The 124,499-nt window shown below is 36.5% G+C and overlaps 6 protein-coding genes, 1 long non-coding RNA gene and 1 pseudogene across 11 annotated transcripts; 4 read left to right on the top strand and 4 right to left on the bottom strand.

Moving 5' to 3' along the window:
* Positions 1 to 7,612: 7,612 nt before the first annotated feature.
* On the bottom strand, positions 7,613 to 25,373 carry LOC127870832 (uncharacterized). 2 transcript variants are annotated; one of them, XR_008044946.1, is made up of 3 exons: positions 25,281 to 25,373; positions 24,767 to 24,845; positions 7,613 to 7,738 (listed from the first exon to the last, which is right to left on the bottom strand). It is a non-coding gene; the product is annotated as an uncharacterized LOC127870832 (long non-coding RNA). The 2 variants fall into 2 exon arrangements; XR_008044945.1 differs by lacking the exon at positions 7,613 to 7,738 and adding an exon at positions 19,923 to 21,260.
* Positions 24,499 to 24,698, top strand: LOC127875499 (small nucleolar RNA snR44; annotated as a pseudogene).
* Positions 25,374 to 32,961: 7,588 nt separating the features above from the next.
* LOC127873593 (uncharacterized) lies at positions 32,962 to 47,935 on the top strand. 2 transcript variants are annotated; one of them, XM_052417465.1, is made up of 8 exons: positions 32,962 to 33,247; positions 34,376 to 34,539; positions 34,732 to 34,802; positions 37,071 to 37,173; positions 39,744 to 39,819; positions 41,188 to 41,338; positions 42,264 to 43,031; positions 44,289 to 47,935. In XM_052417465.1, the coding sequence occupies exons 1-8, from the start codon at positions 33,041 to 33,043 to the stop codon at positions 44,360 to 44,362; spliced, it is 1,614 nt and encodes a 537-aa protein (XP_052273425.1). In that variant the 5' UTR covers positions 32,962 to 33,040; the 3' UTR covers positions 44,363 to 47,935. The 2 variants fall into 2 exon arrangements, with proteins under 2 accessions (XP_052273425.1, XP_052273424.1); XM_052417464.1 differs by lacking the exon at positions 32,962 to 33,247 and adding an exon at positions 33,470 to 33,880.
* Positions 47,936 to 48,904: 969 nt separating this feature from the next.
* On the top strand, positions 48,905 to 61,400 carry LOC127873943 (HHIP-like protein 1). 2 transcript variants are annotated; one of them, XM_052418048.1, is made up of 8 exons: positions 48,911 to 50,176; positions 52,828 to 52,916; positions 53,439 to 53,620; positions 56,175 to 56,321; positions 58,000 to 58,135; positions 58,943 to 59,079; positions 59,671 to 59,758; positions 60,837 to 61,400. In XM_052418048.1, the coding sequence occupies exons 1-8, from the start codon at positions 49,709 to 49,711 to the stop codon at positions 60,925 to 60,927; spliced, it is 1,338 nt and encodes a 445-aa protein (XP_052274008.1). In that variant the 5' UTR covers positions 48,911 to 49,708; the 3' UTR covers positions 60,928 to 61,400. The 2 variants fall into 2 exon arrangements, with proteins under 2 accessions (XP_052274009.1, XP_052274008.1); XM_052418049.1 differs by lacking the exon at positions 60,837 to 61,400 and having other exon boundaries at positions 48,905 to 50,176; positions 59,596 to 59,715.
* Positions 61,401 to 69,456: 8,056 nt separating this feature from the next.
* On the bottom strand, positions 69,457 to 71,306 carry LOC127873196 (glutaredoxin-related protein 5, mitochondrial-like). Its single transcript, XM_052416941.1, has 2 exons — positions 70,957 to 71,306; positions 69,457 to 70,246 (listed from the first exon to the last, which is right to left on the bottom strand). Exons 1-2 carry the CDS (start codon positions 71,219 to 71,221, stop codon positions 70,065 to 70,067), a joined length of 447 nt encoding a protein of 148 aa, XP_052272901.1. The 5' UTR covers positions 71,222 to 71,306; the 3' UTR covers positions 69,457 to 70,064.
* A 2-nt stretch (positions 71,307 to 71,308) lies between these two features.
* LOC127873194 (uncharacterized) lies at positions 71,309 to 97,548 on the top strand. The gene is made up of 22 exons (XM_052416938.1): positions 71,309 to 71,522; positions 71,905 to 71,987; positions 72,661 to 72,815; positions 73,483 to 73,613; positions 74,142 to 74,277; positions 74,804 to 74,931; positions 75,676 to 75,767; positions 76,323 to 76,488; positions 77,540 to 77,724; positions 78,259 to 78,375; positions 81,152 to 81,223; positions 82,051 to 82,101; positions 82,924 to 82,988; positions 83,521 to 83,667; positions 84,163 to 84,364; positions 85,518 to 85,564; positions 89,189 to 89,417; positions 90,003 to 90,138; positions 91,295 to 91,401; positions 92,500 to 92,624; positions 96,890 to 97,030; positions 97,244 to 97,548. Exons 1-22 carry the CDS (start codon positions 71,438 to 71,440, stop codon positions 97,395 to 97,397), a joined length of 2,754 nt encoding a protein of 917 aa, XP_052272898.1. The 5' UTR covers positions 71,309 to 71,437; the 3' UTR covers positions 97,398 to 97,548.
* On the bottom strand, positions 97,107 to 115,020 carry LOC127872070 (THUMP domain-containing protein 2-like). Its single transcript, XM_052415402.1, has 8 exons — positions 114,606 to 115,020; positions 113,141 to 113,165; positions 112,818 to 112,929; positions 109,447 to 109,579; positions 107,731 to 107,984; positions 99,959 to 100,249; positions 99,319 to 99,554; positions 97,107 to 98,850 (listed from the first exon to the last, which is right to left on the bottom strand). The coding sequence occupies exons 1-8, from the start codon at positions 115,018 to 115,020 to the stop codon at positions 98,520 to 98,522; spliced, it is 1,797 nt and encodes a 598-aa protein (XP_052271362.1). The 3' UTR covers positions 97,107 to 98,519.
* Positions 115,021 to 119,767: 4,747 nt separating this feature from the next.
* LOC127873195 (uncharacterized) lies at positions 119,768 to 124,025 on the bottom strand. 2 transcript variants are annotated; one of them, XM_052416940.1, is made up of 2 exons: positions 123,529 to 124,025; positions 119,768 to 122,633 (listed from the first exon to the last, which is right to left on the bottom strand). In XM_052416940.1, the coding sequence occupies exon 2, from the start codon at positions 121,317 to 121,319 to the stop codon at positions 120,336 to 120,338; it is 984 nt and encodes a 327-aa protein (XP_052272900.1). In that variant the 5' UTR covers positions 121,320 to 122,633; positions 123,529 to 124,025; the 3' UTR covers positions 119,768 to 120,335. The 2 variants fall into 2 exon arrangements, with proteins under 2 accessions (XP_052272900.1, XP_052272899.1); XM_052416939.1 differs by having other exon boundaries at positions 119,770 to 122,633.
* Positions 124,026 to 124,499: the final 474 nt, after the last annotated feature.

The following is a 124,499-nucleotide window of genomic DNA, read 5'->3' as shown; positions in this document are numbered from 1 at the left end:
TACATGAATATTCACGTCGTTTATTTTACCCGCCTATTTTAAGTGCGTGCGTACTTTCATCAGGTTTACAATTAGCATGTGCGTCGCGGCGATTACAGAACGAGTCTTTTTGCGTTCAGCTCGTTTAAGCTGTCATAGTTGCGATTCGGTATGTGTGCGAACGTGCCACCATTGGAGCGTGTACGTGTTTGCTCCAGATACTGTGCGAACTGTAATTTCAATAATTTTTTAAAATAACCGAATTTCATCATGGAGTGAAGGCATGAATGATCTATGCGTTTGACTCAATATAATTAAAATAACTTCCCACAACAGATTACGAGAGGTTGTGCCAAGCGCGTGACCTTTAATCCTTGCTCAAATTCTGGTTACATGAAGATGTCAAATTCATTTATGGTCATTATAAACCTTGTTTGGAAAATCACTTTTTTGAATGTTCTGGCAATTTGCATTATAACTTACCGTAATGAATACCATTTGATGACGGCGTTTCACACACGAATGTTCACCCAGATCTCAGAGGTGGAGTCCACGTTGACATTTTACGAAATATATAACAAGAACATAAACGGCATTCTCGAAAACGGGTTAGACAAATGAAATTGTTTACTAAGTCAGTATGAATCCTTCATTGTCGCTATTAAAGTTAATACAACTTCAAGTTAATCATACAACGGTGCCAAAACGAGTAACAACTGTTTTCGTTTAAAGATATTATTACTTAATAAGTTTAAATATTATGTAGTTGGTAATTAAATAGCTGCAGCATTGAATGCTATTTCGATTGATTTTAAGCTTGAAGTCCTATTACCACTGCCCGTGAATTGACGGTCATTTATATACAACTCAAATAGTATGTTGTAGTTACCTTTCATTACGTCCATAAAAATACTATTGCAACGATTTAATTTGACTTTTGAGACGATCCCTAAATTTGCGGTTGAAACGGATTCAGATTCAATACATATATTCAGGACATTGGAAATGTCCAAGGAGACCATCCTGGTAAACATATTCCTTTTACGCATCTTTATTATGTCTGCGTGGATAATGACTGCGGTATCGAAATAACTTCACACGTCTCTGCAATTGTAAAGGATTGTCACCTTGTTATATGAAGTTTAAACGATCCCTTGAGGCAAACGTGTTATAGAAAACATGCAAAGGCGGTATATAATCGTTAAATGTTTTACCAGATATGTCTCGCATTAAGGTCTCGGGTAGGATTTACTTACAAGACCATACAAGAGCTTTTTACATTGGCCTTTCCCTTAATGTTGAATCGTCTGACTCAACTGATAATAACATGATCATAAGAACATAGTGTAACTGTTATTAGTCTTTATATAAACCGTTTAAAAGCAATTACTTGAGTCTGTTTTGAATGTGAGATATATGTTTCCAAAGTATATTGGCGTCAGCTTTTTCAGTAAGAAGTAGGTTTTTGTTTTGGCGTTTTAACTCAATAATTCAAATGGTATTGATTATTTATCTGAACATGTGTTTATAATATGTACCAATACGTGTTTTACCCCACAATAAACAGGATTTATCTGAACATAGAAGAGCGTTTCTCACAGGTTTGCATGGTATCAATACAGAAGAGAACAGGTTAACTGCCGATATGGAGCAATATCATAAATACACACTATCAAGTTCATATAAGAATCAATGATCCAGGATTTATATGTTGTTTTTTTGAAGACGTTTGTTTTCAGATACGGCCACCATGAAAAACGTTGGAATTACCAACTAGGAAGTCAGAAGCGTTTCCGAATGCGAGTAACTGTGATCATATTGTTTGGAGTAACACGATATTGCCGTGCAGAATGCGTTCTCAGCATGGAGTAACACGATATTGCCGTGCAGAATGCGTTCCCAGCAACTTGGAGTAACACGATATTGCCGTGCAGAATGCGTTCCCAGCAACTATAAAAACTTGTACAACAGCTCATATTACCCTTCAACGTGCATCCGGTATTTTCTTCATACAGTACCGTGTAGTTGTGCACGGTAACATTAAAGACCGAAAATTTCTGTATAAGACCCGTTTTAACCATCTGAGATCGGTTAGCAGCAAATTCTTCAGATAATGAACCTCTTATTGAACAATATTTGTCAGTAAGAGGAAAACATTGCACATTAAGTACTATCGAGAAAAAAGCCTTGTTTTACCAAACCGCAATTTAAATAAAGGATCGGTTCGCAAAATGGGAACTGTACGTTCAAAGTGTTGAGGTTTCTATGGCTTTAAAGATGTACCAACATCACTTGTGTTTAGAGTGTTTAAATATAATTTTAAAGTACATTTACGCCTTTATAATGTGTTTACATTTGTTTTAAATGAACACACTTTAGGCAGAGAGATATCAAGGGCTAAAATTTCAGAGTTGTTGCGTTTACTCCTACTTTCTGCGAATTAATTTAAATATAATTTGTCCAATATTATAGGGAACATGGAAAATCAACAAAAAAGTAATGTATTATACAATGTGTTTGTTTCGTTTCTTTCTATATCGTTGATTTGTCTATTAGGGTTTGTAATATATTATTTATCATATTCATACGCACAAGTTTTTTCAGATACTTTCAAAGAGTACCCGTGTATTGTACGGATATTGATGGCCAAATTGTCAATTAACAGCTATTAACTATTTTAGCGAACACTGCTTAATGTTTGAAGTACTGAATTCTGAGTTCATGCGAATATAAAGACCTAACTGTTGTTAAAATAACGGAGGTTGGAAACACAAAGACGACTGGACGTACGTAGTTTTGACCACTTAGTACTTGGGAATGTTAATATATAGCTGTTGTGAATTCTTTTTAACGAAGGTTGCACATTTACAACACAGTGTCCTGAAACAGTTATATAGATTACTTACTCGTTTATATACTTTGGTGATATGGTCTACCCTGGCATCAAAGAAACGGCGATGGACGTACAAATGATTGGTGAGATGTATTTCTTTGTTTCCTTCTAATATTCGTCAACAAATATTCTTATAGACGCATTTTAACATTTGTTATCGACCTGGTGAAATGTGTTGTAACCACTCTTGTATTTAGTTGGTCAAACTTCAATATGCGTTGTCTGATCTTACGGTCTAAATGTGCGGCAGTTTGATTGTGATTTTGCATGCAGGGATTACTAGTATTTAATTTTACTTACAAGGGAACACGACTCGGCAGTTTGTTGTGTAATCGGGCTCATCCGTATAGTTCATTATATTATTAAGGTCACATTGAACTGTGGCAGTTTGAAAAAAGCTTGGCGAAAAAGAAAGCTCTACTAAAAAGAAAAAAACAACATGTTTGTGTAACCCAACAAACAAATGACCTTAACTCGAGTATATTGTAACCTTGTACATCGTGAGTGTTCCTGACGTCTACTGAACTAATTTTAGCGCCCGCAAATTGTAAAAATATGCTTGATTTTTGTGTACAAATAAAAGAAGACTCTTAATCGAGATAACGGTCAAATGTGTTGCGCCATATCGAGGACAGCCAAGGACCTCGATGCAAAAGAAACTGAACCCACAAATTGTTTAGCGACATCTTAATGAAAAAAACTTGCGTAAGTAGCATCCACGCTGTGCATATTAGCTGGTGAGCCATGTCCGTTTAAACGTCTTGCTATAAAATCATCCATTTACTAAGCTGCTACGCCATTTGGTTTTGTGTTGCTGTATTTGTGTCTTGTAACGCTAAGGAAAATGCTACTTTGACTGAAAAGAGCGGTCAAAAACTCCTTGATAAAATTTCTTGGACTTCATTATAGAAAGAGATTCCTTTACAGTTAATGTACATTGATCTTCTTTAAAATGGGCCTTAAGGTATTTTTTATTGTCAATGAAGATATAAAGAATGTATTCATGGTGAGTCGTTTATCCTGCACGTCATTTCTAGACTCGAACGTGTAATGGATTCTCATTAACTTATACCGTTTTTGCGTGCAAAGCTGTAATTTGTTAGTTGCATAGGTTATAGGTTATATATAATAATTCTATAATCAACAAATCATACATTAAAAACATTTGTCCTACTTATGACTTGACTATAATGTCGTAGATCCTTAAAAAAAAGAAAATAAAAATAAAACAGATGAAAAACACATTAACAATGTAAAATATTGGTGTAATTTTGTCACATATTTCGGTTTATTCATAAAACTTACTGTAAAACATGGATACAGCACGTATAACTTGCATGAAGTATTGAAAAAAAAGACCTCGTATGATTTGTCCGTATATATTCCGTTGTTAAATATGTATTCCATTTCCTAAAAATATTCAAGCATTTATTGAGTTTTGTTGATAAGAAGGACAATTACGTATGATAATTACCCAACGACGCTATTTGATTGACAGCGTAATGATCAGCCATTCCGATGGCTCGATCTTAGTTTTTAGTCGGGTATGTCATTCGTTTATTATAATTAAAACCGGCCGAACATCTCATTTATGCCTCGGTCACGAATCAGAGCTACGAACGAGCTACGAATACTTTTGGCACAGTTCGTAGCTATCCTTACTGGACCGTGGCTCTCCGTACTTGATCTTTGATCAGTCGTAGTAGTTTTTGGATGTCCGTAGCGACTCTTGACAAATTTTGAACATGTTCAAAAAATTGCTACGAATTTATCGACCGTATCGTATCCGTAGCAGTCCGTACTAAACCGTACTGATCCGTACTAGTTCGTAACGACACCGTAGTCGTTCGTACCTTTTCGTAGCCCCAAATATTTTCAAGGACTTATACGGATTGATACGAAGAACTACGGAGCGGTACGGTTACGCTACGTATTAGCTACGATTATTCCACGGACATACTACGGTAAGCCACGGTTTTTGTACGTTGTACTTTGGATAGGCAGGAATTTGCACGATCTTGTACGATGTACTACATTTCAGCACGAAACAGTACGGACATGTACGGTCCATTACAATAAATTGCTATTGAAATACATTATTGAAATTATAAAGCAACCGTACTTGCATTTGTTGAGTTAACAATCATGAACCGCCAGAAAATTGCGTTTGCGATAAATTTGTTACACTTGGATATTGATATGGCACAAAATGCAGAGGCCGTAGTCGAGCTGCTTGACGATATGCACAGAGATAATAATGATTCAATATCGTATAATTAGTATAGATTTGTGCTAAAGGTTACGTATTTGAAAATATTAAAATTTGAACATACTAGTAATACAATTTAATATTTTTATTATTTGCAGATAAGTGTCTGCCTCATATGCCTTTTGAATCTTGCTCTTACTTTTACGTGATTTAATAATTGTTAAATTAATAGCCGACATAATAAAATACATACCAAAGCATAATCTATATGTGTACATCAATAATTACAAACTTTATCAGGTCAGAGAAGAAAAAGTAGGTGGTAGATAAGAGACTGGCTTTTAAAACGACCCGGCTCTTGGTTTTGGATGGAGGAGGTAGACTCTTCCCCAGACAATGCTGATTCCATTATTTCTGTTACGCGCTGTTGCTGCCGGTTGCATGTTCTCTTTTTGGCAGGCATTCTGTGTATGACGATACAAGAGGCTGTGTGCGCAATGTTCAATCGTAAGGCCCGGTCACACCGCCAAAACTTTGCTGGAGCGTTCCTTGAACGGTATGAAGAGGGGCCGAATTTCGGCAACGCTCGTCACCGCGCACAAAATGGGGAAAAAAAATCGAAAACACGGGCGTTGCCAAAGCGGTGCACCGCTGAAGCCAGCGTTGGTTTAGCGTTGGTTTAACGGACGCGAGCGTTGATAGAGCGGCGTTCTGCGCATGCGCGCGTCGGCTCGGCGGGAGTTTAAGGTTGGTATAGCGGCAAACCGCTTCTGACTACGGAACTTTGATAGACGTTCTGATAATTTTTGATAGAAGTCGATAGTTGAAGTTCATCATGCCACGTAGACAAAAGAAGTGGAAGGCTGGAGATGGAGAGGCAGCAGCCTCCAAGAATCTTGTGATACAGTCCATGTTCAGGCCTTCTCAGTATCCACTGTCTGACTCACACAACTCTGTCTCTCCTCCTTCTCTCTTCACCTTCTGTCAACAGCTTGTTGCAATCTGAGGAGGTTCTGATTCTGCTGCTGGACTAGTGCACCAATCACAACAAGTCTCACAGCATCCATGGTAGAACACTTTTACTGTAACTGAGCAAATTGAAATGAGGTCTGCACTCAACGGTAGCTCGATTTAAAATGGACTCCTGACTCATTTCTCCCCGTATTTATAGCCAAATTCTGGTCCCGCTCCAACACCTCAATACCAACGCCAAACCAAAGTTCATCACTGCAATGGATCGCTACTTCAACGCCCGACACCGTTCCAGCAATTCCGTGTCCGTTCGAAAAACGCTTACAACCGCTCCACCAAAGTTTGTGCAACGTTTAATCACCGCCCGGGAAAAGCTGGCGAAGCAGCGGTTGTCCAGCATTCAAGATTTCTGCGTTGGCCTTGCGGACCCAAACGTCCACGAACTTGCGTCAAGCGGTGCCAAACTTTGACTGGGCGTTGGTGGACGGGTGGTGAACTTTGTCGGAGCGGAAAATTGCCCGCTCCTCACCGCTCGCAATAATTTGTGCAGCTCAAAACTTTCTGAGCGGTAGGAGGAACCATCAGCGGTGACCGAGCGTATACGGCGTTGCCTTAACGGGGGCCAACTTCTGTTTAACGGTCGTGAACGGTAGCGAGCGGTGATGATTGTTTTTCACCGCTCCAGGAACGCTCAAGCAAAGTTTTGGCGGTGTGACCGGGCCTGTAGTTCGTTCCTACCTGTCAGTACCAGTCCGTCGCAATTCCCACTGCTCCGTAGCGGACCGTTCTAGTTCGTACTTACCCGTACTAGACCGTAGCGGATCCGTAGTTAGATCGTACCGATTCGCATAGCATCGTACTTAATCGTACAAGGCCGTAGCGGATTCGTAGTTTGATCGTACCGATTTGAGGCGCTCCGTACTTAATCGCGTCGATCAGTAGCAGTCCGTACCTTTCCTTGTTCGTTTTCCATCATTTTGATGGTAGACTCGTTGTGCTCCGTACTGAAATCGTAGCGGCCTACGAAATTTTACAATTTCGTAGTCATTCGTAGCCGATTGAATCGTAGCTCAATCGTAGCTCTGATTCGTGACAGTGTGACCGAGGCATTAGCCCAGAAATTATCACTAAAAGTAACCATACAAAGTAGGAACATATTTATTACACAGCGTACACGACTTTAATAAAAAGATTGATTGTGGGATCAAGGCCTTTTTATATCTAAACCTGTTGATGGTTAACCTGACTACCAGCACATAATTAATCACTTAAACCATTTAAGCCTAATGGAATCCCCCATTCTTCTAAATTGGATCAATTTATTTCCAAAATAAGGGGTGTCTAGTATATTTATTGCTATATTTAGAATAGTTCTTACAGAAATTCCTTTAAGCAAACAGCGCAAACCCAGATGAGACGCCGCATCATGCGGCGTCTCATATGGGTCTACGCTGTTTGCCAAGGCCTTTTTTCTAGACGCTATGGGTTAAACAAGACATCTTTTTACAGTTACCTCACATCATCAGAATTCAAATTATAAAGCAGTAAAGGAAATACAATTAAGTTAATTTCAATTTAATTACTCAATTCTTTAGATACGCCATAGCAATAAATTACAACGTTATGTGGGAAGATGAAACGGAGATGTTTTTGTCGTACTTTTGCAGTGGACATGGCATTGCGCTCTGTAAAATAACAATTGAACATCATGAAAATACCGGAGTTGTTCGTTTTTTAATTAGTATGATAATTTCTAAATCGATGTAAAGAGTATTGCACTGAAAATGCAATCGTTGTACCAGGCAATCTGATTGGTAGATTTTAAGCCGCCTCATATTGCTGCTGTTAATATGCAATAGAAGTGCTGCTTCGAAAGCTGAACAGAGAGTGTTTTTATATCATCTATATCAAACGAGTGTCATTGGTGGATGAGGTCAGGCGAGTACCAATGGGACAGGTATAGCACATTCACGTACAAAGACGTGCATACTTGTTCACAAACTAAAATAGATAACCACCAAACTTCGTTTGGTTCTTCTCTAATATAACATTATCAGACAGGTGTGCAGCGATAGAAATTTCTTATAATATTTTCACCCCAACACACTGACTAGGTAATCACATTACATAATATGTTCACGCCAACAAATTGGCTGGTAATCACATTACATAATATGTTCACCCCAACAAATTGGCTGGTAATCACATTACATAATATGTTCACCCCAACAAATTGGCTGGAAATCACATTACATAATATGTTCACCCCAACAAATTGGCTGGTAATCACATTACATAATATGTTCACCCCAACAAATAGGCTTGTAATCACATTACATGATATGTTCACCCCAACAAATTGGCTAGGTAATCACATTACATAATATGTTCACCCCAACAAATTGGCTGGTAATCAGACTACATAATATGTTCACCCCAACAAATTGGCTGGTAATCACATTACATAATATGTTCACCCTAACAAATTGGCTGGTAATCACATTACATAATATGTTCATCCCAACAAATTGGCTGGTAATCACATTACATAATATGTTCACCCCAACAAATTGGCTGGTAATCACATTACATAATATGTTCATCCCAACAAATTGGCTGGTAATCACATAACATAATATGTTCACCCCAACACATTGGCTGGTAATCACACTACATAATATGTTCACCCCAACAAATTGGCTGGTAATCACATTACATAATATTTTCACCCCAACAATTAGCTGGTAATCACATTACATAATATGTTTACCCCCAACAAATTGGCTGGAAATCACATTACATAATATGTTCACCCTAACACACTGGCTAGGTAATCACATTACATAATATTTTTAGCCAAACAAATTGGCTGGTAATCACATTACATAATATGTTCACCCCAACAAATTGACTGGTAATCAGATTACATAATAGGTTCACCCCAACAAATTGGCTGGTAATCACATTACATAATATGTTCACCCCAACAAATTGGCTGGTAATCAGATTACATAATATTTTCACCCCAACAAATTGGCTGGTAATCACATTACATAATAGGTTTACCCCAACGAATTGGCTGGTAATCACATTACATAATATGTTCACCCCAACAAATTGGCTGGTAATCAGATTACATAACATTTTCATCCCAACAAATTGGCTGGTAATCACATTACATAATAGGTTCACACAAACAAATTGGCTGGTAATCACATTACATAATATGTTCACCCCAACAAATTGGCTGGTAATCAGATTAATAATATTTTCACCCCAACAAATTGGCTGGTAATCAGATTACATAATATTTTCACCCCAACAAATTGGCTGGTAATCACATAACATAATATGTTCACCCCAACAAATTGGCTGGTAATCAGATTACATAATAGGTTCACCCCAACAAATTGGCTTGTAATCACATTACATAATATGTTCACCCCAACAAATTGGCTGGTAATAAGATTACATAATATTTTCACCCCAACAAATTGGCTGGTAATCACATTACATAATAGGTTCACCCCAACATATTGGCTGGTAATCAGATTACATAATATTTTCACCCCAACAAATTGGCTGGTAATCACATTACATAATAGGTTCACCCCAACAAATTGGCTGGTAATCAGATTACATAATATGTTCACCCCAACAAATTGGCTGGTAATCACATTACATAATATGTTCACCCCAACACATTAGCTGGTAATCATATAACATAATATTTTCATCCCAACAAATTGGCTGGTAATCACACTTCATAATATGTTCACCCCAACAAATTGGCTGGTAATCACACTACATAATATGTCCACCCCAACAAATTGGCTGGAAATCACATTACATAATATTTTCACCCCAACAAATTGGCTGGTAATCACATTACATAATATGTTCACCCCAACAAATTGGCTGGTAATCACATTACATAATATGTTCTTCCAAACAAATCGGCTGGTAATCATATAACATAATATTTTCATCCCAACAAATTGGCTGGTAATCACATTACATAATATGTGAAATAAAATAGAGCTTTTTATGTGTTTTATTTTCATGATAATCAAGTCTCACAATTCTGGCGAAAAAAGTATGGAATGAAAGAACGAATGAAAACTATTTTGATCGCTAATGAGCAATTGATGAAAATGCCATAAACTTGGGCATTGAAAACCGAATGCCATAAAGTGTACATTTATATAATGCTAAAATAATGCAAAGCATGAACACATTAATGCATCCGCATAAATAACACATCATGTTACAATCCTTGGACAGAACATATCCAAATACCATAATGGATGATAAAAACAGCCCCCCAAAATATGAAACATTAAAGAACAATAATGGCCAAAAAAAAAAATTACATGAGATGTAAATCATTGAGATTTTGGGAGAAAGTGGATATCGCAAAACTTAATGAGGCTTCTTCAAACACTGAAAATAAATAATTGATGACCGGTAACTCTTTGATAGGATAAACATATCAAGGACCATTTACAATCAAATGATTGGTCGCATCAAACATGAGTTGTATCTGCATTCAACTTTAACTGTATTAAATAGGATACTTTTTGTAATATAGCAATAACATTCACAATCCCATAAGCAATTATGTCGCACACAATTGCTTTAATATTTATTGCTCACGATATTCACGGACCATACTACTAGCAAGCCTAGTTCTACATGAAATGAAGACAAACAAACGTGGTCTATTTCAAAATTGCATTTATTGGAAATACAAGCGTATTCAAACCAAAATACTCTAGATTGTGCATTCATATACAACCAACACTAAACTTAAACCTTCATCTTACACCTTAATATATACACATGTATAAACAGTATGTAAAAAAACTGACACAATTTTTTTTTAAATGTCACAATGGGTGAAAAAAAATCGCCGCAACCGAAACCTTTGATTACAGAGTGTTTGACTAGCATACAACTACTTGAACAAGGGTGAAAAAAATGGCCGCAACCGAAACTTTTGATTACAGATTGTTTGACTAGCATACAACTACTTGAACAGTTAACTGGATTAAGTAAAGACCTTGCTACAACAAATCGAGACATGAACACTAAATATTGATATATATATATGCGCACATTTTAAATCGTCCGTCTTACCTTTCACGTTTTGGTAAATTGACAAAATGCGGGGAATCACTTGGTCAGAATTGAGAAAAAATGGCCGCCGATGCATCGATTCGATCGAGAAATCGAGTTTTCAAACAGGTACATCGGAACTGTTCGTGACAATCTAGGTCAAGATTTAAAATGTTTGCAACAACAAATTGACGAAATGAAATCAATGAGGTCATCAGATGCTGAGGACGCATGAATTCGGTATAACCTATGCATTTGTAATATGCCTGAGAGGGAACGGGAAAACACAGCAAATGTACTGAATGATTTGCTGCATAATGGGTTGCAGCTCCCACATATATCATGTGTACAAGTAGAAAGGCAAAGAGGTTTCAATGACAAACCAGGTGCAATAATGTTCAAAGAGAAAAGTGATGAAGAAAAAAATGAACATTCTGAAAACAAAAAGTAAGCTACATGATATTAAAAAGTATGATAACGTGTATATCAACACGAACCAAACCAACGAGATGCGACAAAATAGCAGAAACCTGAAAGTATTAATTAAACGCCTTGGTGTTTCAGGGCTTAAGCTCCGTGGAAATCGCCTAGTGTTAGAAGACAGTGAGGAAGATAACAATCAAGCTAGGCAACCTCGCGCTTTCGAATATAGTTCGTCAAGTGAAGCCAATCCGTGGCAGCAGCAAAAAATTATCGAGTAACAAACACTGATAACACAAACCGGAACAGTGATAGACCAAATAGATACAATGACAGGTCATATGACATGAGGCGAGATGACAACCAGAACAGACACAGCCCCAGAACAAGGTACAGCAACGGATGTAGAGGCAGCCATTCCCAATATTGTATATATTATAACAAGGTAAAGTTAGGGTTTTGGAATGTAAATGGATGGTCTGACAATGTTAAAACTGATAATTTATTTTTAGAGCAAATTTTATAAGTAAGCTTGATATTAATATACTTGCTATTGCAGAAACACATCTAAAAGGAAATTGAGATCTTAATGTTGATAACTATGTATTTTTTAGTAATAATAGAAGGCTTCTACACCGACATGCAAGATTAGGGTCTGGTGTAGTAGAAATTTTAGTGAAAAAGTCATTACTAGACATATTTTATGTAAACATTTTAGATGATGATTACGAGGGTATTTTGTGGGTCTCTTTTAAGTCAATGTTAAATCAAACAGGTTATAATATTTTTGCTTGCTATCTCCCTCCAATGGGGTCATCACGTTATGTAAATGCAAATGAATTTTTTGATAAATTGTTAACTGACGTATACGAGTATCAAAACAGTGGTCCTTTCTACATTTAGGCGATTTTAATGCTACAATTGCAGATATGCCGGATTACATTGAAGGTATTGATGTTGTACCAGAAAGAAATGTTGTTCATTATACAAAGAATACATATGGTGAACTATTTTGTAACTTATAAATTGACTGTAATTGTTGTATAGTAAATGGAAGAAACTCCAAACTCAATGACGTCACATTTGTGTCAAATAAAGGTTTGTCTGTTGTTGATTATTGTCCCCTGAGAGAGTATAGATATGTTCTCAAACTTTGAAGTTGTCAGGGTGTCTGATATTGCTGAAAATGGTACAGAAAGTAGACTTATGCCAGATCACTCTGTATTAATGTGCGATGTTAAATTAAAGAATGTAATTGTTTCAAATGAATGTTGTAGAGACAAAAGCGGTAAAGTCAATATTCCAAAGAATAAAACTATATATGACACTCGTACAATGTCGCCAAATTTTTGTGAAGGCGAAAACTTTTTGAATGAGGTGGTAGAAATGTTTAATGTGTTGCAAACAAATGTAGTTGTACAAAAGAATGTAGATAACATGTTATATATTTTTTGTGCTGGTGTCAAAAATGAAATTAATTTGAAACTCCCCTCTAAGACCGTAACCATCAAATTAGAACGTAGTGCTAAAAAAATAAAAGTAAACAAAGATTGGTGGAATGAGGAATTGCAAAGGTAATGGAATGGCATGGGTGAAACAGAAGGTAATTGGGTTAAATGTACCACATCTTTTATGTCAACATATTTTTGTTCAAAAAAGAAAACTTTTTTGATAAACAGAATCCGAGAGCAAAAAGGCGTTACTGGGTAGAACTTCAAGAAAAACTAATAGATGAAGCTGATAATAATGAAGTAGATTTTTGGAAAACCATTGGTAGAATAGGAGTCAGAGATAATCGAAGGAATGGTCTGCCTTTTGAAGTAGAAGATGAATTGGGTAATTTAACAAATGATGTGACTAAAGTTTTTGACAGATGAAAAAATGATTTTGTAACCTTTTGAATGTTGTCAGTGATAAAACGGCAAAACATGTTAGCCAGGATGCCAATTGTATTGTTGAAGAGAATGTGTCTGCTGATAATGACTTTTTTGATGAGCATTTTTCAATGTTAGATGTAAAGAAAGCTATTTTTGATGTAAAGAATAATAGAGCAGTAGGGTATGATGAATTACCAGCAGCTGTCTTAAAAAATGATACTGTTGTATACTGTATGTTCAAGATTTTTAATTACTGCTTTGGAAAAGGGAAAATCCCCCAAAGCTGGGGTAAGAGTATTATAAATCCTATACCGAAAAGTTCAACCAGCAATATCAATGATCCAATGTCATACAGAAGTATCACTATTACCGATATTGTATATAAACCTATTGTTCTTTACTCAATGATAAGCTTACAAAGCAAATAGAGTCAGAAAAAGTATTGTTTGAAGGTCAGAATCACGGTGCCTAACCAATACGGATAATACTGGAAACATGTGTACTTTTCCGGATAATACGCGAAACGGCAACGTATCATATCGGAAAATAAACAACGTAGAATGCAGGATGCGCCTAGTACTGGAAGTGAAATTCGCCACAAAACCGCATTGAAAGGCCAAATACTATTGTTCACGGAACATTATGGTATTCCAGCTAATGGTTAACTTTAAAATTCGTTATGTAAATAAAACATTTTACCAAAACGAACGAAAACAAATGAACCATACCTACCTCAAAGTCATGAAATAGTTTAAAATACTTGCTTTTTTGTAACTGGGGAAAAAACAAACATATAATACTACTACTTAACATTGTTATTATTATCATTCAGAATTATAATGACATTGTAGGAAATTACTGGCAATTTCAAATACGTGAGTATTTGCGTTTTAAAAGGATCGCAAATCAATTTCACGGGCACCGGATAACACACGAAACCACAAAAAACTGACACCGGATAAAGTCCGGAAACACAACATTGTATAATAAACGAAATAGATTGATACATGTACAGATTATTACTTGCTTTTCAGCATGTTTTATAAACAACATGTTCACATCGTATGTTCAACGTTAATATAGTACTTGAAGTTGGTGACGAATTACGAACTACCGGTATGGATGCAATTTCTAGCCATCTGCAAGTAACTGAAATATATTCATAACGACATGCGTATATAGGTTTCTAGATTGTGGGAGACAAAAAAACGTACCGTAAACATTAAACGCCGATATTTGTCACGCGTATTATTTCTTGTAAGGAAAGCTTATGATCTTAACTTCCAGGTATTGCGCAATAGACATTAAAGCACCCAAGAAATGTCATTTCACTAGTACCACCTGTCGTATATTTAAATTCCAATTAACCGCTAGATTTATTTACGTTTTACTCTGATTTTTTTGGAGATGGCTGCATTAAGGTAATTTGTTTGCGTGAATATTTCTTTGTTTACAGAAATAATGCATTTGATTCACCATCAATGCGCGAAAATCTAAACGGTCCGATATAAGTAAACCGAATGAAGGCGCAAGGGGCTGTTTTCCAATACGCTGCCACCACAAATGTGAAGATTCTGTCGCCAACCACTCGTCTAGGCACAATATTGCAGGACAATAGGATAGTGTAAATTGTATTCTGTCAACCTAAAAAGAGACATTTGTTTGAGTCAGTATTCGAACCTGCAACTATCAACACGGAATAGAACGAACTATGTTTGACACTGTAATAAACAATTTTTAACAGTACAGTGTTTTTGGTTCATTCATGCTTGCATGGTTTATACCAAAAGTTCATTACTTTACAAACACGTCAAGAATGTGTCTTTTAAAGTAATAGACAGACAAGTTTTAAACGTATAACTACACATTTTTAACATATTTTGTATAAATCAAATTTAATAATGTTAAACTTTACCTCGAATCATAGAATTTTGCCACGTAGTGAAACTCTTTGTTAATCAAATCAAATTTTGGATTCAAATATTATCTAAAATAATTAAATATATAGAGAATTGAATACGCTTTTATTAAAATGTTTAAGATTTCATAACATTCATTTTAAAATTATGTCATTTAACATTAAAAGATGTCTGAAATGGTAACAACTATGTACATTGTAAACATGGCAAGATAAGGGATAGCATATATTTATGTTGATTTATTTTTAATTGATATGAACACTGTCTATTAACAGTATTAAGAAAATAATTATGGAACTCGACAAATACAGGATTCCAATAGGTAGTACACTATACTACTGTCGGCACAGCTTCACCATTTTCATAAGAGTGATAAATGATTCGGTCTACCCACATGCACATAATCAATAACATATTTCCAAACATTATTGAACTACCGGTAAATCTCTATAATTTCAGTAACACTGGCCTTGACAGACTTCAACAAAATCTATAGACAATAACAATACACAAACAATTATAATTATGTTTTAGGTATCTACAACAAACCTTAAATTTTGATGCAAAAAAAAGTTTTTACAAGCTAAAACAAATATTACAAATATGTGGCTTACTAAATATCGTTTGTAGCCAGTTTTTATCCTATATTTGTTGTCACATATTTTGCACTAATATAATTATTATTGTCGACAACTATTTCAACTTAACATTCTAATGTAATTATCTATCTAATGGTTGCTCAATGCCTTTTTATCTTCATGATTATTGCAATCCACCTCAAACAATAGAATATCTACTCCGGACTCAACACTGTATCTGTCTTCATTGCTAGGGGAACAGTTACAGATAAAAACACACAACTCTCCTGCTTCTCTTCAGTCTCTGCAGTTTCAAACCCGAAAAAAAACATCGGTCGGTCGTGACATTCTGAAATAAGTTATCATAATTATAGCAATTGACATGTGCTAGTGTTCAGACGTCATGGGTTTGAGCATTTCAACCGGCACACTTTTCCTTTGTGGTTACTTTACCCATGCCATGGGCATAGCAGTTAATCAAAGCAGGATAATTGTTTCAATAAAGTTGAAAGTTAATTATACTCTGATATTGTACAATTGCTCAGTCCACTGCTATATCCAATACAAGAAATATCGCACAGTAGCCCTAGTCCATTGAATCAACTTATCAACTGAGACTATACTTACCATATTTTATCTCGAACTTCAAAGTCAGATGTTATGGCACTGAAGACTGAAGCAAAAACAATACAGTAATGAGTGAATTATGAAATGAAAACTTTCGAATGTTAAACATACATTATGTACAAATAAAAGAGATACTAGCTCTAAATGTTGATAATAAATTAATCCAAAAACGACAAACACCTATGTGTGCATTTAAAGAGCGCAATTGTAAACAAGGGAAGTATCACGATTGGGGACGTATCCCTAAATCTAAACCGTAGGTTACACACAATTTATTTCCCCTAGTATTAAATATAATAATCAATTATAATTATAATCCCACAAAAGTAAACAAAAATAGGTTAAAAAAGACTAATATACAACAATCATATTTTACAATTAACACTGCTGAACTGGTCTTAAAACTTTCTTTTTCAAATTGTTATCGAATCGTGTTTATAAACTTTATATTTAAACAATCAAAGGGTTCTTATATCTTATAAATACTATTGCTGAATCGGTCGTTCAACAATAACACGCGTTCTACATCAGATTTTTTAAGAACCAATACCATGTGTAACCTTAATGCCTAGTTTTTTTAAAACTTTTTTCAGTGTAGGGTCAAGTCATTTTTCATGCGTTTCTAAAAACGGTGGTCAGGGCTGAGGCACGAGAAGTAACAGACCCATTTTATTTAACAATTTAAAATCAAGAAATTCTTAAAATGATTACCATATCAGCAGAATCCAATACATTCTTTAAACGTGCTTTACATGTACTTAAATTCATTAGTCTCGTCTATTATCCGGTGCCTACTTAATGCATTATCCGGTGCCAGCAATCGACACATAAAATACATGTTTTTTTTTCTACTAACTTAACCGTCACCGGCAATGATTTAACAATAGTTATGCTGCCGTTTTTATAAGGAAACTAGCTCAGAAATTTGAATTTCATTGTTAATATGGACCAATATCTGCATTTTACTTCCGTTTCCACAGGTTTTGTGCATAAACTGTTGGACAATAAAAGTTCCCACTGCATAATGACGTTTTTGTTACTGAGCACGAGTATACAATTTACGGAATGAGTGTCTGGGTTGTCCCGTGGAATATTGGTTTTGTGAAATGTTTTAACGTAAAACAGAGAATATGAAAATAAAAGAACACACTTACTTCAAAACAGTCAATATATTTCTGATATGATCCGGTGCCGTTTCGGGTATTATCCGGAAACGTTTAAATGTTTCCGATAGTATCCGTATTGGCTAGGCACCGTGAGAATGGTTTTATGAAAACTGAGGAGTACAATTGATCACTTGTCAACTCTTACGAGTATTATTGATACTAGTAAAAGGAGAAATAATCAACTGTGTGTGCTTTCATTGATTTAAAGATGGCCAACGATTCTTTGAATCGCCACATTTTATGGAGTAAACTCGAAAGTATTAGAATTAATAGTCATTTACAGAAGGCTATTCGGTCTGTGTATGATTATGTTATATGCTCAGTTAGAATTAATGGTTTCCTTACTGACTGGTTTTCTGTTAAAATAGGTCTAAAACAAGTGTGTCCACTCTCATCAATGCTTTTTAACATCTATATTAATGATCAAGCAACAAAGATTGATGCCCATGGAAAAGGGGTTAAGGTAGCTGATCAAACTGTCTCGATTTTACTTTTTGCGGATGATATAGTTTTATAAGCAGAAAATGCGGATGACCTACAATGTTTGTTGAATGAACTGGATGTATGGTGTAAGAATGATGATATGTTTATAAACAATAGAAAATCTAATATTGTTCACTTTAGAAATGAGTCAGTCCAAAGATTTCAGAAAGTTTTTATGTGTGGTAATGATCCATTAGAATATGTAGCACAGTATAAGTATTTAGGTCTTGTTCTTACTGAACACTTGAATTATGCAATTACAGCAAAAAATAATGCTCAGTCAGCCAATAGAGCACTTGGACTGCTTATTGCCAAATCCAAATCTATTGAGGGATTCCCACTCCAAGCATTCACGAAACTGTGTGAATCCACTGTTGTTCCAGTCATAACTTACGGAGCTTCAATTTAGGGCAATGATGATTAAAGTTGTATGCGGTTCAGCATAGAACGGCTAGATTTGTTCTTAATGTTGGTAAATACACACCAAATTCCGCAGTAAATGGGGATATTGGCTGGCTACCAATGTGTTGTAAGATTAAGAAAAGTGTAACATATCAGTGGTGTAGACTTGTTAATATGGATAGAAATAGATTAAATAGAAAGGTTTTTGAATGGTCATACCTATGTAAAGGTAGGAATTGTAAAAACTGGTGTTTTAAAGTTTGCAATATGTTTAAAAAGTTTGATATTAATAGATGTACTTATATTGAGTACTTTCTTAGCAAGCGAGAAATTGCTGGTATTGTTGTAAACAAGATTTTTGAAGACTATAAGGAGTCATGGTTACAAGATGTTAATAGAGAAAGAGCCTGTAGTGGAGGTGGACAAAACAAACTTAGATTTTATAGATTTTTTTAAGCAAATGTATGAGGTTGAACCATATTGTTTACTTGTGTATAATAAAAGGCATAGAGGGGCTTTGGCAAAGTTTAGAAGTGGTACAGCTCCAATAAATATAGAAATTGGAAGATATACAAATACACCTCTCAGGAATTAAGAAAATATTACTATTGTAAGAGTATAGGTATTAGTGTTGTGGAAAATGAAAAACATGTACTGCTCGATTGCCCATTATACAACGGGGTTAGACGAGAACTCATGACTGAACTACTATCTCAGTTTCAAGGCTTTGCAAATTTTATTTGATGATAAGTTAAAAATTATCTTGTCAGACAATAATATAGTTAAATTTGCTGCCAAAACCAGCTTTCTGATATTAGAAAAAAGCAAAGAACATATATATTGTGAAACTATCTGATTTTATCTTTTTTACTTACCGGTATCTAGTGTTTTATTGTAGATGCATTTTATGATCCACTGTGAAACTAACTGATTTTACCCTTTTTTTTATTTATCAAGTGTTTTATTGTAGATATCTGATGCATGTTATGAACATGCATTTTAAAGGAATGAATCTGTCCTTTTAAATGGTTTATCTTGTAGATATGTAATTAATCTTGCATCACGTCAAATATTTAGCAAATGTCTTAAATGTTGATTGATATCAGGTGATATTAGCATTGTATTTATATTGCCTATGTTATGCACTGTCTCCTACAATTCTATTATGAAAGGCCATGTGTACTTATTTTATAATGTTGTAGATATTATGTTTTGTAATGAAGTACATGTGGATGAGACAATAACAAATAAATAAATAAAATAAATATTCCTTATTACTTACTTGTTTTTAATTGGATGACTCCTATCATAGGGCCAGCCGGAAGCGGTTTCAGCGAGTATCAACCGTTCTCCTCTGGTTGGTCTCAGTGTGGAGATAAGTCATGAAATATTTTGGATTCCTGAACCGTCAATTGAAATTGAACGCGGACTAACAATAATATCACTGTTTTCACCCTAATTGGCCAGTTGTTCATGTGGACGCGTTTTGGTTGACAAAAAAAATGGATAAATCGATTGCTCATGGCGTTATTTTCAAGTTAAAGTTGAGTTTCGATTGGTTTTGACGATTGATAATGAGCACGCACATGGCCCTTAAACACGGATAACTTCTTGAACAACCTGAGCACGCACATGTCAAGGAATACCGTTTTCTCAGCCCAATAATTCGCATTCGTCATTTATAATTTATATAACGAATATACATGCTTTATTCATATTTTGTGTTTATGTTGGTTTGTATTGTGCTGTATTGTACTGTTTTGTACTGTTTTGGCAATCGGTCACTTGCCTTAAATAAAGGACCAACTAATTGTTTTTAATGAAAATTCAATACTGCTCCAGCAGCTGGAGTTTCACTTCTTTATATTGAAAAATGTTACAAATGACAGCTAATTTGGTAGCCTAAATAGGCCGGGAAACAAACGGACGAATATAGTCTACTCTGGTTATCTCAATGTTGTATGGAAGAGTTTTACAAGTTCCAATTACTCGAGTGCAACTTTAATTCCACTTCTGGTAATTCGCGCTTGTAATAAAATAGGTAAATCCAACAGGATACGGGTTCAAACATACGAAAGGGGTATTTTTATATGTTAAACAATCGAGATATCCAAGAAACTCGAGATATTCGATTTCGATATATTTATATTCGATTTCGATAAATCAAGAGTTGACAATGCGTTTCTAGAAATCAATGCAATTCTTCTTTTTTCAGACTACATTTTTCTTTAAATCAAACAACTTCGAGATATCGAGTCTTTAAAGTACCCCACCCTTGATTGTCCCAACGATGGCAGCTTCCAAGTCCATATTACACCATCTTGCTATTTTGTCATTCTATGCCTGATATGGCTTATTTTCAGTACTTATTCATAATTTAATAGCTTTTTTTAGCAAAGTACTACAGAAAAACTGACCTGTTACCACGCTGGCCTAAACTTTATATTGCCATTGTAATGAAGTTACAGGATCAAAGCTTATTGATGATTGTTGTTGTAAACTAGTAACCGTGTGAATTGAAATGTGTCTGAGTTTGTGTCTGTAGCTATAGGGTTTCATGCCCGCTTCAAGATTATATGTACAGTCTGTTCTCTATCCTGCTCATGTAAAACGAGTACTGAAAAGAGCCCAATGCAACACTATCATTTCAATAAAAAATATTCTTGATATTACTTACCTGGGAAGAAAAATGCTACAGTATATATAAGTATATTCACACGAAAAAATATACTTTTTTTACAAAAATACTTGATGAATTGATTTCTGAAAGCTTAAAACACAGTACACAATATATAGGAAATACAAAGGATTTTCAAGTTGTTTAAATACATTCCCAATGCCAAATTATATTCATACTTCATGCTGTAGTCACAATCTGTATAGTAATCGGGTAAAATGTTAGCCTGTCTTTTATGTACTTGTCCCTTTAGCATGATAAATTGTTCTGAAATCAATTGGACATGCACTTAAAGAGGCCTTTTCACAGATTTTGGAATGTGTTGAAGTTTGTCATTAAATGCTTTATATTGATAAATGTAAACATTGGACCTAAAAATCTTCAGTAAAACACAAGAATACAATTTTTAAAAAAGAAGAAAAAAGTAACCCTCAACTGAGCTCGAACCACTGACTCCTGGAATCCTGGAGTAAAAGTCATCCGCTTAGACCACTCGACCATCCGTGCTCATGCTATGAGGGGATGTTTTACCTTATATAAGCAATCCTCGTAGTTTCACGACAACAACAGAACTTTCCAAATTATTCATCGTTTCGTGTTGCAACGCTTTATAATTTTCAGGTTTTCAAATCGACAAAAGATGCATATAATGGATATTTGAGAGCATGGTAAATGTTCAGTATTACTATTTCCTCACAAATATCATAACTAAAACGAAAATTTGCGAATCTGAAAGAACAATTTTTAATTTTGTCAATTTACCAAAACGTGAAAAGGCCCATTTAAATGACAATATCCTGAAGGGATTTCTTCAAGCAAAAAACAGCAATCCAAAAAAAAGTTAATAAAACTGTCTGGAGGAAAAACAATATTTTCAAATACTCGCAAGCCATAACAAAAAGCAGCTACACCAAAACAGGCTAGCAAAAAAATACCTATTGTAAATAAAATGTTGATGATCCAGACAGCCAATTTCGTACATGTATACGAAATTAACATTTACAGTGCCTTTACATAAGATATGTATCGCTACATGTACCAGAACATGCCAATGCGAGGTTGTTTTAGACTTATTGATAAGAGTAATCGACCGATGTGAAATTCTGTCATGTTCATAAAAAAGATACAGTACATTTAACATGAACGCATTCTTAACACATTTACGCTAAAAGGTATATAATCAAGATGTAATTCATGTAATGTCACAAGCTTGTTCTATTCGTCATCAATATGGCGATATTGATGTATCTATGATTTTGGGAATATGGCAAACAGCATACTATCGATAAACATTTTTACTCTATTTATAAACAGCATTTTTGTGCCGTGAGCAACCCCAACCATACACAACATTTGGACCTATATATATACACTAGTTATCTGCTTTAAAACATAATGTCCTCCTATTGATAAAACACGACTCAGTCTACTGTATTTAATTTTGATAATTAATCTTGTGTGCGATTCGAAAACTTTAATTGAGTTCACGAAAGTTCGATTGATGCAACCATATTGGATTACTTACGGTTTCTTGCCCATGCTATCACGTTTTCGCCGTAAAATAGGACGAGCACCAGACCATGCCTTCCGTCTTTCAACACACATGTATAACAAGTTCATCACAACAACCTTAGGCTCATTAATTGTTAAATGGACATTTTCAGAGATTTTGAAATCTAATGAAGTTTGTCATTAAATGCGTTAATTTTGATAAATGTAAAAATTGAAACTCAATAGCTCTAGTAAAAAACAAGAATAAAATGAAAGAAAGAAAGACAAAATCCGCAACTCGGCTCGAACCCCTGAACTCTAGAGTAAAATAACAGCACATAAACCACTCGGCCATCCGTGCTCAAACAGTTAGTGCTCGCTCGCAAATGTCATAACTACATCTAAAGTTTGTCAATCTGAAACAATATTTTTCAATTTTCAATGCGGGGAATCACGTGGTCAGTATTGATAAACAATGGCCGCCGATGCCTCGATTCGATCGAGAAATCGAGTTTTCAAACAGGTAACATCTTCCTTACCGTCCCGGACGGTTTACTAAACTGTCCCGGACAGTTCCTTACTTCTGAACCGCTCGTGCGTCTGTATTCCGTACCGGGCGATTTATTTTGTGGATTACTAACCGTCCGGGACAGTTTAGGAAACTGTCCGGGACGGTTTCCTGGAAACTGTCCGGGACGGTTTCGTAAACTGTCCCGGACGGTTTCCAGTCATAAATAATAGTACGGCATAGGTTCTGAAGAGGAGTCAATCAACCAATCAGAACACTCATTTCAGACAACATTATGTCACCACACTTATAAGTGACACTTATATACGAAGCTAGTATTGTCCGCGTTTCCTGGCTTCAACTATATCTGACTATGTCTTTAATTAAATTTTGTACGTATTTAGACAAGACGGTTGACAAAATTGCAATGTAATATGGACAACATTAGTAAATTATTTTCAAACGGTACTTGACCAGAAACATTATTCAGCAAGTAAAGAGAAACAATAAGTCCTATTGTCGGTACTGATCTGGCATAATTAAGGATTACAACACTTTATTGATATACCATTTAAAAGAACAAACAATATCAAACCAATTAAAAGTGCAAATAACAAGTTGAGAAGAATAATAATTAATTGCTTTCTTGTCATTGCTAGAAATTCAAAACAAATAAACAAAAAAGAATGATTAAAAATTTATGTTAGGTGCAGTATATTTTTATCACAAAGTTAAAATTCCAATTAGATCTATTTAAAAAACTATTTCTTTAACGAATTCAGAGCATTTGCAATCCCCGGCTTTGCTTGCGGTATTTTTGTCAATTGCTTACTTGAAAAATTATTATTCAGTCTATCAAACCTGTTCGGTTTAAAAGCTGTTCCTTCTATGTATAAAAAATGCACTGTAAAAGAAGAAATTCGTTACCAATGTCAGAAATACTTTGTGGGCAAATACATTTATTTCGAGTACTTAAAATATTCATTTTTAACTCTGGCGTTTTTGGCAGCAATGATTGATTGAATATTTTTAAAATCACGTTTTGTCCGAGAAAAATAGCGTCGCTCGAGATGACAACGATATTACATTACGCTCGTAAAACTTCTAAAGTAAAGCATTATTGTAAGGAGTGTTCTGATTGGTTGATATAAATAATACCGTATCGGACAGTTTAAACCGTCCCGGATAGTTTACTAAACTGTCCCGGACAGTTTAAACCGTCCCGGACGGTTTATGCGCACGAACGGTCCAAAACTTTCCAAAACCGTCCCGGACAGTTTGTAAACTGTCCGGGACAGTCTAGTTAACTGTCCGGGACAGTTTAGTAAACTGTCCGGGACAGTTTACAAATCGTCCCGGACGGTTTATAAACTGACTTTGTCAAGAGACTACTTATACGTACAAGTCACAATCACAGTAACTTTTAAGAATAATAATCTATGCATACTTTACATATACACTCGTATAGTATTTAATTTGAAGGTCCCTGTGGTCACAATAGCATGCCTGTCCGTCGATCTGGCCCTCTAAATGAATAAACCTTATATTTATAAATGAAAATATTGTTAAACATACACGTTTGACATGTAAATCTTCAGTTAAACAAATATTTGACATTACAAACAAAAACCTGTATATCGGCAATGTTTTGATCAATTACAGGCTAGATTTAGCTTGGTGCTGCACTTGAAACGTTTTGTACTGGTCCGGTCCTTTTGATTTGTTGCTATGATTTGCTACAAAGCGCATGTGATTTTTATATTAATAATATTAATAATTTCTAAATGGAAATAAGAAACTTTTGTTCGTGATATTGTTTAAATATTTCACTAATATTTCATAATTTAGAGATTTTAAACACAATGTTTAAACCTACTTATAAACCCTTAAACACCGCATTTAATATTTGTGCTGTGTTATTTAAGTAATCATTGCACTTGACAAGAGTAAACATGACTTACTTTCCACTGAACGCTGTAAATCATGTTAATAATCATATACGCAAATAAACTGCAAACTATAAAAATTCATAATAATGCCTTACAGCTAGGCTGTTATCTATTTATGTATTGCCCAAGGTCGGGGGAGAGATAACAGTCTAGGTCGAACTCGATTATGGGAAAAAGGGGAAACAGAAAACTATGTTTGAATGAAAACTGAGCATTTATTATAAATGCCATAAACTGACAAATACATGATTACGTAATACATAATCAAAGCAAACATATTATAAATGTTTTCCCTAATGTTCATAACTGGGAGGCAAAAAACCGCCGACCCAATGACTAGAATCATACATGTATTCAATCAAAATTGGCAACTTTGAAGACTAGAATGGCATAATTGCAAATCGAATAAAACAATAGAACTAAAAAGGCTATAATGTAAAGCAAAGTAAATCATTTAACTATCTTGCAACTCTGTAAAACACATATAACTAAAATAGCTAGAATGTAAGCATGATAAACTAAGAGGAGGAGGTGGATTTTAAATCAGTGAAAATTGACGCGAAACTAGTCACGTCCAGAATTATGCAAAGACTGGCTTCTCGAAAGTTCCAAAACTGCTAGTCTATCAAAGCTTATTCTAACAGCTTTTGTAATGTCAAACATCTATTCATGAACTCAATTTGCTGCAGTATAAACAATAGCATGGTAAAATTAATGCTCTTTCAACAGAGTGTGTTAATGTAAACAATCTGGCAACACAATGTTTTATAAACTTTATGGTTAAATGCAGTTTCCCTTCAGAACATTCCCGGCTAATATAAAATAGAGAGTGGGGAGGTCAATGACATAAAAAAATTATGTTGGCATAAAATGTTATTTATGTATTGCCCAAGGTCGGGAGAGAGATAACAGTCTAGGTCGAACTCGATTATGGGAAAAAGGGGAACAGAAAACTATGTTTGAATGAAAACTGGGCATTTACTAGTATTATAAATGCCATAAACTGACAAATACATGATTACGTAATACATAATCAAAGCAAACATATTATAAATGTTTTCCCTAATGTACATAACTGGGAGGCAAAAAACCGCCAAAAGGGAGCCGCCACCCAGAGAGACTTAAGACTGGAACGAGCTCGACCATGGACAGAGATAATATGAAGCCAGACAATTAGAAATGGATCATCATATTTGCATTGACCTACATATAAAAAAGACTCTGCAGCCTCTTATTATATACACGTATAAACACAATACTTAAAAGTGGATTTCAGAATATCATCAAACACGTGGATGATACATGTAAAGGGCATGAATTATCTAAATCTATACATGTACAACCTATACAGAATAAATGGTCAATACTAGTAGACAGAAGGCAATGTAAATGATCATAAATATAGATAAAGGACTTGCCCATCCATGACAAAGACCACATATGATACATAAGTGGTTATTGCTAACAACTTTGGAGACGAAATATACGAATTACAAAAAATACTGACAGAAAAATAATATACAGCTGTATAACAAAGACACATGATAACGACAACTGCGGACCATTCTGCTCTCAATTGTTCGTATTATGCAAGCACATTTATAACAAATAATCATATTTACATTGACTGTCACTGGTACCCGCACTTCTTTACTGTGATATAATACTAGAGTTTGTACAATTGCGGCTTCAAACTGACATCATTTAAGACAAATTTCGTGACTGTGGCCTTAAACCATCAGCCAAAACAAATTACACAGCAGTTACTGTGGCCTTAAACCATCAGCAAGGTCAAATTTCAAAACTGTGGCCTAAAACCATCAGCTAAAGCAAATGTGAAATTATGATATTGTTTTAAAAGATCTGCTGCCTAAAACCGACAGATCTTAAACAACATCAATGAATTTTCATGTAGTCAAAATTATGAAAAAATTGATCTGCTGCCTATGACCGACAGATCATCTGAAAAATTAAGATTAAAGATTCAAATATGTTAGCAGAGTATTGTTGCGACTTTATCTTGATTGATATAGGGAGAGCCGAGGGACGGATATATTTTAGGTATGCGTTTGTCTTCCAGCGACCTAGCTTCTAAATTTGTGATACGGACATATTGGAATTGTGAGCATGAGTAGCACCACCAATGCGAAATGAAAGGGCTGTAAAGAACTTTGGATCCATGTTGTTTGCTAGAACACACAAACGTTAGACCGATCTGAAATACGTGGTAGAAACTGGTTGATTGTTATTGTCTCTAAATAGCTGGCCATTACTGGGTGGTGATATGCGTAAATATAATAGAAAGAATAATATATTGTATATACCCGGGATGTGTTCAGCCCTCAGCAATATATTATACTTCACGCCGGCTAACACAAGACGGCGGACTAGGGCCATGATGTTAGGTACTTTACAAGTCTGTTTATTGATTATGTGTACAACTGCTCCATTATCTGTATGAAGTACTATACATTGATTTCTCATCTTAAAACCCCAAATTTCTAATGAAAGAGTGATTGGTAAAAGCTCTTTGAATGTTATGTCGTAGGGAGACCACAATGTAGGCCTTGCACCATATAACCAATGGGACTGAAAAATTGCAGCAAAACCTAGAGAACCTGAGGCGTCTGTGTGTAAGTGTAATGTATCTGAGGTGAGCTAACGTTTGTGTAGAAGAAGTTGTTTACCATTGAAATGATCAACAAACAATTGCCAAGCACGGATATCTTTCCGACTTTCCTTATTTAGTGTTATTCTATGGTGTGGGTGTGTTACTTTTTTAGTAAGATCTATAAGGCGACGCAAAAAAAACACCGACCAGGTGTTACTACCTGGCAGCAGTAATTCTTTAAGGGTGACCTTGCGATGCTTTGCTACTGAGGCAAGTTGCATCCTCAATTTTTTCCAATTTGTCTTGAGGCAAGCGGGCTTCCATCATATTAGAATCTAGTTCAAGACCCATAAAAATGATAACAGTTCGAGCATTCTCTGTTTTTTCCTCTTTAATCGGAACGCCTATTTTTGAACAGAAATTAAGGAATTTGTTAAGATCATTTTGACAGCTGTTTGAGTTTGCAGGGCCTAATATGAGAAAATCATCGAGAATGTGTACCATGTGTTTAATTTTTAAGATATTTTCCGAAATGTGTTGAAGGCTACAACTAAAACGTTCAAAATTGCACATGATGAGGACGCTCCCATTGGAAGACACGTATCAAAATAATACTGACCCCTAAATTTGAACCCTAATAAGTGATGATCGTTTGCATGAATAGGAATTAAACGAAAAGCAGAATCTATGTCCGTTTTACAGAATAAGGTTCCTGTACCCAGTTCCAGTAGTTTGTTGACTGCATCATCAAAGGAACTGTAGTTAACACTAGATAAGTTAGGATCTATAAAATCGTTCACGGAATTTCCGCGTGGGTAACTTAGACGATGAATCAACCTAAATTGTCCCGGTGTTTTCTTGGGAACAAGGCCAATGGGACTTACCCGGAAGTTTTCGAAAGGAGGGAACGTAAAGGGGCCTTTTACACGACCTGAATTAAGTTCTGCCTAAAGTTTACTTTGCAATATGTCAGGGTTCTCATCACAAGACTTCAGATTTGGGGATGTGGAAGCCTTGTGTTGACCTGTGTAACCCAATTTAAAACCATGTGTAAAACCTAGAATCAGATATTGTGCTAATGGATAGTCCTGAAGAAATGGTATTAGTGCAGAGACTTTAATTGGGGTAACTACAAGATTGTTACTTTGTTGACTTAGCAGGGTCGATGTTTTATTGAGACTGGGCTTTGGCTGCCTGTTCTTTGTTGCTGAATTTGCAGTTGTATGCTGCATGTGGACCTCTACAAAAGCCACAGATGTGGGACTGTGTGCATTTTGGGTTACGACAAGAGGTTCGCTTATTGAAATGCCAGCAGGTTTTTTCGAGAAACCGTTGGAGGGGGGGTCCAGTACTGTATGACCTGTTTGGTGGTTGCTTGGGCCGAAAGGGCTGCTGGGGTTGTTGGAAAGACATGCAGGCCATTAACCAATATTCCGTATGAATACGGTCCCAGGACATAAGAACAGACTCGCGCAGCAAGCGAAACTGCGTGTCGTAATAGAGAAAGGCCATCCCGGGGCGGCGCCTGGCAATGTCGCGTACAATCTCCATATATTTCAGGAGCTGTTGGGCCTCAAAGGGGTATTTGTGTAGGTAAACGGTCATGAATCTAATGAATGCTGTGGTCCATGCTTCAATGGTATTGATTTTTTTTTGCTACGTAAAGTTGGGTTAATGGTAAAATTGTGTTGGTCGTCCAGTTGGAGTGTAAATTGCGGAGTGGACGGATTTTGCGATGACGGCAGCAGAAACGCCATATCCACAAACTTATTTTTCCCAGTAAGTTTGCGCGTCTTAATTTTAATTTAATTAATGATTGGAGTGCCAATGGGTTCTGCGAACTGAATGCCATTACCTGCCAAGGAATTTGTGTGTTGAGACACGGCCTGTTGTAAGCTTGGGAACAGATAGTGATCGTCTTCATCCGAATCGGAGTTTGAAGAAGAGTCTGATTCTACTGGTCGATGCGGAGGAACTGCTGGCATGTGAGGACTCGCAGATGAGGATGTTTGTACACCAAGGGTTGTTGCTGTACTTGGAGCAGCTGGCAAACGAACCGATGTTTCTTCATCACTACTGAAGTTGTCATTCGCATCGTCATCTAGATTGGCCTCCAGGGGCAGAATGTTGTGAGTCTTTTGTTTTTTCGGGCCTTTGCCTTTTGTTGAGGTTGGGGCATCATTGTTTTTGCGCTTGTGTGCTTGTTTTTGTCCGGAACAACAGGTACACGCCGAATGCGTACCCTTCTTAGGACGGCTGGTACGTTTCATGATCTGAAATGAATGCATGATTAACTGTAAGGGATGAAACTATTTCGAGGGCATAATCACTTGAATGCATTATAGTCTTGTTTGTAAGAAAAACATAAAGTTAAATTGAAACTTTATGTTTTTAACCATATGCATGAATCTATAGCTCTTAATTTGGTAGACTAAAAGTAACTCCACCTTCATAAGTGTTAATTCACAAGACTATTTTTGACCTTGATATTGTGTATTGCGGAATCCGCAAACTAGCCGTATGATTTCAACAAAGGCGTAAACTTTAAAATAATAAATCTGACGCTAATTATCATGTCAAAAAATTAATTAAAGTAAGCGAATTGTAGTGTAAACAACATATGTGATATTCACACCTTCATGGTATGTACAACTAAACCATAAACGCTCTGCGTAACATAAATTGCATGTAGGCATATAAAATAAACCATGTATCTACACATGATGTGTGATGTATAGAATAACACTCATAAACATGGCCAGCAAAGCTAAACCATGATAGTAAAGCGTGAGTTATGAAACTAAGCACGCATACGTGGAGAATAACACTAAACATGTGTTCGTAATTTGCGTGTGATGTGTAAACTAAATCACACAATCATAGCCAGCAAAGCTGGTCAAGCTAATCTATGATACAAAAGTAAGCGTGAGCTATGAAGCTAAGCACGCTTTCATGGAATATAAGACTAAACCATGTAATTATAATTTCCGTGTGATGTAAATCACACAATCATAGCCAGCAAAGCTGGGCAAGCTAATCTATGATACAAAAGTAAGCGTGAGCTATGAAGCTAAGCACGCTTTCATGGAATATAAGACTAAACCATGTAATTATAATTTCCGTGTGATGTAAATCACACAATCATAGACAGTAAAGCTGGGCAAGCTAATCTATGAAAGAATGTTAAGCGTGAGCTATGAAAAGAAGCACGCCTACATGGAATATAACACTAGACCATGTATTTGTAATTTTCGTGTGATGTGTAAACTAAATCACACATGATATAAAGTTAGGCGTTGGCTATGAAAGTACGCCTAGATGGATTGTGAAAATAAAATATGTACAGAATTAGTGTGAAATGAAGACCAAATCACACCGTACTGACATTGTTGGTATTAATTAGAGTGTGAACTCTTTAATAAATGAGATTCACTAATAAATAAGGACACAAACGTTACAGCAATTCTTGCATAAAATTAAAAAAGCAAGAACACTTCAAATGTAGTTAAGAACATTGTAATATAGTAACATGCGCTATGTATTTGTATATAGATATATATATAATATACATAATATAAATATAATTATATATAATGAATAGATAATTTTCTTTTGAAATTATCTATATCTGATAAAAGGAAATACGTATCTTATGAATGGCAAATAGAACCCTTCTGGGCGGCGACCACAGCAGCTCTGACATTTGTAATGAGGCGGAGCTGACCGGCACTGGACAGGTGACAACCATCGTCTGCAAAATTTTGTTGTTTGGAAGCAGGATACCAAAACCCCTTCATACGCCATAGGTATGAACGACCATGCATGACCAGTGCGGTTGAGCATCTCTATCAGATGGCAATTCAGATCGTCAACACGTGCATTGAACCAATCCACGTCGACTGGATATCTTGTATGAGATAACGGAACCTGTCTGTGTAAAACTTGTAACACTATGACTTTTCCCACTCCAATCACAAACAAAAGAGTGTCTATTAAATTCTCAATATCCCGAGCAACACTTTCCGGAGTAACATCCGAATAGTAGATGTCGATTGCCCCAATGATCAGCACAAGAATGTCTGGGCTGAAATCACTAACAACTTCCAGATGTCTCCTCAATTCCTTTACTGTAGCGCCCGGGAATCCGGAATATTGAACAAGAGCATTTCCTTGCACGTTTAAATCGTGACGCTGTGAGCTGTCATTTTGAATGTAGTCCTTTAGCCTTTTGACAAAAGAATGACCAAAAAGTTGCACTTTGAGGCCCTTGACCACAGCCATATTTACCGGAAGTGAATGTTCTTTGTTCCGAAATTCTTTTGTTTGTGTACACCACGCCATCGTGACTGATCCCACCTTTTCATTCAAATTTCTGTAGAAAACGGGGTCCCAAAAGTTGATATGCAAAGTATTCCTTATACCAGAGTTCAAAATAATACGTAAAATTATAACCTTTTATTTGACATATAATGCCTTAAATTACAAATTTTCAATCAGTGAAAATTGACGTGAAACTACTCACGTCCAGAATTATGCAAAGATTGGCTTCTCGAAAGTTCCAAAACTGCTAGTCTATCAAAGCTTATTCTAACAGCTTTTTAAATGCCAAACATCTATTCATGAACTCAATTTGCTGCAGTATAAACAATAGCATGGTAAAATTAATGCTCTTTCAACAAAGTGTGTTAATGTAAACAATCTTGCAACACAATGTTTTATAAACTTTACGGTTAAATGCAATTTCCCTTCAGAACATTCCCGGCTAATATAAAATAGAGAGTGGGGAGGTCAATGACATAAAAAAAATTATGTTGGCATAAAATCTTCTTTGTTTGTTTGTCCGAGTTTAGTCATTGAAATAAAAATTAGACATACTTCAAATGCATTTAATTTAGAGCATCTTTTTCAGCATGGAACGACAACTCTGCTGGCAGGTTGATTACTTTTTCTGGACATTATATATTATCTGATCATAACGAGATAATCGGTTTTTGCTGAACAAATGAGCAATTTACCATTTGCCAGCTGTCAATCAAAGAAAACTATCAGCCAATCAGATCGCGAGTCAGCAACGCGTATCTGGCCGCCATTTTGTCCGACAAACAAACTGTGTCGTACATGATTATTAAGGAAGAAAATTGAATATTTTTATTTGTTCAATATGGTAAAACGCTGTCAATGGGGACTTTGCAACTCGGACAGTCGATATCCAGATCGTTTGGTTGGAGGAGTAAAGTTTATCCCTTTTCCAAAACCTAAAAGAAGCCTCGAAAAATGCAAAAAGTGGATAAATCTTTGCGGTCGCCCCCATGACCAGCTGAATGTTGAAGCTGTAGACGGGAATCGTCACATGTTCGTTTGTTCAAAGGTAAATGAAAATAAATGTGTGAATTGATCGTATTTGAAAGACGCTTAAATTGTAATTTTATGTTTAGATCTATAGAAATACCAACTCCTAAAATAAACACCCAATGGTAAATTTAGCATACCTTTTCACGTGCCGGTCTTTTCCATATTTGGATAGATGTAAACATGACCATCTGTAAGACACTGATTTTTGTATGCGTTTACACAGAATAATCAAACGTTTTCATTCTGGGATAATGCTTTATCTGTCAGTGTATTTTTGCACCCGTAAAATTCTTATCTTAATATCGATCGACCAATCAGCGATCGATAAATCGGGGCGCAGTTTGCTTTCCATCTGTCCGCAATTTTCCTCGACAAGCTGAATGTCGATGTTCACATATTTAAATGAGTGGCCTTTGCTATCATCGAAAAAACGTAACTGAAAATGGTAAAACGGTGTCAATGGGGTTTGTGTAACTCGGACAGTCGGTACCCAGCAAGATTAGTTGGAGGAATAGAATTTATACCATTTCCAAAGCCGAAACGTGATTACGATAAGTGTAAGAGATGGATAAAGGCCTGTGGTCGCCCCCACGAACAACTTAATGTCAATACTGTCAACGACAATTACAATATGTTCGTCTGCTCAAAGGTATATTTGTTACTTTTAACTCATGAATCTCTCTCTATATATAGTGTATCGCTATTATTTTGCGTTTAATTATTATGATATACGCTTGAAGAATTATTTTTGAATGCCAGTCAACACGTACTGAAGTCCAGTCGTACCTAAGTCAACTCGCACCGCGGTCAAAACGTACCCTTATTGTTAAAACGTACCAGTTTCTTGGTCAACTATGGAAACTATATAGAGTGAGTTTACAACATTTCCTTTTATGGAGAGATTTAAACATGGCCATTTTTATGCCATATATGAAGGTTTTGATTTGTATGCAAATTGTGGACTGATATTGTTCACAAGATCGTTGTAATATGATTATCTTACTTCCAGCTACTTACCCATTATAGTGTTTATCAATTTAATATGATAATTCATTAATATATTAATGATATTTATCACAATTTATTTCAAATATAGTGTTTATTTAATATTTTAAATCAAGTAGTTTTATGGTTTTTGTTGCAGCATTTCAAAGAAGGAAAACCAACAGCACAGTTTCCTGACCCATTGCCTGCCGTCACATTGGGTCACAGGCTCACAAAAGTCAAACAGCCATTAAAGAAGATATCGGTAACTAACCCAGCACCAAGAAAGAAACTACGAAATCTTGAAAATGACACAATTTTAAGGTAGATAAACAAATACAATTATAGTATTTCACATATTTTATTTTCATTACAAGATAACAACACTAGTAAGAAAAACAAAATTTGAAATTTGGAACTCATGATTGAGCAAATTATAAATAAAAAAATGGTGCCATAGATAATAAAAATTGAGCATCTTACAAACAATATAATAAATATACATTTCATTTACAGTGAAAAGAATGAAAATGCAGAGCATGCACAACATTCTCATCATGCTGGGATTCACAACAATGATAAAAAAGGTTTTTACAAGTTTATTTTCAATGGTTTCTTTGTCAAATAAATTTTTTAAATAAACTAGTTATTCCTTGTGTACATAACAAAGTCACAAAACAGTGCGCTTGTAACGAGAAACTGTCCCTGTACTTGGTACCAGTAACTTGTATGTCTTACTTAAATTAGTGTTCTCACCAGCCTAGATAAAACAAATATCTTTCCTTGAATCTGTTGGGTCTAAAACATCTGCAATTGCTATATAAAATATTGCACACTTAAATAACCACCACACTTTACTTTGATACAAATGTGAAAATGCTTTAACGGATAGTTTCAATATTGGTGCAAATATTATTTTTAAAACTTCCCTGGTCCTTATTGCGAACAAGTTGGTTTAACTTGCCAGTCTTTGAATTACTCTACCATTCAACCGTAACGACAGAACGTCTGATCAATGGACTTGTTTGTGAATTACATGTAAGATTGTATGCAAACACGGTGAATCGTCCATTAAACATACTAATTGATTGGTTGAGACTTTTACATCCATCTGAAGCAAATGACAGTACACTGAAGTATGGGGTAAAACTGCCAGTGAAATCAGCAAAAAGTTGCACAGAAAAAAAAAAGTGAAAGTATTTTCAAACTTAGCAGACTTTAAGTCATCAGCGTTTAATGTTGTTGAAAGCACTGTTCAGATTTCGCTTCATGTGAAAATTGTGAATGAACAGCCGACAAGAGAACTCATCGTCACAGATAATTTCCAGCATTTTCAAAGTAGTTTAATCAGGTCCATTTTAAACACTAATTTTGGTAAAAACCAAGAACCATAATCTTACACTTTCTTTAATAAGAGTTATTGTCGTTTGTTTTTAGCTCCCTTTAGAACAATGTGCTCATGGTAAGCTTTTGTGATTGCCTTTAGTCTGTAATGCGTTGTGCGGCATCAACATTTGCCCTGTTAACACTCTCGAGGCCACAATTATTGTCTGATCTTCATGAAATTTTGTTAGAAAATTTATGCCAATGATATCTTGAACGAGGGTAGTTCAAAAATGGTTTCGGTTGCTTGAAAAATACGGCCCCCAGGGGGCGGGCATTGTTACATAAATGGCTATAGTAAATCCTTGTTAACACTTCAGGGGCGACATTTATTTTATTGTCTGTTCATCATGAAACTTGGTCATAAGACTTGTTCTATTGATTTCTTGGATTATATGGCTATAGTAAAGCCTTATTAGCAATCTGAAAGTGACCTTTATAGTTCACTCTAAGTCTTCAAGAAACTTGGTCAGACCATTGAATGTTTTGCTCTAATTATATCTTCAGGCTGCACAGAACAGGTTAGTTCCTTTCTATCTCACTTTAGTAACTTTGAGCCTTTCAGATTTTCTTGTTTTCATTGATCTAACTTTTCAGGGCTATATCTGAGATTGGAATGCAAGACCTTAACATGAAACTTCATGAATGTATTGATATCAATGAGGAGAATTGCCATGCTCAAGAACCTTAACCCTTCACTTTCTAAAATAAGAGCTATTGCCCTTTGTTTTTGTATGAAGGAGCTGTTTCATCATAAAACTTAATAGGTGTGTAGAAATCCACCGGAAGAAGTGGCATGCACAAGAACAATAGCCCTTTACTTTCTTAACTTAGCAATAAATTATTGCTCTTTGCTGTTTTTTTATTTTGTAACTTTTCAAAGCTATACGTCAGATACGCTACAACAGTTCTACATGAAACTTCATGGGTGTATAGAAATAAGATATCAATGAGTAGAATTGCAATGCATACAATGAATAACCCTACACTTAATTATTTTTTATGAAAATATCTCATATCAAGGGATTTGCACCCATCCATAAACACAGTTTATTAGAGGGGGGGGGGGGGGGTATTATTTCAACGAATTTGCTTGTTTGTAAATTATAAGTGCTGTTTTACTTGAAAATAGTCATTCTTGGTTCATTCACACATGATATCTTATTTGTTTTTTACAAAACTGACTAAAAATTTAAATGGTTGGAAGAATTTTATCACTCTACGAGAACAATCTTTAAATGGACACAAATGTGATAGGGCTAAATGAAAATTAAGCCTGAGCAAGACATACATAACAGTTGAGAATTTAATTTTCAATAGCCCTCTGGAAATAGTATAGTCAGGCTTATCAGCTGTATATGTTGTCACTGTTATCTGAACAGCAGGATTGGTATTGGCCTGGAGTGGCAAATCAGGTAAGAGGTCTTTGACAGAAAGGGTTAATGTATTTCATATACCGGTATATTTTTCAGACAAGCCCGCCACATTGTATGATCAGCTAAATCAGGACTGGGCCCCTACAGTGAATATGGGGCGAGTAATTACGCTTCAATCCGCGTTTCCAACAAAATCCAGGTATATGTGATTGAAAGTTATATTAATTGAACAAAAATATTTTTGTTCTCACACTGTATCATGTTATTATATTCCACAGCTCAACAAAAGCAGTATTGTGGTATCCAGATATTGTCTCCCTGCGTTTGTTTGCATATCCGGACAATCGGCACGTTATTAATTTTTCAATCAGGACGATTTGCACCCGATTTAATTGTCCATCCGGACAACCAGCACCTTATTTAAGGCGATTGATGAAGCCTGTCAACACTTTGTTGGCCTGATTAGTCTTATCTGCTTATTAGTTTGGTAAAAGAGTTAATTAATAAATCCTATCAACAAACTGTTAAGTTATCAAAATAATTTTAGTTTGGACTGCTGAAGCTTATCTTGTATTTGGTTTGATTACACCAGTTAACAATTTATATATATATATATATATATATATATATATATATATATATATATATATATATATATATATATATATATATATATATATATATATATATATATATATCAAAGATCATTAAATATAATCAAAGCATTTCCTTAACATATTTTTTCCCCCAAAAAGCAACAAACTATGAAGAAAAAATATTATTTAACTGTATAATGGAATTGGATTTATTTCATTATAAAAAAAGGGAATTCATCATGACACATTAGAGTGTGGGAATGTTGTGTTACGACAGCTACATGATTATGTTTTTGCAGCAAATAAGTATAAAATTAAATGTCTTTATTTGGGAAAAAAACATTTTATGTTTCATAGCCTTTATTTGGATGCTGATCCGCGGGGACGATTAAATCGGGTTCCAATTGTCTATGTCAACAAATTTAGGAGGGGCCAATTGTCAGGGAATTAAAAAAACACAAGAAGGGAGTCGATTTTCCAGGTGCCCTTTGTCCTACAAACCTATATAATCCAGTATAGTTGCAGTTGGGCTTTTTTTTTCTTTCTTAAAGAATGGCTGTTTTTCATCAGTGTATTGTCATCATAAAGTATGGGCATGATTTTCTCAGTCCCCACAACAAAGAGTGCCATCTGAACACACCACACATAACTTGGGTTCAGACTTGATAGGAATAGTGGTGTTTTATATAAAGATATTTTCCACATGTGTCCTTCTTTAAGCACAATGTGTTGTTTCTTTTTCAATTTGCGCCAATTATGTAATTTATTTCCACGCTTTAGGGAGAAAAAATGAGGATATTGTGGTTATCTCCGTCTTCTGTCCGTCCGTCCGTGCTGGCCACTATCTCCTCCTACACAATAAGCACTAGAACCTTGAAACTTACACACATGGTAGCTATGAGCATATGTGCGACCCTGCACTATTAGGAATTTTGATCTGACCCCTGGGTCAACAGTCATGGGGTTTGGGGTGGGGCCGGGTCAGAGATTTTCACTTATTTTTAAGCCCCCGGTATGGTGCATTGGCCATATCTTTTGCTATATTGAAGATAGCAACTTGATATTTGGCATGCATGTGTATCTCATGGAGCTGCACATTTTGAGTGGTGAAAGGTCAAGGTCATCCTTCAAGGTCAAAATAACTAATCAAAGGGAAGTAATAAGCTTTAAAGGGAGGTAATTGATGAACCTGCCAAATGATTTTTTTTTTAAATAAATCAAAGCCGCACAAAAGGGGGCATTGTGTTTCTGACAAACACATCTTTTGTTTTATGTTATTTTACGTTAACTTCTTCATTTCTACACCGATTTACTTCCAATTGCTGGGGTGCCCCCTGGGTCAAACATGCCGTGTGGGGATATGCATCGGCCTCTGCCGCGCCATTGCTAGTTATATATAGAATGGACACTTACTTATAACAAAGCTTTGACCACGGCAGCTCAGTGCTGTAAGTCATGATAGCATCAGGTTGGGCCCCTATCCATTTATTTAAAACAACAAACACATGGGATGTGTAGATTTTATATGAAAAGTCAAGCATTCCATCAAATTGATTGTTATATGCACCAACAAACAATAAGCTAAAGCAAAATTTCTGGAAATGTGTTTGTAGGCCCTGTTGCCTGGAATATTAAAAGTTATAGATATATCTGGATATTTTACGTTCCTTAGTTATGGTTAATTAAAATAATATACAGATTGGTGTATGGAAAATTTAACATATGAAAGTCACTTGAAGTACAATGAAATGCTTTATTTAATGTCTGTAGTGTTATTTCACTTCCTTAACATTTTTATTTTATTTTTGAAGACAGTTAGACAATTGTTAATTTCTCAATCCATTATGTCCCTTAAGCATTGTATTGACTCAAATAAAAAATTGTAGAAAATAAGATTAAAGTTGAACATTATGATTATGTATACTTCACTCTGAAAAAACGTTTCTTAATGCACGTGCGTAAAGTGTCATTCCAGACTAGCCTGTGCAGTTTGCACAGGCTGATCAGGGTTTACACTTTCCGCTTTGGGTTTTTTGTCGTTTTTAATTAGCCTATGCAAACTGCACAGGCTTATCTGGAACGAATCTATGCACATGCATTAAGCCCCTTTCTCCCAGAGTGAAGCTCATATGTTGAGTTCACTATAATTGTTTTTTGTTTTAACCATGTGCAGCCATCCCTGTAGAGAAACAGTGAGTGCTGAGAAGTCAGATCTGAGATGGTATTTCAAGCGCACCATGAACAATCTTGTAAGTACTGCATTCTAGCACATTACCACTCAGATATAGGCATTTTGGCCTGTTTGTGGTCCCTTAGAAAATCAAATTATATTTAAGACCTTTCTTACTTTATTTAAGTTTTAAAGTTTCATTTCTAACCCTAGCAGCAAAAAGCTTTTCTTGTTATATGCTGGGCTTTTCTTGTTATATGCTGGTTGCATATAACCATTTTCACTTTGCTTCTGAGTGGGAAAGGTATAACAAATAGAAAAATCAAAGATACATCAATTGACTTGATGATGATAAACTGCATGTTTGAATATTCTGATTTCTGTTGTAATTATTTGGTAATTGTTTTGATCATACTACTTAACACATATTTAGAAAACAGCACTGTTCACATTTTACTACTTGTAAATGCATTGTAAATATTTGTTGTTTTATTAACAAATGATATATATCATTATCAAACATCATTGTTAATTAATTTAAATTAATTTTTATGCCCCCGAAGGTGGGCATATAGTGATCGAATATCTGTCTGTCTGTCTGCCCGTCTGTCTGACTGTCTGTCCGTCTCACTTTACGTTTAGGTTTCGAAAAATGCTCATAACTTCTATGTTGCTTCAGATGTAACCTTCATATTTGGTATTCATGTGTATATAGACAAGGCCTTTCCATATGCAGACAAATTTTGACCCCTTTGACCTTGACCTTTAACTTAGGGTCCGCGTTTAGGTTTCAAAATCTGCGTTTAGGTTTCGAATAATCTTTTTTCGGGGGCATATGTCATCCTATGGTGACAGCTCTTGTTAAAAGCATGTGTTGATTCAAGATATTACAAATGCACCTTAAACATAAATTTGACATAAGTCATTGATTGTTTAATGACCTATTTTTATTTTTATGCCCCCGCAGGAGGGCATATGATATAATGATCGGACCGTTCGTCTGTCTTTCTGTCACACTTTGGGTTAAGGTTTCTGCGTTTAGGTTTCGAAAAATGCTCATAACTTTTATGTCCCTTCAGATAGCAACTTGATATTTGGCATGCATGTTGTGTATCTCATGGAGCTGCACATTTTGAGTGGTGAAAGGTCAAGGTCATCCTTTAAGGTCAAAGGTCAAAAAAACAAATCCAAGGGAAGTAATAAGCTTCAAAGGGAGATAATTATCTGTACCAGCCAAATGATTAAAAACAATTAATAAATCAACGCGACGCAGTAGGGGTCATTGTGTTTCTGACAAATACATCTCTAGTTTTCACTTGTTTTCACCCTGTAACATTTTGTTTTCAATCGGGAATTATGTAATCATAAGCTGTGCTTTGTTTCGAATGTGTTTTTCTATGTTCTAAAATGTCTTACACATGTGATTCTCTTGTTTAAAATGTTCTAGTGCCAAAAACTGTTGAAACTTGGTGAGCAGTGTATCGTTGTCACGGTGAATCCTGGGAATGGCTTTGTTGGGCACATGGGTACACAGTTGGGCAGGGAATTCATCGAGGAAAACTCTCACATCCTCTACGACTTCCTGGATTACTGCAAGGGTATGGCCTAGTCTGATTTGAATTGTTTACAAATTTTATTTTAGCTAAATGCATTGAAAGCCTAAGGCTTATTGAAACACTTTTGAGTCTGTGTCATGGGAAGAACCAGTACCTGGTGTCCGGGTGAGAAAAATAAACGCTCCTACCTTTGAGATGAAGCTAACTACTTGGTTTCTAGGCAGACACTATATATAGGGAAGCCACTGTGAGCTTCAAGTTGACAGTGTAACATTGAGTCAATAAACAAATAGAATACATTTACTGTTTATGATACACTAAATGCAGACAAATTACAGATTTCCTCAAATACTAAAATACTGCATCAAATATTTCTAGCATCGATTTCAATTACAGTGTTCAATTTGAATTTCAGTTTTAAAACAGAAGCACATGTCTAACGGAAGACAGTCATGACATTTCAAAATAATGAGTTCATAGTATTCTTTATGTTTTATGTAAGACAAAATATTCAAAAATATTGAAACCAGTTGATACTGAAAAAATATTAAAATGTCAATAATATTTACTTTTAATGTAAATAATAATATTACAACCATCATATTTACAACATATTAGGACATATCTACTGAATAATAATGTATACAGAATAAACTTACATTCTTAATTTGCAGCTCTCTTTTTACTTAAATTACTATTCACATTTAGCAGCTTAAAACTTTATTCACTATTATGTTTCAAGGCTGAGCCCAGGTATTGGCAAATGATGTTTGACCCACATCATGCAAAAATCGAAAATCAATTAGTTTGGTTAAGAGCCACACTGACAGCTATGAAGTCATGCAAGGTGGTCTTATTTGCAGACAGGGACACTGTCCAATGCGTTGGCTGGGTTGGAGCTATGCATGCCATATATGGCATGGGGTCAAATTTATCACATTAATTGGGTCATTTACTTCATTTTCAGAGGCACTGGCGGACAGGGAACCCTCTGTAGACAGCTCCGATTCAGAGACAGACTCAGACATAGAATTTCATAACACTTTTGAGGCGGTGGGAACCATGGAAACCAGTCAATCTCCCTTTCATGACTCCTGTGCGGACATTTTACAGGAACCAGACAAAGACCAGCTGCCAATTAAACTGTACATCTCTGCTCAGTCAGGGCAGGTGGGCCCAATATTACAGCAAAAGGTTGTTGGAAAGTCTAAGCCAACAAATCTTGATGGAACGTGTAGTGTTGAAAAAGTAGGTAGAAAACCAGTGTATGAGATAGATAATGGTGTTGTCAAAGATGTTACAGAACAATTAGATTATACATGTTCGAGCAAAACAAGTACTTTTGAAGAGACAAGTACTTCTAAAGAGTGCATTGAAAACCTTATGAAACTGGAAGAGGACAGTAGAACTTGTATATCTACTAAGGTCTTTAAGAGAAAAACAGATAATTATTTGTGTAACGTTGATTTATTTAGTGAAAGAACTCAGACATCTGACATTACACCCAGTGTAGAGATAAAGACAGAAGCAGATGAGAAGGTTATCATACAAAATGGAAGAAAAAAGTCCCAGCAAGCATTAAGACAATTTTTTAAGAGAACAGAAATGAATTCAAAAAGAAAGAGAAAATTTGATAATGAAGATTTAACAGAGACTGATGAAGTTGGTGATGACAATGAAGAAGCGGAAGAAATACAAAGTGGAATGGATGATAATGATATGGATTACAAACCTGGCAAGTGAAAATTTGTTTGAACATTTACAAATCATAACTATTTCTCACCATTCTGGGAATATGACATACACTAGTAAAATTGGGAATTTAAGCGTTTATTTACCTTTTATTGGGAAAGTGTATTGTTGTTTGATTCTTAACATTTTAATTATTATTGAAAAATATAATTTAAGATTCAAACCTTCAATTTAGAATTTTAAGGCTTTGATTTGGGGAAAATATACTTTTTCGTCAGGAATATGATGGAATAACTGATAGATACAGTACAAACAACTTGCAAATTAGTCACTTAGCCAATAGAACTAAAATACTGATGTTATTAACCAGGTTTTCCGTAGGAAAAAACTGGTTATTAGATTGGCGAATGTTGGCGGGCGGGCGGAACAAGCTTGTCCAGGCCATAACTTTGTCGTTCATTGTGAGATTTTAAAATCATTTGGCACATTTGTTCACCATCATTAGACGGTATGTCACGCGAAAGAATTTCGTCGATATCTCCAAGGTCAAGGTCACACTTTGAGTACAAAGGTCAAAAATGGCCATAAAAAAGCTTGTCCAGGCCATAACTATGTAATTCATTGTGAGATTTTAACATCATATGGCACATTTGTTCACCATTATTAGACGGTGTGTCGCACGAAAGAATTACGTCGATATCTCCAATTTCAAGGTCACTTTTTGAGTTCAAAGGTCAAAAATGGCCATAAATGAGCTTGTCCGGGCCATAACTATGTCATTCATTGTGAGATTTTAAAATCATTTGGCACATTGTTCACAATCATTGGACGGTGTGTCGCACAAAAGAATTATGTCAATATTTCGAAGGTCAAGGTCGCCACAACTAAAAATAGATTTATTTTGAAACAAAGGGGCTTTATTATAAACAATCAGTTCAGTTTGACTTGTCTCCCTTTATCAGACTTTTTTTTTCAAATTGAAAACCTGGTTTTGTGACAATTTTGTCCCTTGTTTTACTAAGTGAAGTCAACAAACAAAACTGACTCTTAGGATCAAATTTCTGAGAATTGTTCAGATTGTGTTGTTATATTTTGTTGTTTTATTAACTTGACTCTTTGCACAGAAAACTGAAGAGTGTCAGACAAATAATTTATTTATATTAACAGTCAAAATGAGAGTCTAAAGAATCAAAGTAATGAAGTAATTTAAGATTTTACTTCTATTTTATCTCAAAAATTGTCCACACTCGTTGAATTTGGGAATTTAAGTTTTATATTAAAAAGCTTTCTCTTCTTTCAGATTGGGACAACAATACTTCAGCACTACCAGTTTGCGACGCCCCTATACAGACTCGGTCAAGAAAATCGTGCTGATAAAAATATTGCGCCAGTATTTTATGAGCTCAGAAGCTCCAAATGAAACTACATACATATTCAAATTATTATTTTTTTTAAATAATGACTTCTTAACACTAAATGTTAAGATAAGAGAAATTTAAATAACATTAACTGGTTTTCAAATATTTTAAGCGAGAACACAATTGGCCAAAGTCGAAAGGAATATGTGAATAAAAAAGGAGCTTTAATTTCATTTGAACTTTGCTGACAGTGAGTTAAAATCTGTATTGTTTACAGTAAGCTTGGCATTGTTGTTTTGAAGACAAACTCATTTACATATGAACTGTTCTCTGGGCAAACAGGGATACTCATTTACATATGAACTGTTCTCTGGGCAAACAGGGATACTCATTTGCATATGAACTGTTCTCTGGGCAAACAGGGATACTCATTTACATATGAACTGTTCTCTGGGCAAACAGGGATACTCATTTACATATGAACTGTTCTCTGGGCAAACAGGGATACTCATTAACATATGAACTGTTCTCTGGGCAAACAGGGATACTCATTTACATATGAACTGTTCTCTGGGCAAACAGGGATACTCATTTACATATGAACTGTTCTCTGGGCAAACAGGGATACTCATTTACATATGAACTGTTCTCTGGGCAAACAGGGTTTGATGCATTTGCCTAAAGTGTTGTCATAGATCAGCCTGTGTAGTCCTCACAGGCAAACAAGTGATGACATTTTCTGTTGAAACTATTTTAAAGCTAAAAATGTAACTTTCTTTAAACGGAAAAAGTCATAAAATGGTAAAGTGACATCCCTGATTAGGAGAACCTCATCCTGTTTAAACTGAGATGTGACTGAAACCAGCATAGCTCTATCAAATCCTTGCCGTTATAACCAACCACGCGATGACAGTTTTACCATGTGGTATAATGATTTTCCGGTTCTAACTTTTACCTTTTTATGCCCCCCACCACTATAGTGGGGGACATATTGTTTTTGCCCTGTCTGTTGGTTTGTTGCTTTGTTTGCTCCATTTTAACAATTTGCCATAACTTTTGCAATATTGAATAAAGCAACTTCATATTTGGCATGCATGTGTATCTCATGGAGCTGCACATTTTGAGTGGTGAAAGGTCAAGGTCATCCTTCAAGGTCAAAGGTCAAATATATGGGTTAACATCGCTCATTTTATGCACAATTTTGCAATATTGAAGATAGCAACTTGATATTTGGCATGCATGTGTAACTCATGGAGCTGCAAATTTTGAGTGGTGAAAGGGCAAGGTCATCCTTCAAGGTCAAAGATCAAATATATTGGGACAGTTTTTCACAAACACATCTTGGGACAGTTTTTCACAAACACATCTTGTTTAATTTAGGTATTTTGTTATGCCCCCGGTAGGGTGGCATATAGCATTTGAACTGTCCGTCCGTCCGTCCGAAAACTTTAACATATGCCATAACTTTTGCAATATTGAAGATAGCAACTTGATATTTGGCATGCATGTGTATTTCATGGAGCTGCACATTTTGAGTGGTGAAAGGTCAAGGTCATTCTTCAAGGTCAAACAAACAAATGAAAGGGAAGTAACAAGCTTTAAAGGGAGATAAATCAGATAATTTCTTTTTATCATTTGGCAGGTACAGATCATTTTTACAAGGGAAGTAATATTTTTAGCTCACCTGAGCACAACGTGCTCATGGTGAGCTTTTGTGGTTGCCTTTTGTCCGACGACTGTCGTGCGGCGTCAACATTGTCCAATCTTCATGAAATTTGGTCAGAAGATTGGTCTCAATGATATCTTGGATGAGTTTGAAAATGGTTATGTTTGCTTGAAAAACATGGCTGCCAAGGGGCGGGGCATTTTTCCTTATATGGCCATAGTAAAATCTTGTTAACACTCTTGAGGCCACATTTATTGTCTGATCTTCATGAAACTAGGTCAGAAGATTTATCCCAGTAATATCTTGGACGAGATTAAAAGTGATGCTGGTTGGTTGAAAAAACATGGCCGCCAGGGAGCAGGGCATTTATATGGCTGTAGTAAAACCTTGTTAACACTCTAGAGGCCACATTTATTTTCCGATCTTCATGAAACTTGGTCAGAAGATTTTTCCCAATGATATCTTGGATGAGTTTGTAAATGGTTTTGGTTGCTTAAAAACATGGCCACCAGGGGGCGGGGCATTTTTCCTTATATGGCTATAGTAAAATCTTGTTAACACTCTAGAGGTTACATTTATTGTCCGATCATCATGAAACTTGGTCAGAAGATTCATCCCAATAATATCTTGGACGAGTTCAAAAATGATGCTGGTTGGTTGAAAAACATTGCTGCCAGGGGGCAGGGCATTTTTCCTTATATGGCTATAGTAAAACCTTCTTTACACTATAGAGGCCACATTTATTGTCTAATCTTCATGAAATTTGGTCAGAAGATTGGTCTCAATGATATCTTGGTTGAGTTCGAAAATGGTTACGTTTGCTTGAAAAACATGGCTGCCAAGTGGCGGGGCATTTTTCCTTAGATGGCTATATATGGCTATAGTAGTCTTGTTAACACTCTAGAGGCCACATTTATTGTCCGATCTTCATGAAACTTGATCAGAAGATTTATCCCAATAATATCTTGGACGAGTTTAAAAATGATGCTGGTTGGTTGAAAAACATGGCCGCCAGGGGGCGGGGCATTTTTCCTTATATGGCTATAGTAAAACCTTGTTAACACTCTAGAGGCCACATTTATATTCCGATCTTTATGAAACTTGGTCAGAAGATTTGTCCCAACGATATCTTGGATGAGTTCGAAAATGGTTTCGGTTGCTTTAAAAACATGGCCACCAGGGGCGGGGCATTTTTCCCAATATGGATATATATTGCTTTAGTTAAACCATATTAACTCTAGAGGCCATATTTATTTTTCGGTCATCATGAAACTTGGCCAGACAATTTGTCCTAATGATATCATGGATGAGTTCGAAAATGGTTCCGTTTGGTAGAAAAACATGGCCGCCAAGGGGTCGTGGCATTTTTCCTTTATAGCTATAGTAAAACCTTGTAAAAACTCTAGAAGCCACATTTATTGTCCGATCATCATTAAACTTGGTCAGACAATTTGTCCCAATGATATCTCTGACAAGTTCGAAAATGGTTCCAGTTGCTTGAAAAACATGGCCACCAAGGGGCGGGGCATTTGTCTTTATATGGCTTCATGAATCTTCATGAAACTTTGTCAGTATATTTGTTTAAATGATATCTTGGATGTGTATGAAAATGGTTCTGGTCTTTTGAAAAACGTGGCTGCCAGGGTATTCACTAGTCATGAAAGTTGGTTAGAACATTCGTTCTAATGACATCTTGGGCTGCACAGAACAGATCAGTTCCTTTGAATCTCAGGTGCACGACATATATGGAAGGATTTTCTTGTGATGGCAGAGATAGTATGTTAGTACCTTGAACTTAAACTCTTCGTGAAGACATGGAAACTTTTTTTCCATCTTTTTTTGAACTTGAATGATTTGCAACATATTGGTGGAAACGTTTGTAGTTTGTGGTATTACTGTTTATTTGGTAAATATTATATTGAATTGATTTGTTGTTGATATTACTCCTGTAGTGACTTAAATAAATCGAAATTTCTTACGGTGGCACGTATGTGATGGCTTAATCACAAACCAGATACTCGTTCAAAAGATTTGAAAAAGAGGTAACTTAGTTTCTGGGCCGACATAACTCAGACTTAAAGTGGTGGACACGATTACGTAAAACAAGGCTAACTCTTGGTAACAGTTAATTCAAATCAACAAATAAAATGACACGCTGTTTGAAAAGCATTTAAGAGCGTTGTACACATTGTTGGTGTCTAACTGAACTTTTAATTTTAATACATGTATTCAACTTAACATTGATCAGAAGGTTGTACTATTTGAAATAATGGATAGGGAAGAAACGTGCATCGAAATTTGGCAGTTTTATAATCGGACCCTAGGGGGATTGGAAATTAGTGTAAACTAATCTTAGTTATCTTGTTACTGCGACGAACAAAGTTATTGTAATGAGATACTATGCTACTCAGTTGTGGGAACGACTTACATACAAACGTGCATATAGTACATTTCTGCCACCGGATGTCCAGTTAGCGCGTGGTTGGTACGCGCGTCTTACCCCGGCTCACGTGAGCCTGCTTAGGGTCGCCATACCGGAAAGATGCACACAAAAACACACGCACATAACGAGACCATACCAACATTTAATAAATTTCAACAAAGAAAAATCAAATAGCTGAGAATTGCAGCTATAATTCACAATTCCTCTCAGCTTTCGTGAGTCTAGTTAATAAGGATGGAGTGCTGGGACGCAATCTGGTTCCTCGCATAATGCAGGCTCAGGCGCGGAAGGACATCATAAAATTCGAACGGCATATTTATCTGCGAACGCAATATCTGCATTGTGTTCTTTTCTACGTTTCATGCAATAACAACGACAGATGGCTCAAGGCAGCGTCGTCTTTGGCGATTGATAACAATTTTGCAGACGTCGAATTCACAGCTTATCAATTTCATCACATACTATTCAGGACTGTATGTGTCAGAAGACCTCGTAGCTAAGTAATGCGAGATAAAATATCAATTATTAGGGGCCGTTATCACGAAATCCGATTTTGTTGTAAATAGATGTCCTTAAAGAGGTCGTCTAATGCGAGATATGATATAAATTATTTTGGGAAGTTATCACGAAATCAGATAATGTTGTAAGACAAAATACACATTTCAATAATGGAATTTATTTAAATGGCTTGCATAACAAGATAATAGAATAGGTGGTACAGTGGAAAAAGGAAATTAACTGCTGAAGCATTATCGTAACATATGATTAATAACAAAAGTTACTCAAGATTATCCCACCGATTCGATTAAATATAGAATCTCTTAAGTATATTCTGTCAATACGTGCTGTTCTTGTTACCTCGTAATAAATATAGCGAAACATATAATAAACGTCTTCTTTCGCGGTGTACAATGCAACAAGATGTATTAAGATTGTGGTAAATTAACGGTACGTTGTTTGACGTGTGAATCGATTTTCTCGATAAACGAGCTGTGTGAAGGAAACTAATAAACAATGTGTGACGGAAACTGATTAAATCAATTTATTGATGAATATGGTTAAACTATACTGTGATCTGTTAGAAAGTGATATTTTATGTAAGTGTATACTCCTCGTGAATTTCTGTATTTCACTTGAGTGGTGATCACCGGAGTTTATAGTACTATCAATAAGTACGTCGTACACATCACCTTTATAAGACCGTTAACGTATGCGTCAACTGTAAACACGTTGGTGTCAGTTTGCATGAGGATATGCTGTACTTTCACTTTGTTTTCGCTATTGTGTTGTGGGAATTCTGCGCCTTAAAGGCTGAATGTCGCGAAACGTGCATCTGCTTGTCGCAGGAAATCGACGGTCTGAGAAATCCGATCCACATTGAGCCGGCGAAAAATGAAGGCGAGAACGTGTACTTTATAGGAGAACAAATTGGAATTATCTATTTGTACAATCCAAAGCAATCACTCGGTAATAAATTAACGGCGTACATCAACGTCAGCGATAGGATCGTGCTGGAAAAAAACGCTCACGACGAACGCGGTTTGCTGGGTTTCGCCGTCCATCCCATGTTTGAGCGTAATCGGAAGATCTATCTTTACTCGGTGCGCACGTTGAACGAACGACAGTTCGCGGTGATCAGCGAGATAACTTCCGGTGACGTTGGCACGGAGCGGCAACTGCTGTTTATTGAGCAGCCCGGTGATATTCGTAATGGAGGACAGGTCAGTATCAAGGGATCGCTCAGTACGAGATACTAATTAAAGTACTGCTTGTTTTGAAATCGCCACGTTTTATTTATTATTATTTATTAAGATGCCTTAAATTTAAAGCAATGCCAGGCCTCTACATACGGTATTCACTCTGTGTAATTCTCCGCCTTTCCATACTGTATTCACTTTGTGTATTCCCCGCCTTTCCATACGGTATTCACTCTGTGTATTCCTCCACCTCTCCCTACGGTTTTCAATCTCCGCCTCTCCATACTGTATTCACTCTGTGTATTCCTCCACCTCTCCCTACGGTATTCACTCTGTGTATTTCTCCGCCTCTCCATACTGTATTCACTCTGTGTATTCCTCTACCTCTCCATACTGTATTTACTCTGTGTATTCCTCGACCTCCCCCTACGGTTTTCACTCTGTGTATTTCTCCGCCTCTCTATACTGTATTTACTCTTTGTATTCCTCGACCTCTCCCTACGGTTTTCACTTTTCCTACGGTTGTTACTTTGTGTATTTTTTCGCCTGTTCTTACGGTATTTATTCTGTGTATTCCTCGACCTCTCCCTACGGTTTTTACTCTGTGTATTTCTCCGCCTCTCCTTACGGCATTCATTCTGTGTATTCCTCCGCTTTCCATACGTTGTTAGCTCTGTGTATTTCTCCACCTCTTCATACGGTATTCACGCTATGTATTCCTCCGCTTCTCCTTACGGTATTCACTCTGTGTATTCCTCCGCCTTCGATACGGTATTAACTCTGTGTATTTCTCCACCTCTCTATACGGTATTCACTCTATGTATTCCCCCGCTTCTCCTTACTGTATTCACTCTGTGTTTTCCTCCGCCTTTCCATATGGTATTCACTCTGTGTATTCCTCCGCCTTTCCATACGGTATTCACTATATGTATTCCTCCGCCTCTATATACGGTATTCACTATATGTATTCCTCCGCCTCTCTATACGGTATTCACTCTGTGTATTTCTCCACCTCTCTATACGGTATTTACTCTATGCATTCACCCGCTTATCCTTACGGTATTCACTCTTTTTTTTCCTACGCCTTTCCATATGGTATTCACTTTGTGTATTCCTCCGCCTTTCCATACGGTATTCACTATATGTATTCCTCCGCCTCTCTATACGGTATTCACTAAATGTATTCCTCCGCCTCTCTATACGGTATTCACTCTGTGTATTTCTCCATCTCTCTATACGGTATTCACTCTATGCATTCACCCGCTTATCCTTACGGTATTCACTCTGTGTTTTCCTCCGCCTTTCCATATGGTATTCACTTTGTGTATTCCTCCGCCTGTCCATACGGTATTCACTATATGTATTCCTCCGCCTCTCTATACGGTATTCACTTTGTGTATTCCTCCGCCTTTCCATACGGTATTCACTATATGTATTCCTCCGCCTCTCTATACGGTATTCACTCTGTGTTTTCCTCCGCCTCTCTATACCGTATTCACTCTGTATTTTCCTCCGCCTTTCCATACGGTATTCACTCTGTATTCCTCCGCCTTTCCATACGGTATTCACTATATGTATTCCTCCGCCTTTCCATAAGGTATTCACTATGTGTATTCCTCCGCCTCTCTATACGGTATTCACTCTGTGAATTCCTTCGCCTTTCCTTACGATATTCACTCTATGTATTCCTCCGCCTCTCGATACAATATTCACTCTATGTATTCCTCCGCCTCTCGATACGGTATTCACTCTGTGTATTCCTCCGCCTCTCTATACGGTATTCACTCTGTGCATTCCTTCGCCTCTCCTTACGGTATTCACTCTTTGTATTCCTCCGTCTCTCCATACGGTATTCACTCTGTGTATTCCTCCGCCTTTCCTTACCGTATTCACTCTGTGTATTGCTCCGCCTCTCCATACGGTATCAATTCTGTGGACTCTACGGTATCCACTCTAACCGTAACTTATTTGTAAATTGCTTACTTACTTGTTAGCGGAATAAATTAATAAAAAACTTGTTTGCCACAGGGTCAACCGTGGGGTCAATGATTCAATTAATCGTGCTTTCAAAACTCCAGCAACAAGAGCTATAGATGAGCCTGTCCGCGAATGTTATCGTCCGCAAAAAAGGACACAATAATGTTTGCACAAAGACGCATTTTTTATTTTTTAACCTTTCATTTTATGATAAAATTTTGAAGTTTGGTATGCATTTCTAATTTAACAGCCATGCAATAACAACGGTGTTCAAATTAATTGCTTGTATCAATGAGTTTGTAAATTTCATAAATACATGTAAATAAATTAGTGTGTGGTAGACTGACTTCATTATCGGGGACGAGACTTTAAGCATGTACATAAAGCCCTTCCCAACGAAAAGCGGAATGTCAATGAGACGCGCTATGAGAAAAGGGGGTTAAACGCATGTGTGTAAACTGTCGCCTTACACTATCCTGTGCTGTCCACACAGAGAAATCAATGACGACACCTACCGCTTTTATGATATTTTTCGTTTAAAGAAAGTCTCCTTAGCAAAAATCCAGTATAGGCGGAAAGTGCCGTCTCTGATTAGCCTAAGAGGACTGCTCAGGCTAATCTGGGACGCCACTAAACGCACATTCATTTAACTCCCTTTTCACAAAGCGAGGCTCAAATTTGATAATGTTTGCTTGTAGTTGCTGTTCGGCAACACCGATGGGTATCTCTACATTTTTGTTGGGGACGGAGGTCCGATCCACACTAAGGATATACAGGCGCAAAATACGTAAGAGACTTTCAATGATACTGATAAATCATGATAATGTGTAGAAAATTAATTTTCGTTGATATTGTGGATTGACCGATCCACGAAGCTATCACACAGATGACGACGCAAACTTGATTTTTGCCCCAAATTATCCACGAAAAAAAATAAAATAAAAAACACAAAATCTCATGCCGAGGAATATAAATGATTTTACAGTATGTAGAATGATGTAAATGTTCAATTAACAGGGATGAGTATCATACCTTTATAAAGATATTTTCGGCTTATTATTTCCTTATTTTCTATTAAGTCTTCTGTCAGTGTATCACAGCATTATTTTCATTGATTAGCTTATCGTTATATTGTTTTGAGATTGAAACGTGTATAACAGTGCAAAACACAACAGCAAAATCAGCAAACAAAACCCTTGAACTCTAATTGACAGAAAAACACGGATACTTTAAGACATGAAAACATTGTATTTTATTGCGACTTGTTAACTTAAAAATAAATTCAGCTCACCATACATACGTGATCTAGATCAAGCCTTCTTGGAAAAGTGTTGCGTGTCAATGTTGACGCGACGGAAGTCATCGACAACAAACTACAGTTTTACGTCATTCCTCACGACAACCCGAAGCATGCGGAATGGAGGCCGGAAGTGTTTTCTGTTGGCTTCAGAAACTCCTGGCGCTGCTCACAAGACGCCGGAAAACCGAGCGGTAATCATGCACGCATGCATTTAATAGATTTTCATCATTTTCTGAAACTTTCAAATGTAGAAAATACACATGTATTTTATGTGCAGTTTCTATTTCTCTTACAGACGTGATTCTACACTTACATGGCTCTAGCCATGTCCATTTTCGTCAATTTTCTGTTGTTTGTTTTAGAGTTAGATTGAAACTTAAGCAAGGCTGGTTTGCTATGATCAGTAATGTTGGAATATTGTGCGCAGTCACTAATATTTATAACAAGAAATGTATATAAGCTATTAATGTGCGGGTCATTCGGGGCCTAAAATAACGGGTCTAGTAGAAATTCAAGTTAGAATAATTTCAATTATGGAGTAGCTTAATTTTGTATATCTGCCTTAAGAAATAACCGTAACTTTAGCGCTTTATAAAAAAAAACAACACTAAATCTAAATTGGTTGCATGGCATGCTAATTAAATACCCGTAAATGCTTAACAATAACTAACAAAAAGTGTTTCTTTATGGCTTTGGCCTACTTAAAAGCAATATAATTAAATCACTTGCTGATTTTCTCACCAATATACTACCATGTTCGATGACACAATAACAACCGCAATAGGTTTAGATGCGTATCGAATTTCAATTATTTTCAGCTTTAAATTAAAATATCCGGCTTAAGCGACCAAGCCTCTTTGCCATTCTTTGCAACCAATGGACTTGGAAATCCACTAATTTAATTGATACAATCTCGCCAGTGAGGCTGATACAATTAAGCGACTGGGTCCAATCAAAGACGTGTCAGCGCAATTCTCTTTTTTACTGTGACACGTTTTATAAGGATCACGAGACAAAAGGCTTATCAGACAAGCTTATGAAATCGTACTGAAAACTTTATTAATAATTGGGACATTCTTGGATGACTTAATGTCCGGCGGCGATAACATATCAAGATAAAAACTCTTCATTCGTTCATATTCAGAGCACCTCATGTGTCCGTTACTCATGTCGACATTCTGTGTATGCAAAGAGAGTAAGTCAAATATTGATTTGATAAACATTGGTATACGTGAAAAGGATAGTATAATCAATTAGCTAACAAAATATATGTAATGCATGTAAACATGTTAATTTAACCTTTGCTTAACACTATATGCCAGTCGGTAATATCATGCCGGGCCCGCAGTCACGAATGACATTCACTTTGAAATTATATGTACATGTACTTAAATGAGTGTTAATTTTACTTTTGAGCCCACGACATTGGCATTATTCGGAATGTTTTCCCACACTTTGACGATACGTGTTTTTTTTTTCAAATTTGCCTTTTGTATGGTGCAGTACCATCCTGTAAACGCTAGACCATGCCAGACTAGAATGACCTTGACCTGAAAGCTTGGGTCTTCACCCTTCACACGTCTTCACCAGATGGTGAACTTTTGTAATAAGTTATTTGAAACTTTTATGAAGGATGATAAAACAACATTCTGGACAAGAGTTTCATGCTTCAATTAGAGCTTTAGACTCGTATATGACATTGAGCTTTAACTAGGGATTTGGGTCACACTCGCAATACGACGTCCACTCCGGGCGAGCTGGGACCAAGGTACGTTGCAAAATTGTCTAGAATTTACGATTCATTTAAGACGCACATAATTTGCGAATTATTTCCCCGACTTATAAAAAATATTGTCTACAATTAACAATTCATTTAGGCGAAGGCTTCATTATTTTTCTAGCGTTATTGTAAACATGTCTACACTTAACGATTTATTGTAGACAAACACCATTGGCGAATATTTTACCTTGCTTTATTGTCAAGATGTATACACTTAACAATTCATAATGGACAAACACGCTAATATTTCCCTTTGATACAAAATTGTTTACACTTTATGTTCATAGGATTTATTTAAGGCGCACACAAAAAAGGCGAATACATCCCTTGCTGTATTGCAGAGTTGTCTTGCACCCTTGCTGTATTGCAGAGTTGTCTTGCAGCCTTGCTGTATTGCAGAGTTGTCTTGCACCCTTGCTGTATTGCAGAGTTGTCTTGCATTATCGGATTCATTGGAGACTAACATAAATAGCGAATATTTGCCTTTCCGTATTGCCAAGACCTCTTCACTCTACGATTCATTTTAGACCAACAAAAAGGGTTAATATTTTCCTTGCTGCTTTGCAAAGTCCTCTACACTTAACGATTCAGTTTAGGCAAACACAAAAGGTGAATAATTGCAAAGTCGCCTACCATTTGCGACTCATGTAAGAAGAACGCAATAGGCGAATGCCAAGTTGTCTATACTTTACGATTCATTTAAGAAGAACATGATGGGCAAATATTTTACTTGCTGCATTGCAAAGTCGTCGTTAATACTTGATGCTTACCGTACTTCTGTATTCAAAGTCCGATCAAAGAAAAACCGGATATTTACCGCGCTGTATTGCAAATTCGTTTAGACTTAATTACGATTTATTTTATGCAAATCTCTTGCAATGCTACATGTGTTTTAGGCAAGGGGAACGTACGGATATTCCCCTTCTTGCAGTGAAGATTTATTAACACAGAATGCTCTGTTTTAGGCGAGGGCAAGGGGCGTATTTTTTGCGGCGAACTGGGCGGAGACATTGCAGACGAGGTGAACATAATAGAAAAGGGAGGCAACTATGGTTGGCCTGTCAAGGAGGGCAACACCTGTACTAACGTTTCCGCGAAATGCGACACACTGGGTATGTTTTCTGCTGAAACTTATGGAACGCCAAAACTGCTTATTGATGAAACAAACTGATATGTTTGATAAGATGGCGCAACGTTGAATCCTGTTGGCGTTATGTTGAGTGAATATTATATCATTATGTTGAGTCACGATGGCACAACGTTGGGTCACAATAGAAAAAGGTTGAGTCACATCGCCTGTCGGTTGAGTCAATGATACGTTTGGTTGAGTCAAATTATTTGGTCCGTATGCCATAACGTTGGATGAAACTGGCATATGTATCGTCAAGATGGCATTGGATTTAGTCGAACATTGACGGTGTTTATCAAGGTGACTTATTAAGATGGAGATTTGTTGGTTTTAATTCCTAGCTGACGTTCATCTGGCGTGTTGCATGCAACATGTATTGTGTGGCTCAGCCGCTGCTTATGCAAATATTGAATACTCAGATACATCAAATCTTACCTGACTGCGGTTGAGTATCCGTTTTAATAGTTTATAACAGTCCACCGTCCTTGTTTGTCACTTGATTGACACTTCATAAATTAGTAACGAATAGAAGATTTGTAAAAGAAGGTTTAATCTCAACCTAAAAGCCTAAACGTTGGGCACGAGGGGAGAATCTATATAGAGAATGTGGTCCCGGATGTAGGCATTGAGCTTCAAAGTAACCATCGGAAAGAACAATAAAGTAAATAGCATTCTCGACCCATTTAGTATCTTCGTCACCTCTTTTCACGGCTATTTCCTTATTTGCGATCTGGATTCTTTTGGCTGGTCTGATCAACATACATGTATATTTTCTGATTTCATCTCAAGGGGTATAACTTTAGCTTCACACCAACAATATGTTATACAGTATTCAGAAAGCATTACGGTTTAATGCCACTCAAAATATCATCCACATCAATTTTTTTTACTACCGATCTTTTATCGGATTTATAATTCAAATACGTGTAGATTTACCAAAATGGTGAATTAATTCAATCTAATGCGTTTTTCCGTTGTTTCACCGAATATAGAGCGTTTTCATGTTCGAATAAAGACATTTGAGTTTAACGTTCTTGAAAGTGTTTGCCGAGAATTGAGCCATGAGAAACGTCTGTCTGGGTTACCTATTTCATGTGCGTAATTTGTCATCCTGTATTAGCCTGTGCAGGCTAATTAGCCTAATCAGGGACGACATTTTCCGGTTTTATATTATCTTTCGTTTAAAGGAAGTATCTGATAAGCCTGTGTGGACTGTGAGGCGACACTTTACGCAATGCACATGCATTAAACCCCAGTGTTTCCAGAACGAGGCTTAATTTGATTACTTGAGTGTGTGTGTGTCAATCCCTTCAATGTAATTGCTACGTATCTAGTAAGTCAAGATGATGAAATAATACACGTATTGAGATCCATTTACAACTCTACTCTAAAAAAAAGATAAAATGACGAATGCCTAATTAGCCTGTGCAATCCGCAAGGCTTATCAGGGACGACACTTTCCGCCAAGACTGGTTTTTCTTTCAGGAGACTCTCTTTAAACGAACAATTTCATAAGAGCAGAAAGCTCATGCACATGCAGAAAGCCATTTTTCACAGAACGCGGATCAATTATCGTCAATAGGAATATAAGTTAACGCACATTTTCTCCAGTTAAACAAGCGAGAATAAACAGGTATCTAGTATACATCTATTTGTTACAGACAATGAGAGGACCCCTGTACTGTCCATCCCACACTCAGATAAAGGCATGCAGGCTCTAGTAGGAGGACCCCTTTACCGGGGCCGTGACGTCACGTCTTTAGACGGAAAGCTTATACTGGGGGACGTGTTTGGGGGGTACGTATTCTCAAAAACTTTTTAGCTTCGCCGCCGATTAGCATTTGCCGACTGCACAAGTTACACTTGGCTTACACTTAACGCACGTGCACCAAGTTCGGTGTCCCAGAGTGAGGCTCGTAATAATAAACAGGTAACTCGGCAACCAACAGTTTGGTTACCACGAATGTCAAAGGTTAAATATGGAAGTTAACTATTCTTAAAGAGTTAGAATGACGGGTGTTTATTGCTCTTTCCGTTCATGGACTTCATTCCAGACGGTTATAACACGTAAATGAAGACACAACAATGGAGGTAATCTTACGTTGTACACCTCATTTCACCCAGATAGTCAGGATGGATGTAGTACGAGGCCTAAGACTGCAACTGTTTCCACTTTCCCGATCCGACCCTTTTTTGTGTCGAACCTAAACTTTTGGGTGTTGCATATTGAACGTTCAACGATGTTTGCTTCTTCCCATCATATTCGAATACTATCAATGAAAAGCAATAACTGAGTAATTGAGTAGGAAATCGCTTGTGTATGGTTAAAATAATGAACCCATTTATGCCTAGCGTCTAAAAAAAGGTCTTTGCAAACAGCGTAGACCCAGATGAGACGCGCATGATGCGGCGTCTCATCAGGGTCTGCGCTGTTTGCTTAAAGGAATTGCTATGAGTCGTTCCGGGCACCATCTGATATCTGAATTGTTATACATTTTATAAATGTATTCTGTTTTTATGTATTTTTTGTTTATTTTTTCTTTTTTGTTTGTTTGCAAGTATGCAACGGTTTTATTGGTTGCTGTTAACAATAATATTTTTCAGGTCGCTGTTTACCGTGGGGGAAGTAAACGGTCAATGGAAAACCGAGCCACTCCCATTTTGCGACAAGGGCACATGTTCATGTACTGCAAGAGAACATATGAGCTCGGTTTTATTGTCGTTTGGTCAGACACATGAAGGTTAGTGAACATGACGCCTCAGATCGGCGCTCCACGTCTGGAAAAAAACACTTGCTTATTGAGCCGCTTTCAGTGAAAACTGGGCTTAATGCATGTGCGTAAAGTGTCGTCCCACATTAGCACAGGCCAAGAAAGAACGAAACTTTCCGCCAAGATTTGTTTTTAGAAGATTCTATCTTGAAACGAAAATGCCATACAAGCGGAATGTTTCGTCTCTAGTCAGTAACGATAGTCTACGCACCTGCATTATTCCTTGTTTTTCCAGCGCGAGGTCCTACTGGTTTGTCAACATCAACAAGACCATTAATCAGCAGCTAAGCTCATTTGATGAATTAAAATCACGACCATCTTAGTTTGTATTGAAATCCTATCGATTTAACAGTGTTTGATATATACTTATGACTGTGTCCGCTGTCTTATTCACATCGCTTAAGTTATTAATCACAGAGCTGAAGTAATTAACCCCAGCCATGACAGTATTGTGAAAATAATGCTTCTTGGAATGTTGTATTCTAGTCGGCGCCCTATCTGTACTTGCTAGCACAATCGGCACCGAGTCTGTAGTTACATACACGACGTGACTTTCCGCAGGTGAAGTTCTGCTGCTGATGACAGATGATGTCAGCATTCATCCGGGCAGTGACAGAGGTCGCGTGTTAAGAATGCACGCGCCTGCCTTGTAAGCTTGTTATACAGTCGATGTTATTTGTACATCCAGGATCAGGGGGTGGGTCATTGGGGTGATGTTTGGACTAAGTGAACTAATATTAACCCCATATGATGCTCATTGTCGGAACCCACATGAGCCTCCTTCTGAGGAAACTGGTCTTAATGCATGTGCTGACTTCACAGACTAATCTTTAATGACTCTTTACGCACATACATTTAGCCCATGTTTTTAGCAAACGCGGCTAAATTCTTGCAAACTTGATTGGTTTCCGTGTCCTATTCTGCAGCGAATTTCAACAGACTAAACGACGCACAACAATAGCCCAACAACATAACCTGGCAATCCTGAACATCATTGATTGTTTCTTATTTTTATATTGGGTTTTGTTCGCGCAAAAATGTTTAATGAGATTAGACAATAAATCTTCGTTACCGGTAGATACGATTGAATCGATTAAAAAGTAAGAAAACGTATGTGTTCATCGTACCAGTACTTAATAAGATATTAAATATATGAATAATAAAGGAGAGTACAGGGTTAATATTGACGAACTTAACAGTGCACGTATTTGTCTCTTCACTTCTTCATGTTTACCGTTATAAGCTCAAATGATTGTTGCTTCTCAGACTTCATTCAAAGAGTATCTATCATGTACATGTATTTTCATTAGTCATTTCACTCATTTGTTGTTTGCTCATGAATATTTTTGAAAATTTGCTCGCCATTTCCCCTTTGGTTTGTAATGAAACGAACACGGACGACAATCTATATACCGTGGGTTTCGACGATGTGCGGCGTTATTGCTGAACGCCTACTTTTGCGTCTACACACATGTTAATGTTTTTAATTAGAACTTGCGATTTATAAAGGAATAATCAATGTATAAAATGTGAGTTTCTATCTGTTATATCGATACCGTGCATACACGTGGAAAGCTTTTATGTTTTCCACATTTAAAACAAAGAACATCTAACATGGATCACATGGGTCAAAATGCAATCAACAGTTTATCTTAATTAGGTCGCAAAAGAAACCTCGTTTCAGTTTCTTTTAACGAATTCTTCTCCGATTTTTTGGTACATTTCAGCCCCAACCCAGTGACATGCGGTGCGTCGTGCCTTCAGCCCATGACAGCTCTGTTGGTAATCGCAGGATGGCTTTGTGCAAAGTGGTCATAATGACACACGCATTCCGTGAATCATCGACCATATTTTTATACAGCCTCGCTCTGGGAAAACAGGGCGTAATGCATGTGCGTAAAGTGTCGTCCTATAGTATCCTGTGTAGTCCCCACAGACTAATCAGGGAAGACAATTTCCGCTTTATTTTAATTTTCGTTTGAAGGAAGTCTCTAAGCAAAATTCCAGTATAGTCGGACAGTGTTGTGCTTGTTTAGCCGGTGTTGACTGCACACGCTAATATTGGACGACACTTTATACACATGCATTTAGCCCCGCTTTTTCAAGAGTGCGACTCTATTGTTTTTCATAACAAAACGTTTAGTACATTAACATTGTATTTAAATACAACTTTATGCAAAAGTCATGGTTACTTCACAACGGCGTAAAGCCGTGTTCACAACTAGATGAATGTTAAGACTTCACATTAAATGTTCATATGTTGACAATAATAAAGTCACTAATTCATATAAGTACTGCTTTCTTAATTTCCCGACTGATTTTTAGCTCGACTATTATATATGAAGTATATATAGTGGAGCTATCCTACTCACCCCGGCGTCGGCGTGAGCGTCTGCGTTAGCGTTAGCGTGCAAATGTTAAAGTTTTCGTACTACCTCAAATATTTGCTTTGTCCATTGACATATTGCTTTCATATTTTGCATACTTGTTTACCAACATGACCCCAACCTATAAACAAGAACAGACAACTCTATCAAGCATTTTGTCATAATTATGGCCCCTTTTCCACTTAGAATATGCAGCAAATGTTAAAGTTTGCGTACTGCCCCAACTATTTTCAATGTCCCTTGACATATTGCTTTCATATTTTGTATACTTGTTTACCAACATGACCCCAACCTATAAACAAGAGCAGACAACTCTATCAAGCATTTTGTCATAATTATGGCCCTTTTCCACTAAGAATATGCAGCAAATGTTAACGTTTGCGTACTACCCCAACTATTTTCAATGTTCCTTGACATAATTGCTTTCATATTTTGCATACTTGTTACCAACATGACCCCAACCTATAAACAAGAGCAGACAACTGTTTCAAGCATTTTGACAGAATTATTGCCCCTTTTATACTTAGAATATGCATATTATTGATAATTCTATGTTAAAGATTGCGTACTACCCCAAATTATATTTCCTATATCCTTTGACATATTGCTTTTATATTTTGCATACTTGTTTACCAACATGACCCCAACTTATAAACAAGAGCATACCACTGTATCAAGCATTTTGACATCCTTATGGCCCCTTTACACTTATATAATTTAACATTTTGCTTAAATTGCCATGACTTCTATATTTGTGATCACATTTTATTATTACTTTCACAAAACAACACTTACCTGAATACCACAATGGATTCCACCCAAACAATACCCCGTGCCCCTACCCAGAATCCCCCCCCTAACCTCCCCCCTAATTTTATTTTTAAACATCATCTAATAAATTACCACACCCCACATTATACCCCCCCCCCTCTCACCCCCACCCCTCCCTGCCCCCATCCCCCCCATTTTTTTAAACATCATCTAATAAATTACCCCACCCCACATTATCCCCCTCTCCCCCCCCCTTGCCCCCCCCCCCCCAATTTTTTTTACCTTTTTTATTTTTGAAAGATCGTCTAATAAATTATTGAATATGAACAATTTCCTCATGATTGCTTACGTTATACTGGCAAGCACTCAAATAGTCGAGCGCGCTGTCCTCTGACAGCTCTTGTCATAATTGTTTCGAATTTCATCCGTGCATTAGACGAATTTTATCCAAAGACTAGAGCTTTGTCACGGACGTGACGTATAACCCCACATGCTGCACTGACACACTGGTCAGAATATTTTGCCTGCTATCTTCACAAAACAAGAGAAGCTAATTTATGGCGATTTTTATAAATTATTATGCCATTATCATTTATGGCCATTTTGACATTTGAACTCTTAAAATCTTTCGCATGACACACCGTCCAATGAATGTGAACAAAATTAAAGTACAGAGTCATTTAAAATCTCACAATGAATGACATAGTTATGGCCCGGACAAGCTCATTTATGGCAATTTTTGACTTAAACTAAAAGTGTGACCTTGACCTTGGAGAGATCGATGTAATTCTTTCGCACGACACACGGTCCAATAATTGTGAACAAATGTACCAAGTAATTATAAAATCTTCACAATGAATGAAAAAGTTATGGCCCGGACAAGATCATTTATGGCCATTTTTGACCTTTGAACTCAAAGTGTGAACTTGACCTTGGTGATATCGACAAAATGATTTTAAATCTCACAATGAACGACATAGTAATGGTCCGGACAAGATCATTTATGGCCATTTTTGACATTTGAACTCAAAGTGTGACCTTGGCATAGGAGATATCGACGTAATTCTTTCGCATGACACACCGTCCAATGATGGTGAACAAATAATTATTAAGTCTCACAATAAATGACAAAGTAATAGGCCCGGACAAGCTCATTTATGGGCAACTCTAAGTGAGACCTTGACCTTTGAGATATCTACATACTTCTTTCGCATGACACACTGTCCCAGTCATTTTAAAATCTAACGATATATGACATAGTTATGGTGAGGACAAACTTTCAGTTTAAAACGCACTAAATGACCACGTGAACTAGTCTTTGACCCGGCATGGCCCATATTCAAACTTGACCTAGAAATCATCTAGATACAACTTCTGACCAAATTTGGTGAAAATTGGATGAAATATTCGGGACAGACCGATAGACCAATGGTAATGGGGGTATAATAAGTCATGTCGCAATATATGACACATATGCTTTTGCTTACTTAATATTGCCAAGTATTCCTTCATATATATTAATCCATGAGATGTCAAGTTTGATTTAAGATCAGAGCTGCTTGTTTAAAGAAGTAGCTCTTAAACATTCTTATAATTAGCCAACCCGCTATGGAAAATTACAAGAACATTGAAGTTAGTTTGTGCGAGGTTCAAAATAACAAGTGTTCTGTGGTCAGAGACATATGCCGCTCCAAACAGGGCTTTTGAACTAGTGACCCCAATTTTGATAGTACTGTCCAAGGCTAATGCACATGGGAAGTATCAAGCCAATCGGTCAATTCGTTGATGTGTTATTGATCAGAAACAATTTTCACACTTATTGTGACAGTGACCTTTACCTTTGACCTAGTGACAATTATTTTGATAGAGGTCATCTACTGTCCAAGGCCAATGCGCATTGGAAGTATCAAGCCACTTGGTCGATTTGTTGACGAGTTATTGATCAGAAATGCTTTTCCCACTTATTGTGCCAGTGACCATGACCTTTGACCTAGTGACCCCAATTTCAAAAGGGGTAATCTACTGTCCAAGGCCGATGCACATGAGAAGTATCAAGCCAATCGGTGAATCAGTTGACGAGTTATTGATCAGTAACCATTTCACACTTAGTGTGAAACAGTGACCTTGACCTTTTACCTAGTGATGCCAATTTCAATAGGGGACGTCTACTGTCAAAGGCAATGCACATGTGAAATATAAAGCCAATCGGTGAATCAGTTGATGAGTTATTGATGGGAAACAATTTCACAATTAGTGTGTAACAGTGACCTTGACCTTTGACCTAGTGACCCCAACAGTGACCTTGACCTTTGACCTAGTGACCCCGATTTCAATAGGTTTCATCTACTGTCCAAGGCCAATGCACATGGAAAGTATCAAGCCAAGCGGTGAATCAGTTGACATATTATTGATCGGAAAGCACTTAGTGTGATAGTGACCTTTGACCTAGTGACCTCAATTTCTGTAGAAGTCAGCTACTGTCCCAAGGCCAATGCACATGTGAAATATCAAGCCAATCGGTCAATTCGTTTACGAGTTATTGATTGAAAACAATTTTCACACTTAGTTAGATAGTGACCTTGACCTTTGACCTAGTGACCCCAATTTCAATAGGGGTCATCTACTGTCAAAGGCAAATGCACATGTGAAGTATCAAACCAATCGGTCAATTTGTTGACGAGTTATTAATCGGAAACGATTTTCATACTTAGTGTGTAACAGTGACTTTTACCTAGTGATCCCAAGTTCAATAGGGGTTATCTACTGTCCAAGGTCAATGCACATGTGAAGTATCAAGCAAATTGGTCCATTTGTTGACGAGTTATTGATCGGAAACGATTTTCACACTTAATAAGATAGTGACCTTGACCTTTGACCTAGTGACCCCAATTTCAATAGGGGTCATCTACTGTCAAAGGCAAATGCACATGTGAAGTATCAAGCCAATCGGTCAATTTGTTGACGAGTTATTGATCGGAAACGATTTTCATACTTAGTGTGTAAAAGTGACTTTTACCTAGTGATCCCAAGTTCGATAGGGGTTATCTACTGTCCAAGGTCAATGCACATGTGAAGTATCAAGCAAATTGGTCCATTTGTTGACGAGTTATTGATCGGAAACGATTTTCACACTTAGTAAGATAGTGACCTTGACCTTTGACCTAGTGACCCCATTTCCAATAGGGGTCATCTATTGTCCAAGGCAAATGCAAATGTGAAGTATCCAGCTAATCGGTCAATTCGTTGAAGAGTTATTGATCGGAAACAATTTTCAAACTTAGTGTGATATTGACCTTGACCTTTTACCTAGTGACACCAATTTTTATAGGAGTCATCTACTTTCCAAGGCCAATGCACATGTTAAGTATCAAGCCAATCGGTCGATTTGTTGACAAGTTATTGATCGGAAACGAACTGGTCTACCGACAAACAGCCAGCAAAACAATATACCCCTTTTTATCGATGAGGGGCATAATAATGTTCTAGTATTTACATGTTTATCACTATTGTCAAAGCATTCCTAGGTGACTATTACCTTGTGAGCGTGTATTCACAGTACATCAACAAATCCAATGTGGTCCGAATTTTAAGTTAACACCGCATTTTAAATTAACACAGCGTGAGCAATCCTTCACAACAGTCCAATTCTTTTGAACAACATTACGGCCAAAATACACAAACTGTATCAGTAATGAAATGATAAACAGAAAGCACATACACACAGCGTATTTTTTGATAAAGGGAAAAGGTCAATCCCAAATCATTCTGTTTGTAATTTTGTTTAAAGGCATTTGACAACGTTTAACCAAAAGTGAAAAATTCTCAATGCTCTCTGCGCTACAAGGTTTTATTTAACAAGAACTGCCAAAGGACAAGGAGCTGGTCTTTGCTTTTCTTGTCAGATCTTAAGGCGTTTTTTAGCTCATCTGAGCTGTGCTCATGGTGAGCTTTTGTGATCGCCTTTTGTCCGTCGTGCGTCGTCAACATTTACCTTGTGAACACTCCAAAGGCCACATTTATTTCCGATCTTCATGAAACTTGGTCAGAACATTTGTCTCATTGATACCTCGACTGAGTTCGAAACTGGGTCATGCTGGGTCAAAAACTAGGTCACTAGGTCAAAAAAAGAGAAAAACCTTGTGAACACTGTTTAAGTCACATTTGATGCCCAATCTTCATGTAACTTTGTCAAAATGTTTGTCTAAATGATATGTTGGTTGAGTTCAAAAATGGTTCCGGTCCGTTGAAAAACATGGCCGCCAGTGGGCGGGGCAGTATTCCTTATATGGCTTTAGAGAAACCTTGTGAACACTCTAGAAGTCACAAATCATGAAACTTGGTCAAAACATTGGTTTCATTGATATCTCGGACGAGTTCGAAAATGGTCCAGATCGATGAAAAAACATTGCCGCCAGGGTTCGGGGCATTTTTTTCTATATGTATATAGTAAAAACATGTGAACACTCTTTGAAGTCACATTTTTGGTCCAATCTTCATGAAATTTGGTCAGAACATGTTTTCTGAATATGACGGTTGAATTCGAAAATAGTCCAGATCGGTGGAAAAACATGGCCGCCAGGGGGTGGGGCAGTTTTCTCTATATGTATATAGTGAAAGCATGTGATCAGTCTAGTTGTGATAAGCCATAATGTTAAAGAAAGATAACCTGTACATTCTTTCTAATAGTTAACTCCCTTGTATAAACCTCGGACTTCTTTCATAAAATGTGGTGTACATAAAGACAGTAGTTTGCATGCAATTTAATAAACCTATGTCATAAAATAACTGTACATGTACTAATGCACTGTAGAGCCTTATCTTTGATCTTTACTGATAAGCCAAGTTAGCCTACTGTGTTTTGGTGTATTTAGCAGACTACTGTGCTATGAAACTGTTTCCATGGCAACCTTGTTATTTGGCATTTTCTAAATTAGATAAGACTCTTTTGATTGAAATAACTTTTGTAAATTCTTCTTATTTTTTACATTTGAGTCACTGGAGTTTTCCACTCTCAATAAATTGTGTTCTTTAGATTAAGTTAGACTTATTTTATGAACAAATTTTTTGAAGCAACTTCTAGACTAACAGTAACTAATATTTATATCAGTTTTTTGACAGATTGTGAACTTCTTTTTATATTCATTAAGGTATTTGCTGTGTATGATCATTTTTAACGATGCATAGATTCTTTAGACTAAAGTTAGTTATATTCATTAAAGCTGCTTTGGTTTTCACTTATAGATTAATTCTTTGAGTGTATTAAGACTGGACGCCTTTAGTTAATTGAATTACAATCAGTAAGTGTGTTAGAAATAAGCGTTCTTTAATTAGACTCGATAAATATTTCCGTATTACATAAGTGCTCACACAGTTACAAAACTCGTAACTGTCCCTGTGACCAGTTCACTTGCGTAAGCGAACAAGACTGCACTACCACAGTTGGTTTTTAGTAAAACATTGTGAATACTTTTAGTCACATTTTTAGTTCAATCTGAATGACACTTGCTGATCTTCACACATGGTGACAATCTTTATGAGCAGAATATTTTTTGCTCATGGTGAACTTTTGTGATCACCTTTTGTCAATTGTCTGTCTTCCGTTGTGCGTCATGAATATTTGCCTTGTTAACACTGTCGAGGCAACATTTATTGTTGGATCTTCATAAAACTTTTTAAGAAGATTTGTCCCAAAAATATCTTGGACGAGTTCAAAAATGGTTCCAGTCTGTTGAAAAACATTTCTGCCATGGGGCCATTTGTTGTTCATTCTTCATGAAACTTGGTTAGAACATTTGTTCTATTGATATCTTGGGCTGCAAAGAACAGGTCATTTCTTTTTATCTCAGGTGAGCGTCTTTGGGCCTTTCAGGCCCTCTTGTTTAACAAAACTGTTTGTTTAGTAGACAAGTTATTTAAGCCATAAAGGTAATTAGTGTTTTTTCCTATTTGAAAAATATCCTATGCGACACACACAAATGTTGATTCAGAGTAAGAACTATTTTTTCTAGATTGATTAATAACTTGAGCATTGGCTTTACCCAAGGTGTACCATATGCAAAACAAAATTGATGTTATTGTGCTATAAGCTTGGATCACAATAGCTTAATTTGTTCTTGAGATATTAAGCTGAAATAATGTTTACATATTCAATGACACTGACCTTAATCCCAACCATCCCATTCCCTTGATGTAAGGAATCCATGTATCAAGTTTCATTACAATTACTCTTTTTTTGAGTCACAAAAATATTACACGTCTTTAGGAGAACTGGGCTTAATGCATTTTTGTAAATTATCAACCCACTTCAGCATGTGCAGTCTGCGAAGGCTCATCGCAACAGCCCTTTCTGCTGTCATTGAATTGTTCCAGTAAAGGAATTTTTCTAAATTGCAAATCAGTCTAAAGCAGAAAGAGTTGTCCAAGGCTTGTCAGGGAGGATACTTTTTCACAGGCATTATGCCAAGTTTTCCCAGACATTGGAATAGACAGACTCCTGTATACTACAATTAATTCACGAGTAAACATTCAAGGTCACCAAAAGAACAAGTATGTGGATCTATTTTAAAATTCAACCAGCAGTCTCTGGGATAAAGTTGTTCAAGCTTCCTAGCTATATACACGTAGTCAAAAGATTACAGTTCTTCTGGATTATAGCCACTCTTACTCTCAAACCGTTTACCACTCCGATATACATGTTGACCCGATATACATGTGGACCCGTATGTAGTCCCTAAGAAAATCAATTTTTAAATATTGTGTATACAGTTACTTATGTAACTGATCTTTTCTTACAGATTCAAATTTTAAAGGCTTCATTTCCAAACCTAATATACTGATGAGCAGCAAACAGCCTTAAAGCTGAACAGACTGCCACTCACTCGCAGGCTGTTCTGGTTTTATGCTGGTTGCACATAGCTATTTTAACTTTGTTTCTGAGTGGGAGCGGGTTAAAGATAGATGCAGTACATGCTAAGTTGTAATTTATATTATATATATAGCTACTGTGAATATGTTGTAGCATCGTTTTGAATGATATGGGCCTGGATGTATGAAAAATCTAAGATACAAAGAATGTAAAGGGTGTTGCCTTCAATGATTAGGGTGACCAACAAGTTGAGGACACAAAGTAAGAAAGTAAGATTTGCTAAACTAAAGGTTTACAAGAGTCTTATTAAAGAATAGGTTTAAACAGTATTCATACATTTTATTACCAACTGTTTTCAGCAGCATGTTAAATTTCATAAGATAGTCCATATTGATGCATCACATTCAGACTGGGTATGCATGTCCCTCTAACACTTCTGATCATGACATACAGTTTGTGAATGATATGAGAACTACCATCGATACCTTAGAATTAAATTTGAGTGTTTGTCTTGGAATAATGCCCATGCAAAAGTGGTTATAAATGGAATGATATATTTAAAATCATACCAAATATAACTCATCATAACTTAATAACTGCATACAGCAATAAATGTAAATAAAATAGAAGTTGGAATTAGCTGCTACTCCCCATTGAGACAAAATAATTCATAATAACCTTGAACTAGATAAAGTTGATTATAATATAATTGTATCATGTTTAAAAAAAAGCTATAAAAATAGGCAAAATGAAGGAAAGTGCATTACAGTAATTGCAACACTTAGTTCTTTAAAAGACTTTGACACTTCATCCAGTAACTGGTAAGAAGGCAAGGTCCTTGAGAGGTGTCACATCATACCCTCATATAAACATGATTCTCTTGTCTAGATCAACACTTTGAAGTCAGAAGTCTTGCAGATCTTGACATATGATCAGTCCTTTTTACTGCTACCTTCCACTTTATCAAGAAGTGCAGACCTGATTCCAACTTTCTTGAGTTCCTCTATCAAGTCTCCATTCTTGTGCATTTCAAGCATGACATCACATCCACCAACAAATTCACCTCCAATAAACACTTGAGGAATAGTCGGCCAACTTGTGTAGTCTTTGATTCCTAAAAAAGATAAAGAATAAATAATCTAAACAGATGTAATTTGTACTAAAAGACCTAACTAACAAGAAAAGTTTGTCTGTTTTATTAGCAATTACATAATAATGCTTTCAAGTTCAAATTCAAAATGTCATTCAATCTGGCTATTACCAAATAAGTTGTAGAATCATAGCCAGAACAAGAGTAGTGCCCAATAGATACTTGTTAATTTAGAAGTCCCAAAGTAAATCTTGGTATTTTAAATGAACTCTTACAGAAATACATGCATAAAATGCTTTAGAGTGAACACCATCTATATTTTAAACAAGATATGTGTAGAAGGTACATGTATCACAATGTTATTATGGAATGTTCTGTATAACCGATGAATCTACAACATTGGATTTATTCAGAAATTATTTTAATGTTAAATGATAACCTGGAATATTTATGGATTAAGTGAAATGGACGAAAACTATTGTGCTTGTTTATTTATCGTTTTTCTTTCCATAACACTGAAATATCTATTTAATGAACTGTGTGCATGCAAATTGAATAACATGTAATTTATGCTGTGCATGAACAAAACACATGATTACACCAGAAAATGTGTGATTGTCAAAAAAATATTCCTATGTGCAAATTCTCATTCTGATGAAAAGTTAATGAAAACAAAACTTCATATTCAAAATAGCATTTTACAAAAACACTACATTTTTTAGCTCTAAAATCACCTTGGCGCAACTTTTCATCATCCAGCACATTGTGATGACCAAAGTTTTTAACACCATGGAAATTTAGAATCTGCATAACAGCGTTACTGAAACCACATCTAGGTTGCTCAGCTGTGCCCTTCATGAAAACAACAACTTTTTTATCCTTGACCAATCCTGAAATATACTCATGGCTGCCAGTGTCAACTGAATATCTAGCAACAAGCTGGTGTAACAAAACCCTGTTGTTAAGAAAAATACGAGATTTGTTAACGAGTTGACTCATTTTATTGAAAAAATACGAGATATTATGAAACAATCAAGCTTTTAGCATTGCTTCCGATGAACTGTCAGCGCTGATATTTTTATTTGTTGTAATAATGGCAAAACATCACTGAAGCAGAAATCTACTTCCGTGCAAAATGAATTGCTTACATTAAATTATTCTTTACAACGAATATATCATTGTGTTTTTATTCAATATTGGCGCTTATTTAATGCCATGACAGAACAATTAGAAGTAGCAGTGAAATCAGGTCGAGTCGACGTTGTCAAAGGATTTTTGTCCACGTTGACAGAACATAAAAGTAAGACTGAGACTGAGCATGCTGAGAGTTAAAACTTTAGATTGATCATGAAGACTCAGATTCACCCAGACTTCCTTTAACCTGTCAGCTATCTCGCTGTCAGACAAAATGTCTGCCAAGAAATGAGTCAATGTGGTTGAGACTTGACAGGGCCTCCAGACTTAGTACATGTATTGCATTTTAAATGTAGGACCTATTGAGGATAATCTATTCAGCTTTGTGTTTGCTCATCACAATAAGAATGGATAGAAGAGATTGAACAGTGCAATAATGACATTCATGTCTCATATAATTTGGCAATCAACTTTTGTGTAAGTGTTCAAGATAAATAAATTTTAATGATATTTCATTGCTACTCACAAGTTAAAATTGTTAATTACAGCTCAAGAAAATTCAGACCTTCAGAAGAAGATTCTAACCTCGGCATGCTTCAATGGAGAGTCATTACTTCACATGGCATCAAGGGTAGGTGTATTTACTATACATGTAGATCAGCTGAATGCATGTATTTGCACAGGCTAATCAGGGACAACACTTCCAATTTTTTTATGGAATTTTCTGTGTAAAGGAAGTCTACTTAATAAATATCCAGTTAAGACAGAAAGTACTGTCCCAGATTATCCTGTGTTGACTACACAGTACACTTTTACACATGAATTAAGCCCAGTTTTCCAAGAACAGGGCTCTAGATGAATTTTGTGTTTCAAAATAACTTGGCATTGCTAGAAGGGCGAGTTCAATTATTTCAGTCCAGGAAAGTTTGTTGTTAGATTTGCATTGAAGATATCATATTATTTAATTTATATTGTATGATATTAATTTGATCTGTTTTTTCTGTAAAGACTACAATAGATTTTATCAATATACATGATAACCATTAGCTGTGAATGTATGTCACCTATAATCAATTTAGCTTTATTCTGAATTAACAATCTTCGAACTTCATTTGTTGTTTTTGTTTTTTAGAGTGTACATATATTAATTTTACGTTACAACTGTAAGTGTTTGAGTTGCTACTTAGACGGTTTATATAGCAAAACCTTGCATTAGGCTTAAAAGGAAATATTGTTTTCTTATATTTTTCAATCTTTGTTTACACAGATTATATTAATATGACTCTATTCTCCATTTTATCTAGGAGGACCAGTTTGACATAGTTCGAACACTGCTATCCTCCGGCGCTGATCCAACAGTAAGAAATGTGGACGGCAAGTTTGCCTTTGAGATATCAGCCAGTGACAAAACTTGCTCAGTGTATAGAGAATCTCTTCTTCAGGCAGCCTCACAATCTAAGTACTTGAACTTGAATTGGATGTGAGCCTTACTCTGGGAAATATCAGACTTTTGCATTTATGTAAAATGCCGTCATATGTTAGCGTGCGCAGGCTGCACTGGCTAATCAGGGACATCACTTTGTGTGTTTTTTTTTCATTTAAAAAGTCTCTTCTTAGCAAAAATCCAGTTTAGGCAAAAGTGTTCTCCCATATTAGCCTTTGCAGACTGCACAGGCTAATCTGGGACTACACTTTACGCAAATGCATGAAGGGCCTGTTTTCCCAGTGTGAGGCTCATACATAAGTATTATCTTACTCTGGATGTAAAATGTGTTCTCAAATTTTCAAAGAATAAAAATAAATTATAAATTTCTGATTATCTATTTGCAAATTATCAATATTTCCCCCAATCAATGGGTGAACAAATTGATGTCAGACAGTGTGAAGTTGCAGTTTGTTTTGCTTTTTTATTATAAAGAAACCTTATCAGACATGTGAACAGGGAGTTAAGAACATGTATGTGATAATCACAAAAAATATATAAGAAACCAACAGCCAGATTTGAGTTTTTAAAGGCCTTATTGTTTTTCCTATTAGAACATTTGATAAAATGAAATAAAAACGATAACAGCACTACGTGTCTTCATAAAGACATAAGCATTGATAAGTATGTTTTCATTTTGCAGCATAACCCAGGTGGAACAACTTCATAACAGTGGAGTGGGTGTGAATTTCATTGACACGGCTGAGAGTGCAAACACGCCTCTACACTGGGCCGCAAGCTTTGCAGAGGTCCAGATGGTTCAGTGCCTATGTGGTAAGGACCAACATATTTTTATTTGAACCGCATTCTGGGAAAACGGGCTTTAATGCTTTTACATTAATTGTTGTCCCAGATAAGCCTTTGTAGTCTGCACAGGCTAATCATCTTTCATTTTTCGCTTATATGGAATGTTTTTATAGAGGAAGTTAAGTTTAGGCAGAATGTGTTGTCCCTGATAAGTCTGTGTGGACTGAGCACATGCATTAAGCCCAGTTTTCCCAGAACGAGGCTCATGTTTAGGGTTTGTTTTAAGGAGTAAATGTTTAAAGTTTGAAATTTGTATGGTAGCCTTGTCTTATGGAACAGTATTTGGGGCCATTCATATCAAGGTCAATGTCACTGTTATTAAAAATTGAAAAATGGTTTAATAACTTGAGTTTGGATGCGTGTATTGCACTTAATACTTAATTTTTATTTAATGGGAGAAACAGTTTTCATAAAGTTCTGTATCACATCTATTTCTTAAACTATTTTATTAAATAAATGATAATAATATGTTACTTAAATGACTGCATATTTAAGCGCTGGGGGCCAATGTGCACGCTGTTAACACTGTGGGGTGTACCCCTCTCCATGAGGCTGTCAGTAGAGGCAATCATGACATCGTACACTGCCTACTTCAATATGGATCGGACCCTGCGCTTCAAATATCCAAGGGGTAGCTACTACCAGCTTTTGTATTTTCTTGTTATGTCTGCTGATACAAACAACTAAATATTTCACATAAACATTATCAGCCGGGCTTTGGGGAAACGGGCTAAATGTATGTGCCTTAAGTGTTTTCCGCCCTATTAGTCACAGATAATACAATGTTAGTGTTAAAAACAAATAAGATTTAGATTGGCTTACAAAACCTTTACCATGAGTCTTTGTGAAGTAGTTCAGTTTTGTAGTGCCAAGCAAATAAACTTATCAGTGTTCAATTTTAACATGGCATTATGTTTTTCCCATCATTTTCGCATTTGTCTATATTTATTTCGAAAGTAAACTGCAGAAAACGGCTGAAAAAAAAAGAAAAATCATAAAATAAAGTCATGACATTTAACAAAATTAAACCGCTAAACTGTTTGTGTTTGCTGTTTTCAATAAGATTGAAATACTCTTAATTTTTTCCGATGGTGTGTTATTTTGTTGATGGAAATGGGATAAATGATCATGTGTTTGTTTTAATAATTTTTCTGTAGGAAGTTTGCGGGTATGACATGTTACGAGATGGCCGAGGGCAAGCCTGAAGTACTTGATGTGTTGAACAACCCCCCAGCACAGCTGGAAATCAAACCCAAACAGGAAGATACTTTATCCCCATTGACTGGTATTGTATGCTTTTAATAACCATTTCTGGTTTTCATCATAGACTAAATAATCAGATGAAATTGAATTTTACCATATAAGTGTTTTGAACACTGCCAAATTATTATTATTCCCCGCCAAAGACGGAGGGATATTGTTTTGGCGTTGTCCGTCCTTCCGTCGGTCCGTCCTTCCCTCCGTCCTTCAGTTTGTCCGTCCGGAACTTTTGTGTCCGGAGCAATATCTTGGAAGTGCTTTGGCCGATTTCATTGAAACTTGGTTCGAGTATATATATCAATAAGACGATGATGCACGCCAAATGGCATTGTACACCATATGTTAATAACGGAGTTATGGCCCTTTGTATCTTTGATGCTTACATCTGTGACAAAGCTCTAGTTTGGCAGGGATATCAATTCAGCTTGTTTATTATGGAAAACCGGGCTTAATTAATGTGGGTAAAATGTCCTACCGGATTAGCCTGTGCAGTCTTTTGTTGTTTTTTGTAGTTTTTTGTTGATAAGAAGTCTCTTAGTTAAGACAGAAAGTTTTAGACTATTCTAAGTATAATAGTGTTGTTAAGTTATATCATTGCTGAAATGTAATTTTCATTATAATGAAGTCTCTTCTTAAAGAAAATCCAATTTGGCTGAAAATGTCGCCCCTTATTAGCATTAGCTTGTGCAAACTAATCTGGTACAACACTTTACAGAAATGCATTAGGTCCCATTTTCCTTGAGCATGGCTTATTTAATTTATATTTTAGTGTGCAAGCCAAAGCTCAGTCTTCCAAATGGATCTGCATTGAAATCCACTGATAATGACATTTCACCTCAACTGATGTCTCCAGTGTTCAAGGTAACTGGACTTTTGTGTGGTATTTCACCTCAACTCATGTCCGAAGTGAGAGATTATGACTATACATTTAAATAATAATTATAAAACAGTAGTTATAGTGAGGCATAATTAATATTATTCAGCAACTCGAATTTCTGCGATATGTATTAACAGGTACATTAATACTTAACTCATACCTTTATTTTCCATATATTTACATATAGTTCTTTAAGTTTTAATCTACAAAAATTAATACTGTTCATTTTAATTATATTTTTTTGTGCCGGCTTCTCAACTGTGGGAACTTTCTTTCAGTGTTTTGTGTGCACATAAATTGACTTGTTATGGGAGAACTGGACTTGTGCATTCATGTAAAGTATTGTCCAAGATTAGCCTGTGCAATCTGCGATTCAGGGACTTATTGTATTTTTTGTTCAAAGGAAGTCTTTTTTTAGCAAGTGATTAGCCTGTGCAGACTGAACTGTCTAATCTGGGATGACATTTTACGCACATGCATAAAGCCATTTATTCTGAGAGAAAGGCTGAAATAATTACTCTGTTATGTATATTTCCCAGAGAAATCCAGTTCCTGACCTGTCCATGACCGCACCCCAGGTGGTGACAGAAGAGAAACTGAATCACCTGTGGCCCCAGCCGCGCAGGCTAGAGCAGCGTGAGGGGCCCCCTTTCTGTCTGAACCACTCTTTTATCCCTGTTATGATCTCCACGGCTACTGGCTCCGGTAAGGGCGTAAAATTTTAATGTTTATTTCTATTTGCTGTATTTTTAGCCACCTTCAGGGAAAACAGAGCTTAATGCATATGTGTAGTGTCATCACAGATTAGCCTGTGCAGTCCAAACAGGCCTATTAAGGAGGACGCTTTCTGCATAAACTGGATTTTTTTCTTAGATGAGCCTTCATTTTTAATAAAAAATATAATAAAAGCTGAATGTGGTGTCCCTGATTAGCCTGCCGACTGCACAGGCTAATCTTGGAAGACACTTAACATTCATGCATTATACCATGTTTTAGACTGATTTTTATTTCTGCGTTCAGAAGATAAAATGTTTTTAAACTAAAATAAGGAATGTCAACTTTGAGTGTGCTTATTATATAAATAAAACAAAATGAAACTAAGGCTGCCCAATCAGGCGAGAAAAAACGTATTCAAATTATGGCGTTTACTTAACCAATGGCCAAAAAATGTGACACACCACAAAAGCCATGGTCTCAATTAATGAACATTTTACATGCAAAAAACAAAAGCAACTGGTGTCATATCCTTTAAGAGTCAATGCAAGGCATTCAAGGTCTGATCCAGTTTAATGGAGCTCATTCAAGGTCTGATCCAGTTTAATGGAGCTCATTCAAGGTCTGATCCAGTTTAATGGAGCTCAAAACCACAATCTGTGCCAAGAGCTAACAACTTTGTAGCATTAGAACAAATTTCTCTGAGCTTTTTTACATGTATTTAAAATTTGTATACTTATAAGCATACATATTTTTAAAGATCTTTTTAAATTTATATACATGCAGATATGTTCAGAGTAAAACAATGCTAAGTTTCAACACATGCCGCCTTTAACTGAATGAAAAAGTCAGATACAAGTCCATCTGATCATATGAATTAATATTTGTGCCAATGGGTCCAATATCATATGCAACTTGCGTAGGACCAGATCGCGCGACTGCTATTCTGTTACTAAACTGGAGGCATATTGCATAAGACCCATTTACCCATGACGCTGGTTATTTGTCTTATAATTAAATATTTCTTCAAAATCTTCGCCAGCCTCAAGAGAAATCAAGAAGAAATGGTTGCTTTATCGTGACAAGTTTGCAGACATGAATCTGACTCTTGTGATGGAGCCGCTAACGCCTCTGTGTAACCAGGAAGACCCTCACATCGTGTGTAACGTGAGCCAGAGACTGTGCCCTCGGGCGCAGAGTTATCAGCTGCACGTCTTGAATAATCAGGTCAGCAGTTTTGTTTGCCCAATTTTGAAAAGTACCAGAACTGTGCCAATAGGAAAAAAAAGAACAGAAAACCTTGATAGGCAAATTTTTGCATTTAAAATTTTAGATTTTAGCATTTAAGGGCCATTATGACACTTTCATTTTTTACATGTCAACCAGGTTCTCCTTTACATATTTTCAGTCAGCAGTTTGGTTTCTTTAATCTACAGCCAGAACACTTATAGGCAAAAGTAATCAAATTAGCTGGTCTGAAATAAATGGATTTAATGCATATTCGTAAAGTGTCATCTCAGATTAGCCTGTGTATTCTGCTTAGGCTTATCAGGAATGACATTTTGGCTTTTAATGTTGTGTTTTCGTTTAAAAGAAGCCCCTTCTTATCATGCATTAAGCCTTGCTTCCCCACAGCAAGTCTCAAATATTTGCCTACTTGAGATCCAGAGGGGCTCATCAGTCCTCTATTCTGCTGATAGGCTCATGTGGCTTCCAAGGGAAAAAATGACAAATGTGTGACCAATGGCTGACTTGTTGCAGATCCGCCTACTGTGCCACGATCTGAGCACTTTACACCATGCCATATCAACCATTCTCCAGCTGTTCTCCATATACACTGACGGGAAGACTAAGGCTATTAACGTGCCACAACTCTGGGTATTGTATTGTTATTCCCACTTGCACAGTTCTTGTTTTTTGGAACCATTGGGAATGCTTCCATGGTCCATAGCCTTGCACCTTCTAAGGAGTATTTTAATTTTAGCTATATTTAAATTCAAAACATGACCAGAATTACCAAAATATTGTCATTAGGAAAATGATTCTTTTAATATGAAATATGGCGATTATGAACTATCCAGTGATTTCAAGATTAAAGGCAGCAGGATTATAAGGCAAATTAACACTTTATGATATCTGTAACAATCAGAAGGAGTTTGTTATTTGAAATGTACAAATGTACTTCATTTTGTACCAAGGGACAATGTGGTATGTGCACTGGTTCTGACTGTATGAGAACAATGAAGAACCAATGCTTAAAAATGCAATCAAATTCAGCATAAACAGTAGATCACAGTTATTTTGAAAACCGTTTATCCAACTTTATAGTCATTACTTTGGTTTATTGTTTGTCCTTATATCGTATATCTTTATATAATAAGAAAATTGATGTTTAAATCAATCTTTTTTGAAATATTGCTATTTACAACATATTTTTATGCCCCCTTTCGAAGAAAAGGGGGTATATAGATTTCGCACTGTCCATCAGTCTGTCACACTTTACATGTCCGCTCTCTAATTCAAATAGTTTTCTTCCGATCTTTACGAAATTTGGTCAGAAGATGTATCTAGACAATATCTAGGTCAACTTCGAACATGGCTCATGCCGGGTCAAAAACTAGGTCACGGGGTCGAAAAAACAAATCCAAGGGAAGTAATAAGCTTTAAATGGACATAATTATCTGACCTGCCAAATTATATATTTTTGTTAAATAAATCAAAGCGGTGCAGTAGGCCGCATAATGTTTCTGACAAACACATCGTGGTTAAAGGTCAAGGTCAAGGTCATCCTTCAAGGTATAAGGTCAAAAATACAAATCCAAGGGAAGTTATAAGCTTTAAAGGGAGATAATTATTCAATATTGAACATAGCAACTTGATATTTGGCATGCATGTGTATCTCATGGGGCTGCACATTTTGAGTGGTGAATCTACAGTTACAGTAGTGGCTTTTAATTATTTGTACTAAAAATAGACATTTGTTAGAGACAATTATTTTCAAGGGAAGTAATTTATATAATTACAACTCTCAGATTATATATTCCTTACCAAGAATTTAAGTTCCTTTCACAGTTACTGTACAGATTTTTTATTTTATTATTTATAACTCAAATGATTTCTCAAAGGTTTTTAAATGATATAATTATCATTTCTTTCCTGTACTTATTTGTGAATAGTAGGGTTCATTACATACCTGTGGACTTATGTCCATAGATACATCATGAACTCTGGCTATGATCTCTTTGATAAACCACAGGCCTTGATTGTCAGTGATGTCTGACTTGGTCATTTTTGACAGACCCCCCCCCCCCCCCCCCCTCGGTTGGATTGGAAAAAATCCAAGGGAAGTAATAAGCTTTAAATGGAGATGATTTCTATACCTGCCAAATGATAAATAGAAATTTTATTTAAAAGCGGCGCAGTAGGGGGCATTGTGTTTCTGACGAACACATCTCTTGTTTCAGTTGAGGTTTTTTTTGCTCATTAACAAAGTAATAATTGGAAGTGCTTATATATATAAATATGCAAGTTCAAAATTTATTTTCTTACCTATTTTTATTTACAATTGTTTTTTACCACCTCTTGATTTCACAAGCTGTTGTATTCATTTAAGTTTCGTTTAGTTAGTTTAGTTAAAATCTATTTATGTTAGCTCAGTTGCATTTAAAGTACTTACTTCTTATTTCAAACGCTCTTGAGTCTGTTTCCTGGGCTTAGAACCAGTACTTGGTGTTTTTGGGGAAGATATCAAGAACGCTTCCACAGTTGAGATCAAACTCATGACCTACTGGTTGCTAGGCAGACACCATATCCACTACATCATGGTGACCTTATTTAAGTATTGCAAGCAATTGCTTGCAATTAAAATGTTTGTCATTTTTAAAGTTTTGCTCAAACATGTTGAACCTCATTGAATTTGATTGAAGATATATTAAACAAAATTTCAAAGTTTTGCTCAAGCATGTTGAACCTCATTGAATTTAAATTCAACACAATTTCAAAATCAGAAAAAAAGATAATTTTAATTGAAATTGTCAAATCATAGTGTATGGCTAAGGCCTCTATCATTGGCATTGTGATCTTAAAACCTAGAATGTTTAATACATATAAAAACGAAATTGAACTGTAAATGTTGATCTGTGCACAAAAAAAACAACAACAAAATTGTGTAAAACGCCCCAATCCTTAACTCAGAAACAAAAGCTATTCTGTTTTTCTTTCAATCTAATACAAGTGAATTGTCTCCGCAAAAAATATAACTCACTGCATAATGTGCTTTTGTTTAGAGATTATAATATACGTGTATCACCTGTCTTAATTGTTAATTGTAACCAAAATGATGTGTAATCAATCTCATTGTGTTTAGTTTCAAAGCTTAATTTATTGCATAATCACATAGCAATATATGAGCTGTGCTCTGTTAAATTGGGTTCAATGATGTGCGTTAAGTGCCATCACTGATAAGCCCATGCACTCCACACGGTCTATTCAGGGATCACACTTTCTGCCTAGACTGGATTTTCACCAAGAAGAGATTTAAACGCAAAATACTATAAAAGTGGAAAGTATTGTCCTTGATTAGCCTGTGCGGACTTCACATGCATTAAGCCCCATTTTCCCAGAGCTCTGCCCATATGTATGAGTACGGTTGCAGATTGATGACTGGCCTGATCTGCCTTACAGGGGAGCCTTGATGGACATTTCACAGGGAAGAGTTCCAAATATAGTAGGTCATATTACTTGTCTTTATTGTCCCCTACCGGTGAAACCTGAAGTGACTTAAGGTTTCGCTCTGTCTTTCAGTCAGTCAGTCTTTCAGTCTGTCACACTTTTTTGGATCCTGCGATAACTTTAAAAGTTCTTCATATTTTTTCATGAAACTTGAAACATGGATAGATGGCAATATGGAGATTATGCACGTCATTTCATTTTGTTCCTATGTAAATAATTCTGGTTGCTATGGCAATAAATAAAAAAATGAATACATTCTGAAAATAGTGGAGTTTCACCGGTAGCGGACCATATTGCTTGTCAATCTCTTGTTATATATAGCTCTCTTATCATATGTAGTAATATAACAATAATAATAGATGTTTACATTTTCCAACTCAGAACCTAAATAAAAACAGCTATATGCAACTCACAGACTGTTCAGTTGTATGTTGTTTGATGCTTAACAGTACCTTAGGGTTGAAGTTAGTAAGATAGACCTTACATTTAATTAGATTTTTTAAGGGACTACACATGTGTCAAGTGTGTATCTTTGTAGTAAATGGTTTATTATCAGTTATTCAGGTTTTGAAAACTTGTAAAGTAAATAAATAAAGGATATAGCACAATAATTCTAAATCATGTCTCTACAATATAATTATACCCTAACTACAAGAAGGTGGGGATTGACTGTATGTGAGTCACTAATTTCAGAGTCCATAGGTCTGTTTGTATTCAGACTGGCAAACTGTGCCCTTCTTTTCCCTTCTTTCCTACGTTTTTCAAAACAGCCTTAAATGACTACATTATAGACTATAAAGAATATGATATCTTGTTTTTCAGGAGACATTTCAGGAGACTATCATAATCCTGTCTTCAATGAAGATAAATCAGGTATTGATTACGTGATCACACAGCTCTTTTTCATACATAAAAATGAAACAGTGAAACAATAATTAGTATTTTGTTGTTTACTGTGCTCCTGTGATTAATGAGCAATGATAACATGATAACAGATACAGAAGAAATGTTTTTATGCCCTTGGTAGGGTGGCATATAGCAATTGAACTGTCAGTCTGTCTGTCTGTCTGTCTGTACGTCCATCTGATAACTTTAACATTGGCCATAACTTTTGCAATATTGAAGATAGCAACTTGATATTTGGCATGCATGTGTATCTCATGAGCTGCACATTTTGAGTGGTGAAAGGTCAAGGTCATCCTTCAAGGTCAAAGGTCAAAAAACTAAATCCAAGGGAAATTACAAGCTTTAAAGGGAGATAATTTCTATTTTATATCATTTGGCAGGTACAGATCATTTTCACAAGGGAAGTAATTTTTTTTTTTGAGATATATTTTATTTTTTTTATTTCAAAGCGGCGCAGTAGGGTGCATTGTGTTTCTGACAAACACATCTCTTGTTGTGATTAAATAAGCAAATACGATCAGACATGTGAATTAATCAGCAATGATATAACAGTTAAAGAATATGTTTTTGATATATCAAGTAAGTTGATATATTTATTTTCTTGGCATACATACTCTATTCAGCGTGTTAAAAATATATGAAAATGTGAACAGTGTTGTAAATGAAACATCATAAATTTGAACTTTATAAAATGCTAACATATAAAAAAGGAAATCTTTGATAATAAAATTTATTTTCCATTATGTTGCATGAAATGCAATATAGGCATATACCTTGTATGCTCTTCAGGTCTACGTCTATGTGAGATTTCGTCCACTGGAGCAAGTGCTTTGGCAAATATGCTACAGCATAGAGTAAGTTCTTTCATCTATTTTTCAAAATTTCTCACTCTCTGATTGAATCCTTTGACAGTGAATATTGCCTTCCTTCTCTCTCTCATTGTCTACCTTGACAGTGAATATTGCCTTTTGTCCCTCTCTGATTGCATCACATGACGGTGAATGTTTCCTATGTTTATTTTCAGAAAGACTCCCAATAGTGAAGTTTCCTTTGCCCACTCTCTCTCCCTTGGTAGTGAATATTTTCTGTGTTTTTTCACTCTTATTTTATGTCCTTGAAGTGATCATGTGCATATTGTGGATGTTCAGTCTCAAATGGTCCCCCTTGAAAGTAAATATTGTTTTGTGCTAAAACTCTGATTGTTTCCCATGACAGTGCATATTCATTGTAATCACCCTCTGATTTTCACCCTTGCCACTTTATATTTCCAATGTTCACTTTATGAGATACTCTCCATTGACTTATATTTCCAATGTTCACTCTCTGATTGTCTCCCTTGACACTTCATATTTTCTATGTTCACTCTGTGCTTGTATCCCCTGGCAGTGAGTTGTGTGACCTGGATGAGTTCTGCCATGACTACGGCGTGGAGCTGGTTCCCGTGCTGGAGGTTGCTCCAACGGTGCAGTACCAAGATGTCCCTGCACTGTATGCTGGTTTCCAGGAGTTCCTTGCGTGCTTCAACTACACTCAGTAAATATTGAATAGTGGCCTTTGAATGTTGTAAGATGTTAAGTACTTTTTCTTTCTGGGCAACAGACTCAATAATGTCTCCATAAGCCTAAAGCTTTAGAAGCAATAAAGCTAAAATAAAATAGGTCTTAAGTGAGCCTTGTTTTGGGAAAACTGGGCTTAATGCATGTGTGTAAAGTGTTGTCCCAGATTAGCTTGTTCAGTTCCCACAGATTAATCAGGGATGACACTTTCCGCTTCTATGGAATTCTTTGTTTAAAGGAAGTCTCTTCTTAACAAAATACATTTCTGTGGAACACTTGACACAGTTTCTAAGAATGTGGCTCAATGAACTAAACCCCTGTTCCTGCAGTTTTGTCAGTGTTGTTTTAAGGAAGTCTTTTTTAAACTAATATATTATAGTTTAGGCGGAAAGTGTCGTCCCTGGTTGGCCCATGCGTTAAACCCAGTTTCCCCAAAATGCTGCTCAATTAAATTCAACCCCTGTGCCTCCAGGTTTGTCAGTGTTGGTCCAAGGCTGAGCAGTTTCCTGCTGGATGTAGACGACCAAGACATCGCTGTGTCTGACATCCACACCATGCTCCCTTTGCGGGCCAACCAGACGGTGCAGCTGTGTGGGTATCCCCTGCATGACCTTGAACTTGACCTGCTCAGGCAGATACCACCGCATCTCGTGTTTAATGAGTATGGAGTGCAGGTACAACTTGGTCTTGTGTTGTAGTGACACAAACCCTATCCACCAACCGTTAGATTTAATATGAGCTACGCTTAAACAAAACGTGTTTAATGCATGTGCATAAAGTCATCTCAAGTTAGCCCATGCAGTCTGTTTTTATGGAATTTTCGGTTTAATAAAATTCTCTACTAATAAAAAAATAAATCTTATTTCATATAAAAAGTGTCGTTCCTGATAAGCCTGTGTGGACTGCACAGGCTAATATGAGACAACACTTTATGCACATGTATTAAGCCCCGCTTTTTTCAATTTGACCCTTATATGTGTTGGGAAGTGTTGAAATTGTCACGCTTTCTAGTGTTCACTTAACATCACATGTCATTTCACATGATGTCTATGTCATTATTTATATGTTGATGTTAGTATATTTTGTGTATTACTTCAAATGAAATACATTGAGAACCTGAAAACGATGCATTTTGTCTTACTCCTTTACAATCTGTTAGACAGAAAGAATAAGGAATATTTTATGCTTAAGAATAAGGAATATTTTGTACATAGGAATATTTTATATGTAAAAGAAGGAATATTTATTTAAAAGGGCAGTCAACCAGATTGACAAAAAAAGAAAAGTTCTAAAATACTGTTATTAAATGCTTTATATTGATAAATTTAAACATTGGATTAAAAAATTTCCAGTAAAGAAATCAAGAAAAAAAATATAAACTAATAATTGTAAAAAACATGGTATTTTAGAACTTGTATTTTCTTAGTGATATATAGCAATCTGGTTGACCGCCCCTTTAAAATTCAGGCAATTTGTTCAAAATACAATATGAGATTAATCAAAATAAAGTCCAGAGCATATCTCAGCATAAAGGTTAATTCTTTTGGAACTGAAAAAAGAATTTAGTCGCGCTCAGGGAAACAGGGCTTAAGGCATATGCGAAAACTGTTGTCCCAGATTAGCCTGTGTAGTTTGCACAGGCTTATTAAGGAAAATACTATATGCTTTTATTGTATTTTTCCCTTAAAGGAAGTCTCTTCTTTGCAAAAACCTTTGTTAGCGTTAACTGCAGACTGAACCGCCTAATCTGGGACAACACTTAATGCATGCCCCAAAGTGAGGCCCAATATGACTTATTGCTGATCTGTTTCACACATCTGGTTTCAGGCCACTCATAATTACTCTGAGACCTGCAAACCACTCACAAAGAATGGGTAAGATTTTATTCGTATTTTTGACACAATTGCTTAATTTTTTAAGCTCATCTATTTTTTGAAAAAAAAAAATGAGCTATTGTCATCACCTTGGCGTTGGCGTCAGCGTCGGCGTCGGCGTCCGGTTAAGTTTTGCGTTTAGGTCCACTTTTCTCAGAAAGTATCAATGCTATTGCATTCAAACTTGGTACACTTACTTACATCATGAGAGGACTGGGCAGGCAAAGTTAGATAACTCTGGCGTGCATTTTGACATAATTATGTGCCCTTTTTATACTTAAAAAATTGAAAATTTTGGTTAAGTTTTGTGTTTAGGTCCATTTTATTCCGTAAGTATCAAAGCTATTGCTTTCATACTTGCAACACTTAATAACTATCATAAGGGGACTGTGCAGGCAAAGTAATGTAACTCTGACTGGCATTTTGACAGAATTATGTGCCCTTTTTATACTTAGAAAATTGAAAATTTGTTTAAGTTTTGTGTTTAGGTCCACTTTATTCCTACAGTATCAAAGCTATTGCTTTCATACTTGCAACACTTATTAACTATCATAAGGGGACTGTGCAGGTAAAGTTATGTAACTCTGACTGGCATTTTTATGGAATTATGGGCCCTTTATACTTAGAAAAGTGAAAATTTTGTTTAGTTTTGTGTTTTGGTCCACTTTACCCCTAAAGTATCATATATATTGCTTTCATACGTGGAACCCTCGCAAACTATCATAAGGGTACAGTAAAAGGACAAGTTGCATAACTCTGGTTGTCATTTTTACGGAATTATGGCCCTTTTTTGACTTAGTAACTTTAAATATATGGTTAAATTTTGTGTTTCGATCCACTTTACTTCTTAAGTATCAAGGCTATTGCTTTCAAACTTCAAATACTTTCATGCTATCATGAGGTTACTGTACCTGGCAAGTTGAATTTTACCTTGACCTTTGAATGACCTTGACTCTCAAGGTCAAATTATTAAATTTTGCTAAAATTGCCATAACTTCTTTATTTATGATTAGATTTGATTGATACTTTGACAAAACTACTCTTACCTGACATAACACAATAGACTCCACCCAAACCATCCCCCGTGCCCTCCCCCCCTTCCCCCCCCCCTGAATCCCCCCCCCCCCTAATTTTTTTTTATTTATTTTTTGATCATCTCACAAATGACCACCACACCCTCACACTATACCCCGCCACCCCATCCCTCCCCCCATTTTTTTTTTAAACGGTTAAAAAACACAAATATTTTTTTTAAATTATATTATGTTTGAAATACCGTCCAACCATCGCACCCAAGAATCCGCCCCCCCCCCCAATTTTTTTTTTTCGCATTTTTGGAAACTAATGTAATAAATGTCCACACCCCCACACTATACACCCCTCTTCACTCCACCCCTCCCTCCTTTGTGATTGAAAAGGAGAGTCCCTTCACCTTTAAAAAGAAAATAGATGAGCGGTCTGCACCCGCAAGGCGGTGCTCTTGTTTTATATGAGTTAACATGTACTTTTGCATAGTGACATAAACAATATTGCCATTATTTATTTATTGTTTCGATTTATTTCCAGTTCAGGTTTTGTCTTAAATAAAATTTTATTAAAAAAATGTAAAAATCAAAGACAAATTTAATTACGAAACTATCAAAATCAGGAGTGGTCCATTATAAAACGAGAGCGCTGATGGCGTTAAAAGCATAGGTGCAAGATACAGGGAAGAATGGCGTCACGTGGTATAATGTAGTTCGATATCGCCATCGGCGAATTTCTCAAATCAATAATTTCAAACAATTACCGACTATTTAAATAGATAATCTTTCCATTTACATCAGTGTTTGAAACGCTTATGAAAAATAATTACCCAAGCCTTTCAAAATTTAAGCACGGACAGATCTGTATCGAACTATTCTTTTCACAAATGAAAATAGACGCTACCCTATTCGTCTGCGTCAAGAATTTGTCGTAAAACTTGTGGTTAGCGTTAGATGCAGACGTGCACAACAGATTGAGTTCTGAATACAGATTTCTGAATGCAGATTTTTATAGAAACTCCTCACAGCAGTTACTTCCCTTGCTTCGCCCGGTCAGTAACTTCTAGTATAAGGGAGGCCACTGCGTAGGAGATTGAGATTTAAAGTGCAGATAGAATTGTTTTACGAACGAAATTTGTTTTAGGTTATAAGAAGATTTTTTGACATAAAACGGTCTTAGAAAAATTCACTAAAAACGGTGTCAGCAATATTCTTGGAAGAAAACGTTAGAAAAACGTTTCCAAAAAAAATTTGTAAAAATGACCATATGCTAAATTAAATAGATATTTCGTCTGATTTTTGATCAGGTAAGGCTTCATAAAGGGCAACCAATCGATGTGGATTTTCGAAATGTGCTATATAACATAAGCATAGGTGCGTAAACGCACCTATGCTAAAAATGCTTTTGAAGTTTTTGTCCTGTCTGTTTGTTGGTTTGCGTAAAACTTTAACATTTGCCATAACTTTTGCAATACTGAAGATAGCAACTCCATATTTGGCATGCATGTGTATCTCATAGAGCTACACATTTTGAGCGGTGGTCAAGGTCAAGATCATCCTTCAAGGTCAAAGGTCAAATATATGGGTCAAAATCGCTAATTTAATATACACTGTTGCAATATTGAAGATAGCAACTTGATATTTGGCATGCATGTGTATCTAATGAAGCTGCACATTTTGAGTGGTGAAAGGTCAATGTCATCCTTCAAGGCCAAAGGTCAAATATATGGGGGGAAATAGTGTTTCACAAACACATCTTGTTATAGTAATTTATTAACTGTTTCCTTCAGATTTTTTTGGGTTGAGACACTCACATGTTTTAAACAATCAATGGTATGCTTCTTCTTGTAAATTACCTGTTTTTTTCCACAACACACAAACCAGGCTGTGGTAAAATGAGGCTGAATGCATGTGCATAATGTGTTGTCTCAGACACTTTCCGCATATGTTCTTTTTTTTCGTTCAAAGGAAGTCTCTTCTTAGGGGAAATTAAATTTCGGCAGAAAGTGTTGGAAAGTAGGCACAAGCATTTAACCCAATTTCATGTCTTTCAGGATCAGTTTCATGTCTTTCACGATCAGTTTCATGTCTTTTAGGATCAGAGTCATGTCTTTCAGGGTCAGTTTCATGCCTTTGAGGATCAGTTTCATGTCTTTAAGGATCAGTTTCATGTCTTTCATGATAAGTTTCATGCCTTTCAGGATCAGTTTTATGTCTTTCAGGATCAGTTTCATTCCTTTCAGGTCAGTTTCATGTCTTTCAGGATCAGTTTCATTCCTTTCTGGATCAAATTTATGTCTTTCAGGATCAGTTTCATTCCTTTCAGGATCAGTTTCATATCTTCAGGATTAGTTTCATGCCTTTCAGGATCAGTTTTATGTCTTTCAGAATCAGTTTCATTCCTTTCAGGATCAGTTTCATTCCTTTCTGGATCAGTTTCATGTTCTTCAGGATCAGTTTCATTCCTTTCAGGATCAGTTTCATGTCTTTCAGGATCAGTTTCATTCCTTTCTGGATCAGTTTCATGACTTTCAGGATCAGAATCATGTTTTTCAGAATACGTTTCAAGCCTTTGCAGGATCAGTTTAATTACTTTCAGGATAAGTTTCATGGTGTGCCCGGGCACAGCTGCTTGGACCAGTCTGGCCGGATGTCCCGAGGCAGCGGTCACCACTGTGTACAATGCGGTCAAGTGTGCCATATCTGAAGGGGCCCTGGGGCTTCTGGTGTGCAACTGGTCAGGCAAGGGACATGCGAACCACCTGCCCTTCAGCTGGCCGGGCTTCCTGATAGGGGCTGGGCTGAGTTGGAACTCACAGTGCCATTTTGTGAGTAGACATGTTAATTTGACAGTGGGAACCTAAGTAATAATCAAAATCTGTCTATCCACTTAATTACATGCAGTATTTTTTTACTAGTATGCTTCTGACATTGTGAGGTAAAACAGAATTACTGTTCCTTAGAAATATTTAAGTGTCGTCCCAGATTAGCCTGTGCAATCCGCACAGGCACATCAGGGACGACACTTTCCGCTTTTATGGTATTTTTAGTTTCAAGGAAGTCCCTCTTTACAGAAAATCAAGTTTAGGCGGAAAGTGTCGTCCCTGATTAGCCTGTGCGGACTGCACAGGCTAATCTGGGACGACACATTACGCACATGCATTATGCCCAGTTTTCTCAAAACGAGTCTCATTTGATCCACGCTCTGAGAAAATTGAATGCATGTGCAGTCTGCACAGGCTAATCACTGTCAATCTAAACTGGATTTTCATTAAGAATAGTCTTCCTTTAAACGAAAATACAATGAAAGTGGAAAGCATCGTCGCTGATCTCGGACGACACTTAATGCTTATACATTCTTTTCACAGACGGAGATTCAATTTTGCCAGGAAGCTTCATTTCTGTACTTTCAGGAGTATTGTTTGAGTAATTTAGAGGACCTTATGAACGAGCATGTGTTTCAAGCAGAGCAGGGCATTGTAGGACACGCTATAGTGGAACTGGGACGAGCGGAAACCTACCTGCTCAGGTGCGCTAGATGTCAGACAGGTGAGTTGAACATCCTGGGTCCTGTATCCAGTATCAATATCATTCTCAATTTTTAACCCTGAAGATGAGATTTGGGTTTCCACTCAGCTGAGTATTGAGGATGTTCATCAGTGCAGGTACAATCTCAAATCTCAGGTATAAGAATATGCACATATTCCGTATCAAACTCTGTTTTGAGTCTCACTCAAAACTCACAAAAAAGTATGTGAACACCAAATCAAGCATGATGTTCAAACTCGTCTAAAAATTTCAGAAAAACTCGAGTTGTCAAAAGAATGGTATGAAATACATAAAGAGTTATTTAGTGAGGCTTTGAAAATATAAATCATCAAACTTAGCTCAAAACACACACAAACAAATCAAAATGACAAATGAAAATGAACGCAATGTAGTCACAAGTGTGTCTGATGGTTTTGTCAAGGTGGAAATGCAGCATAGTTTATTGCAGTGTGTTATTTGGTAAATATAGTTGTTGGGATGGAATACAATTGACTTTCATTTGGTCAATACATGTTTAGTTTTAATGATGTGATAACATGGACACTCGTTGGCCCAGTCATAGTCCTTTTCAAGCTGAATTCCTGCATATAAAAGGATAAACAACATTTTAAAACAATATTAGTACTGAATGCTGGTACCAGCTACTCATAATTTGTGAAGTAAGCTAACAAATACAATTGAACCCTGCTCAGAGAAAATGCGCTGCTTAATGCATATGCTTAGTGTCATCCTAAATTAGACTGTGAGATCAGGTCTAATCAGGGACAACCCTTTCCGGGTTTATGGAATATTTTGTTCAAAGGGAGCCTCCTCTTAATAAAAATGTGTCATTCCTAATAAGAGTGCGTGGTCTGCAAAGGCTAAACTTGGAGGACTTAATGCACTTGAACTAAGCAACATTTTCCTCGAGTGCGCCTGCACGGCTTAATTTATTATTACAATGTTATGCTTCAATAAAACTTGTTAAGGTATGACTTCAGATTTCTCCCTTATATCGTCTATATCTTCTCCCTTGTATCGTCTATATCTTCTCCCTTGTATCGTCTATATCTTCTCCCTTATATCTTCTCCCTTATATCTTCTCCCTTATATCTTCTCCCTTATATCTTCTCCCTTATATCTTCTCCCTTATATCTTCTCCCTTATATCTTCTTAGGTGAAGACTGCTCTGACCTGCCTGCAGACAATGGATCCCTGCTGTATAAACTACTGCTGGAACCAGACAATGCTTCCATAGAGAACCTTAATCTGGATATGATGCAGGTAGGCACTGCATCAGAGTTGCACTGGGATGGTCACAGAAAGTCTGAAGGAAGTTCACGGATATTTCCGTTCTTTTTCCTTGACTGAAATGTGATTCTTCTTTGCACATATTTTCAGATTACAATCAGTGAGTCACTATCAGTGCATTTTTCTTGCAGCATAAATCAAATAAGGCTTGATCTGAGAAAATGTGTTTAATGCATGTATTTAAAGTGCAATCCCAGATAAGCCTGTGCAATCTGCACAGGCTACCGGTAATTTTGGAGGACACTTTACGCATGTGCATTAAGCCTGTTTTTTCCCCTGAGCAAGTCTAAATGTGAATGAAACAAACAACAAATATAAATTGTTCTTTGTAAATTTCATTTAATGATGCATATAAATAACAATTTAGTATACGAAAATTATATTTTATGGCACTCATCCTGTAGGACAAGTACAAGTGATTTTTCACTTGTCCTGGTTTGATTTGTTCTTGTCATTTATATAAGTTTCATTTAAAGTAACATTACTTTTCAAAATTAACGAAAATTTCGTACAATATTTCGTAAAATAAAGCTAAACAATAAAAAATCATTGTTCCTTATGGCAATTGCCGAAATTTCAACACCAGATGTGGTAAATTAGATGTTTGTGGATACAAAATGCTCGTTTTTATTATGGTTTTAACATGGTACCATTTTAGTGTTTGTGTGTCGTATGAATAGATATATATAGGAAATTAGCATGGAATTTATTGTGGTCACAAATAAATAAAAACGAGCATTTTGTATCTACAACGATCTATGTAATCATACCACATTTAGCCTTGAAATTGTGGCTATTGCTATAAGGAACATTGATTGTTCAGGTGTAAACTTCATTTTACGAAATACTTTACGAAATTTTCGTTGATTTTGAGTGTTATAGAGACTTTTATAATTTTGCATATAGTTCAATACGTTATAAAACAATCACTCATTTTTTTTAACAACTAGAAAGAGTAATCCTTTGGTCTTGTAACAAACATAAGATGCATGAGGACAAACCATGTTGGCGACTTTGTGTGCAATGCAATTTTAATATCTGTTGTCAAAAAGGTCCATTTATTTTCTACAGAAAGTTACCCGTCATATACGTAAGTGTCAGACAGAGTTAAAGTCAGCTGTGGTCCACTGCCGGCAGGGAGACAGTATACTGGCTGAACTGAACCACACATGTGATCTCATGCTGCTAGCAGTGAAGTAAGTACTGGCTGAACTGAACCACACATGTGATGGCATGCTGCTAGCAGTGAAGTAAGTACTGGCTGAACTGAACCACACATGTGATCTCATGCTGCTAGCAGTGAAGTAAGTACTGGCTGATCTGAACCACACATGTGATCTCATGCTGCTAGCAGTGAAGTAAGTACTGGCTGAACTGAACCACACATGTGATCTCATGCTGCTAGCAGTGAAGTAAGTACTGGCTGATCTGAACCACACATGTGATCTCATGCTGCTAGCAGTGAAGTAAGTACTGGCTGAACTGAACCACATATGTGATCTCATGCTGCTTGCAGTGAAGTAAGTACTGGCTGAACTGAACCACACATGTGATCTCATGCTGCTAGCAGTGAAGTAAGTACTGGCTGATCTGAACCACACATGTGATCACATGCTGCTTGCAGTGAAGTAAGTACTGGCTGAACTGAACCACACATGTGATCTCATGCTGCTAGCAGTGAAGTAAGTACTGGCTGAACTGAACCACACATGTGATCTCATGCTGCTTGCAGTGAAGTAAGTACTGGCTGAACTGAACCACACATGTGATCTCATGCTGCTAGCAGTGAAGTAAGTACTGGCTGAACTGAACCATACATGTGATCTCATGCTGTTAGCAGTGAAGTAAGTTACTACAGTTTACTGGCTGAACTGAACCACACATGTGATCTCATGCTGCTAGCAGTGAAGTAAGTACTGGCTGATCTGAACCACACATGTGATCTCATGCTGCTAGCAGTGAAGTAAGCAACTACAGTATACTGGCTGAACTGAACCACACATGTGATCTCATGCTGCTAGCAGTGAAGTAAGTACTGGCTGAACTGAACCACACATGTGATCTCATGCTGCTAGCAGTGAAGTAAGTAACTACAGTATACTGGCTGAACTGAACCACACATGTGATCTCATGCTGCTAGCAGTGAAGTAAGTACTGGCTGAACTGAACCACACATGTGATGGCATGCTGCTAGCAGTGAAGTAAGTACTGGCTGAACTGAACCACACATGTGATCTCATGCTGCTAGCAGTGAAGTAAGTACTGGCTGAACTGAACCACACATGTGATCTCATGCTGCTAGCAGTGAAGTAAGTAACTACAGTATACTGGCTGAACTGAACCACACATGTGATCTCATGCTGCTAGCAGTGAAGTAAGTAACTACAGTATACTGGCTGAACTGAACCACACATGTGATCTCATGCTGCTAGCAGTGAAGTAAGTACTGGCTGAACTGAACCACACATGTGATCTCATGCTGCTAGCAGTGAAGTAAGTACTGGCTGATCTGAACCACACATGTGATCTCATGCTGCTTGCAGTGAAGTAAGTACTGGCTGAACTGAACCACACATGTGATCGCATGCTGCTAGCAGTCAAGTAAGTACTGGCTGAACTGAACCACACATGTGATCTTATGCTGCTAGCAGTGAAGATAGTATACTGGCTGAACTGAACCACACATGTGATATCATGCTGCTAGCAGTGAAGTAAGTACTGGCTGAACAGAACCACACATGTGATCTCATGCTGCTTGCAGTGAAGTAAGTACTGGCTGAACTGAACCACATATGTGATCCCATGCTGCTAGCAGTGAAGTAAGTACTGGCTGAACTGAACCACACATGTGACCTCATGCTGCTAGCAGTGAAGTAAGTACTGGCTAAACTGAACCACACATGTGATCTCATGCTGCTAGCAGTGAAGTAAGTAATACAGTATACTGGCTGAACTGAACCACACATGTGATCTCATTCTGCTAGCAGTCAAGTAAGTAACTACAGTATACTGGCTGAACTGAACCACACATGTGATCTCATGCTGCTAGCAGTGAAGTGAGTATACAGGCTGAATTGAACCACACATGTGATCTCATGCTGCTAGCAGTGAAGTAAGTACTGGCTGAACTGAACCACACATGTGATCTCACGCTGCTAGCTGTGAAGTTAGTACTGGCTGAATTGAACTACACATGTGATCGCATGCTGCTAGCAGTCAAGTAAGTAACGACAGTATACTGGCTGAACTGAACCACACATGTGATCGCATGCTGCTAGCAGTCAAGTAAGTAACTACAGTATACTGGCTGAACTGAACCACACATGTGATCTCATGCTGCTAGCAGTCAAGTTAGTAACGACAGTATACTGGCTGAACTGAACCACACATGTGATCGCATGCTGCTAGCAGTCAAGTAAGTAACTACAGTATACTGGCTGAACTGAACCACACATGTGATCTCATGCTGCTAGCAGTGAAGTAAGTACTGGCTGAACTGAACCATACATGTGATCTCATGCTGCTAGCAGTGAAGTAAGTACTGGCTGAACTGAACCACACATGTGATCTCATGCTGCTAGCAGTGAAGTAAGTACTGGCTGAACTGAACCACACATGTGATCTCATGCTGCTAGCAGTGAAGTAAGTACTGGCTGAACTGAACCACACATGTGATCTCATGCTGCTAGCAGTGAAGTAAGTACTGGCTGAACTGAACCACACATGTGATCGCATGCTGCTAGCAGTGAAGTAAGTACTGGCTGAACTGAACCACACATGTGATCTCATGCTGCTAGCAGTGAAGTAAGTACTGGCTGAACTGAACCACACATGTGATCTCATGCTGCTAGCAGTGAAGTCAGTACTGGCTGAACTGAACCACACATAAGATCTCATGCTGCCAGCAGTGAAGTAAGTACTGGCTGAACTGAACCACACATGTGATCTCATGCTGCTAGCAGTGAAGTAAGTACTGGCTGAACTGAACCACACATGTGATGGCATGCTGCTAGCAGTGAAGTAAGTACTGGCTGAACTGAACCACACATGTGATCTCATGCTGCTAGCAGTGAAGTAAGTACTGGCTGAACTGAACCACACATGTGATGGCATGCTGCTAGCAGTGAAGTAAGTACTGGCTGAACTGAACCACATATGTGATCTCATGCTGCTAGCAGTGAAGTAAGTACTGGCTGAACTGAACCACACATGTGATCTCATGCTGCTAGCAGTGAAGTAAGTACTGGCTGAACTGAACCACACATGTGATCTCATGCTGCTAGCAGTGAAGTAAGTACTGGCTGAACTGAACCACACATGTGATCTCATGCTGCTAGCAGTCAAGTAAGTAACTACAGTATACTGGCTGAACTGAACCACACATGTGATCTCATGCTGCTAGCAGTCAAGTAAGTATCTACAGTATACTGGCTGAACTGATCCACACATGTGATTTCATGCTGCTAGCAGTCAATTAAGTAACTACAGTATACTGGCTGAACTGAACCACACATGTGATCTCATGCTGCTAGCAGTGAAGTAAGTACTGGCTGAACTGAACCACACATGTGATCTCATGCTGCTAGCAGTCAAGTAAGTACTGGCTGAACTGAACCACACATGTGATCTCATGCTGCTAGCAGTGAAGTAAGTACTGGCTGAACTGAACCACACATGTGATCTCATGCTGCTAGCAGTGAAGTAAGTAACTACAGTATTTTGGCTCAACTGAACCACACATGTGATCTCATGCTGCTTGCAGTAAAGTAAGTGTACAAACTGAGCTTCACATTTTTTTTCAATTATGTATTACTTGGTGTCGTTCAGAGACATGCACATGAATGAAATGACTTCAGCGTGATAGTAGATAATCTACCATTGCATGTGCTCTTGCAATCTTTGAGATTTAAAATGTGATAAGTAATTTATCATTTGAGCGGCTTTTTGGAAAAACTGGGCTTTTAGTAAGTGTGTGTAAAATGTCCTCCCATATTAGCCTGTGCAATCACATACGACACTTTCCACTTTTATGGTATTTTCATTGCAAGGAAATCATTTCTAAGCAAAATTAACTTTAGGCAGAAAGTGTAATCCCTGGGCCCGTATTCACCAACCGATTCTTAGACTTAAGAATAAAGAATAGACTTAGAACCCAAAAAAATGTGTTCAGTGTTTGAACATATACAGGCCTCCACTGGTGTTTATGTAATTAACAAAATGTTCTATATGAAGAATAATATAGATAGAGATGTTTACTGCAGAGTTTGACTCAAAATTAAAGAAATTCTTGAATATTCTAATTTAAAGAATTTTCTTTATTCTTAGACTTAAGTCTAACAATCGTTTGGTGAATACGGGCCCTGATAAGTCTGTGTGGACTGCATAGGGTAATCTGAGACAACAATTTATGCACTTGCAGTAAGTCTACTTTTCCCAAAATGAGGCTCATTTTGCAATACAGGATCGGTAGAGCGCTGATAATGGCTGGTCGTAACCCAGGCAACCAGGCTGGTCGTTCTCCAAGTAACCAGGCTGGTTGTGATGTGGTGAATCTTGGAATATCCAACCTGCCCCCCACAGCAAAGACAGACCTAGCTAACAGGTGGTTAATGTACACTAATAGAAATGTGTATATCAATTTATTTAGTTTGTGTGTTGTAAAGAAGCATAAGGAGGTGTAATTAATTTGTTTTTATTTCAACACTTTTGTAACAAAGTTAACAATATTGGAAGATTTGAGCTAGTTGTTTTCAGATTATTCAAGTAAGAGAGTTTCTGACATGCAGCATATAAAAATGCCCTAATCTGTGTGTAGGTTACTGGAGTTGGTGGATGTATACAAGGGGTTGTGGATGAAGCGCTACTTGGAACATGGTCTTAAATACTCACAGGCCTCACTGCAGGTCGTGCTTAAACAGTTCATTCCTGAAGGTGATCCCAGATCTCAACAACAGGAAGAACATGTTTAGTGATGTGTAACCTGCATTTTTTATGGGTTGTTCAGACTTACTTTGGGGTACAATATGTAATCATGTGGTAGGATTTTAAATACATGTGTTTTTAATGGGATATTACAGTGTTATTTTTGCTATTTTTGGAAATAAACGTGGGGATATTATAGTTGTTATAGCCTCCATTATTAATCCAGCCATGAAACAAAGCCCAACTCCATAAACTTCATCTGAAATCAATGCATGTTTTATGTACGCTAATTATGTTAATTTAACTAAATTATGAGTCTTGACATGGGAAAAGGGGCTTAATGTATGTGCAAAGTGTCATCCCAGATTAGTCCGTGCAGTCTGCACAGGCTTATCAGGGACAGCACTGTCGCCATAATCGATTTTTTTGCTACAAAGAGTCTTCCTTTAAACAAACACTTACAATAAAAGCAAAGTGGAAAAGCTTTCCCTTACTAGCCTCTGTGGGCGGCACAGGCTAATATAGGACTATATTTTACACACAAGCATTAAGCCCTGTTTTACCAGAGCAACTCTCAGATGCATTTTATGAGCCCCTTTACACCTCAAACATATATCTTCACCATGTGGAGATGTGATGTTGAGTGTAAGAGCCTCATTCCTAGCTAAAATAAGTTACCAGGACAGACTGAAAGGTTAAATTCGGGTACATGTATTAATATGTAGTCCCAATACAGTTAATCACTAAGCATGCAATTTTAAAATAACTAAAAAAATGCTAGACATGTGGAGAAATGTTTCATGTGTACAACCAATGCCCTTTGATTTAAGGTACAAATCACACTGAGAGACCATTGAATATTAAGTAAGAATTTAAGCATATTATGCGACAATAAATTGTCAACCTGTCAGGAATGCATGCAAGGGTTTATCACAAAGTGGAGGCGCCAACCATAATTGAATGTCATTGCCAGTATATGGGTATTGATGATATAGAAATATTGATACAATTTAGCTACATATTAAATTTATGCTAGAGAATCAACATTGAAAAATATTCTTTTTATGCCCTATTTTGTCCACAATTTGGCTTGAAGAATTAAATGCCACTGAATGTTACATAAATTCATTTATGTAGACATATTTTTTATCACAATGACAAGTTCAATTCTACTTCTCCATAACACATATTGTTCCTTCGGTATCTCCAAGTTTAACATTAAACAAATTCTTCAATATAAAATGTCTTCCTCCATTTGAATCACAGTCTTGAATCAAGCCTTTAACTTCATACACATGAGACATGGATCTGCTTACATGACAACCAATCTCTTCTTGTTTTGGTTCTTGTCTGGTTGTTGAGATTTCAGAAGGTCCTGTACATTGAACAATTTGAGAAGTGTAACTGTGTGAGTTTTGGGCACTTGCACACAAGGACTGAACACAATTCACTAAGGACCTGCTGGTCAGAAGAACAAACTTGCCATTCGGTTTCAAAACCCTGGAAAAAAATAATGGAATGAACACGATTCCAATATGAGCCTCATTCTGGGGAATCTGGGCTTCAAGTGTATTCCCAGATAAGCCTGTGCGGTCTGCACAGTCTAATCAGGGATGACAATTTTAGCACAAGTATTAAGCCCAGACTTCCCAGAATAATCCTCAAAGGATTTTAAAGCACAACATTGATAATAATAATATTAGGAATATAATAATGCCCTAATTAATATTGTTTAAATCTTTTTTTAAATATGAGCGCATTTGTCCTTATAGGTTAATTCCAGAGACGTAGATAACATCTACGTCTCTGGTTAATTCAGAAGAATCGTGAAAGCAGTTTTTCAAAGAAGCTCATTATATCTACAATTTCTGGGAAAACCTTTTTATGAGCGATATTTTAATCAAGAACTTAAATTCAAGCTCATCTTATATGTAAACACAGGGCCTAAAGCCTAGAGAATAAACAAACCTGAATACTTCTGAGAAAACATGTTTGTAAAACATGTCGAGGCTAACATCCACTAAGTGGTTCTGTCCAAAAGGAGCGTCTGTGACCACCTTATCTACGCAGCCATCAGGCAGTGGGACACGTGTGGCATCTCCTTGTATGAGGTGAATGCTGACTGGAATTCTGGTGTCCTGCAAATTTTCCCATGTCAGACATAGCTGTGCCATGTCTTTGTCTATTCCAAGATATGTGCCACACTAAAATATAAATTCAACTAAATGTTCATATGTATTCTTGGCAGTAAACACAGATTATGACTTACAAAATGGTACAACAGTAAACACAGATCATGACTTACAAAATGGTATAACGCACAATGGACAGGAATTTTATGCTTTATTCTGTAAAAAGGAGGCTTAATGCATGTGCGTAGTGTAGTGCAAGCTATTAAAGCTTGTGAAATCCGCAAATGTAATAAACTTCTTTTGAAAGAAAAATACCATGCGATTAAACAGGTTGTCCATAATTCTCCTGTGTGGACTGAGAAGATACTTTACGCAAATGCATTAAGTCCACTTTTCCGAAAGCGCTGCATAAATATTTTGCTTAAAAAAAACAAAAAACAACAGTAATTGTATGAGACAATAAATCAGATGCAAACCTTCCAGTTCACTGCAGCCTCTATAAGTATGGTACCAGCTCCACACATGGGATCCAGCACTCGATCCTCAGGTTCAATGGCCAGCAAGTCTGCCATAATCCAGGCCACAGTGGTCCTTAGTCCACAGTGTTTGATGTAGGACCTCTGAGACAGGGGCTTTTCAGTCAATGGCATGCCCACAGTCAGGCTTGAGTCATTCAGGTGGATGTTGACCTCAAACTGTGGGTTCCTGGGATCGGCCCTCCAGCCAAGGAGTCTGCTTATGAGCACAGCCATCTGAGAACTGGTCCTCTGGTAAAGAATGAAATTATCAACTACTGTATATTGTAAATTCCTCTGGTAAAAAAATAATGAACCAATACGCTATATTGTACTGTCTACATGCTGATAACCAATGTCATCTCAGAACCGGTCCTCTGATAAAGAAAGAAATTAATAAATACCGTATTTATCACTGCACACGAAGACATACTGAATAAAGTGTATAGTAATGTCTACATGCTCATAAGTACAGCCATCTGAGAACTGGTCCTATGGTAAAGATAGAAATTACCAAACACGGTATATTGTAGTTAATACAGTTTATTGTAATACAGCAATCTGAGAACTGGTCCTCTGATAACGAAAGAAATTACCCAATACGGTATATTGCACTGTCAGAGAACTGGTCCTATGGTAAAGAAAAACATTACCAAATACTGTAGAAAATGCAGTAATTTGTAGTATATGCAGTATATTGTAGTAAATAAAGTATATTTTCCTAATATGGTATATTGTACTGTTATTTATGGGACACTTGCTGTTACATACAGCATTTGAGTCCTCTTGCAAAGATAGACATTAACAAATATGGTATATCTCACTACAGCTATATGACACCTGGTCCTCTGGTAAAAACAAGAGGGCCTGAAAGGCCCAAAGTCGCTCACCTGAGATAACAAGATATTATTGTTATAAAGCTTCTAACCAAGTTCCACAAAGATCGGAAAATAAATGTGGCCTCTATAGAGTGTTAACAAGGTTTTACTATAGCCATTTAAGGAAAAATGTCCCGCCCCCTGGCAGCCATGTTTTTCAACCAACCGGCATCATTTTTGAACTCGTCCAAGATATTATCGGAATGAATCTTCTGACCAAGTTTCATGAAGATCGACAGTAAATGTGGCCTATAGAGAGTTTACAAGATTTTACTATAGCCATATAAGGAAAAATTACCCGCCCCTTGGAAGTCATTTTTTTCAAGCAAACATAATTATTTTCAAACTCATCCAAGATATCATTGAGACCAATCTTCAGACCAAATTTCATGAAGATTGGACAATAAATGTGGCCTCTAGAGTGTTAACAAAGTTTTACTATAGCCATATAAGGAAAAATGCCCCACCCCTGGTGGCCATGACAAGACAAGACAAGACAAGACAATTTATTTTGTAAATAAAGGCCACCGGCCCAAAATACAATATACAGACATGTCATATTTAACATGCATGAGTTGTGAATAGTTTTATGTTTAAACTTTTCGCATTAACATATATATAAATAATACAATTTTCTTGTCAGATCATTATTTGTTTTCATCAGATTAATAAAATCTATTTCTTCTCTGTTTCCTGTATACCAAGAAAAAAGGTGAATGTTATGTTCTTCGTGAAATTTAGAACAATAAAAAAATACATGAAATTCGTTTTCAATGACACGTGTGTTTTCTACATTTAGACAATGTATACAATATCGAAGACCATGCTCTATACCAAGATGTCGTCCAGTTTCAATAAGAAACTTGTGGTTGGAACATCTGAACTTTGCAAATGCTTTTCTATAAAAGAATGGTATTTTAAGCGAAAGATATTTTTCTGGTTCAAGCAATGATTTATACATTCTATATGTTTCACATCTAGACGAGGCGAATAAACTCCCTGACCATTTTTTCGTGTTACAACAAATAAGGCGATCTTTAAACAGTTGTACAAGGGACAAAATTGTCACAAAACCAGGTTTTCATTGTGAAAAAAAATCTGATAAAGGGAGACAACTCAAACTGAACTTTTGAAATGAACAAACAAAATTAACCCCCTTTGTAAGTTTGTTTTAAAATAAATCTATTTTTAGTCGTGGCGACCTTGACATTGGAGATATTGACGTGATTCTTTCATGCGACACACCGTCCCATGATGGTGAACAAATGTGCCAAATGATTTTAAAATCTCATAATGAATGACATAGTTATAGCCCAGACAAGCTCATTTATGGCTATTTTTTACCTTTGAACTCAAAGTGTGACCTTGACCTTGGAGATATTGACGTTATTTTTTCGCGCGAAACACCGTCTAATGATGGTTAACAAATGTGCCAAATGATTTTAAAATCTCACAATGAACGACAAAGTTATGGCCCGGACAAGCTTGTTCCGCCCGCACGCCAGCCCGCCAGCCAGCCAGCCCGCCCGCATTCGCCAATCTAATAACCAGTTTTTTCCTTCGGAAAACCTGGTTAAAAAATACATCAACATTGCCAACATCTTGATACACCCAGACATAACCAAATCCATAATTAAATAACTGATTTTTTTACAGAAGTAGCCAAATTTGTCCTTCCGATTTCATCCTGGCGTTTTAACATATTATAACAATTTTTTGGATATCTATGCAATGGCATGTGAATAAGTTTACACCAGTATTTAACACACTTGAAATGATATTCTACACATAATTCTAATCTACCAACCTCCCCTAGGGCCATGCAATTGTTTGTTGACCTATTCAAACCAATAAAATCTTTGCAAAATTGAACCTGGACTTGTTCTATATTTTCAGAAAGGGTATGACCCCAAATTTCAGCCCCGTATAAAAGGATCGGCTTAACCATTGAATCAAAAAGTTTAAAATACACTTGAATGTCAAATTTTCCAAAATAGCCTTGGTAACTTTTTATGGCATTAATAGATTTTTTAGCTTGCATTGCCAACTTAGCTTTAGCCTTGGACCAACTTAATTTAGGAGTAAACAGTAGACCCATGTACTTGTACACTGACGTGACATTTACATGCTTTCCATTATAGAACCAATTTTCATATGACCGCAATGGGCCACCATTTCTAAATACAATTATCTCGGTTTTCTTTTCATTAACAGTCATGCCACTCATTCGACAAAAATCAGAAATACTATTTAATTGGCGCTGTAGTTCAATAGCCGTTTCAGAGCAACTCGCAACATCATCGGCAAATAATATACATTGTATATTTGGTATATCTTCCGTAATGAAAATTCCTTGATGACCCTGGTCACGCAGGTAAAGGGATAACTCATTTATGAATAAATTAAAAATGATCGTGCTAGTTACGTCCCCTTGCCTTGTGCCAATGTTACACCTTAAATCAGTGGTAACATTGTTATTTATGACTCCCACGCGACTCCGTAAATTAGAGTACATAGAGACAAGGACATTATAAAGTTTTCCTTTTAAACCTATTTTCTGCATTATGTCAAATAGTTTATGGTGGAATATACCATCATAAGCCCTTTGAAAATCAACGTATAATACATAAAACCTTCCTCCTGGCTTAGTTATATATTTTTGTACCATGCTTTGTAATACGAATATGTTATCAATTGTAGAATAACCTTTCCGAAAACCTGATTGCGACTCATCTAGTTTGCCAAATTCTTCGGCCCAAGTACACAATCGTGAATTTAAATATTTCCAAATATTTTATACATTACATTTATTAAAGAAATACCTCTATAATTTGTCGGTTCCAGTTTAGAACCGCATTTGTGTAAGGGAACAATAATGCTTTCGCTCCACATGTCAGGCCATGTTTTTAAAGCAACCAAAACCATTTTCAAACGCATCCAAGATATCATTGGGACAAATCTTCTGACCAAGTTTCATCATGATCGGAAAATAAATGTGACCTCTAGAGTGTTAACAAGGTTTTACTACAGCCATATAAGGAAAATAGCCCCGCCCCTGTGGTGGCCATGTTTTTCCACCAACCAGCATAATTTTTTAACTCTTCCAAGATATTATTGGGATGAACCTTCTGACCAAGTTTCATGAAGATAGGACTATAAATGTGGCCTCTAGAGTGTTAACAAGATTTTACTATAGCCTTATATAGCCATATAAGGAAAAATGCCCTGCCCCTTGGCGGCCATGTTTTTCAAGCAAACATAACCATTTTCGAACTCATCCAAGATATCATTAGGACAAATCTTCTGACCAAATGTCATCAAGATTGGACAATAAATGTGGCCTCTAGAGTGTTAACAATATTTGACTATAGCCATATAAGGAAAAATGCCCCGCCCCCTGGCGGCTATGTTTTTCAACCATCCGGCATCATTTTCATACTCGTCCAAGATATTATTGGGATGAATGTTCTGACCAAGTTTTATGAAGATTGGAAATAAATGTGGCCTATAGAGTGTTAACAAGATTTTACTTTAGTCATATATAGCCATATAAGGAAAAATGCCCCGCCCTTGGCAGCCATGTTTTTCAAGCAAAGGTTACCATTTCTGAACTCATCCAAGATATCAGTGGGACAAATCTTCTGAGCAAGTTTCATGAAGATCGGAAAATAAATGTGACCTCTAGAGTGTTAACAAGGTTTTACTATAGCCATATAAGGAAAATAGCCCCGCCCCCGTGGTGGCCATGTTTCCAACCAACTGGCATCATTTTTGAACTCTTCCAATATATTATTGGGATGAATCTTCTGACCAAGTTTCATGAAGATCGGACTATAAATGTGGCCTCTAGAGTGTTAACAAGATTTTACTATAGCCTTATAGCCATATAAGGAAAAATGCCCCGCACCTTGGTGGCCATGTTTTTCAAGCAAACATAACCATTTTCGAACTCATCCAAGATATCATTAAGACAAATCTTCTGACCAAATTTCATCAAGATTGGACAATAAATGTGGCCTCTAGAGTGTTAACAAGGTTTTACTATAGCTATATAAGGAAAAATGCCCCGCCCCCTGGGTGCCATGTTTTTCAACCAACCGGATTCATTTTCGAACTCGTCCAAGATTTTATTGGGATGAATGTTCTGACCAAGTTTCAAGAAGATTGGACAATAAATGTGGCCTCTAGAGTGTTAACAAGATTTTAATATAGTCATATATACACAATGTAGCCATATAAGGAAAAATGCCCCGCCCCTTGGCAGCCATGTTTTTCAAGCAAAGGTAACCATTTCTGAACTCATCCAAGATATCAGTGGGACAAATATTCTGAGCAAGTTTCATGAAGATTGGAAAATAAATGTGGCCTCTAGAGTGTTAACAAGGTTTTACTATAACCATTTAAGGAAAAATGCCTCACCCCCTGGCGGCCATGTTTTCAACCAACCGACATCATTTTCGAACTCGTCCAAGATATTATTGGGATGAATCTTCTGACCAAGTTTTATGAGGATCGGACAATAAATGTGGCCTCTAGAGTGTTAACAAGATTTTGCTATAGCCATATATAGCCATATAAGGAAAAATGCCCCGCTCCTTGGAAGCCATGTTTTTCAAGCAAACGTCAACATTTTAAAACTCATTCAAGATATCATTGAAACCAATCTTCTGACCAAATTTCATGAAGATTGGACAATAAATGTGGCCTCTAGAGAGTGAACAAGGCAAATGTTGACGTCCAACAATGGACGACGGACAAAAGGCAATCACAAAAGCTCACCATGAGCACGTTGTGCTCAAGTGAGCTAACAAAAGAAATGGCCAAATATGTTATATTCTACTTCAGCCATCCCAGAACTAGCCTTCTGGTAAAAAAAGAAATATGTTATATGGTACTACGGCCCTCGGCGAACTAGTCCTTTGATAAATAAAGAATCTACCTTAATATGGTATATTGTACTGTCTACCATTTGAGAACTGTTCGTCTGGAAAAGAAATGATTTACCAAATACAGTATTTTGTATTGTCAACAAAGACGTTGAAATTAAATGCATGTAAAGAACATTAAAAACCTATCAATAAACATCTATTGATTTTTTTTAATTTTAAGAAAATTTGACGCCACTGACTACTTATTTCATGGTTTGTTCACACATAAATATTGAGCACAATTTTAGTCTTCTACTTAGGGCAGCTTTCTGAAATTACAATTAAGTACAAATTCAGGTACTATTGATTTTAACTAATATTTTGACCATAGTTGCCAACACTTTTATTTCAGTACTTTTTGTAAAGAGGACATGGAGAGTTTTCTGGTTAAATCTATGGTCCAGAACAAATGTACCAGTCAAGGGTCGAAACCTCCTGCTTATGTATTTCACTTAGGTAAGACTGCCCATATCAACAAAAGCTTTGTCCCAGACAATACCAAAGTGCCCTACCTGATTGATGTTTAAGAACAGGATTTAAACAGGGTTTAGTAACCTATCTTATGTACTTTTTAGTTATATCACGATGCAGGTTTTAGTTTTCAATTATTTACAAACATAGCGATGACAATTTAGGTCGGACAAAAAAAGCAATAATGTACATAATCACCATATGGCCCTCTATCAACATACTGAGTTTCATAAACCTAGCTGTAGTACATTTTGAGTTTTAACAGGATTCAGATTTTAGTTTGCACATATTTATATTAACATAAAACACACTATTTTGTCAGATATTGGAAATAATGTGCATATTCCCCAAATGGCCCTCTATCTACATTCTATCATCAACCTAAAGCACTTTTTGAGTTATCACATGATCCAGATTTTTGGACAGACAGAAAGACAACACTGAAGTAACGATCATATTAGCCATATGGCCCTCTGTCCACATATCAAGATAAATTTTGCTAGCTTATATGCTTTGTGAGTTATTGCAATATCCATATATAATATTTTGTACAAGGCCCTTTTCTTGATGACTGAAATTTCCACCCACCTGATTGGTCAATGTTTGTTCATTGCTATTATCTGACAAGTGTATGTCAGGACAGTCCAAATGCATGATGGCCTAGTTGCTTAACATGATAATTTGATTATTACTCTATACAAATATCAATGTATGTGTTTGGAATGGCCATAGTAATTTATTATAATGGTCATTGTCATTTGCGCAATCATGATCTTGGCTGTTAATCTCCAGACATTTCAAAGGCTGGTCATCATTTATCTGAAACGTGCTTAGTTTAGTCTGTCTTGACCAGACTCATGTATCACATGCATTCTCAGACTCTCAAAGTATATTCTATAGGTCCTGTAGAAGTAGAATAAGAGTAAGCCCTGTATTTGTTTCATTTTAGAAGACCTACATGTACTGTCCTGTAAAAATTTGCCTTGTTTGGATTTGATTGCCATGGCATCTGTAACCAAAGCAACTAATTTTTATCTGACTAAAAAACTAAAACTAATAATTCCCATATGGCCCTCCATCCACATACTAGGTTTTATCAACTAAGCTTACTTGCTTGTTGAGTTACGGCAGGATTCAAATTAGAAAAGACACACAGACTCACGGGCACATGGGGGGTAAACCTATAATCTCCTCGAGTTACATAGCGCTATATAATATATTTGAGCCACGCTCTTGGAAAATGGGGCTTAATGCATTTGTATGAAGTGCTGTCCCAGATTACAATCTTAAGTACACACAGGCTTATCAGAGACAACACTTTCACACTAGACAAGTTTTTTATTTTAAAGAGACTTGCTTCAAATGACAAATGCATATAACAGCGTGTCATCTGTGATAAGCCTGTGCAAATTGCCCTGTTTTCCCAAAGCACTGCTAAATTACAATAACTATGAACCTTTAAGTCCAGTTTCAGTCTAGGTTTTCCTGACAGCTTGCAAGAGACCCTGAAGCTAGCTCCTGAAACATGTGATCCCGTCTTTCTTTTCTTAGGTGGGCACTCATTGTCCAAAGAGTGACTATCGCCTTCATTCTGGCCAAACACTGGTGACACCTTCAGAAGACCTAGGTGTTCCAAAGTGTCCAACCCTTCTTGCCAGGCTTTCATATCACTCACACTTGTGTGAAGAAGGGTCAACAGGCCCCGTTTGTCTGTAAGGTTAACAGACGTTACATGTATGTGTGATTGCCTTGCTTCTAAACTGATGTAACACAGAATTTTCATACAAATTATTATGTGAAGTTTGAATAAGACATTAAAGGGATCTTTTCACGCTTTGGTAAATTGACAAAATTGAAAAAAGTTGTTTCAGATTCGCAAATTTTCGTTTTAGTTATGATATTTATGAGGAAACAGTAATACTGAACATTTACCATGGTCTAATATAGCCATTATATGCATCTTTTCACGATTTTAAAACATAAAAATTATAAAGCGTTGCAACGCGAAACGATTGAATAATTTGGAGAGTTCTGTTTTTGTCGTTAAATTTTGTGAAACTACGAAGATTGCTTATATAAGGTATAAAATACATCAACTAGTGTAATCGGCGGAATAGCTCAGTAGGCTAAAGCGTTTTTACTTTAGGACTCTGGCAGTACTCCAGGGGTCACTGGTTCGAAACCTGGTCCGGGCAATGTTCTTTTCCTTTTTTTAATTTTATTCTTGATTTTTTACTGGAGCTTTTACGATCCAATGTTTACATTTATCGATATAAAGCATTTCATGAATCAGTTAAAAAATGCCAAAATCTGTGAAAAGGCCCCTTTAATATAAAAAAATCTTTAAATACACTGCGTTTTTGCATAAATATTTAATTAACAGTTTTAACTTTCTTATTATTTATAATGACAAATTATAGTCAAATGGACACCTGCATATATAATAATATAGACAGAAAATATCAAATATACATAAAGAAAATGAAATGCACAGTTTTCAAAGAAAATATTACCCAAATGATATGCATTTTAAATTTGGCGTTTTATTCCCAATTCATATGATACATTGTTTCATGTATGCTCATCTCTGAAAGAAGATATCAAGGAATTTACAGAAAACCATAGTCAGCCTTCTGGTTTACTCCCAATTTCGTAAATCATCCATTACATTACTATGCTATTTACAAATAATAGATAAACGTCCAAGGTTGTAAATTAGATCTACATTTTAAGGAATCCGATTAAAAGAAACATATCAACAAGGTTTTAGTGAAAACAATATTTTGATACCTTATATTTACAACTTATAATTTAAGATATCTATCAATTAAATCAGCATCCCTTAACAAAATGTGTTGAATGTTAACAATTTTTGTAAGAATTGCTGATTTCTTAGATGGACAAATGCTGTCTGCTTTGTAACAAAAACATGCACAGAAATTTGAGCTTCGCTCTGGTATGTAAAGTGTCATCCCAGATTAGCTTGTGAAGTCCAAACAACCTAATCAGGGACGACACTTTCTGCCAAGACTAGGTTATTCACTATGAGGGACTGTTTTTTTTTTTTAATAAAAAATATAATAAAGCAGTAAGTGTCATCCCTTATCAGCAAGTGTGGACTGCATGTTTTCCACAGCTTACAATTTGTTTAAATTTCCAAGGGTGAACAAACCCAATTGTCCAACAGGTACATGAAGAATGTCTACAAATATGCGTTCAGCAGACTTCAATGAGAGCAATTGCTGCAGAGCATCCTCTCCAGTCACATTGCCGTGAAAGAACACCTTTCCATCTGTCTCTTGTACCTGTAACATGCATGTTTTGGAAAACAGGGTTTAATCTATGTGTGTAGTGTCCTCCCAGATTAACCTGTGCACACTGCACAGGCTTGTCAGTGATGACACTTTAAGCCTAAACTTGAACTCTGGTCAGAAGAGACATCCTTTAAAAAAAAAATGCACTTTACACAAATGCATTAAGCCCCATTTTATCATTTCAGCATTGCTCAAATGTGAATCTGTCTTTAAACAAAGACATAATAAAACTTAATGAAAACCCATTCAACAGATTTATTAAGTGTTATTTTTAACATTGAATGTGGATAATACAGCAGCCTTATAAAAAAAAACACCTTCATACAGTAGACTATAAATATATTCAAGAGTTCAAAAGTACCTAAGGCACTCACCTCAGATCCCAAGGAACCGTTCTAAGCTGGTAGTGTAAACAAAGTTTCACAATAGAATTATAAGGAAAACTGCCCTGACGCCTTGCAGCTGTGTTTTAAACAACCAACAATTATTTTCATACTCAGCCCAGATATATTCAATTGTTGAATGTCATTTGACCACACAAAGTTACACAATTAGTTGGTTAAAAAAATTGATATTGAAAACTGCTCTTCCTTTTCAATGGACATGAAGAAAATCTCACTCGTCAGAGAAATAATTACAATAAATGTTGAAAGCAAGTTTGATGAATATTGTGTAAACAAGTTTTAATTTCATAGTGTTAAAAAGCTTTTTCTCTAATTTAACCGTGTGACCTAGTTTTTGAACCCATCTGACCCAATTGCAAACTCAGCCAAGATATCATTGGTACAAATCTTTGATCAAGTTTCATTTAGATTGGGCAATCAATTCGGCCTTAAGAGTATTCACACGCATTTTATTTCATTTGACCTGGTGACATAGAGTTTGACCCACAAAACCTAGATTTGAACTGAGAATAAATTTCAAAATCAGCCAAAATCTCAATGTATTTTTACCAAGTTTCATGAAGATTGGGCAATAGAATAGTCATTTAGTGTTCAGAAGCTTTTTTCTTTAATCTGATCACGTCAAATATTTTTGATCCAGTGTGGCCTTGTTTCGATACAAAAGATAGTAGTGCTCGATTGGGCCATTAAATCCAAAGCACTTTGCTTTTATTCCATTACAATACTTCTATGGATAGAAATTAGTAACTGCTATCATAAATTTACCATGGCGTGAATGCCTGATAAACATTGTGTAAACTCAGGAAAGCGGGACAGCCCACCCTCCCATCCCCGAAATCAGGACGTATACATGATTAGATTTATGTACACTATCTTCACACTTAAAGCTTTTATATGCAATGTATCACAGAATGTAACGAGCAACATGTTTGGCTGGTTATTTACTGTAGTTATGATCTAACCAATGCAATTGCTTTTAAGAAATAAATGTAGTTATTTGTTCACAATGAAAGTAAAAAATAGTTATTGTAAATTGTAAATCGTAACTTTCTATGAATTTCTATTAAACAAAGCACACTCAATTGTGGATAAGTTCTTTAGTACCTTGAAAAGAAATAAGCCAAGGAATGTACGCCAACAAAAGTTTGTAATTACAAATGAATGTGGAGATTTCAACAAGATTTCTCAGTTTTCAGCGTTGCATACCTGTGTTTGAATAAAGTATGTGTGTCTGAATAAGGAATTGTCTGCCTTGTATGAGAAACAAGTGAATTATTCTGAAGTGTAAACATTTAAGAAGATAAAAGTTGTGCCTCTTGGCAGTTGTTTTGCGGTTTATTTGGTGTGTTCATCTATTATGGAAATAAACTTTGGACCATTGTTAAAACCATGGTGTTGAGAAGAAAATTTTACAGTTGGATCCCTTACATACATTTAAAGTATACACTATATGGTATATTTGTTAAAGACCCCAGAGGTACATTAATAAGCTAAACAAATTGTAATTAGTACAATCGACAGAACAGTGAATATTGTCAATACAAGAAAGACTCCGCTTTAAATGACTGCTAACTTAGCTAGATTTAAAATTTGAATATAAAAGAATATCTTACAGCCACGTCGTCATATTTTGTCTTCAGTTCCTTCTTTAGAAAGCATTCGGTACCTCTGCCTGTCGTGCAATAAAATTTCATTCCAAGTCAATGGACAAAATGTAACTAAGGGAGGTAATGTCATACAAGCTAACTTGTAACTAGGGGCTATACATCTTGGGTTTCAGCCACATTTCAAATGAGCACATACCGCTCTGATGTACAGTAAACTCACTTTAAAGGACTGGTATAACAGCTTATTTAACAAACTAAGTTCATTTATCATATAAGCAATAAACTGTTTCCCGTGTACCGCATGGAAAATCAAAATTGCCCTATACTTTGCTTAAACCGTTATATTAAATTATGTGATGGTTTTTTTTACGTCTCTGGTTTAAGGTCAAACTTCATATCAAATCTAATCAAATCATATCAAATAAAATTTATTTGAGTCGGCAAGACATATAACAAGTAACATAAGCTACAAAGCTTTTGAACCAAATAAACAACAAATGTAAACAATAAAACATGAGTAAAACAGCTAAAAAGAAAAATCATATACATGTTTAAGCGGAAACACAAATTAAGACAATAATTACATGCAACACTGAACTAAATTTGACAGTATTTGACTTTCTTGCTGGTATTGCACAAGTGGGGGGCGGAGAAAGACTTTGGCATGCATATAGGGGCTCACTGTATTATCAAAGCAATAATTCACAAAAAGCTGGACCAGCAGCAGAGTCAGTGTATGACACAATATAACTTGAATAGCATACGAAAGCATATGACAAATCATATCAAAGCATAAATAAAATTGGTAGCAATTAAAAACTGTGTAGGAAGCTGCTGATCTAGACCTGCAAATTGGTCTAAAACTGCAATAAGACGGCAAAGTAAGAAACTGAATTCAACGAGAAACACACGAGTGCGACAGATAAAAATGTGCAAAGGACGAATATCACCTCGAATCAGATTCGGTGTGAACTGATCAGCAGCTTTCTCACAATAAAAACAAAATAAACGCATGAAACAAACTAGAAGCAAGCACAGGCAATCAAAATAAAATACTAAATATTACAAAAGCAAACCAAGGACAGCAAAAGCAACTAAACACAGTGTGGCATGCAGCTTCAGAAATGTACGTTCCTATGCATCTTTACAGGCAGAACATTTGCATTCTTTGCCATTCCAGTGCATCATAAAGCTTTTAAATTGGTTAAAGTTACTTGCTTTTCTGTGGCTTTCTGGTAAGGCATTCCACAGAGCTGGAGCTGCATGCCGGAAACTGTTTAAACCATACTTAGTAGACTTGAGTTGGCGAATCTCAAGAAGATTGGTATACCTGAAATGATAACGAGATTCACATTTGATAACCAGGTCATTTCGAACAGGTGGAGACATACTATTTATAATTTTGAATGTTTCAAGAGACATAACTCTGGTTCTTTTAATGTATAAACTTGGCAAGTTTGCTTTTGTAAGTAATTGGTCATACGAGCTGTTGTAATCGTCGTATACGAAGCGAAGAGCTCTCTCTTGTATTTTTAGCTTACCGTAGCACAACGTGCTCATGGTGAGCTTTTGTGATCGCCTTTTGTCCGTCGTGCGTCGTCCGTTGTGCGGCGTCAACATTTGCCTTGTTAACTCTCTAGAGGCCACATTTATTGTCCAATCTTCATGACATTTGGTCAGAAGATTGGTCTCAATTATATCTTGGATGAGTTCAAAAATGGTATCGTTTGCTTGAAAAACATGGCCGCCAGGGGGCGGGGCATTTTTCCTTATATGGCTATATATGGCTAAAGTAAAAATCTTGTTAACACTCTAGAGGCCACATGTATAGTCCGATCTTCATGAAACTCGGTTAGAAGATTCATCCCAATAATATCTTGGACGAGTTCAAAAATTATGCCGGTTGGTTTAAAAACATGGCCACCACGGGGGCGGGGCATTTTTCCTTATATGGCTATCGCGATCTTGTGGGATAATAAAGGTACAAAGCGTTGTGTGTTCAGGTTCTTCCTTTTACTTCAGATTCAAGTATAAACATGACGTACATAAACAACAACAAATATAACGTGACGTCAAGGACCTACTACACTAAAGCGCGGCGCGGCAAATAACGTTCGCGATCGTGGGGGATAATAAAGGTACAAGCGTTGTGTGTTCAGGTTCTTCCTTTTACTTCAAATTCAAATATAAACATGACGTACATAAACAACAACACATATAACGTGACGACAAGGACGTTCTACACTAAAGCGCGGCGCGGCAAATAACGTTACGTTACATTCACAACATTCTGGGGGCCGCGAAAAGTGACAATTATTAACAATTAGATGAGATAGAGGATATTTGTTGGATTCGGTGGATTATCGATTTTAATTCACGAGTGATCATAGAAAATATATATTTTCTATGATCACGAGTGAATTAAAATCGATATTTCACCGAATCCAACAAATTTTCTTTTTATTTTATGCTTTTTTCACCGTTTATATACATTGTTAAAGAGTTTAACTAAAGAATTTCGACGGGATAATGACGTCATTTCGTCAAAAATGACGTCATTTCACAGTAAACAGTGAAAATTATCGATAATTTTCACTGATTCAAAACAGTGAAATTATCAGTTTTAATTCACTGATATTTCGCTATAAACCACCGGAAAGCATTAAATAAAATATGTGTCATTACCTATGAAATCCTGAATCATTCGTGAAAATCTTAAGAATGCAATAACACTAATTTGACCACAAGTATACACGTTAATTTGACATGAATATCAAATGTTTATCACTCAGTTTCTGGATCACGATTTCTTATCTGTCTTTCGTATTTCAATTACATGTACACTCAACTGTCTATTTCAGTATTTCAATCACTATTGCGCGTTTAACCTTTAATACTTAAATGTTCTCTATTCAACATCACTGACTGTTTCTAATGGATAGAGTTTCACTATTGGTCTATATGTTATTCCATGTTTCGTCTTTATCTTCGCGGCACGGACTGAACCATCATTTCCGGTAATCAGCTCCAGGACAACAGCACGTTTCCAACGGATACGTGGTCCCTCATCGTATATCTGCGCGACATCTCCGACCCGAATGCGTTTCTCGTTAGAGCCCGTTGTTGTGTGGAACTCTCTTAAGGCAGTTAAGTACTCCGACTTCCAACGTCTCCAGTACTGTTCGATGATGTCTGACTGCTGCTTCGCTTGATTAGTAAGTGTCGTCTGGTCACTTTGAATTTGGGTGATATCATCGTCGGGTAAATGTGTGTGATGCGGAAGTGACGTCATCTTGCGGCCGTAAAGTAGGTGTGACGGCGTTAACGGCTCCAGGTCGTCGATGTTGGATGAAACGTGCGTTAGAGGTCTATCGTTGATAACAGCTTCAATCTCTGTCACTTTCGTCTGCAACATTTCCATGGACACGTTTCGTCATACGAGGATCTTCTTCTCGGTTCTTGCTTTCACTATGTCGAAGGTTCTAGGGAGGGGCGAGTGGTCTAGTTTCCAAGGTAATTTGGCAGTGTAGCGTCCGTTCTCGTATTCTATGGATGAATTCTGGTAATCCTTGAAATAGCGTGTCTTATCAATATTCTCGTCGCTCTAAGTAACTCCCATACTCTCCAGATTCCAAAAACGTTCTAATACATCCGTTGTCATTGGCGACGTCATTACGTTGAATACATGATCTGTAGCTCGGTAGTTTTGTGCTTGGAAGGGTCCGGTTAACAGGTAGCCGATCTTTGATCTCACTGCGGTGGGTCCATTTCCATGTACTATGTGGTCTTCAACGATATCCCAGTAAAAGTCTGCACCCATCAGCATCGAAATTGTAAATATGGAGTTTCATGTAACTGGGTGGGCGAGTTTAAGACCTTGTAGATACGGTAAATCGGACACTGATTGTTGGTATCTCTGGTTGAGGGGCGTTGAAATAGTAGGTACTAATAATACTCGTACTGGGATCTTCTGGCCTCTATCTGTAACAACGTTCACTATAGCCACATCTGTTTGCTGTGCTTTGTTGCTAGTGCTCCCGAACGACTATAAGTATATAGTTTCTGTGCCTTGTATGGCGAGTTCAAATTCCTGTGCCAATTGTTCCGTAATAAACGACTTCTGCACACCCATATCGAATAAGATGTTTGCTTCAGTCTGTACATCACGTGACGATACGGTTGCTATGGCAGTTTTCAACAGTACATCATTGTCTGGAAGACTCGTGCACGAATGAAGTACGGCTGTTTACGGCGATGCAGTCTCGGCATTTTTCGTCTGGTTGTCCTTTTCTCCTGATTTGCAAATTGCCGTACGGTGTTTTCGCTGGCATAATTGGCATCGTCTCCTTGAACCGCATTTAGCTACTTGGTGAGTGCCTAAACAGTTATTGCTGCAAAACGTGCACTGCAATTGCATGAAACTGTATTTACCCGGGATTCGATAATAAATCTTGCGACAACATATATTAAACTTTATGTGTTCGTTTCGTCTTATTGCTACGTTGCACCATACTTCGGTCCATGTGAATTGAATCCGTGTCGCTAAATAAATGTAAATTTATCAAAATAGATATATCATCACGATAAATTAATGAGATTTGCGTTTTAATGTGTAAACATTATAACCAGACAGATTTTAAAGCCCCATTTACACTCAAAATCAGCGAATATTTCGTAAATTATTTCGTAAAATAAAGTGTACCCATAAAAAATCAGTGTTACTTATAATAGCCAAAACTCCATCGATAAATGAGGTCTGGCACATTGTATCTTGTTAAATCTATGTTACCAGACCACATCTAGCGTTCGAATTTTGGCTATTGGTTTAAGGAACACTGATTTTTTATGGGTTAACTTTATTTTATGAAATAGTTTATTAATATTCATTAATTTTGAATGTTAATGAGGCTTTAAATAATGTCTTGTACCAAGTTTCTGACTACAACGAGCATGGTGTCCATTACTTATTAGGTAACAAGTGACCGCTTTTATTTGCTTTGATTGTATGAAGATAGTTTAAGCCCGTTGTTCGCTAATTTCTTGTGTGACAGAGGCAAAGGCTATATTGGACAATGTTCGTCTGGCAAATTGCGCGAAAACGACGTCATTTTCAGGATTGCGTTGTTGGTAATTCTACAGTGGTAAGTTAACAAAGTTCACTGGTTACGTTATAATGGAGTAACCATCGTTTATACAGATACAAATATATGGCGGTAACATACCCATGTAAATAACTGCGCTAATCAAGTAACTACAGCTAATATTTACCACTGTTTATACAATTGACCGCTGAGGTTAAAAAACCTGTAAAAACACAGATTTTTAAATGTTTATCAATGAACGTCATTGTTTCACATAAATTGACTTTCATATTTGACTGATTTTCAGAAAATAATTTGTACATATTGCATAACTCTGAATTGAGAGAAAATTTACGATTGGTCCCTCTCCTTATACCCTCCCGTTTGCCAGTTATCACCTCGTTCATTAATGGCAGCTGTTATCAAAGCAATGACTTATAATGGAAACCAAAACTGCGACTTTGTACATGTACTTTTTTGGAAGTGTTTTTTCATAAAAATAGAATATTCGAATATGAATTTTGGATTCGAATATTCGGCCGATTTTCGAATATTCGGTCCCATCCCTAGTTAAAACACAAGTGTTTCTCTTTTACTATTTTCAGACGGGATTCTACATCTGGGTGGGTTTTACATTTATGGGATTTGTGGTCACCATCACAAAAGGCGCACTTTATCTCGGGTCTGTGTGATGAACTTCCGGTTGAGGGTCTTGGGTAATTGGGGGCGGGGGGTTTCCTATAATTCGCTCCTATATGAAATGACGCTGTTGCGCTGAAATCCTCTACTTCCGGTTTGCTACGGATGTTACCTGTTTCTAGAATTCCAATCTCCTTGTTGATTGCAAGACGCAGATCTTCTAGTAACCAACTGTTATCTCCCTTTTCACGTGCTAACTGCTTCCTTATTTCAACTGGCATCTTATCTATAACAACTGGGACTAGCAAACTACCGTAAGTGTCTTGACTCTGACCCATAGCTTCTAAACTGCGAATGTAGGTCTCCATTTTATCATGAAAAGTTCTCAAACTGGACACTTTACTGGACGGGGCGGGTAGTTGTAATAGAGCCTGCATGGAAGCGTGAATGATTTTGTGTTGTTGGCCATACCTTTCCTTCAGTAGATCTATTGCACGTGCATAATTTGCGTTAGTCATAGCAAAACCTTCAATTATTCGTGCGGCATTTCCTTCAAGTTGGGATTTGAGATACGTAAATTTCTGGACATCGGTCAGATTAGCGTTCATGTGAATGGTAGACTCATATGAATCCCAAAAGGATTGCCAACGCAATATATCTCCACTAAAACTTGGTAATGCAATTTTAGGTAGCCTGTAAAATTTACTGTCCGATCTTCATGAAACTTGGTCAGAAGATTTATCCCGATAATTTCTTGGACGAGTTCAAAAATGATGCCGGTTGGTTGAAAAACATGGCTGCCAAGGGGCGGGGCATTTTTCCTTATATGACTATAGTAAAACCTTGTTAACACTCTAGAGGCCACATTTATTTTCCGATCTTCATGAAACTTGGTCAGAAGATTTGTCCCAAAAATATCTTGTTATCTCAGGTGAGCGACTTTTGGCCTTTCAGGCCCTCTTGTTTTTTATTTTGTCTGTGTTACTTTTAGAGCAGAAATGCCAAGTTAGAGGACAGAAACTAAAATTTGATAAGATAAAAGAATGGCAAATGGTCACTCTACTGAGACGACAGAGGTTTTTGCCTATTCTTTTCAAAATATTTAGCTGTTGTGCTGCCTTACTGCAGATGCTACTAATGTGGTTATCAAAATTTAGGTTTGAGTCTCAGTTTACTCCTAGAAGTTTAACAACATCGTAACATTTAATGTTAGCGTTTCTTATGTCGAAAGAGGTTTTTTTTGGAAGCGATTCTTTTTCCAAAAGCTATAGCTTGAAACTTGTCGGGGTTTGCACGCATACAATTAAAAGTAAGCCAGTCTATTAGGACCTTGCTTTCTTCTTGTACGACTTTAATACCTTTATTACCCTTTTTCGTCAAAATAAGACTAATTTACAGAGGTCTAACTTTGACTGATTTCAAAGGAAACTCGGTATACACTGTTATCTGATATGTGATATGAGTCTGCATGTTTACGCAATTTTATTTGTCTTCAAATGAGACTTGCCTATTATCGACAACAGTTTGTAAGATAGCAATACAATAATTTATGAATTTGTTAAAAGACTCTATGACGTCGGAATATCTAAAATGTCCAGATAAAATCACACATGGGTGTCAACTAAATGGTTACTTCACTATAAAATTTCTGACCATACTATACACCATGCATGCAAAAAAAGTAACTAAACGAGCTTATTTTCTTTGGGAATTCCAGAAGTCTGTACAATTTTATACGGAATCTCGTATTAAACGTGGCAGTCGTGGCCACAGAGATTAACTTAAGTGAGGTGGTCGATCCCATGCTTGAACATTGGCAAATCCATCAAGATCCGAATGCACGTAATCAAGACAATCACGTGCACATATTGTACTTACCTGGCAACCCACATTGCGTAATTCTGGTGAAAAATGTTTCCTACTGCAGAAATTAATATAGCGCTCGCGTGTTGGATAGGCGACCCTTCATATTGCATATTCGCTAGATGTAACAGTGCTCTATCTAGCGGAGAGTTGCCTTTACGTGTCGGTTGGATCAGCAAGTGTGCGCCAACGGTCCAACTTCCGGTGTACTCACAACCGCAGTGAGTTGACGGGTAAAGGCGGGTTCAATTTAAACTTCTGTTGACGATTTGGTTATAATAATAATTTTTAGTAATAATAATAATATTTTAATAATAATAATAACATCTTGTTAATAGTTATACTAATAATACTAATAATAATTCCATATTATTTCAGTGTTAGCGCTTAATGATTATTTAATGGGTAGTTATGATACTTTCATGAAATAAGAACATATATAATACTGCCACAATTAATATGTATAATGACACGATTTGAGGCGCGGTAATTGTATCGAGTCAAAAAACTCTTTTAACACTGGACGCACAAGGTAATTAACGATCAAAACGTCGCATGAGAAAAATAGAAAAGTATGAGTAAAACAATAAGTTTATTAGCCCGCAAGTTGTTATTTAAATATAGCGGTTCGTCTACGGTAAATGTGACTATAATGAAAAGAAGTATTTTAATACATATACATGCAGTTTTTTTTTATTTTGAGAGAAAAGTGATTTGTCACCTGTTTGATAGCAATACATAACCTCGTATCTTAAAACATCTTAGCATAAGTTATGATACAACATTTTAAATAGTAAAATTGATTTAAAATTTACAAATTACAGTAACAACAATAATACTAATTATAACAATAATAATAATAAATTTCCTAGAAAATCACAATGTTTAACTTTGACCTTAGTCTGAGATTGGATAAAATGAATCTTTATGTTTATGTTCAATTGCGAATGTTTGTTACAACTTTTAAGATAAAGTTTGAAGAGAAAAATACTACTGTTACCATGTTTTTCACTTTGACAACGAAAGGAAAACAATAACACAACTACTTGTCAAACTCAGCATCCGTATCAAAGCGGTATGTGGGGGTATTATTGGTCGTCAGTGAATCAGTCAAAATAAAGAACATTTTCGCTTTTTCACTTCGAGATTGTAGTTAAAATGTCCGCAGACTTTGAACAACTTGCCACAGAAGTCGAATGATATGCAGGGCCGACGCATTTCTTTTAGGTTGCAGTTGTAAAGAAGTTTTGTAAGTTTTCCACGCCGATTCTAATTTCTGCTCCAGTTCAAAGCAGTGTCCTAGCATGTTCAAAGAGGTATCAAAAAAGCCGCATGCTGCAGAGTCATCGCTCTTAGATGAGATAAATCCTGTGGATTTAATAATTTCAGTGAATATCAATAACTTCATCAACGCTTCCGATTGTTTATGTTTTTGTCGAAGTTCTCTGTATGTAAGGTACTGTAGATAGTAGAGATAGGGTTCTATTCGAAAACAGATGCAGTCATAATTGCTATACAATGGTGACAGAAAACCAGACGACGTATCGGCGCCAAAACGCCCACGGTACTTTTCGCACCGCAGGAATTCAGGAACACACATCGTCTCTTCTTGACTAAATATCAAAAAGGCAGACCATCTTTGTTTGAAAGACTGTTCACATGACTGGTTTGCTATCTGCAGTGCTAATGACTCCGATGGAGAAACAAAAAACTGGTAAATGAGATTAGATTTTTTATCTTTTTCTATCTGTTTTTCTATCAAGTCAAAATATTTACATGCTTCATCATATTCTCCGTTGCAGAAAAGGAAGGAAGCGTATCGCATGTAGTTACCAATGATATCAGACTCTATGGATTGTGTATACATTTGTCTTACTTTATTGATGGAATCGTGATTATACTCAATTCCTTCTGCTTTCTGTTCTAAATACACCGAAGCTAACAAACTAGCCGTACATGACATGACGTCATGTAATGCATAGTCACATTTTCTGTATTTTTCCAACGGGGCGCGATAATACGATTCTAAGCGTGTAAATTCGTGTTCAAATAAAGATATCCTGTAACTAACTGGTGCTTCTGCAAGTTTAAATCCATAAAAAAAAATGCTTCTCACCCTTAAAAATATTGAAAACATAATAAAATAGTTCTGAAAAATTAGAACTATATATGCTGCGTTCTTTTTTTCTCGTACTTAGCTCATGAATAATGTTCCAATGTTGTCCATTTGTATATTTTCGATATTTGTCCGCAGTAAATTTATAATATTTGTAAGTTTATCCACCAATTTCGGAAACTCTTGTCTATCAATTTTCCCATCAAAAAGGTTAACATTCGCAATGGTAAAGTGTTGACAATTGTGGCATCTTACAAAGCGCCTCAAAGTTACAAGTATGCACTTGACACAATTGATAAGATTGTCCTCCCTCCACGTATCGGGCCGGGTGTTCTCGACCGCAAAGAAGAAGACTGTTTTGAAATGAAACGTACTCAGCTTGTCTTGATATTCCGGCGCAAACAGCTCCTTTCTTATCATCTTGGTCAGAATATATGCTTTCAGATGTACTTTATCTAAACTGAACATAAATAGCCGCTCTGTAAGATTTGTGGAAATGCGCCATTGGTATTGAAAATAATCGTATGTACAAATGTTCGTACTTTTTGGGGGTCCCTGTGGAACTATAAACACACCATATTTGTTGGCTTTTTTCAGCGTCTTTTCCGAAGGCCAGTGACCGGGGCGAGGCCTTTCAAAAACGAACATGCATTGCTTTGGAAGACTTTTACAATAACATGCGTGTACACTGTCGATATTCCCTATACTTTCTGCAGGTCCGTGTCGTTTTCCCGTCCAACGTATTACTGGAGTTCGGTTGATGGTGTCAAACACAACTGTATGTGGAATCATGCCTTCAGTTTTCGTCCAATCTCTTTGAAAAAATCTGACGATTTCATCAAAAGGATCTCGAGTAGGATCCAGGTTTTGAAAAAGCCTCGATTGCTTTAATGGTTCAATCATTGTTACAAAACAGTACTGCGAAGCACAACCTTTAGTGGTAACCTTAATTACGACTTGTTGATCATGCGGCTGAATTGGTGGATTTTCTGAATCAAGAAACAAACGAAACGTTTCAAAACAGTGTAAGATGTCTGTGTCAGACATCATTCCGATTGTTGTAGTGCCCTCGATTTGACTTCCAAATATATAAGCTCGTCTATCACGCCCATGTGCTTTGTGATTCAGTGTCATTTCACGTTCACGAGAGAACATTATTTTCCGTCTAAATTGAATTAAATGTTCATTGACGACAACATGATCAAGAAAACGGGAAAGTCTCTCTGAGAAATCTCTCTCATCTGTCACATTACTTGCCACATCTTGGGTTGTTTTCCACACATTCCTCTCTTTCCGTGTTGTATGTTTCTGTTTGACTCGCCTGTTTTCGGCCATCTTTAAAGAGAAAAACCATCTTAATTCCACTCTCTTTTATTAATGCATGGTTTTGAACTGTCATTCATATATTTTATAAATAACATTTAATTCGTAATCCATGTACATGTAACCAGTAGAGGACAGGCAGTGCTTCTGTTTCCAATAATTACATTGATAAAACACAAGTCAAAATAGCATAAATTCCCATGCTCTATTAAAATCCTTTAATATTTGAGGAAAAACCATACACATGCAGTATATGTTATAATATTTCAATAGTCATACGTGATCATCCTTTATCTTGTATGCAAACCCACAAACACGAACTAATTAGATATTCAACATGATCATGGAAACATATACGAACAATCTAAATTGTTTTGAATTTCGATTTTAACCTGAACCAAGGGAAACCAACTTATGTTAATGTTATCACAATTAAATGGCGTATTTGACAACGACCCAGCTCGTACTGGTAAGCTTTACCATAACCAAGAGAAGATTTACCAATGGCGATAAGTCTGAATCTAACAGCAAAGGAAAACACATACGAAACAAGACTACTGCCAAGCAATATATGTCCCTTACTGGCTCCACCATTGTCCACCATTGTCAGATTTTTTTTATATATTTGTTGCCATAGCAACCAGAATTTTTGACGTAGGAACAAAATGAAACGACGTGCATAATGTCCATATTGCCATCTATCCATGTTTCAAGTTCATGAAAAATATTAAGAACTTTAAACGTTATCGCAGGATCCAGAAAAGTGTGACAGACTCACGGACTGACGGACATACGGACTGACGGACACACAGTGCGCAAACCATAAGTCCCCTCCGGTGAAACCGGTAGGGGACAATAAATCCGAATTTACAACGATAGGCATAACACATATAATCCATTTACATACCTGGATTATTCCTATTGCTTTTTAATGATACATTAATCACTTAAAAGATTCAGAATTGACAAGTTGTCAACCGCTTCAAATGTACAAAACTTCAACTTTGTCCGAATAAAATTTCACAACTTCCACTGAAACATTCTGTTATCACGACTTAATTTTTGTCTTGAAAACTAATATATTCTGTATTAGCGACAGCACTGCAGGAAAAAGAGAACAAACACGGATTTTCCCGACAATAAAAATAGAACTGTAGGTTTATCCAGCGCTACAAATAGCATAGTAAATTTTCCACCAGCTTCACTTTCGTGTTTGAACTTCCGGGTACAACAGCTATATCCAACCACTGTCATGTAGATATTATATTTTATCCCATTCTCAGACATGCATTGACGGTATATCACCCCGTGGAATAGACTAGCCTGATAACATGGGGAAACACTCTTTTTCATTTTCTTGATTTTCCATTGGCTGTTTCGATTGGCTGTTTCGGCTATGGATATATTAGGCCATAGCCGAGCAAGATCGGTTATGGAAGATTTAGTTTTATGTCCAAATCAGAGAAAGACGTCGGAGGACTAAAACATAAAAAGTAATAACATAAATTTCATTCTAAAATACGAATGATATGTCTATCTGCAATGGTCGAATATGGATGTGTATGGTGTACTTAATAAACTACACGTATGGTTTACAAGTTTAATGTACATCCATAATAAATATAAAATCAGGCAACTTGATAGTGCGCGTGCATGTGATGAGCGCTACTGCAAGTCGAATATGGCCACAGTAAATGACTCTTAAAATGACACCATCGTCCATTACTGCAATTCGACTATGGCCACAGTGTTTGACTCCTAAAATGACACCATTGTTCATAACTACAAGTCGACTATGGCCACAGTAAACGACTCTTAAAATGACACCATTTTTCATTACTGAAAGTCATTATGGCCACAGCAAACGAATCTTAAAAT

The sequence above is a fragment of the Dreissena polymorpha genome, chromosome 3 (assembly GCF_020536995.1).
Source record: "Dreissena polymorpha isolate Duluth1 chromosome 3, UMN_Dpol_1.0, whole genome shotgun sequence".
Lineage (NCBI taxonomy): Eukaryota > Metazoa > Mollusca > Bivalvia > Myida > Dreissenidae > Dreissena > Dreissena polymorpha.
Note: the sequence above shows the minus strand (reverse complement) of the source record. Positions and strands in the feature narration are given on the sequence as shown.

What these genes read in the sequence shown, in the direction of transcription:
- LOC127873593 (XM_052417465.1), top strand. Translation starts at nt 33,041, where the DNA reads ATGGTAAAACGCTGTCAATGGGGACTTTGCAACTCGGACAGTCGATAT. An exon ending in TCACAACAATGATAAAAAAG is followed by an intron (nt 34,803 to 37,070) that starts GTTTTTACAAGT and finishes TATATTTTTCAG; the next exon opens with ACAAGCCCGCCACATTGTAT. An exon ending in GCGTTTCCAACAAAATCCAG is followed by an intron (nt 37,174 to 39,743) that starts GTATATGTGATT and finishes AACCATGTGCAG; the next exon opens with CCATCCCTGTAGAGAAACAG.
- LOC127873943 (XM_052418048.1), top strand. Translation starts at nt 49,709, where the DNA reads ATGCTGTACTTTCACTTTGTTTTCGCTATTGTGTTGTGGGAATTCTGC. An exon ending in ATATTCGTAATGGAGGACAG is followed by an intron (nt 50,177 to 52,827) that starts GTCAGTATCAAG and finishes GTTTGCTTGTAG; the next exon opens with TTGCTGTTCGGCAACACCGA. An exon ending in CGCGAAATGCGACACACTGG is followed by an intron (nt 56,322 to 57,999) that starts GTATGTTTTCTG and finishes TATTTGTTACAG; the next exon opens with ACAATGAGAGGACCCCTGTA.
- LOC127873196 (XM_052416941.1), bottom strand. Translation starts at nt 71,221, where the DNA reads ATGAGTCAACTCGTTAACAAATCTCGTATTTTTCTTAACAACAGGGTT. An exon ending in TGATGAAAAGTTGCGCCAAG is followed by an intron (nt 70,247 to 70,956) that starts GTGATTTTAGAG and finishes TATCTTTTTTAG; the next exon opens with GAATCAAAGACTACACAAGT.
- LOC127873194 (XM_052416938.1), top strand. Translation starts at nt 71,438, where the DNA reads ATGACAGAACAATTAGAAGTAGCAGTGAAATCAGGTCGAGTCGACGTT. An exon ending in TTAATGAGTATGGAGTGCAG is followed by an intron (nt 84,365 to 85,517) that starts GTACAACTTGGT and finishes ATCTGGTTTCAG; the next exon opens with GCCACTCATAATTACTCTGA. An exon ending in GGAACTCACAGTGCCATTTT is followed by an intron (nt 89,418 to 90,002) that starts GTGAGTAGACAT and finishes CTGTACTTTCAG; the next exon opens with GAGTATTGTTTGAGTAATTT.
- LOC127872070 (XM_052415402.1), bottom strand. Translation starts at nt 115,020, where the DNA reads ATGGAAATGTTGCAGACGAAAGTGACAGAGATTGAAGCTGTTATCAAC. An exon ending in CATGAGCACGTTGTGCTACG is followed by an intron (nt 112,930 to 113,140) that starts GTAAGCTAAAAA and finishes TTATCATTTCAG; the next exon opens with GTATACCAATCTTCTTGAGA. An exon ending in GACTGAAACTGGACTTAAAG is followed by an intron (nt 100,250 to 107,730) that starts GTTCATAGTTAT and finishes ATTCTTTACCAG; the next exon opens with AGGACCAGTTCTCAGATGGC.
- LOC127873195 (XM_052416939.1), bottom strand. Translation starts at nt 122,633, where the DNA reads ATGGCCGAAAACAGGCGAGTCAAACAGAAACATACAACACGGAAAGAG.